At 37.9% G+C, this 119,105-nt stretch overlaps 1 protein-coding gene across 2 annotated transcripts; it reads left to right on the top strand.

Moving 5' to 3' along the window:
• The first annotated feature begins 14,379 nt into the window (after positions 1 to 14,379).
• On the top strand, positions 14,380 to 116,570 carry dgkq (diacylglycerol kinase theta). 2 transcript variants are annotated; one of them, XM_031906820.1, is made up of 23 exons: positions 14,380 to 14,398; positions 46,858 to 46,937; positions 60,263 to 60,365; positions 73,565 to 73,650; positions 76,687 to 76,812; positions 77,794 to 77,947; positions 79,529 to 79,597; positions 87,146 to 87,246; positions 88,463 to 88,686; positions 92,793 to 92,883; positions 95,245 to 95,299; positions 96,041 to 96,102; positions 96,457 to 96,607; positions 97,935 to 97,973; positions 98,773 to 98,888; positions 103,963 to 104,114; positions 104,822 to 104,970; positions 105,103 to 105,284; positions 108,650 to 108,750; positions 109,918 to 110,064; positions 110,558 to 110,669; positions 111,351 to 111,503; positions 112,029 to 116,570. In XM_031906820.1, exons 2-23 carry the CDS (start codon positions 46,869 to 46,871, stop codon positions 112,128 to 112,130), a joined length of 2,544 nt encoding a protein of 847 aa, XP_031762680.1. In that variant the 5' UTR covers positions 14,380 to 14,398; positions 46,858 to 46,868; the 3' UTR covers positions 112,131 to 116,570. The 2 variants fall into 2 exon arrangements, with proteins under 2 accessions (XP_031762680.1, XP_002935917.1); XM_002935871.5 differs by lacking the exon at positions 14,380 to 14,398 and adding an exon at positions 15,823 to 16,596.
• The last annotated feature ends 2,535 nt before the right edge of the window (positions 116,571 to 119,105 follow it).

The raw sequence follows: 119,105 nt of genomic DNA, 5'->3' as shown, positions 1-119,105 counted from the left end.
CATTTTTCCTCTGATACATAATTGGATACATTTAAACATACAAACAGCCTACACACACATACCCTTATTCAGCATACATTTAATCAAGAATACAGGCTCACACAGGCACAACTGTCTTTGATAAAAGTTCTGCTTTGTTTGAGCTGAGCTCAGGTGAGTTGTTTGGGAGAAAAAAACTGAAGCAGACAGCTAGATCTGAGTTTCTATGGGAACCAGCAATGCCATCTCTTTACTGGCTGCTAGACTGGGGGGCGTGTTTAGTAATCTGAGTTTAGAACAACTGAGCATGCCCACAAGCCAACAGCCAAAGCAAATTCCTGAGGCAGAGGGCCGAGTGGGTTACAGGAGGAGACGCAAATCTAAAGTGATTAAGGGGACGCTGTAGCCTTACTATTAACCTCTGGACAACCAGAGTGGCAGTTATTGAAAGTTATTGAAAGATTTCAAAGAGTCTGTTCACTGATTACATTTTTATGTGTGGGGTTTACATGTCCTTTAATGGATTGCTCATTGGCTATTTTCAGTGATTCTTCTGGCATGTGTGGAGTTAATAAAGTGCTTATTGAGCATTTTCCAGTTGTTTTCTTGGCGTTAATAGAGTGCTCATTGTCCATTTTCAGTTGCCTACTTGGCATTTATGGAGATAATGGAGTGCTTACTGGCCTTTATTTTAGTGGTTTTGCTGGCATGTGTGGAGTTAATGGAGTAGTTTTTGGTGATTTTTTCAGTGGTCTTACTGGTATGTGTGGAAAAGGTTTTCATGTATCCATGCTATGCAATCCATGCTATGTTTGTACAGGCTTTTATCTGGAGTTCTTGAAACCTGGGGTTTTCGGGATAAGAGATATTTCTAGAATTTGGATCACCATACATTGTCTATTAAAAAATATAGAAATGTTAAATAATCCCAAAACAATATCCATATCCATGCACTAGCTATATAATTAGATGATGAGGAGGGAGGAAAAAAGTGAGAAGTGCAGAGGCATCTAGGTAGTGCTGAACGTGAAGCTAAAGTTATTGTCTGCATAGAGCCTAAGGCATAGAGGCGGGGCAGGCAATATATGCTTGATAGCTAGGATTTTTAAATGCCTTTATTATGGATATGCATGTGTTATAAAAAAAAAAAAGTAATTTGGGTTTCATGATTAACTTGAAGAGGACTTTTATTATACAGCATTTTATGTCTGCGTGACAGGTCCCCTTTAATTATTCCCAACCTATAGGTTCCAGACTTAACTAAACCCTCAATGTTCATTGAGAATCCAAACTCATGTGACTTTAAAAGCTCTGGACCATTTTTTGTTAACAGATAAACTTGTTGATTAGTCTTAAATTTTTATATGGAATTCAGATTTGGTTTGGGATTTGGCTACATTTCTTTGGCGTATTCAACCAAAATTATTTGGTGCTTTCTTTGGTTTTGCAAGTAATGGATCTTCCCTTTGTTTTGAAGGAAATTTGACATAGTTCTGTTAGCAGTTTTTTCTTGTCCTTGGCTTTATCAGTCATTACCTAGAAATGAAATTTCACCTGCAAACCCGGGCCTATTTATTGCAGTGCCTCTGTTTACATAAATTTGAAAAATGATCTTCACTTTAATCAGGGGCAAATTAATGCATAAACTTACCTAGGCTATAGCCTAGGGTCCTTTGTGATTAGGGAACCATCTAACTCTTTTTAAATTATTATTTCTATTTTCTCTTTTTGAATTGAGTATACCTGGGAGAAGAAGGCGGACAAGGCATGCGCCTGGATGTCTGTAGATTCAGGCACTCTACCCAGTGCAAATTATTAATAATAAATAAATATTAAAAGACTGGAAAGGGAAAATAGAAATAATAATTAAAAAAAAAATCAGATAGATGGGTCCCAGATCACACTCCTAGGTATGCCAGCATGGAAGTGATGCATGCCTTGTCTGCTAACTGTGCTGTGTGTCTCTAGGTGAGAGCAGTCTAGTAAGGGAGCCTGTGGAAATTGTAGCCTAGGGGCCTCATATCACATAAATCCACCCCTGACTAATCATTTGAAAATGTTATGTCCAGTCTCATCATACCAGAACAGGAGATGAAAGCCAGAGTGCTACTCTGAAGAATTTCTTTGCAAATGGTACTGTGGTATCACCCCTGTACAGGTCCTTTTCAAAAAATTAGCATATTGTGATAAAGTTCATTATTTTCTGTAATGTACTGATAAACATTAGACTTTCATATATTTTAGATTCATTACACACAACTGAAGTAGTTCAAGCCTTTTCTTGTTTTAATATTGATGATTGTGGCATACAGCTCATGAAAACCCAAAATTCCTATCTCAAAAAATTAGCATATCATGAAAAGGTTCTCTAAATGAGCTATTAACCTAATCATCTGAATCAACAAATTAACTCTAAAAACCTGCAAAAGATTCCTGAGGCTTTTAAAAACTCCCAGCCTGGTTCATTACTCAAAACCGCAATCATGGGTAAGACTGCCGACCTGACTGCTGTCCAGAAGGCCATCATTGACACCCTCAAGCAAGAGGGTAAGACACAGAAAGAAATTTCTGAACAAATAGGCTGTTCCCAGAGTGCTGTATCAAGGCACCTCAGTGGGAAGTCTGTGGGAAGGAAAAAGTGTGGCAGAAAATGCTGCACAACGAGAAGAGGTGACTGGGCCCTGAGGAAGATTGTGGAGAAGGACCGATTCCTGACCTTTGGGGACCTGCGGAAGCAGTGGACTGAGTCTGGAGTAGAAACATCCAGAGCCACCGTGTACAGGCGTGTGCAGGAAATGGGCTACAGGTGCTGCATTCCCCAGGTCAAGCCACTTTTGAACCAGAAACAGCGGCAGAAGCGCCTGACCTGGGCTACAGAGAAGCAGCACTGGACTGTTGCTCAGTGGTCCAAAGTATGTCATTCGGAAATCAAGGTGCCAGAGTCTGGAGGAAGACTGGGGAGAGGGAAATGCCAAAATGCCTGAAGTCCAGTGTCAAGTACCCACAGTCAGTGATGGTCTGGGGTGCCATGTCAGCTGCTGGTGTTGGTCCACTGTGTTTTATCAAGGGCAGGGTCAATGCAGCTAGCTATCAGGAGATTTTGGAGCACTTCATGCTTCCATCTGCTGAAAAGCTTTATGGAGATGAAGATTTCATTTTTCAGCACGACCTGGCACCTGCTCACAGTGCCAAAACCACTGGTAAATGGTTTACTGACCATGGTATTACTGTGCTCAATTGGCCTGCCAACTCTCCTGACCTGAACCCCATAGAGAATCTGTGGGATATTGTGAAGAGAAAGTTGAGAGACACAAGACCCAACACTCTGGATGAGCTTAAGGCCGCTATTGAAGCATCCTGGGCCTCCATAACACATGAGCAGTGCCACAGGCTGATTGCCTCCATGCCACGCCACATTGAAGCAGTCATTTCTGCAAAAGGATTCCCGACCAAGTATTGAGTGCATAACTGAACATAATTATTTGAAGGTTGACTTTTTTTGTATTAAAAACACTTTTTTTTTATTGGGCGGATGAAATATGCTAATTTTTTGAGATAGGAATTTTGGGTTTTCATGAGCTGTATGCCACAATCATCAATATTAAAACAAGAAAAGGCTTGAACTACTTCAGTTGTGTGTAATGAATCTAAAATATATGAAAGTCTAATGTTTATCAGTACATTACAGAAAATAATGAACTTTATCTCAATATGCTAATTTTTTTAAAAGGACCTGTATATGCATTTTGCAGTTCTATATACTTCATACTTCAAAGTATTTACAGTTTACAGTTCTATATACTGCATACTTCAAAGTATTCCCCCTGAAAGAATTGCTTCATAGTTTGGGAGCTTAAAATGGTCTGTTTTTTAGCCTGTGTTTTGCTAGGGTGGCCACAAAGCATGTGGCATCTAGAACAGAATTAAAGAAAAATGAATTAGAGATAACCATTAGCCATTTAGTCTGGCTCATCTAATAACACTGAACAGATTTGCACCTGGACAGTAACTGTTTCAGCCAATTAGTGATTATTTAGTCACCTGAAGGTAGGTAAAAAACATTTTATTTGATTGACTGCTGTGGGTTACTGCACAGGGCAAATATACCTACTAGTAATACATATGCAATAATATAAATATTTTGGGTGTTCTGGACTTTATTTCCCAACCCACTATCTGGTTACCTCATTTTAAGCAATTATCACTGTAGAATACTATAAGTGTGTGTGCAGTTTTAAAATGCAGTAAAATGTTATGTATAAAATATTTGTACACTAGAGGGCAGTCTCTAGCCATGTCATTATGTCTCTTTATTTTGTACATTGTAGGCTGTTTCTGTTTGCGTTTTTGAAACACTTAAAAAACACATGATTTATTATTTGCCAAGGCTGGAACTAGGGATAGGCAGAAAATGCATGTGCCTATGGCACAACTTGAAGGGGAGGTGATAGGATCCTCATGCCTCTGCTGCCTTTTATAACTGCTGTAGCCAGATCTGGCAGGCAATTCAGAGCAGATGAAGCAATGCAGGGCAGAGAAAGGGGAGTGTGGCATTCTGGCTGAGATGGGTCAGACAGAGGTGTGGGCACCAACACCCTTTGGCCTGGCTCTGTTTTTAAATGCTTTATGTTTAGAAAATCAGCTATGTTTTTAAAGGGGACCTGTCACCCAGACATAAAAAGCTGAACAATAAAAGTCCTTTTCAAGTTAAACATGAAACCCAAATTCCTTTTTTAATAACACATCCATACCCATTATAAAGCCATTTAAAAATCCCAGCTGTCAATCATATATTGCTGTAGGCATAGAGGCGGGGCAGACAATAACTTTAGCTTTCCATTCAGCACTTCCTAGATGTCACTGCCCTTCACACTTTTCCCCTCCCTCCTCATCACATAATGCTGTAGCCAGTGCATGGGTATGGGCATCTGGTCCTCCAACAAGATTTTGGGGTGATGCAAAGCTTGCCTTACTAACAGTGTCCACTAAATGGCAGCTGCCTGTTTGCTGTGTTTGAGTAGTTCCAAGAATGAAAGAAACAAGATTTATACTATCTATATAGTGTAAGTGAAGTTTATTTTGCTCAACTAACGTAACAGAAAAGAATTTGGAGTTATCCTTAGGGTGACAGGTCCCCTTTAAGATAGCAAGGGCCATAGCCAAATATAAGCACTGTTAGGGTGAAGACACATGGAGCTACTAGTAGCAGCTACTTGTTGTGGCTACTAAAATAGGCAATGCTGATCATTTACTGATAATTGTCTCTACATGTGTTTTAGCAGAGGCAATTCTCTGTATTCTCTATGGCAGGGTATTTTCTGGTGTTTAGTAGCCATGAAAAAGTAGCTGCTACTAGTAGCTCTGTGTGTCTTCACCCTTAGGGCTCTTACATGCAAGCATTTGGTCATGTGTTCCTGTGTGGTGGCTCTTTTATGTGCTCCTCTGCAAGGGAATGCATGAGTTAACACAAACCACCTGTGTTTGGTGCTTCCGTGCAGCACATTAAGTACAGATAGCAAAGAATGGGCTGTGTTAAGTTTTACCTTGCTGTGTAAATAATAAATGAGTGACTGCAAGGAAATGCATGACCAAATGCTTGTGTGTAAGTTTAGCTCTACTTACACAGGTGTTTACTCTCAGGCCTGGATTTGTGGTGAGGCCACAAAGGCCTGGGCTTATGGTAGCATAAATTAAGGGGCGGCATGCTGCCCAGACGCACATAAAATTTCTCCGTATGTCAGCGAAAAAGCATGTGCATGCGTGCAGGGGGGGATAGAGAATGGGGGCAGCTTCTGGGTGCATTTAACAAAAATCCTGCGCGGTTTACTCTGTATCTTTAAAAATGCATATATTGCTTATGTCAAAATGCATATTGATTTAAAAATGTGCGTCAAATGCAAAGAATGCAGAATGTTGCAAAACACACATGAGTACAATATATAATGGAATCAGTTCCATTCACTGCCCTCTGATTCACTGGAATCAGTTAGTGGTGCCCTCAAACCTGCTTTTCAAACACATGAAAAAATGCACGTCTTATAGTTGCCAACATTTGAATTGGCATTTGAATTTATTTATTATCCTTTATTTATTTATAACCTACACATTAACACAGCATTTTACAGTAATTGAGTTTAGTTACCAGGGTCCCTATGACACAGAGACAAACGTTTCATGTGGACCCAAATAACCTGATTGTATATACCTGGAGGAACACTTTGCCATGGCACCCAAAGCCCTGGGCAGGGCATATTTTTTAACTTTGCAGTGTTAAATCCTCTCAAAGTTCCAACTGCTGCACTAGTTAGCTGTGGTGAAAGTTAGGCAGCAGCCTGTACTTACTGGGTGACAAATGATGCAGACTTACAAATGTTGCTGTTTTGCAATGTACATTAATTTTCTATTTTTTGCGGCTTTTCAGATATTTGCATTTTTAAAATGGTAATAAAAGGCTTTTGGCTTAACTGAGAGTCAGCAACACAAGGGTTAACTGAATCCAGGAAGTGTGTTGGCAGTGTATAAAATATTAGGATCAGTGACACTCTGGGACCTGTCCAGCAGTATAAAACTGTGTAACACCATGCTAATATCTCAGAAATCACTTAAAACCGAAAATGGATTTAAAGCGTACAGAGGACACTCTAACTTTGCACTAACTAATTTTTTGGGGTTTAGATCCCCATTAACTACCTTACTAATCATGCAGGGGATGACCCAGATCAGGGGTCTGCAACCTTTAAGACATAAAGAGCCACTTGGACCCGTTTTCGAAAAGAAAAAAAAACTTGGAGCCGCAAAACCATTATAAAACAAATCTAACACTGCATATATTGTTTCTTACCTTAAAGCTATATACAGGATCTTGCAGTTAGCTGTCAGTCCCCCCTAATGTGCCAGGCCCCCCTATAATGTGCCAGAGTCCAGGCCCCCGTATAATGTGCCAGAGTCCAGGCCCCCCTATAATGTGCCAGAGTCCAGGCCCCCCTATAATGTGCCAGAGTCCAGGCCCCCGTATAATGTGCCAGAGTCCAGGCCCCCCTATAATGTGCCAGAGTCCAGGCCCCCGTATAATGTGCCAGAGTCCAGGCCCCCCTATAATGTGCCAGAGTCCAGGCCCCCGTATAATGTGCCAGAGTCCAGGCCCCCCTATAATGTGCCAGAGTCCAATAGCCCCCCCTATAATGTGCCAGAGTCCAATAGCCCCCCTATAATGTGCCAGAGTCCCCCCTAATGTGCCAGGCCCCCCTAAAAGTGTGACTTACCTCCTGAGAGCGAATCACGCGCCTCCCTTCAGCCCGGTCCTCCTGCAGTCTGGCTTCAGCCCGGTCCTCCTCTTCAGCGCTGGCGGCGATGACGTCATCGCGGTCCGGCGGCCTCTCTGATAGGCTGCCGGCCAGCGGCAGCACACACATCATCCTCCGCGGAGAGCGGCGCCTGAAAAGCCACTGAAAGACTAGTAGTCACTAGTCTTTCAGTGGCTTTTCAGGCGTGCTGCTCGCCACTGAGGATGATAGTCACCAGCCTGACCGGAGCCGCACCTAAGGCCTAAACGAGCCGCATGCGGCTCTGGAGCCGCGGGTTGCCGACCTCTGACCCAGATTAAAAGTCACACTAAGGGGCTGATTCATCAAAGTAAGAGTTCGAATCCCAAAATGGGTAAAATTCGGATTAGATATGATAATTTCTGAGGATCGGAAATGTCACGAATATGCTTACGGAAAAATCATAATAGTCACGATAGTATTGTATTGGCAATCCGAAAGTCACAAAATTTTCATATCTGAACGATCGTAAACGGCGGAAAAACCTTTCTGACTTTGATCCTTCTGTGCATGTTTTTGAAAGAGTCCCATAGGACTCAATGGCACTCTGCAGCTCCAACCTGGCCCGAGGAAAGTCATGATAACGAAGCTTTCATACTCAGCGCGTCAAATACGATTTTGTCGCACAAATTGTCCCAAGCTACAAAAAACTTGCGCAAATTAATGAAAAAGTCGCAAAAAAAACCGCACACTACGAAAACTTAGAAAAATTTAGATTTTCTGTATTCAGATTCAATTGTACTTTAATGAATGTGCCCCTAAGGGTAATGTCAGAAGTGGTTATAGTCTTAGAGCAGATATTGGAGCAAAAAACGTGGAACTATGCAATTCTTTGCTGATATCTGTTTTGTGTGTCTGCACACATGCCTTCACTAGTGCATTGCTTTTCTTCACCTGCAGAGAAAATGCAGGGGTAGATAAGCAGAGGCTGCTCTTCATTAGACATTAGCCTTAGTACTAAACCCCCCCTCGGGAAGGTAAGGAAATGAGTGTAATGAGGCATGGTCAAAGCATGCTGTGGGCTTGGCCAAAAATCAACTGATTTTCATTCCTGGGATGACATCTCTCTGAATCCCAAGCTTTTCTTTTTAAAAATAACACCTTGCAATACCCCACTGGTAACACGGAAAGACAAAATTCTATTCTTTGGGTGCTTTGCAACCACATGGTACATGCATAACCACACAAGAATTTAGTATGCAAGAGTTGAAGAGACTATGGGCCCGATTCACTAAAGTCCGAAATAAGGAGTGCTATTTATAGCATGCGTTAAAAATCTTATCACTTCTTATTTTTCGCTCGATTCACTAAAAGGACACTTGTCATATGTAGAAGCGATGTTCTTGGCGTTATTTATCTTGCGACGACATATTTTCAAGCAACGTGCTGCGTAATATGTTGTGCGCTGCGTAATATATTGCTTGAAAATATGTCGTTGCAAGATAAATAATGCCAAGAACATCACTTCTTAATTATGACAAGTGTCCTTTTAGTGAATCGAGCGAAAAATAAGAAGCAATAAGATTTTTAACGCATGCTATAAATAGCACTCCTTATTTCGGACTTTAGTGAATCGGGCCCGTCGAGTGTTTAAAATGAGAGCAATCGCAAGTGCAGTCATTATTAGAGTTATATTGGTGGGTAGCCTGAAAACAGAATTTGGTTAAAAAAATGTGGAATAAAACACATAGGAAAAAAAAGAAACAAAGTTAAATAATTCTTAATAATTATGCCCCAAATTCTTGATCATAAGCATGCACTCTGTTTTATATCTTGTTAGCTGTTTTTTTTATCTTTGTAATTATTGGGCATCGTTCATTATATCTACACTGTAATGATGGTTTTTTTGTGGAATTTGGAAAATCATTGCAATTTGGAGGAGCCAATGTCAGCTGTGATAGTTCCCACACTATGGCAAATGAAATGGCTGCAGGGTGACATTGTCTGGTGGAACTGAAAAAAACAACTGCATTAGGGTAAATGAGGTAGAAGTGAGGAATAAACTGCCAACACAAATGTGATAAATAAATATAGTAAGAAAGGAAATAGATTTCTGAATAAATACAGTAAAAGGAACCAGATAATAAATCATTTAGTCTTACATCAGGGAGTAGCAGGGGCAGACCGTGCCAGTTTTTATTTGTTCTCGCTAATAATGCTTGTACTGAGAAGGACAAGAGCAAAACAGAGCAAGCTGAGATAGGCAGCTGTCAGATACCAGCTGTGAGAAGGGAATGCCTAAAGGCTTGTGCTGTAAAAAGACAAACAGATAGAGCCACTGACATTTTTAAAAGGACAGCAAATAGGCAGCTCTTCTATACAACACAGTGGGCCTGATTCACTAAAGGGCGATAAAACGTGCGCTATTCTTATTGTGCGCTAAAATTTTTACCGCCACTTAATTTTGGCGATTTTTCGCACGATTCACTATAAGCATACTCGCGTTTTTTTACGCGCGATATTGCAAGCGTTATTTAACTCGCGAAAGACTATTTCAATGCGGTATTTGCCTGTACATGCGCTAAATTACGCGAATAATCGCCGAATATGAATGGTAGCATAGAAATAGTGTATAAAAATTGTCGAAGCATATAAATGGTGTATATAAATATTAGCCACATATAAATAGTAGATGCTTATAAATAGTAGCCACTAGTGATGAGCAAATGTGTTCTGGTTTCTTTAGTGAAAAATTAGCAAATCTTTCGAAAGATCCCCGAAACGGCAAAAATGTTGTGCGGGCAAAAAAATTGTTGCCCGTGACTATTATTTTTTGACACTTGTATCAATTTGTGGATGTGCGGTGAATTTTTGTGTGGTGAATTTTTTCATGCGTTTTGCCATTGGCGGATTGTTTTGCGAAACGCATGAAATCCATGCCTGGCGAAACATTTCATCACTTGTAGCCAAATAGAAATAGTTGCGCAAATGAACGCACGCCATGTTAGCCATACACGCCAATACTTGCGGAAAATTACTGTATTAAAAATGAACATTTCGCTGCAAACTGGCGGCTGCGTCACTCTGGGGGAAACACAGACTTGAATAAATAACACTGTAAGTCCATATTTTATTGCAAAAAATCATTTACTGTACTTTTGTATAATTTTTCGCCTGCCTGTAGTAGGTGTTAATTTTCGTATAGCCGAATGCGATATTTAGCGCGCAAAAGTTATAGTGAATCATGCGATCGTATTCTTTTCAGCGCGGAAATTAACGCAAAACGGTAAAACTAGTGCGAGAAATACCCCATGCGAAAATGGCGATTTTTCGCACGCGATAATACTATGGTGAATCGCGCGCAAGTTATTTTGCGTTTTTTAACGCGAAAAAGCGTGCGATAATTTTTATCGCCCTTTAGTGAATCAGGCCCATTATCTCCTTCCCCACACTGCCTGCTGTACCCTGCCTATGTGTGCCATACTCTACCTGCCCTACAATGCCTGCATCTGCATACTTTGCTTCCCTTTGCTTCCTCTGCATGCCCTATGATGCCTGTGTGTGCCATACTCTGTCTACCTGTGTGTGCAATACTATGCCTGCCCTGTGCCCCATGTGTGCCATACTCTGCCTGCCCTAATCCACCATGTAGGCCAGAAAGATTCCAGCCCTCGGTACCACAGAAGTCGGAGAGCACTGTCATATGGGATCCCATGCTTTATTACAGACACCCTAAACAGCCCCGTGATAAGGGAACGTATAATTTAATTATATTCATTATGGTCAAAGTTTGGGTCACTTCAGGCTAGAAAACATGTGAAGAACAAACCAACTCTTCTGGCTCTATTATGTATGTGGACTATAAAGGACTCCCCATTCTTATTCACACAACAAGAGGGTTTTACCATTCAGATGTATATTCAGATATTCAGATATTATGTATCCCAGACTTTTAAAATGGGAACTTACATCAGCAGACAGTGCTGCTTTAAGGTGCCAGTGGGCCCAGGGCAGAGATCTCATTGGTGGGCCCACCAGAGTTACCCCAAGATATTTGTAAAAGAACTACCCTTAAACAGGACGAATCTGTTAGCACAGGAAATAAAGAAATAGCCTATAGTTAGTGAAGTAAATATGAGATCCAGGCATGCTGCCCTGAATCAACATTGGTGCAAGTAGATAACCCATAATCACAAATATTAGCATTTTATTATTTTTAAAAAAGCCTAGAGGAACATTTGTTGTAATAGAATATTAGAGTAAATAGTTATATTTGTTCTTCCAGTTGATTAAAATTAGGGGTCTGCCATTTCTGGGGGATGCTTTAGTCATTTAGTTTAGTTATAGCAGTTGAAAGGTTTGATGGTGGGTCCCCAGTCCTGGTGGGCCCCTGGGCAATTGCCCCTTTTGCCCATTTATTAAAACAGCCTTGTCAGCCTCTTACACTCCAGATGCTGCAAAATTCTATGTATCAGCACTTCGAATGTGAGAATTGTTGTGGCTGATGGCACATTCAGCCTGCAGAGAAGCACCTGATACTATCCCTGCCATCTCCCATTCACTTAAATAAAGAAAACTCCTAATGATACTGGCGCTTTTCAGTGCTAGAACACTTTCTACAGCAACTTCTGAAAAGTTTATAGGCATCTTTGTGTTTGCATGAGTAAATTCACATAGGGGCATTTTTATTTTACTTTAGAAAATATCTAAATGCATTTCTTTACTAAATAGGGAGTTCTTGGACCTGACAAACAAAAATCAGATTAACCCAGAGGCTATATTTTTATTGTCAACCACCTCCTTTTCATGGTTCAATCAGTCATTGCTGTGTTAAATAGACCCTTGTGACCACATAAAAGTTTATATTCCACACTAGAAAGAAATATAGCAAATTCATATAATTGTCATGTGTTATATAAGAACCCTTCAGGGCCTCTCTGCCACCGACCACCTCTCTCGATTGGTGATCAGGCCAACTCCCCACACTCCTGTTGACAACCCCGTACCCCCCTGCCACTGATGCCTCCCACCCAAGCAACACAAACAGCATGGACCCGTAGTGGTAGGGACCACTAGGACCTGGTTGAATAAGGTATAAAATGAAGTGAAAATATATTATAAAAGAGAAGATATGAAAGGATGGTAGCCCTTTAACAAAATATACATGGTTTGTCAGATTGAGAGTTGTAGTGGAATACTGCACACTGATATATTAGGGTGTGAGAGGAATATGTAGATTCTGTCAGTGTAAAACAGAGTCTGTGAGGCATTGATAACTGAGGGATATTTGTTATCTGAAGAACAGCCGGAACTTCTGCAAACACATCACTCCATAAGATACCATATAGCTGCCTAGAGTGGTCAGTTATCACCACAACAAGAAGCTGTTTCACCATAAATACTAATACTAAAACTTTGCTTCAGGTGGCTTGTGACATCATTCAGAGTAATATATTTACTAGCTTCTCATGATAGATAACCCCAGTGCTCAAGACTGGGAAATAGAATGACTGTAGAGCAATTCTGTAAGGCAGGAAGTGTGTTTGAAACAAGAAACAGAATAAACAGTAATCAATGTTAAATAAATTAACACATCAACTGACAATACTTGATCCAGGTTACTACATGCCTATTATTTTTAGATCATTTTCTTCTCTAAGCTTTAAGTCTAAATGTATGTGGTGTCAATCAAAGAAGAAGGGGCTGATGCTAATTTCAAGGCTCCCTCAAAATATCAGTTTCTGTGAAACATTTATAAAAAGTGTACTCAGCGTGTATCTCGTGTTCACCTTCCTCTAACTGGAATGTCATATAGCGAGCTTTGCAAAGGTTGAATCTGAACTTGACAATGTTAATTTGCAACTACAAGACAGAAGAGAAACTGTCCTTGAGACAAAAACAGAAAAACTGTACTTTTGTATTATATAATTCCAGGCGATTAATTTAGGCACTATTTTTCTGAGGTAAGTGAAAATCCTATAAATAGGGCTCAATCCAATGAACTCTTGCCTTTCTTAAATTTATTATTGGAAAGAGTTTAGAAGACATATCTTGAGCTATCATGTCTGAAAAAGAAAGAGATGTAGTCCCTTAATAATGGGTTGTAATGAGCTGGATCTTTTTTGCGTGAAGCACCGTATTATAATCAACTTTTAGCTTTGTTTACCAGGCAGCCCCAGCATCTTTGGACGCTTCTTTGTTAGTTTGAAAACCATAGGTGTTGCCCCAGGACTACACCATAAAGTTCAAGCCAATATACATAAACCTATAAATAAGACCATAAAATAAAAATCATGACATACTGCAGTTACAGTGCCGCCAGCAGACCTGGACTGGGATTCAAAATATGCCGTGGCATTTCAAGGAATCAGAGGCCCAGACAGCCCCTACTAGCTCACTAAATAGCGACCATCGAAGGCAGGGGTCTCCAACCTTTTTTACCCTTAAGCAACAGTCAAATGTAAAGAAAAGTCTGAGAGCAACACAGGTATTCAAAAAGCATATTTTAGCAACCTAGGGCATTACAGCAGCCCCTCTGGCATTGCCAGAACTCACAGTTCACTGCAGGACTTTTACTAACTGGGCCCATTCATGAATTAAATGGGCACAGTCTATGTCTTACTCTACTGCTGGGGTCTGTCACACATAGCATAAAACAAAGGAGGTTGATAAAGTCAACCAATTACAAACAAAATGTACCAAATCCATGCTTTAGGTTATGGTATTTTAAATTAACCTATTTGGGTGATGATCATAGTGATTATATATATATATATGATCAACAGGTGAACTACTGAATACATTTTGCTTGTGATCAAGTTGTTGGACTTAACATGTGCGCGTCCAAACAGTGATAGTTCTGTACAGGATCAGAGAACTCTTTCCCCTGTTTCTCATTCTGTGACATCATCCAGCACGGCTACAGACTGGGGAGGAATCCGATTGGCTGGATGCCCCAGTGCACTATTGGGAGAAAAAGGTGTGCCTAGGTTTGGAGCCAAAAATCAGGGGCAGGCCCAGTAGCTTATAAAGGGAGCCCCTGGTGTTTTGCCAGAGTTGAGACAGAGAGACCATCCAGAAAGCAGTGACAGTGTGAGTGTTTACAAAGAGAGATCTGCTACACTGCGGTTGGATGCCTTAAAACCTGCGGATCCCCAGTGAGTGATCCATCTGAGAGAAGGGTATAGAGTCTTCGTGTGTCCCCTGTGTGAGGACAGGTGTTTTTTGTGGCCTGCTATGTGGAAGCAACTGCCTATTCCAAAGGGAGAGTACTTTGGGGCAGGTAGCACTACCTGGGGAAACTGAAAGAGCTCTGGGGAAGGGACTTTGCCAGGACTGACCTGGGAAAGGAAGTGGATAGTGGAACTGTGTCCTCAGAGAGACTGAGCCAGTAGTGGCTAAACCCATCCAGGTTTCCAAAGCAGGGCTTATAACTGTTTGTATGTTATTATAATACCTTTACACCCAGTTATATAAAGTTGATATTTGCTGCAAACTGCGTGTGGTTATTTCCTAGTGGAAATCCCCTTGAGGTGTGCTCCTCAGTGTCCACTAGGTGGAGGCGCTGCGCTAAAATCCCAGTTCCAAGTACCTTTTATCTGCAAAGGGAACCAAATTTCCTGTTTAAGCAAGTAATACAGCCCAAAATAAGTGAGTTTGCCAAAAAAGGGTTAGTTCCATAATATGTTATAATGTAGTGAGAAAGACAACATGTGAGTCAAGTGTGTCAGAGTGTAAAGGCTGATTAATTGGAGCAGCCAGTGAGGGACTTAGCTTGTTTCCTGCTTTAGGGACAGACATGTTGTGCCAAATCAGGCTCTAAACATGCTTTATAAAATACAACTACCATGGTCTGCAGGACAAGACTTTCAGCCTGGCCTGTTCAGAATTTAAAGCAAGCCTTACTGAGCTATTGATTACTAGCATGTTTTGGGTCCTTTTACTAGTCAACATACAGCTAATTCACTGATAAATACCACATTAATGGCCAATACCTGCCTATGTATAAGCACCTTCAGAATAAGTACAGCAGAGTACGTAAAGAAGCAAATAAGTAAAGACTGAATAGTCAGTTTGTATCTTAGTTACATTCTGTCAGCAGGGCCGCTGCTGGCCAAATGGGTGCCCTAAGCAGAAATTTACTTTTGTGCCCCCTCCCCCAAATATTACAGAAGTAAAAATAAAATAATAAAAAAAAAACACCTACTATAGGGGCCTCACACACAGTGCCCCCAATTGCCCCCATAGACAATGCCCCTATAGTAAGTGCCCCCAATAGCCCCCATAGATTGATTGAACTATCCGGGACAGTGGGATGCACTATAAAAACCGGCGGGACAGTGTTGAGGGGTATGTTATAATATATAAAAAAACATTTTTTTGGAGCAGCTGGGATGGTGCCCCCCTGGGAGTTGGTGCCCTATGCAGACTGAGTACAGAAGAGCCACAAAAGGTGGTGTGTATAAAAGTGGGAAGGCAGAGACAGAGTATGGAGTCGGTGATAGAGTGAGAGGAAACTTGGGAGACGTACTGAGAGAGCACAGAGTGAGAGTAACTAATAGGTAACACAAAGACAGCCTGAGTTTGTGTGTGCGTGAAGGAAGAGACATCCAGCGAGTGAAAGGGAAGAGACTGCGAGCCTGCGAGTGAGAGTTTCTGTACTATCCGCCCCCTGCTCCCGAACACTGACGGGATGGGCGGACTCTCCAGTCACAGCTCAGCTGGGTCAGCCCTGAGTACAGTCTCGCCTTGCGCTCCCTCCTTGAATCTCACAGCTCGCCTCTTTCCGTGGCTGCCGGTGTGGAAGGAGATGCCTTCCCTTTACCCCTATTATCACTCTCTCCCAGTCCTTCTGATCGCCGTGGGAACCCCGTAGGGATTTATAACCTGTAGCTGCTGGCAGACATAACATTTGTTTGACGAAATCTCCTTGCACGTTTCCTCGTCTGACTGGACTTTCTTTTTTCCTGATTTAAAAAAAAAAAAAAAAAAAAATCAGGCAACCTTGGGCCCTCCTCTCTGTCTGTGCAAGAAGGAGAGATGGCTGCAGACGGAGCTAGATCTCGGTTTGGCAATCTTGGCTATCGCGGAGGTGGAGGCAGCAGTAACAGCAGCCCGTCTTCCAGCCCCAAGCTCGGAGGGGGAAAGATCAGGACCCCGCCGCTACAGCAAAGGCGAACGGCATCCCCCCACTCTGGCTCCTCGTCCTCCTCTTCACCTGGAGCCAAACACCAGCAGCTCAAACAGGCGCCCTTCTCCCCGGCTCACAGCTTCAGGAAAGTCACCCTCACCAAGCCCACCTTCTGCCACCACTGCACAGATTTTATATGGGGGCTCGCCGGCTTCCAGTGCGAAGGTAAATAAAAAAAAAACCCTATGTTGTCAGTGTGGCTGCCTGGCTACTGCCTGTGTTTTGGCTTTCCATTTGGTTACACCCACTCTGAGAAAACCTTGGGTTTGTGTTGGGGGTTAAGGCTGGTTCTGGAAAATGTAGTGCCAATTAGGGGTAATCCCACCTTGTGGCTTGTCAGCATAGCTGCTGCTCTTGTTAAACTGTAATTCACACACATGTGCTGGCATTTAGCATGAACACTGTGAAGGAACTCTAGGGTAGGTGGTATAGTGTGGCAGGGTGGCAACAGCAGGGCAGGTTGCTGTAGCAACACTTTATATTAGTGTTGCTCAGCCAGTGGCCATTCAGATGTCAAGGTGCAACCCTAGGCACCCACTGACAGCGGAAAGGCCTTATGTTTGACAGCGCTCCCCCCAAGCCATTTGTGAGAGGGCACATATGAGGAGCTGTATTTCTACAACAGGTTGGACTTCCCTCGCTGTGTGCTGCTTATCTCCGGCTTCATTTTGTTGCCAGCATCCCAGATGCACAAGGCAACATATCATTTGAGATCATTTACTTGAGCAGTTTTGGCCTTTCTCCATTTTTAACCAAAAGCCAGATTTCATAGCATGAAAAAGCATAGTATGGAATGAAGGCATCATTATCAGTTATATACGCAGAATCAGATAATCCTAATTATCCATGGATGACAGCTCAGTGAGCACAGAAGCGACTTGTCCTTTACCCATAAAACCTATCCCATGATTTAGAGAGAGGGATGTTAAAATACAGATAAGGCCTCACAACAAAGTCTCTAATTCATTAGATCCATTTTTGTATAGATAAAGGATTTTTTTTATCCATAATGCTTGGGACCTGTGGATTCGTGAATTAGTAATCTTTCTGTAATTTGACTTTCTTTACCTTATATCTGCTAAAATATAATTTAAACACAAATTAAAGCCAGTAGGATTGTTTTGGCATCCACATGGATTCATACATCATACAGCTTAGTCAGGATCAAGTACAAGGTACTGTTTTATTATTGCAGATAAGAAGGAACTCATATAAAAAAAAAACTGAATTATTTGCTTCAAATGGACTTCTTGGTATATGACCTTCCATTTAATTGGAGCTTTCTACATCTTTTACAGTAAAAAAATCAAATCCCATCACTATACTGAGTGTTGTCAGTGTGTCTGCCTGGCCTGCACTATACTGAATCTGCTGTCAACATGAACATCTAATACTAAAGACTCTCTATTATCATCCACATAAGCTTTTAAAACAACAACATGTGTAATATATAAATATTAAATATGCAGGTATATTTAATTGCTATTTTGAACAGGGGAATTCAAATTTGCATATTTTACATATGAAAATATTTTAAATTACAGGGTTCAATAATGAACTAAAAATGTATTTGAATAGTTATTAGTATAAGGCAGTTCATAACATAGAGCAATGGTTCCCAACCAGTGGCTGGTGAGTAACATGTTGCTCACCAACCCCTTGAATGTTGCTCCCAGTGGCCTCAAAGCAGGTTCTCATATTTGAATTTCTGGTAAGGAGGCATGTATTTGTTGCTTAAAGGAACAGTAACACCCAAAAATTCAAGTGTATAAAAAGAAATTCCAATATAATATGTAGTTTTAAAGTAAATAAAATATAATGTACTGCTGCCCTGCACTGGTACAACTGGTGTGTTTGCCTTAGAAACACTACTATGGTTTATATAAAGAATGCAGCTGTGTAGCCATGGGGGCAGCCATTCAAAGGAGAAAAGGCACAGGCACTTAGCAGATAACAGATAAAACACTATTGTATTCTACAGAGCTTATCTGTTATCTGCTATGTAACCTGTGCCTTTTCTACTTTTTTCCAGCTTGAATGGCTGCCCCCGTGGCTTCAGAGCAGCTTATTATATATAAACTATAGTAGAGTTACTGTAGCAAACACACAACTTTTACCAGTGCAGGGCACTAGTATATTATATTTTATTTACTTTAAAACTCTTTTTTGGTGTTACTGTTCCTTTAAAAACCAAATATAATGCCTAACAGAGGCTTCTGTAGGCTGCCAGTCCACATAGGGGCTATTAAGTAGGCAATTATATCTTATTGCCACCCCAGGAACCTTTTCCATGCTTGTGTTGCTCCCCAACACTTTTTCCATTTGAATGTGACTCATGGGTATAAAAGGTTGGGGATTCCTCTCCTACTAACCGGCCTCCCAGACTCCCACCTCTCTCCCCTGCAATCAATCTTAAACTCTGCTGCCAGGATCCTCCTGCTCTCTCCTAAGAGGGATCCAGCTCACCCTCAATTAAGCTCACTAGCATGGCTGCCTGTCAAGCAAAGGATAGCTTACAAAATCCTTCTGCTAACATTCAAGCCCTTCACTCCTCTGCTCCTCACTACATTTCTTCACTGGTCTCCCTACATGTTCCTGGTCGTCTCCTCCGCTCCTCTCAGAGCCTCCGTCTCTTTACACCATCCACACCCACTGCGCTCTCTCGTCTTAAACCTTTCTATCTCGCTGCTCCTTACCTCTGGAACTCTATCCCTGAATCCCTCCGTAGGGAAAACTCACCCACTCTCTTTAAGAAAAAACTCACCTGTTACCTTCTGGAGCACTAAGACATTATTTTGCCCAGTCCTGCGCTTAAGGGCAAATGCCCATACCTGATGCACTCTTACCTTCCAGTTTGTGCCTGTATGTCACCCAACCACTCAGATTGTAAGCTCTACGGGGCAGGGACCTCCTTCCTACTGTGTCTCATACCACATGGCACTTATATATATATATATATTTATTGTATTTATTTATTATATCACTTGTCCTCCCTGTGTGTAATTTTGTATTCTGTAAGACTGTACAGCGCTGCGTACCCTTGTGGCGCTTTATAAACAAAGTTATACATACATACATACATACATTCCTGACATAGAGCATAGATTCTTCACTTGTCTAATTGAGCAGCTTTGCTACAATAAGCTCTCCAGGTTCCTCCTACTTAGGTTTTGTTTATTCTGTGATCAATGGCAGTAAAACAATGTAGTAAAACATATGGTGTTAAATCTGTTATATCTTGTGCATGTAAATACTGATTTTCTTATCTGTTTAACATACTTCTCAATGAGTTTTGAATTGCTTCTTTTATTGACTTTTTTACCAACCCGTTATTATACTTGTTCAATGACAAGTAAATGAGATGCAAAAAGAGGTATCTTATTGGTTTAAGTGATTTGGCTCTGGTTTAAATGAACTTTTTAGTGGTTTTGTTTTGTTGGATGCCTGAATGTTGGCATTTCTTAAATCCAGCCTTTGTTTATGAATTATAGTGAAATAAAAAAAAAATATAATTTAACCAAATCAGCATCATTAAAGTTTCGTTCAGCCCTAGTAGGCATTTTTATCGTTCCTGCAACATTATACTGCAAACACTCCCTTTTAAAGGTTAAAGTGTCAGCAAACCTAACTTTATATGCATTTCCTGTATAGACCGGAAATATTTATTATATTGTTAAATTGTATTTATATAGCAACACAAGTGTATGATTGCTGTACAAGGCTTAAAGGTATTCTGTCATGATTTTTATTATGTTGTTTTTATTACTAAATTACCTTTGTGTACATTGCATATAATTCATTTTATCATTTAACATTTTATTCTTGACCCAATAAATGTATTTTTTTTTTAGTTGTAATATTGGTGTGTAGGCAGCCATCTCATTGTGCCATATCCTCAGCTTTCACAATGAACCTGCTTTCATACAAGCTATGGTTTCTTCTACTCAGTGTAAACGGAGGAGTCATGGACAGTGTAATTTAGAAATAAAAAGTACACCATACAAATCATGTCAGAATACCTTTAAAGACTGTGATAATTTTTCCTGAAAATGCAGGTTTTCATGTGCATTTGTAATCAAATACATATTTTTTTTTCTTTCTGGTGTTAAGGTAGGTTATGTACCAATTTTAAAAAAATATATTTTGATGTATATCAGGGTTTGGCCTCCTACTCTAACTAAATACAGGTTTGGGGTCTGTTATTCAGAAACCTGTTATCCAGAAGGCTCCAAATTACAGGAAGACCATCCCCCATAGAGTTTGTTTTAATGAAATAATTCAGATATATAAAAATTATTTCCTTTGTCTGTAGGAATAAAACAGTAGCTTGTACTTGGTGGGATCTAAGCCGCATGAATCTATATTGGTGGCACTTATTATTTAAATTATATTTTACTAGAATATGGTGCCCCCTTATGCAAAACATCAGGTTTTGAGCATTCTGGGTAACAGGTCACATACCTGTACTACTCAGTGTTCAATTAAAATGTTACTGATCACTCTGACTTTTTGGGCAGGCCACAAAGGCCCAGGCCTAGGGTGGCAAAGATCAGAAGGCAGCATGCCACTCACTGGCCGCATCTGGACTAGGGACTGGATGAGAGATTTTGACAGCTATTTAAATCTCAAGCCTGTCCAGTCCCTTTAGAGCAGCCAATCGGTAAGGGGGTGTGGCGAGCACCTTGAGGGGAAGGGGGAGCGAGTGTGGGGGGGCCTAGGGGTGCACATATTAAAAATTTGGCCCTGTGCAGAAATTAACTTAAGGTAGATCACTTAGAAATAGCTTCTAAAGTGATGTCTTTGCAACTCCATAGATATATGCATGGTCAGGCTGGACCAAAGTTACTATATGCTACACCTAATGACACTTGCTGTGCATAGTCTTGTGTATAATAATCACATTAGTGTATAGTTGTATACAATGTCAGTGGGCACACTTCATTATAGATACAATTGTTGTTTCATACAAGTGCCTCCCACATATGCTATGTGAAACTGGATGTATATTTTTTTGAGCATGTGCACTGAAATTTGTAAATGAGAAAAGATTTGGAAGAAAATACTATCGGTAAGGTACACCAGGAAAATAACTTTCTAGAATGATCTTATCTTATTGTTACAGCTTTGAATATTTACAAAGGAATGAATTTTCAAAAATCTGGCTTTTCCAGTTTTAGAGGGAGTGCAGACTGGACTATGTTACGCAGAAAACGTTCCCCTGTACTCATCTTTGTGTTGCAAAGTTCAGTGGCTGGATAATTTAATCCAATTCAGATTGTCGGATAAGTGATTTTTCTACTTGAATCGCTATGACTTGACAAACTCAGTTTGTAATTCTAGCAGAGAAAAATGTAGGGTTTTTTTTGTTTTCCATTTATCTATTTCACATGGACTGCAAGGGGTAGGGCACCCCCCCACTGGGTAGATGAGACAAAAGATGAGAGGAACAAGCACCCAGCTTCAGATTGTATTGTTATTTAAAACAAGATAACACATTCCACATTCCAGCTGTCTAGTTTGTCATTCCTTTTTGTAATATCAGATTTGTAAATTTTATAGTTGAGTGCGGGAATAGATGGTTTCATGTGTAGTTCATGCTGTTAGTTCTCTTTCTGTTTTCCTTCGGGACCTAACATAGCAAACTACACGTGTCAAGTTGGGACACATTTTAAAAGAGATTTTTCAAAGTGATACTTCCTTTTTTTCAAAAAGTATTTTATTATTTTGTATTTTGTGGTATTTAGAAAGGGAAGTCTAATAACTGCTAAAAATTTTGCTCCATCACTGACAGCTAATCTGATGTTTCTTTTTAAGGCTAATGTCCCACGGGGAGAATTAGTGGCTTTGATTTTTAAAAAGTGAGTTCCAAGAGACAAGTCACTCGTCTTTTCCTAACGGCAATTTCTAGATATTTCCACAACGGAGCGATTTTATTTACCACAAATACAGGTGTTATATTCCCCGCCAACAATACGAAATTACATTCGGTGCAATGGAGAAATTGCAGTGACTTCCCGCTCAGTGGGTTTTACTTTCAGCAATTCCAGTAGTTTTGAATGAGAATGCTTTCTTTGTAAAATTGCTCAAAAAGTGTCTCATAGCGATTTGGAGCGATAAGCGATTTGAAGTAGTATCGTCGTTTAAGGTCCTGCAATTTATATTCTTGTCTATGTAGAGAGAAGACGAGCGACTTGTCGCTGGAACTCACTTTTTAAAAATAGCAGCGACTAATCTCTCCGTGGGACATTAGCCTTAAGGAAAAGTAACACCATAATATGAAAGTGTTTTAAAGTAATTAAAATATAAAATACTGTTGCCCTGCACTGGTAACGCTGATCTGTTTGCTTTAGAAGCTCTACTATAGTTGATATAAATACCCTGCTGTGTAGCCATGGGGCAGCCAATTATGCTGGCACAGGTTACAAAGTAGATAACAGATAAGTCCTGTAGATTATAATAATGTATTATCTGTTATCTGCTACATCACCTGTGCCTTTTCTCCTTTTTTCCAGCTTGAATGGCTGCCCCCATGGCTACACAGCAGGGAATTTATATAAACTATAGTAGGGTTTCTGAAGCAAATACACAACTTTTACCAGTGCGGGGCAACAGTATGTTATATTTTAATTACTTTGATACATTTTCATTTCTTGGTGTTACTGTTCCTTTAAGGGAGAACTGGAGAACCATCACTATTACAAAAAATCCAATGAACTGTAGTAGATCCTTCACATTTTCTGTTTCATAAATTGGCCTATAATTTGTATCTTAATTAACACATGGATTTGATGAGATGTAAGAAACCGACTTAAGACTAGAATGAGTTTTTTGATGGTTGAAAAAAAGATTTCTTGACATTTGATTTCCTCTCTTTGGTTTACAAAACCAGCAGTGGCTTAATTTCTGTTACCTCCTGCCCAAAAAATCGTAGGTATTACAGATATGCATTACAAAAATATACACAAACAAACAATCTCACATGAAGTTATTTTGTTTAGTGATACTTTCACTTTTAATGCAGTGATTAATTACTCATGGGCTTAGTGAAACATTTATTATATGCTTAATAAAAGACATTTTTTCATTCCTTTTCTGTAAAGAGTAATCAAACTGAATAGAAATGAAGAGTAGAGAATCAATTTTTAGGTGTGTTTTCCTGAAATGTATTCTTCTGCGGCTATCATTAGGAACTTGACTTTATATACAGTTCTGATACATTGGCATGTGTTTTTATTTTAAGGCTGTGTGACGTATTCTTGTATTTAAAAAACACATCAACAAATGTATATTAACAAATGTGAAGATTGTTGATATATTAAATCTAGTAATTTGATTTATGCAGATATCAGTGAAGGCTTTGTGATATAATACAAGGCATGTACCATTACTTCAGATATAGGGACACTAGGCCATATATATTAAAGGGAATTTTTTTTTTCAGTTTTTACCACCAGTGAAAGAAATTCTGTATTCTAAAATTGTTTGTTGTCTTTTTTTGTAAGGTAGAAAATGTAAAAAGACTTGTATTTCATTTCATTTTCTAACAGCTCAAAAAAAACAAACAAACAACCTTTTACAGGTATAAGGTCAATCCGGTATCTAGAAACCTCCAAATTACAGGAAGGCGATCTCCAATAGACTCCAATTTTTTTTCAATAGGAATGATTTTTTTGATTTTCAACACACAAAACAAACCTTGGGGAGGAGAAGAAATCAGAAGTTCATAGACTCCATTTTAAAAAAATAATTAAAAATTGGTTTCTTTTTCTCTCTAGTAATAAAACAGTACATTGTACTTGATGGTAACTAAGCTACATGAGTCCATATTGGTGGCAAAACAATCCTATTGATTTATTTAATGTTTACTTTATTTAATGTTTAATTTTTTAAAAATACATTTAAAGAATGGAGATCCAAATTATGGAATGATCCCTTATTTGATTGTGATGCTTTTGGTACAAGTCTGCTGCACCTATTAATGTAACCTGTTTCGGGACCAGAATTACCATGACACTAAAATTGGTGGTATCTGCAAGTGTATCTGTTTACAATTGAGAAGAAGCAAGACAGAACCAGTGGCGATTGGCGCAACTATGTAATAGTGCAAGGAGTGTGTTTGGCTACCTTTTACTTTTAATGAAAGTCAACAAAGTACAACGTTTACTTGTATGTTAGCAAACATAATTTGTATCCAAATTCTGAATTCTTTAAACTTTTGGCAATATTTTTGAACACAAATATTTAGCTGAATCTACTTGATTATTCGCTGAAGCTCTTTGAATTCTTGTGTGTATATTTAAGTGAATCTTACAAAAAGATAATATACAAATGTATGCTAGAAGGCTGAATTTAGACTTTTATTTTGGTACTCTTTATTTTTTTTTATTTGGGTACCCCTTGCCACATATAAATATTTTTTGTGTACTGATACGTTTATAGTAAGAGAGTTCATTGTTGCTTCCAGCTGCAAGCCTTTGTTTATGTAATAAACTAAAATAGCAGAGAGTGTATCAACAAAAAAACTTTTGCCATAAGATTGCACTGCTGGTCAGCATCTTCTTTGACTGTTGGATGCCTGTTCACCCTTAAGTAGATGCTTTTTGTTCTGCCTATTATTTTTGCTGTTTTATAATGGCACAAAAAACTGGTTATGTGAGGCATAAACTGCAATTCCCACATCCCAATGTACCTGCACTGTAAAGTACAGCTAGCTGTATTTTGTTTTTTTGGGGCTGACCACTGCTTTGTGTACCAGAACTCAAGTGGAAGCTGTACCTTGCAATGCGAATGGAAGTGGATCCACTTCTCTCCTGCAGAAAAAATTCAGACTGAGAGAAGCGTATCAAATGCTCTGTGTGCCCATGGCCTGACAGGGTTAGGAAATGATCCTATAAATCAGAGGCTCTCTATCATAGTTTACTCTGTCTGAGAGCTCATGTATGCCTGTGTAAAATAAAAAATATTTTAATGTTTTTTGGAAGTTTTACACTTTTTACCATTATTAGGTAATCTTTTACAGTTTTTGTAGCAGTTTTGAACAGTGCATGAAAGTAATATTTGGTTTGGTGTTAGTTTCTTTTTACTCTGTAGCTTCATGCTTTGTTGACCTACAGCATACAAACTGTTTTAAATATATATATATTTTTTGCACGTTACAATTATGCACCACAGACCATCTTTCCGCCTCTATGCCCTCCTCCTTGTGCTGTCATTCTCTAACAGATAAAAAAATGCAAATAGAAAATTCCTGTCTGAATTATGTATAGGTTTTAGTTAAGGACTAAATATTCCTTGTACATAACTAATGTTGCTAAATATTGCTTGTCAGAGGATGTGGAAGGAGGAAAACAGCTGTAGGACATGTTAAACACCAGTGTCTTTTATAATTTAACATTTTGGTTCGGTGTGTCTACTTCAGTTGCTAATATTCAGCAATTTTACTACTGTAAAATATTAAAACATGTTGTCTCTGTCACAGATACATGCAAAACCTGAATTCACATACATTGTTTACTAATATCAGGAGTCATGTTACTGAATTAATGGAAATGTTCCTGTTGCAAAGGAAATATCTGTATATAACAGTGAAGCGGCAGCATCTGTAACCTTTGAACAGCTGCTTGCAATTTTAGGCCTATGCAACACAAGGCATTTTGACCACTGCTGCCATCCGGCATTCAAAAGGCCCCTGTCAGCACTACTAATGCTACTGAAACAGTAACAGGGACCTCTGTGGTTTTTTGTTTTTTTTTTTTTACCTATGGCCAGGTTTTTTCTGTAATGTGGTGCACGGTGCACTGGCTTTAAGCAAAAACTATTAGAACATTATGATTGTTTAGCCATCAGCATAATGCTATGTATGTGTATGTGTATATGTATATATGTATATGTGTATACAGTGTATGTATATATATATAATATATATACAGTGGTGTGAAAAACTATTTGCCCCCTTCCTGATTTCTTATTCTTTTGCATGTTTGTCACACAAAATGTTTCTGATCATCAAACACATTTAACTATTAGTCAAAGATAACACAAGTAAACACAAAATGCAGTTTTTAAATGAGGGTTTTTATTATTTAGGGAGAAAAAAAATCCAAACCTACATGGCCCTGTGTGAAAAAGTAATTGCCCCCTGAACCTAATAACTGGTTGGGCCACCCTTAGCAGCAATAACTGCAATCAAGCGTTTGCGATAACTTGCAACGAGTCTTTTACAGCGCTCTGGAGGAATTTTGGCCCACTCATCTTTGCAGAATTGTTGTAATTCAGCTTTATTTGAGGGTTTTCTAGCATGAACCGCCTTTTTAAGGTCATGCCACAACATCTCAATAGGATTCAGATCAGGACTTTGACTAGGCCACTCCAAAGTCTTCATTTTGTTTTTCTTCAGCCATTCAGAGGTGGATTTGCTGGTGTGTTTTGGGTCATTGTCCTGCTGCAGCGCCCAAGATCGCTTCAGCTTGAGTTGACGAACAGATGGCCAGACATTCTCCTTCAGGATTTTTTGGTAGACAGTAGAATTCATAGTTCCATCTATCACAGCAAGCCTTCCAGGTCCTGAAGCAGCAAAACAACCCCAGACCATCACACTACCACCACCATATTTTACTGTTGGTATGATGTTCTTTTTCTGAAATGCTGTGTTACTTTTACGCCAGATGTAACGGGACACGCACCTTCCAAAAAGTTCAACTTTTGTCTCGTCGGTCCACAAGGTATTTTCCCAAAAGTCTTGGCAATCATTGAGATGTTTTTTAGCAAAATTGAGACGAGCCATAATGTTCTTTTTGCTTAAAAGTGGTTTGCGCCTTGGAAATCTGCCATGCAGGCCGTTTTTGCCCAGTCTCTTTCTTATGGTGGAGTCGTGAACACTGACCTTAATTGAGGCAAGTGAGGCCTGCAGTTCTTTAGATGTTGTCCTGGGGTCTTTTGTGGCCTCTCGGATGAGTTGTCTCTGCGCTCTTGGGGTAATTCTGGTCGGCCGGCCACTCCTGGGAAGGTTCACCACTGTTCCATGTTTTTGCCATTTGTGGATAATGGCTCTCACTGTGGTTCGCTGGAGTCCCAGAGCTTTAGAAATGGCTTTATAACCTTTACCAGACTGATAGATCTCAATTACTTTTGTTCTCATTTGTTCCTGAATTTCTTTGGATCTGCATGATGTCTAGCTTTTGAGGTGCTTTTGGTCTACTTCTCTGTGTCAGGTAGCTCCTATTTAAGTGATTTCTTGATTGAAACAGGTGTGGCAGTAATCAGGCCTGGGGGTGACTACAGAAATTGAACTCAGGTGTGATAAACCACAGTTAAGTTATTTTTTAACAAGGGGGGCAATCACTTTTTCACACAGGGCCATGTAGATTTGGAGTTTTTTTTCTCCCTTAATAACGTAAACCTTCATTTAAAAACTGCATTTTGTGTTCAATTATGTTATCTTTGACTAATAGTTAACGGTTTTTGATGAGCAGAAACATTTAAGTGTGACAAACATGCAAAAGAATAAGAAATCAGGAAGGGGGCAAATAGTTTTTCACACCACTGTATATATATATATGTATATGTAGCATAGGTTGGAGAGCACACCCAATAATTCATGACAATACCTGGGTGCCAGAGCTAAAGAGAATGTATAGCTATGGGAAATGTCAGCACTCACAGGGTTTTCAAAATGAATAAATAAACAAAAGAACAAAAAATTGAAGATCCGAGGTGAGGTTTATTAGTCCTACGTTTCAGTTCCCTACTGGAACCTTCGTCAGGGATCCCAAACCTTTGGTTTGTCCCTGAGGAACAGCACTGTAAGTGCTCGAAACGTTGGATTTTTGTTCAGTAAATTTTTCACTTATTACAAAGTCCCTGTGTGTGCGGATCTCTGCCTTTATATTTCCTTGTTTTTGCCAGCACCCAGGGCATTTGAACTACAATAGGGTGTGCTCCGCTCAGTCTGTGTGTGTGTGTATATATATATATATATTATACACACATACATACACACGATAGCACAAATAACCTGTAAGCTTATATCCTTATAAACGGTGCTCATCAGTTATAAATAGTGCTTGTGGATGTCATTTCTGTCACATGGCTCACTGAAACTTGTGTATTATAATAAATAATACACCCCTTTTGTAAAAAAAGATAAGGATATTAAAGTCACCTTGTAGTCCCAAAACCTGTATAAATGTAATTGGCCTCCTGCCCTGTGCCTTTATACGGCCATGGAACTCCTTGGTGACCTTTTAATATCCTTATATTCTGCAATGAGTTTGAGTTTGCATTCCTACACTGGTGAGGTATATTTTGGCATTTATATTCCAGTAGTGCTGGAAAGTATGGAGGAATATGTAATGTACTCCTTAGAGTGTACATTTATTTGTTTGTTTCATATTGGCTGGTTTGTGGTTTCCTCCATGTACTGAGCGTCATAGCTGTTTCTATAGATAAACTGGAGGAGGAGGATTCCAGAGGTTGCAAAATTAGCATAACCAAGAAACATCAATAACAAGTAGTAAGTATCATTTCCCCTATCAGTTTGAAAAATAATAAGAAAAACATAAGCACATATGTCAAGCATCACATCTTGTCAAGTTGCTGGCATTGCGAATGTTTCTTTTGAAAATTTGCAGAAAATTACTTTGCCTTAAAGCAAGCAAAATTGGAGGAATGTTAAATTCACTGTAAGGCTTTTTTCTGATTCGATTCAGCTGGGAAACTGTAATACTAAAATGTTTAGAGATGTGTGGCATGCATCATTTATTTATTTGTTGTTTTGTTGTAGTGTCCACTTACCATAAATGGGAAAAAATAAAGCAGAATAAATTGCAGGTGCTGCTTATGGTTTTTCATTAACTTAGGAAATATTTTGGAAATTATCAGTAGACAAGTTTTGTTGCTGTTGGGACTTAAAGACTTCCTCTGAGTGACAATAAGCTGTTACAGAGATTTTTACCCTTTTTATCTGCTACTGTGCAGCTATAATTAAAAATTTCAGTACAGTGTGAGCCTAATGTTACAGGTATGGAATCCATTATCCAGAAAGATCCAAATTACTAGAAGGCCATTTCCCAAGTAAAGAAAACATTTCCTTTTTCTCTGTACTTGATCCCAACTAAGATATAATCCTTTTGGAGAACCAAGTTACAGAAAGACTCCTTATCTGTAAAACCCGAAGTCCCAAGCATTCTGGATAATGGGTCTTATACCTGTACCAATTTTTTGTTCTTGCAAAACACCAGTACTTATTACAGGCTTTATCCCACTGTAGTCTTTGATAATGTATTATATAAAAATGCAGCTATCACACACAACAAAAAAGTAATTATACACACCCTTGTGAGACGTTTCAAAAGTTCATAAAATGAAAGAATTTTGTAACCTGCATGTCAAATGTGGTGTATTTTATGAAATAGGCATATTTTCTATTTTTAAGACTTTAACCTTCATAGCCTATGCTGTTTATTGTGAGGGTTTTTGTGTGAATAGTATGTGGCAACAACAAAATTATTAAATGTATATCTGAAAAAACAAAACAAAGAAAAAAAGACAAACTGCTACATTGTGGGCAGATGTAACTGTTACTGCATACTAGATACAACCATTTATATCCAAACTGCATTTTTTAACAGTTCTATTTCTAAAATATTCTTACTTAGCAAAACTTGCTAAAATACACTTTCCTTCCCTTTTTACATTAAAGGAGAAGGAAAGGCTAAGTCACTTGGGGGTGCTAAAATGTTAGGCACCCCCAAGTGACTTTAATCGCTTACTTCGAAACCCGGGCTGGTGCTCCTGTTAGGAGAAAACCGCACCAGCGCGGGGTACCTGTAGCGATGCGCTTCCTCCTTCCGCCTGCGTTTTGCTAAGACTAACACATAGGCGCATGCGCAGTAGAGTGAAAAGCCTACTTCTCTGTTAAAGTTCGGCTTTTCACTCTACTGCGCATGCGCGCCTAACATTTTGGCACCTCCAAGTGACTTTGCCTTTCCTTCTCCTTTAAGCGTCTTGTAATGGAAGAAGCTTTCGCGTCAGTTATGTCACTCAGAGAGGCTTTATCTCATGTATCTAGAGCTGGTTAATGTCAAGCTTAGCTATTGGGGGCAGGTACTAGAAGGGAGCCTGCATGCATACACCTCATTGCTGACAAAACGGGAAGGCTCACAATGATTAGTATAAAATTGTGGTATGTTTGATGTCCAACCTAGGTCAGTACTAATCATTAGGACAGGCTTAGGGGACCAGGACCGGACTGGAATTTAGTATAGGTCCTGGAATTTCAGCTACACGGAGACCCAAACAGCCCCCACAGGCCCAATTAATAGTGACTGTTTATGGCATCTAACAGCAGCCCCTAAGGCATTTGCCAGAATTTGACATATCGGATAGCTGCAGGAGAAACTTTCACAGAGGGAGACTTTTGAGATGCATGTATTTGCTTATTTTTGAAAGCCCTTTCAGCTGGCCAGCATTCATACTCATCAGTATTTCTAAACAAAATCTAGGCTTGTGAATCTCATTGCCAGATTTGCTCCACCAGCATCCCATCCAAACAAGGTAATAAAACACTGTGTAACTTAGTCAGATGTTAATACTGATGGAAAAGAGTTTCTTAGTTTAAAGGATGGTGGAAAAAAACCTCTGTATTTCCTTGGAATTGATGAGATAATAGCGGGAACCTGAAGCTTCCAGTTTGTGTATAGCCATATGTGAATTATATTCTTCTAGTAAGAATAAGCAAAGTTAAGATTGAAATTATGTTGTCTAGTCTTTTTCTGCAAAATTAGTAAGTAACTGATAAGGCATCATTATTTAAACATGTATTTGAAACCAATATAGAGATATTAGATACATTCATTTGACAAAGTTAAAGCTACTTGTCTTGAATATTTTGTTATGCCTGTCCATGAGCCATGGAATTCTAGCTCAGTATCACAGTTACCTTTAGTCAGATCAGTCTCCTATTTTTCCCATTTCCCATGTTGACCATTTTCAAATAGTCTTACCTATAAAAAAAATAATCTGCCATGGGCATTTAAATCTATACATTGCACCTTTATGTTTTACAGTTAATACTTTTATTTTAATTTATATATAATTTATAAATTGTTTTAAAATATATTGATTTCTTTATTAGTATTTTTAAGGGAAATATGTACTTTTCTCCCCTTACATCATGATCAGGTGTCAGCCAACACACTGTCTCACAAAAGTGGCTACAATTTATTAGCATACTCAACTGGGCACCATGTGGGTTGTTTCCTATTAAATCAAAATCAAATATGAAGTACTTTTCAGCGTGACTTTTTGGGTCACGTGGCTCCCATTTTTTTTGAAATTGCAGGTATGAGTGATGTTCATCCCAAAACAAGAATTTTTAGGCTACACAAGTATTCACACCTTTACTTCCATGGATTTTCCATTGCATATAATTGTGATGTACATGTGATGTGATGTGTTTTGCTGCCTGTGACATACATAGGTCAGTGTTGCACTGTCTGTGGCATAGACCAAAGTGGCAGTACCTGTTAAATAGACCTGTGGTCTTATAATGGACTCTTCTGTACCATGTAGCTAACTACTACTGGTAAATGGCTAATTGAAATGAGAATGCTAGGGTGTCAGTAGACCCAACCTGGCAATTGTTATAGAAGCAATCCTGCTGCCTTTACCCATCTGTTCATGCTTATATTTAAGAACAGCTCACACTGAGCTGGGTCAAAAATATTCTGTTATACTTCAAGCATATTTTAATTATTTGGTCAAGGATTTAATCAGAGTAATGACTAAAGATCATTTTGAACTTAGCTTTCAGTATGCTGTAGACAACTGTGTAGACCACGGCTGTAGGGGGGTGTAATTCTGAAAAACTGTTACTGTGTATTCTCATTACTCCTGCCCCCCCCCTTTCCCCACAGGGAGGTTGTAGTTGCCACTAACGCAGTGGCAGGCAAGCAACCAGGTGGGAATCTGGACAAGAGGAACTTGCCTTAACTACTTCACCTGTACAAATGGACTGACTGAGGGGGAGGCATGAAGGACCTAAGGCCTGTCTCAAATTGGCATGTAAGCTACTACAGTGGCCAGGTGTCCTACACTTATACTGTAGCTACTGGCAGGAGAATCCAGTAGCAGGGACCACCTGCATGGAAGAAGTTGGCTAAGCCATGCTTACGTAGCTTGCTCACTAGTTCTGTAGATTAAGTTCTCTGTTGCATCTCCAAGTGATCTTCCAGCATGTCTTGCACTGAAGTGGGACTTTCTCCACACTACATTGCCAAGGCCCCAAGAGTATCCGTGTTTGGCCAAGCTCAGTCAGAGCAGCATTGTTGGCTCCTGGACCTTTTGCTGTGGCTTGGACAGAATGTCTGCCATATGGACAACATGTGGCTTCCTCCCTCTCTCCCCTTCACCTAGCAGGTGATGTCTTGGTATTGTCCTCTACTCCTTGGAACAGCTAAATAATCTAGAATGCGGTTTCTTGCTTCCTGTGCTATATTGCCGACAGGCTACTATATTGTGCCTTTAGATGGTACAAGGTCCACCCATGCTAATTAAAAAATTAAGCTAAGTTAAAATAAAATTACAAAAAAGAGATAGTCATGCTCATTTTCCAGTAGTGTGTCACAGGCATCTGGACTTGCAATTTCCAATCAAAAGGATAGGATATGCTTTTAGTTAAGAAAATCTTGATGGATAGGTTGATGGCGATCAAACAACAGAACCTACTTCTAAGTTCCCAATATCTTGCCCTGCTCTTTGGGGCATCCAAAACTCACAATAAGGCAGACTTACTACTTTCTGTTGAGCCAGATGAAGAAGAAGAGGGCCTGCTGGATTCCTCATCTGAAAACGGTTCCCTCTCCGCAGGTGCAGGGTTTTCCCAGAATCATCTGGGATGGGATTGGTGAGCTAATTGCAGCAGTAGTTCAGACCCTTAACTTGTGGGGGGATCAGAACCAATGTGATAGCTTCTTTTGGACAGCACAGAAAGGCAGAAGCTATTTTTCCTACTGCAAAAACGTTGCCAGATTTTTCAGTCTAAAAAAACCTAATAAAAACATTCATCTATCAAAATGCATTTTTTTCAACTTGTCTGTTTTTTCAAAGAATCAAACAGACAAGTAGTCATCACCTCCCATGGTGGGTTGAGAGTATCAAAACACACCACAATACTAATTCTAGATGCCACAACCTTTAAGGATTAGGTGGTCAATAAGATGGAAGCTTTGTTAAAGTGAATGTTCAGTCACAGGTTCATTTTACGGCCTGCCTTTGCCACGATATGGATTAGTAAAGCTCTTAGAGGCATGGACAGATCTGCTAAGATGAGTGGTCAGATATGGTGCAGCAGAGGGAAAGATCTATCAATTAATTGATTGGATCAGGGAGATAAACCTCTATATGGGATATGCAGCACTGTACATGGCGTGACTGGAAATGGGGTCATCAGCCCTCTCTGTGGCCGCTGTTGAGGTTATGTATTTGGTCAGCAGACTTTGCATCTTAGGGCTCTGGCACATGGGGAGATTAGTTGCGGGCGACTAATCTCCCCGAAATTCCATCCCACCGGCGAAGATGTAAATCGCCGGTGGGATGGCATACGCGGCGGCGCGATTTCAGTGAAATCGTGGAAGTTGCCTTGAGAGGAAACTTCTGCGATTTCACTGAAATCGCGCCGCCGCGACTAATCTCCCCATGTGCCAGAGCCCTAAGAAGTCTTGCCTTTTCTGCTTCAGCTTTATTTGGACTAGAGTTAGAACATATTATTAAGCATGATACTGAAGGGGTGAGCATTTTGCTTTCCATTCAAAATAAAGCTAGATCAGAGTAGGAGATCTTTCAGATGTTATACCTCTTTCAGTCAACACCAAATACTGTGACCTTGTCAAAGTGCCCCTCTTTTAAGGTAAGCATGAAATCCCAAGAAGCAAGAATACATACCAAATGGAGAGAAACCTTCTACAGCAGCATTAAGGTGCTCTTCCCACCAGAAAGCCCTTCTCCTAGGGGCCAGCTTAAGGCTTGATTGCAAGCAGTTGGGGGAAAAAAAATTGTTAAGTCCCCTGCGTTTTGAGGGATAGTTTCTGATGGTGACTGCATAGACTGTTCATTTTGACCAGTTCTGGATCTCAAGTCGATGAAATAATGTGTGTTTCAAGATTTAAAGCTTCAGTGATCCGGGCTCTTGAACCTGCAGTGTATGTAAGGTGAGAGAAGCCTAGCTCCTATTCTCATCTCGTCTTTAATGTCTTCTCTGCTTTGCCGGGATAATTACTTTTATTTTGTGGCATTTCCATTTGGCCTTTGATAGCTGCTGTGGCTTCTTTCAAAAAGGTAATGGCAGTAGTGAGCGTTTTGAGATTTAGCAGTGGACAGGAACATTCACACAGAGTTTCTTTGTAAGAATGTGGACATAGAGATCAGAAAAGAGTTTTTACCCAATTTAAAAGCAAGGACCGTAAGTTTCCTGAATCTGCTGCAGAAAAATCACTGTATTATTTAGCAACATTAAATAAAGACAAAATAATTGTTTTGCCATTAGTATGACTTATGCAGCCTAGTTAGGATTAAGTACAAATTACTGTTTTATTATCATCACAGAGAAAAAAAGAAATAATTAAAATACAAAAAAAACACGTTATTTACTTAAAATGGACTCTATGGGAGATTGCTGTTAGGGAAATGTTATTTGTGAGGAATTACTACATCTTCCTAGTGACAAACAACCTTTTTTACATGATATACTGCAAAAATGCTGCACCACAATGATATAATCAGCAATGCAGGGATAACATTGGATGGGAAATCAAATCCTCAGGCCTTCAGTTCCTCTCAGAGCATTATTTCTTTTGTTTTCATAATTGAGATACAATGTTGAGGGCAGAATATTGATGGCCTTACAGATTCAACACCTGCCTTTAAACATTACTTTTATACAAATCCAGCATAACAAATAGCTTTTCATTATGTTGAAGGTAGTAAAGTAAAGCATAAGTGCAGTTTACATGCATATTTAAACAGAATGGAACACTGACACGCCTGTGGTTGCATGCCGTACATCAAACCCAGGCTCTGTTTTGTGTTTTACCTTAGCACAGCTAATATCAGACTAAGCACAGATCACTTCATCCTGTCATTGCAGGGAAGGGATATGGGTCTTTTGAAAGGCAAATAGCATTATATCATTGCAATGCTAATTTTGCTTCAAATCATGAAGTGCTTGTAGCATAAGCTAGTATGTAATACCATCTAATGCTTTCCTTTTTTACGGAACCTAAAAGTATGTTTATTATAAGCAATTTAATACTGTCAGAGATAGCAAATAGTTTATGTAGTTATTCAATTCTTATAGTTTTACAGTTTTTATGAAAAGATAACACGGTTATTTTACTGTTATTTTGATTACTGACCTGTGCATTATTTGCAAAGTAGTCTTAAATTGACACAGAATATCTATTAACTGTGAAGAAGTGACTCCAAAAACAATGGCAAATTGCTTAGTGCAGAGCAAGTCTGTATAAAGTGTAATGACCTTGGGACTACTTTATGATTCATTAGCTAGACCCCTGGGACATGTTTAGGAGCCTTATTGTCTGTATCAGTAGAATGACCCTTTAAAATCCTTTGTAGTTCCAGAATTAGAGCATTAAACATTTTTAGTAGCCGTATGCCTTAAAGAGAATCATTATTCAATCTGTTATTAGCATCATAATGTTGCCTATTAGACAATGTGATATTTGCAGCGACATGGATTGCCTGCAGTCACATTTTTTCACAGTTTGCATCTTCTAATTTAGTCACCATGTGTGGCCCTGTCTTATTCAGGTAGCTGTGCTGAGACTGTATTGTGTTGAGACTGCACACAGCAGACTTCAGCATTTAGTGGCAAAGCCAAGTTGGTAAGGGTTTGTGTCAGTATGCAAGTCACTCTTATTCCAGATTCACTGATATACTAGACCCATTGGCTGCTCTGCAAATGACAGGGTTACTACCTTCTTTGGGAAAAAAAATACCAGCCTTCCTGTATATTTATTTACCTTTCTTCCCAAATAAAATTGGGATCAGGCATCATTTTACCTGCCAGGCTAAAAAAATACCAGCAAGGTGCCAACCCTAGCAGAAGATTATAGTCCTTATTGGGCTCATTTAACCTTGTATGCTATTCTGGCTATAGCTAAAATGAACAAACAGAGCATACAGTTTGTCCAGTAACCAGTGAATATTTATGGGGCAATACTGCCTTCAGGGATTTCAGGTGACGCTTGTTGGCATGGCTGTAAATAAGTACCTGCCAAATGGGGCAGTAAACAGCATTTTAGGTTCCCTTCTGCAGCATTTCAACAATGCAAGAAAGAAGCCAGTATGTGCATGAGCTGTAGTTTGCACTAATCATGGACACTTGTATGTATAACTTTATTTATAAAGCGCCACAAGGGTACGCAGCGCTGTACAGTCTTACAATATACACAATTACACACAGGGAGGACAAGTGATATAATAAATAAATACAATAAATATATATATATATATATATAAGTGCCATGTGGTATGAGACACAGTAGGAAGGAGGTCCCTGCCCCATAGAGCTTACAATCTGAGTGGTTGGGTAACATACAGGCACAAACTGGAAGGTAATAGTGCATCAGGTATGGACACTTTGGTAAGAACATTGATGTAAAGAGGTAATTGATTCTGCCATATGTCTTGTGACTCTAGCTCTGATCCTAAAGCAACTGCTTTTTTTTTCAACTTAAAAAACCTTGTCTAAGATTTTGATTATAATTCCTTGGGATTTATGACCTTAGTGAGTAAAGAGTTTTTAAATGCACCTAATTGCATTTTTTCAGTTCCAAATGCAACTCTGTTTTCTGGAAGTGTATCAAGTTTAAAAAAATGTAGCACGTGGCACCTGCATAGAAGTCAATGAAATTCAAATGCCATAAAACATTAATCAGTACAACCAGGCAGAATATAATGGATAGTTGGCTGATAAGTTTAGGTGCACTCAAACCTGCTTCTAAAAAATGCATCAAACGCATAAAATGCGTAAGGAGCCATACAGGGAATATACATTATTCCCTTCTCCAGTGGAGTTTACAGCTATTCATTATTAAGTTCATTATTACATTTACACACAATAGGGCCAATTTTCCTATCAACCTGCCTGTATGTTTTTGAAGTGTAGGAGGACACCCATTTATACACAAGGAGAACATACAGGCTTCTTGCAGTGCCCTTTGCTGAAATTGAACTCCGTGCTACCCACTGAGCCACCGTGTTGCCCATAAAGAAGTATTTATAACAAGTATACCAATTTAGAATCCCAATTTGAGAGCTCTGTCTGCTTTCTCCCATGGGCCTCTGATGTTCAACTGTTCGGGGTTGCCACCTTTCTTAGACTCTCTTACCAGCCAGACTTGAGGTGGATTTGGGCAGGCATGTTGGTGGCGGGGTAGTGAGGCAGGGATAGGGCAGATGAGAAGTTAGGATTGGACAGGTTAGGGAATTGTGCTGTTTTTTGAACAAAAGGTCTGAAAAAATCAGTAGAATGACCCTTTAAAATCCTTTGTAGTTCCATAATTAGAGCATTGACCATTTTTAGTAGCCGTATGCCTTAAAGAGAATCATTATACAATCTGTTATTAGCATCATAATGTTGCCTATTAGACAATGGGATATTTGCAGCGACATGGATTGCCTGCAGTCTTGAACACATTTTTTCACAGTTTGCATCTTCTAATCTAGTCACCATGTGTGGCCCTGTCTTATTCAGGTAGCTGTTCTGTGACTGTATTGTGTTGAGACTGCACACAGCAGACTTCAGCATTTAGTGGCAAAGCCAAGTTGGTAAGGGTTTGTGTCAGTATGCAAGTCACTCTTATTCCAGATTCACTGATATACTAGACCCATTGGCTGCTCTGCAAATGACAGAACATACAGGCTTCTTGCAGTGCCTTTTGCTGAAATTGAACTCCGTGCTACCCACTGAGTCACAGTGTTGCCCATAAAGAAGTATTTATAACAAGTATACCCATTTAGAATGCCAATTTGAGAGCTCTGTCTGCTTTCTCCCATGGGCCTCTGATGTTCAACTGTTCAGGGTTGCCACCTTTCTTAGACTCTCTTACCAGCCAGACTTGAGGCCAAAATTTGATTTGACTGTGTATTTTTTAGGACACGCCAGGTGCTTTGGACCCACTTACAATAAAATAGGCCAGTCTGGTAAAGAAACATACTAAATGTTTACAAACCTTTGCATTTGTGTAGAGGTATAAAAATATCAGAAACAGTTGTCGGGGTAGTAACGGGCCTAAAGAAGTACTGATCATCGATTTCAGTATATGTTTATGAAGCGGTTTACCTTCTTAAATTTTTGTGGGCCCTAAAATGATTTTGCTGTAGGACCCAGTACACACAGTGTATGTGTTCTCAGCTTTAATTAGGTACTCTATATAGAATGTTTTGTTGGTTTTATATTATCAAAGTTTGCACTTTAAAAATAAAAAACATATTTTTGTTTTCAGGAAATAGATGATGCAGGAGTATTGAGCTTTAAATGCCAGATTTAAATGACATTCAGCTTGAAGGCATCCCTTGTAAACCTATTATTGAATTGTGTTTTGCTACTTCGCTTTATTAACAGAATTAATATGACTTTCCTGCCAGTGTCTTTCTACTTGATTACAGACTCTACTTATTAGCAATTAGATTATGTTCTTATTTTGGATAAAATAGCAAATGCTATGGCCCCTTTGTCATTATGCTTTTGTAGAAAATACTGCAGCTTAGTAGCAGCAAATGATCAGAATTTTTTATTTTAAAGGAGAAGGAAAGTCAATTTTTGGAATTTTACTGCCAATAGATTTGCCATATTAGTGCCACCTAGAAGGCTATATTTATTCAGATTTACTATATCTGAGTAAAGAGCCCTAGAAGCTCCCTCTGATAGCAGCTGCCATTTTAGCTTGGTCTTGGTAGCTTCCTGCTGCAGCTATAGCCGTTGGAAGCTCAGATCACACATTCCTAAGGGAGGGGGAAGTGAGTTCTTATGCATTTTTATGGGGGGGAGAGGGAGAGAGGAAAGAACTGAGCAGACTCATGCCCCAAACCTGAAGGAGCCCTAAAAGAGAGGAAGTCTGATACCGAAGAACATGTTCACAAAAAAGGAGACAAGAAATCCTGTGTTTCTTAAGATAGAGGACAGCTTTTCTGTGCATTACATAGTGTTGAAAAAAAGATTCCATCAAGTTTAACCCTTCCAAGTAAACCCAGCACACACAACCTATACTTACCAATCTATACTATCACATACATAAACTATATATACAACCAGTAATACTAACTGTAGATATTAGTATCACAATAGCCTTGGATATTCTGCTTGTTAAAGAACTCATCCAGGCCCCTCTTAAAGGCATTAAGAGAATCTGCCATTACAACATCACTAGGAAGGGTATTCCACAACCTCGCTGCCCTCATCGTGAAAAACCTCCTATGCAGCTTTAAATGGAAGCTCCATTCTCTAATCTAAAGGGGTGGCCTCTGGTGCATTTTTATGGGAGTGCTTATGGCTGTACTTACTTAGTTTTTACCTTTCCTTCTCCTTTAAAGCCGTGACAAATAACTGCTACTAGTACCTCATGTGTCTTCACCCTTACAGTCAAGAAGAGGATCAGGAACCACAGGCTTTCCATTAGTAAGACAGTGTGGTAAGGTAAAGCAGAGCAACTAATGGCAAGATTTTTTTTGAGGAACATTCCTTAGCTATGTATTTTTAAAGGAGAAGGAAAGGTAAAATCACTGTTGGCTGGCAAAATTTTAAGTACCTTCTACCCCGGGTTGGTGCTCCCGTTAGTGCAAAACTGCACCAGCCCATAGTAGTTGCAAATGAGGGATTCAATTCCTTCTCACGTCTATCTTTGAAATCCCAGGGCCAGCACATGCACAATAAAGTGAAAATGCCAGCCTTTTTGTTAAATTTCGGCATTTCACTCTACTGCACATAGGCAAACATTTTGGCACCCCCTTCCCTACAGTGATTGTACCTTTCCTTCTCCTTTTAAAAGCATTGTATGACTTTGAGCTGCGGTGATTGCAGGGACCTTGCAACATTATGTTGTAAATTGTGTTTGATTCATTATTTGGATTTTGTCTCACTTTTATAAGTGACCTGTGAAGAAATTTTTCTGTTCTCATGTATTTTCAGCACAGAGTTCACCACAAAGTGCTCCTTCAGAACTAAAGTGCTCTACAAAATAATAAATAATGAAATAGGAATGCGGTAGAACAAACATGAGCATCACACTGATGTAGGTGTGGTTTAAGTGGCTGGTGTAATGCTTTTACCTTCTTGGTCTTTCATGTTTCTTACGTGATCTTATCAAATGCTTTCAGATGAAATGCATGCCCTGACACTTACCTAGTGAAACACATGTAAGGAATAAACACATATTCTAATTCATGGGGTTATAGCTGATCTACAGTTTGAAGGCTGCATTTAGGACATTCCTGCATTTTACAAGCAATAATAGTGATATAATGATAAGAAACAAAAAGGGCCTTTTTTTTTATAATATCCATGACACTGACATTTGCACTTGACTTATCCAGTTATGTCTTATAATAAATGAGGAAATATGCACTGATGCCACTGAAAGGTCTAGTTTAACCAATTATCATGATGGGGTGGGTGGGTGTGACGGTTATTGGGTGGGTGTGACGGTGATGGGGTGGGTGGGACCCCTTAATTGTTCTAATAGTGGTTAATCCAGACTTGATATAGTAAGTTTTAGTGCAGGTAAGGATTAACCACATTAATATTGGCGGGAGGAAGTTTATGCAAGGTTTCTCAGTAGGGGTAGTCATGGACTATAAACAGCTGAGCTACAATTTTGTAGTATTATTCACAGACAATAATAATTACTTATACTCAAACAAGATGTATCCAAATTGTTGTTCTATTTAGTTTCAGTATGTAATGAAATTCCAATAGTATGCTTTTTTTAACCTGATTTTAACCATATTTCTTTAATCCCTTTGTTCTTCCAATTACTCTTATGTCTACTACCAGCAAGCAGTTTTAACTTCTTGTATTTATTCTGTTCCTGTAAATAGTCTTTCTTAAGGGCCCTATCAACTCTGGAATGTGGAAGCACCCTTCTCCTAACTAATGCACAGGGCTTCAGTGGGATTTCTTTAGTGCCAAGGGGTTGCTAAAGCTCTGAGCATATTTGTATTTGTAAGTGCTTTAGTTGTTCATTATATTAAGTAACAAAAAAAACTTTAAAAGCTGTAGCATATACTTTGCTGCTGTTTTTCATCTGGTGGTAAAACAACCTGTGCCATCTGTCATTTGCTTTTCTGGATAAAAATGTACCTTTAAGCATTTTATGGTCAAAATAATGGGTCGTGGTGACACTGGCATGTTTGGGCATTTTTTCTTTGCCTAATAAAGGCTCGTGAAGTATACACCCCATCTGCTATGGGCATAATATCATTTGAAGATGATTATACAGGACACGCCAGTGTCTGCTAATTATTAGGAGATGTTTACGCAAGATTAAAATCATCTCTTTACAAAATTTAGTGTACCTTGCGGCTCATTATTATAATTAATAATTTAGAATTATTTTCATTTTCCTGTTACCTTTGGTTACACCCCTTAATACCACATCCATTTTACCAAAACACATATAACCCTTAGGGCTTGTAAGGAAGAGCGTTTATTCCTGTGATCCCCTGCAGTGGCGTTCTCCTATATTCTAATGCAGGGGAGCACAGAAATAAACACGGCCCGTTCTTTCTAATGTACTAACACAGGCGCATGCCCATGTAAGTGCAGAAAACAGGTGGAATGCAGCATGTTGCCCTAGATGTGTCAGTGTAATTACTACAGAATATGGATAACCAGTATATTAATCTCAGATGCATAATCATTAATTTAAAGGGATATTATAATGGGCATAATAACCTCAGACGTGCCATTATAATTACTACAGCAATTGGATAATCATTATATTAACCCCAGAATTGCCAGTTTAATAATTTAATTTAATGGATAACTGTCATTGTAACCTTAGACATGCCAGTAAAATTAATACAGAAAATGGATAATCGGCATAATCAGACATGTCGGTAAGATCACTGTAGAAATGGCCAGTGAGCACTCCATCAACCCCAGACAAGCCAGTAACATCACTGCAAAAATTCCCAATGAGCACTTTAGATATGCCAGTAAGATTAAAGTAAAAGTGCATAGATTGAAAGCATTTCCTCACTTACACTTGCACAAGCAGAATGCTATCACTAAAGTTCTTCTTTTTTGCTGCTCCCACACTGCTTGTCTCTTTCTCCCCCTCTTTTCCTGGCTTAAACTCCTGTTAAAAAGTCCAAAATGGCGCTTTGTCACCTTGCATTACATGGAGGAATGCACAGCCATCTTGATTTTTTTCCCCAAAGAGTAGGGGGCAGAAGAGCTGGCTGGGTAGCATAACCATGCAGCTTTTTTCTGCCTGAAACTGCTTGAGTATGCAGTTTTGGGCAGAAATACACTGCGGGTTCCTGGTGGTGGGCAGAATCAATGCTCCCGCATGCAGGCACAACTTAAGGATTTATAGAGCGTAAAGGCTAAGAATCAGCCCTGCGTAGCATTACCCTAGGGGCTCGTATTGACAAGCGTTCCTTCCTGTGGTTCCCTACAGTGTGCCTGTGATAGTATAGCCACATTAGGAGGAATGGAGCGCGTATCTTGCTGAACTCCACTGTGGTGGATGGCAGGAGAACACCACAACAGCAAAGCACAGGCTCGTCAGTACGAGCCTTAAAAAAGGTGATCTTTTGGTCTAGCAGTGGTACAGCGAGCCTGTGACGTTAAAGGAATAGTTCACATTTAAGTTAACTTTTTCTATTTCTTCTGAGCTTTTCCAGCTTTCAAAAAGGGTTTACTGACCCCTGGCAGATAAAAAAAGCTAATTCTCTTTGAGGCTACAATTTCATTGTTATTGTTACTTCCTATTACTTTATATACAGTGGTGTGAAAAACTATTTGCCCCCTTCCTGATTTCTTATTCTTTTGCATGTTTGTCACACTTAAATGTTTCTGCTCATCAAAAACCGTTAACTATTAGTATAAGATAACATCATTGAACACAAAATGCAGTTTTTAAATGAAGGTTTACGTTATTAAGGGAGAAAAAAAACTCCAAATCTACATGGCCCTGTGTGAAAAAGTGATTGCCCCCCTTGTTAAAAAATAACTTAACTGTGGTTTATTACACCTCAGTTCAATTTCTGTAGTCACCCCCAGGCCTGATTACTGCCACACCTGTTTCAATCAAGAAATCACTTAAATAGAAGCTAGACATCATTCCAAGATCCAAAGAAATTCAGGAACAAATGAGAACAAAAGTAATTGAGATCTATCAGTCTGGTAAAGGTTATAAAGCCATTTCTAAAGCTTTGGGACTCCAGCGAACCACAGTGAGAGCCATTATCCACAAATGGCAAAAACATGGAACAGTGGCGAACCTTCCCAGGAGTGGCCGGCCGACCAAAATTACCCCAAGAGCGCAGAGACAACTCATCCGAGAGGCCACAAAAGACCCCAGGACAACATCTAAAGAACTGCAGGCCTCACTTGCCTCAGTTAAGGTCAGTGTTCACGACTCCACCATAAGAAAGAGACTGGGCAAAATCGGCCTACATGGCAGATTTCCTAGGCGCAAACCACTTTTAAGCAAAAAGAACATTATGGCTCGTCTCAATTTTGCTAAAAAACATCTCAATGATTGCCAAGACTTTTGGGAAAATACCTTGTGGACCGACGAGACAAAAGTTGAACTTTTTGGAAGGTGCGTGTCCCGTTACATCTGGCGTAAAAGTAACACAGCATTTCAGAAAAAGAACATCATACCAACAGTAAAATATGGTGGTGGTAGTGTGATGGTCTGGGGTTGTTTTGCTGCTTCAGGACCTGGAAGGCTTGCTGTGATAGATGGAACCATGAATTCTACTGTCTACCAAAAAATCCTGAAGGAGAATGTCCGGCCATCTGTTCGTCAACTCAAGCTGAAGCGATCTTGGGTGCTGCAGCAGGACAATGACCCAAAACACACCAGCAAATCCACCTCTGAATGGCTGAAGAAAAACAAAATGAATACTTTGGAGTGGCCTAGTCAAAGTCCTGACCTGAATCCTATTGAGATGTTGTGGCATGACCTTAAAAAGGCGGTTCATGCTAGAAAACCCTCAAATAAAGCTGAATTACAACAATTCTGCAAAGATGAGTGGGCCAAAATTCCTCCAGAGCGCTGTAAAAGACTCGTTGCAAGTTATCGCAAACGCTTGATTGCAGTTATTGCTGCTAAGGGTGGCCCAACCAGTTATTAGGTTCAGGGGGCAATTACTTTTTCACACAGGGCCATGTAGGTTTGGATTTTTTTTCTCCCTAAATAATAAAAACCCTCATTTAAAAACTGCATTTTGTGTTTACTTGTGTTATCTTTGACTAATAGTTAAATGTGTTTGATGATCAGAAACATTTTGTGTGACAAACATGCAAAAGAATAAGAAATCAGGAAGGGGGCAAATAGTTTTTCACACCACTATATATATATATATATGTGTATATATATATATGTATATGTGTGTGTGTGTGTGTGTGCCATGTAGTCATCCAGTGATTTGCTGGCTCTTGTATGCATTGTCTGCTTAGAGGTGACTCAGCAATGCAAAAATAACTTTTTCTAACTGAATTTTTGCATAAGCTGACAACAGGTCTGAATTTACTTCCCTTGAAAGTCAATTGAACTTTCGCCAAGTTTTTCTCAAATTAGCCAGAATAGGTTTTCCTGGTACTTTTAGCAACTAGAAATGCAACTTATGTATGTATGATTAAGATCCAGTTATGAAATACTATTCCTGATTAAGAGACCTGATAAAGTGCTTGCAACACATGGTAAGGCGTGTTTGCTTACTCACTACTACTCACACTGTAATCCAGTATTTGCTGCTGGTTATCGCAAAGGCAGTTTAGAAAATTGTTAATGGACTTTTCCCTCCCTTGCTGCTTGGTTCACATAAAGGTTAAGAATGTTCTAAACAATGCAATTTTCTGAATCTTTGGGCTCAAGTTAGGCAGGTTGACGCTTTAACGTGCTGTAGCTAGTGTTTACATCTGTGGGTCCAGGCCATTGCCTTTGGAATGAATGAGTGCCTTGTGAACAAGATGTTGATATGTCTCCCTTTTTTGCCATTATTTTTAAAAAAGAAATTTTTTTTTTACACATGCAGAATAAAAATAGCACGTTAAGTCAAATTAATAATCTTCATTTTTGGTTTTACTGGTCTTTTAGGAGAAGTGACACATTGAATGTTTTTTATAGCGATCACAATATCAGAATGCATGCTACTACCAGAGTGCTCTCTGTTAAGTGTGCAGAACTGTTGCTTGTTTTCAACTGATAAGTGATTTTTATGGTGACTATCTCTGTTTTGTGGGAAGTGACCTATGGTCTATACTCTTGGCTGTGTATAGAAAAATGGGGGAGCAAAGAAGTGGGTGGGTCGGAATAAATACCACAGTGTCTTGCATGCCCTGGCCTCATATTGTGAGTGTACACAAGTGTACGGCTTAGAGGCGACACTATCTGAATTTCTATACTTTTTGGGTGTACTAGTATGCAAAGATATTAAAAGGCTTATGGCAGGTGGTTTTGCGAGTTAAATTTGACATACAACAGCTTTCATAATACCCTTAACCTGTGCTAAATAATATATAGTGGCTGTTGTTACCAGTTGTTACCTTTACAAATGATCCCTTTACCGGAGGTCCCCATAGATGAGTTGAGTTCTGAGTTACACCTGAGCAGAGATCAGTCCTACCGTTTATTTCCCAGACACATAGTACAATTTGAATGTTTTGACCTTTATCCGATTAAAGCTTTGCCATCACACAAGGAAATATATTATGCAGTTCCTTGTCAGGTCTGCCAAGCTGATGTCTGCTTGTCCTTAATATGGTGATTGGAATCCTACAATTTCTGTTTCCTCCTTTGTTCCCTTTATTCAAGTTTTATAATTTTTCTCCTGCCTTGTATTTCTCATCCTCTGTTTTTTCTCTTCTAGTCTTTACTTTTCTTTTTTTTTTCCTCTTGTGCAGACTTGTACACAGTAATTCACACAATTCAGACTAAAATCCCATAAAAGTGCTTATTTGAAGCCCATAAAAATGCTATTCTAAGACCCCTTGCAGGCCCTACCCTTGTTTTGCTGATATAGCTGAACCTGTAGTATTTCTCAAATGTTCTCACAAAAGCATAACTAATGTTTGTATTGTCATATAGGAACTCAAGAAATATAGCTATTATTTATAATATTCCATATATATTATTGACCATTAGCTTATATGTGCTTTCCTCTTTTACACAGTTTGCAACTTCATGTCTCATGAAAAGTGTCTTAAACATGTGAAGACTGTTTGTTCATGCATGGCTCCAAGTCTGGTGAGGGTAAGTTATCATGGCAAATATGTTTTACAATGTATGCTCTCCAGAGTTGCATTTGCGGATGGTTCTGCCCTAAACATACCCACCCCTTTCCCTCTCCTATCCGACTCAGATCTTATATTTGTTGTAAGTATAAACCTATAGAACATGTATATCCTGTTTCACAATAGCATTTTTAAGTCAAAAATCAAAGACCTGTTTTTTTTTCCGTTAAGATGCAATTCACAGAACTCCCTGTTAGAGGTTGGGGGATCCTAGTTGAACCCACAACATTCCATTTTAAGACCTTCTTTAACTCTTATATGCCACCTTGCTAAATATGTATGGCAGGTACATTAGCAGCATCCAGCTTCTCTGTGACTGTATGGGCTTTTTACCTAGGTGCTAAGACCCATTTTGGCTTATCATTAGTCCCCATTAAAAGTTAAATAAAAACTAAAAAGAAGTTTGTATATATGTATGTATTTCCCATATAATGAGAACATGACTGCATATGAGAACCTACAGGCTTAAGTAATTTGGCCTTTATTTAACTGGGGAAACCTAAACCCACTGAAATAAAATTGTAAAATTAATATTGGTAAAGTCAAAATTTAAAAACAAAAATATCTTCAATGCAGAGGTTCCTAAATTGTGTGTGGGGGTTTGTGTTCGGGGTAGGAGGGTTGGCAACCTGCAGTCTTTTAAGAAAAATAATTATCATTGTGGGATGATAGATCTTGTAAAAGTTTACTTATTTGAGGCAGCTCTCTCTTCACTTGTACCCTGTATAGGATTTTTTGGGGTAATACAATCAAATTGTGAAAATAATGTGAGTTGAGAGGTGGAAAGACTATTAATCACTTTGATAAATATGACTTTAGAGTGAATTATGGAGATCATGTTTTCATATAGCTTAATCTTCTTACGGTGATGGGCCACAGGGAGATTAGTTACCCATGATTAATCTCTGCTACCATGGGTGACTTATCTCCCAAAATGCCTTCCAACTGACAATAAAGTGAATCGTCAGTGGATATGCACTGCTTTGCTTTGCAAAGTCGCAAATACTTTCTTCCTACTGATGGAAAGGCATTTCGGGGAGATCACGTGCAGTAGCCGAGATTTAACTGTGGGGGACTTATCTTCCCATGGGCCACAACTCTTATGCAGTATTGAGGTTCTGAAAAAATATACAAAAGAGATAGGGGTACATTTTGTGTGGGGTAAGTCTAAAAACCATTGTGCTACCAGTTTAGATTTAGTATTTTAATCTTAAGGGTAATGGCGTGTTTCTTCACTGGTCTATTTAGGCTGAAGAGAAGTCCTCAATAGTCCACTGTACTGCCTGTCATAGATATAAATGGACAGGCAAAACATACAAATGTGCATCTTCAGACCAAAATCTGCTTGTCTCGGCTTGTTTGTTATGTGAATGATGGGTGGTATGGAAAGGTATTAGGTGTTACATGTTCCATAGGCCAAAGATGCAGTATAATACAGCAGGGTTTCTTGCCATGTGTTTTTTTTTTTTTTGTTTAAATATACAGTGTACTTAAAATACATATATGGTGTGCTGTTTTAAGAAATAATCTAAAATAAAGTTGATCACTGCAATTTAGCATAAGAGAATGGACAGGTGACTTGGTGTGCTATAGTAAACATTATTACAGTATATTGCAACTGAAATAAGTTAGTATTGCTTTTGGGAGGGAAAATGTATGCCATTAGCCTGTATTAAAGCATTGAAGGTATGATCTAGAACAGTGCTGTCCAACTGTGTGGCCCCCCACCTGTCTGGCTGCTTTGATGGCTTACCTTTGTGTAAGCTTTAAATAGTATCAGTACTGAGATTAACTGGCCCCCTGCATGGTTCTCACCTCAGATTCAGGCTTTAATCCCCCTGTATTGTTTAAACATGTAACCCCCTGTCTTTTTCACACCTTTTAGTTTCTGCATTGTTCACCCCCCTGCAGTGTTCACACCTCAGGCTCAGGCTGTAATCACCCACATTGTTCAACTGTTCACACCTCAGACATTGTATGTACTGCTTGGCTTATACTGCCTGTGTATATGACACACACAGGCAGCATAGGGGAGGCAAAGTATGGCACATAGGCTGTATAGGACAGGGAAGGTATGGAACACACAGTCAGCATAGGGTAGGCAGAGTATGGCACACACAGGCAGCATAGGGCAGGTAGAGTATGGCACACATAGGCAGTATAAGGGAGGCAGAGTGCTGCCTGTGTGTGCCAAAAGGGGAGTGGCCAAAACTGGCTTCCATTAGCGGCCCTCCACCATGTATGCTAGAGAAATTTCGGCCCTCGGCACCGCAGAAGTTGGACAGCACTGATCTAGAAATTACATTTCAGTTACATGATGGCCCAGGTATGTATGGACGGGGCTGTTGGTAAGACCGGTTTGTCTATAGTAATTTTAATTTTATCTGTCAATGTGCCTTCTTGTGGATAGGGCATCATTAGATTAGTGAGACAAGCTAGTTCAGGAACTTGACAACCAGTGGACTCTCCTTGGAATTGCCTACGGGTACAGTATATACTCGAGTATTAGCCGATCCGAATATAAGCCGAGGTACCTAATTTTACCTAAGAAAACTGGAAAAACCTATTGACTCAAGTATAAGCCTAGGGTGGGAAATGACATTAGTTGCAAGTACACTAATGGTTTAAGACAAACACACTGGCTCACATCTATAGCAGCTGCATGTCATAACAGTGACGGAACCCCAGCATTTTATGACAGCCACAGTATTTCCCATCCCATGCTACATTTTGGACCTGAACAGTTCTAATCTTTTAGTTTGAGACAGGATAAGTGCATAGCACATACCAGTACATACATACCTCACAATTATAAATAGAGACTCATTAGCACATGGTTTTAAATGCTTACATGTATGAAACTTAGTGCTTGCCCAGGCAACCTCTTTGGGTGGAGGAGGGTGGCTGTTTAAATCATTTAGAGCATCACCAGCACCTCAGGGAGTTATGAAGTTTTTTGCCTTTAAAAAATATAATTTAGCTATTTTTACTGTTTTAACTGAATTTGTAAGAACTCTGTAATACCTCTTTAGACAGGAAGCTGGTTTCAAAACTCTTCTTGGAACAGAGCTGGTAACGCTTTTCTAAAGTATATGCATGACTTGGCTGGTTAAGGAATTCACAGAGTATAGAGAGTGTAGCGGCATTCTTAAAAGGGAAGTGGTTAATATGGCCATCAATAAAATTTATCTTGCACTTGCGAAAGCACACAGAATATAGTAATTCTGGGACTGTTTTATGTGTTTGCTGGTTTTATTAAAAACAAATGTACATACATATACACAGAGCTCCTTAGCCTCCATATACCAGACTTGGTGTCCAACAAAATGATTTTACTCCTTCATAGACACACAGATGGGAGTTCTTTACCAGTTGTACACAAAGGTCAGTTAATAACTAACAAGAGAACATAATTTTCTCTTTCTTTCTCAGAGATATTACTGATGTCTACATTTGCAACTGGCAAATAAATGAGAGTGTTTGGCATCACAATGATAAAATAAAAAAAATGAGGGGCTCGTTTTTCATCAGTGGGCAAATTTGCACTTGTGCAGTTACCCATGGCAACCACACAACATTTTTGCTTTGATTCTTCTACCTGCAGCTGACTGAAAACAGATTGGTTGCAAATTTGCCCAGTGTTGATGAGCTCCATTGACACTGACTGAGAGGTATCTTTACTTATCAGTGAGCTCCTGAGGATGATGGCCCATGGGCAGATTAGTCGCCCTGTGGTTAAATCTCGGCTACTGCTGGCGCTTAATCTCCCCAAAACTACTTTAACACTGGTAATAATATCAATCACCGGTAGAAAGGCATATGCACCACTTTGTTTTCCGAAGTCACGCAAAATCGCCTCTCAACTGGCAATTCCTATTATTGCCGGTGTTCCGGGGAGATTAGTCACCTGCACTAGCCAATATTAACCAATCTCCCAATGGGCCATCACCCTAATGATGGCCATACATGTTACAATTATGATTTTTCCTGTGACCAATGGTCGCAGGAAAGATCATTCATAAACTATACTAATGTTCAGAGCTGAATCGTTGGATATGTAGTTAGAAACAAAAGTATTCTACCCCTATCTGATGATTCAGTACTAAACATTTGCCAGTGCTTAAGTGCCTTCAAAGGACCCCAATTAAAATTTTCCAACCAGCCCGTTCAACGAGACGACTGATATCCAAGGCCTTTGCCTCTTCTCCCTCCATACACTAATTATCGTATGAATACACGTACCTAATATCGTACAAATACTATAATTTCATAAGATAATATTGGTGCATGTATGACCACCTTAAGACTGATTACTTCCAAATAAATTAGATTGGCATTGCTATCTATTATGGAGAATGCCTCTAGAACAGCACAAATACAAAGATAAATGTTCAGTACACTCAAACCTTAAATTTGTATTTAAAAATTAAATCCAAGGATAAATGTGACATGCTGTTATTGCATAAATCTACTGTATTGTTTACCATAGAGGGTGACCACAGAAGTTCTTCTGTGCAACTCTGTATATGCATCCAAGAACAAACATTGTTTGCTTTATAATTAGGAGCTATAGCCTTGTTTTCAAAATAAATTGTGTTCTCTAAAATACTTAAAATTAATTACCTGACAAACAGTTCTTATACTAATATTAAGGATAGTTTAGGCAGGTCATTTATTTTGTGTTTTATAGATTTATTTTGAATACAGGGCTAAAGTTGTTATTTTTAAAGTAACCTTGGCCAAGATTACATTACATTTTATTTCTATATGTTTAATGGAACTTCCTTCAACGTGTTGTAGGTTTGGGGTACTAATGCTTCTTCCCAAACCTGGTAAAGATCCGCTTGTTATGGAACCTTACCAGATAATTGAATGTTTCTGTGTATGTCTGACTTTAGATATCTGTCAATTTGTTGTTATGGGTTAAATTACCTGGATTTAATTTCCATCTATTTGTAAATAAATAGTAATTTGGTGTCACTGGTCCTTTAATTTAAAAACAGATTTGGTAACCCTTTTGTATGTTACTGTTTAGATGCATATAATGATACATAGAAAGGAAGAATAAAATTAACACCCCTTTTTAGCTTCAGAATGCTCTGCAATGCTGTTCACAATAGGACACGCCTACACCCAGTGTTTGATTACAGTATGTGGCAGCAGCCTAGAATTCCATCCCAAGCAAAGGCACGTGATTTTGTTTGCCATAAATAGCTGTTTTGCTGACTGCATTAGGTGGTTTCTTTGACTGGAGGCGAAACATGCATAAGCTTGCACATGGTTTAACTACATGCACAAGAAATGTGCCAGTTAGACTTTCTGTTACAGTTACGGTAGTTGTTTTGACAAACTTGGAAACTTTCTGTTCAGCTTATGAACTGTGGAAATTTTGGGCATTTGTAGTACAGGTATAGGACCCGTTATCCAGAATGCCCGGGACCAAGGCTATTCCGGATAAGGGGTCTTTCTGTAATTTGGATCTCCATACCTTAAAGGACAAGGAAAGTCAAAATCTATTAAGCACACTATGAAATAGTACTACTATTGCTATGTAAAAACGCTATATTTCTGGCTTCCCTAATGAAAGATTTACAGAGATACACCTGCTACATTCTACATACTTGTTTCAGTGAACGGCGCCGCCATCTTTTCTCCTCAGTTCTACTGCGCATGCGCCCCCAACATCCTTATCCTTATACTTATGTGTATCCCCCGTGTCACACACCGCCCACTCCGATCCACTCCTTTTGTCAGCACCCCCCCGCTCAGCTCCTCTTGTGTGCACAACTCACCCCACCACTGCGTCCTCTTGTCAGCGTCCCACGCTCCCCGCTTGCCTCTCCCCCCTTGCCTCTCCCCCCACCAGCACCTGCCTGCCAGCTGTCTCATCTTATGTGTATCTGTATCTTTATCAGCCGCCCCCCCCCTCATGTCACACACCGCCCGCACCAGTCCGCTCCTTTTGTCAGCACCCCCCCTGCCCCCCCTGCGCCATTCGCTCGCATCCTCTTGTCTGCACAACTCCCCCCCGCGTGCTCCGCTTGCTCGCTCACATCCTCTTGCCTGCACAACTCCCACCCCCCGTGTGCTCCGCTCCTACAGTCCTGGTCCCATGGTCAGTGCAAGAGTAAGGCATTATGGGAATCTTCTCTACCAAGCTCAGCGTTTTTTCTTCCTGTTTGGCTTCAGATCTTCTGAATGGGAGAAATATGGGGAGACTTAAGGGCACTATTGAGACAAGGTATGCCTGCATTTTGAGATTAACTCTTTACTAGCCTTTCCTTCTCCTTTAAGTCTACTAAAAAAATCAATGAAACGTTAATTAAACCCAGTAGGAATGTTCTGCCCCCAATAAGGGGTCCTTGTATCTTAGTTGGGATCAAGTACAGGTACTGTTTTATTATTACAGAGAAAAAGGAAATCAGTTTTAAAATTCCGAATTTCATGATTAAAATGGAGTCTATGGGATATAGCCTTTCCCATAATTCTGCGCTTTCTGAAAATGGGTCACTGATTGGCTACTGACTGCTAACAGCTTAGAGAGCTGTAAAGCAGGAAGTAGAGTTCTGGCTATTATGTTAGACATCTGCCCACTCCAGCCTTTTTAGATTACATTTTTGTCTAACTATATTGAAAACATTTCTTATTTTGCTCAGTCTATCTATTTTTCCCATTTTCATTTTACACTGAACTGTTCCTGTAAAAGCCAAGACACTACCCAGCGAGAAGCCACAAGAAAGGTAGCCATTAAACAGTGGTGTCACCAGATAAAAAAGATTCACGGTATCAGCTTGACAGCTCTGATATCTTAATTTTTTTAAATTAAACAACTGCTCTTGTATTAAATATGCCTTAAACATGTAATATATGAATAATGGTGTAATTTGGGGGAAAAAATAAAGTTTGCTTCCGAAAAAGTTATTGTGACTTTTTTCCTTGTATGGAATCTCTTTCCTGGCCCTTGTGACTAGGTCTATTTTGTATCTGTCAAACAGCTATCGCTCTTGCTTTATGGCAGGGATTCATAATATATACTCTCAGGATTAGAGCAAGCTTTGTAGAAGACAGGATCTATTACTGTTCATATAGGAGAGAAGCGATTAATTGTACCATTTTAAGTCTCAACAGTTGAGAGGAACTCTTATTAAACAAAGGTTTTTGTATAACATTAATTGGCAGACTGAAAAGTTTAACTAAACTGGACTATACACTTCTTTTCCTCCCACCTCTTTCCGTTGCTTTTCACTTCCTTATTTCTTTTTCTTTCTTGTTACATTGTTCACAGCAGAAACATTTTCTAATATAAATTCTTTCTTTCACTTGGAAGAATATGTTATTTAAAGATGATAATATGAGTCATTCTTGTAGCCTGAAGTGCTTTAATAAAACAAATTACAAATTGCTTTAATATCTCAGGATTCCTTGGGTGTTTTAAGAAACACTAGTCTCCCCAGTGGCATTTCTCTTTTTTCTACCAAACATCAGACACACAAAAATTCTGCCTTTTCCATTGTTACATCCGTATTTTCAAATTCAGTTTTATCATATGTTCAATGGAGCTGAAAGTAAAGGTGGCCATACTTTAAACGATCTGGTTGTTTGGTAAGCTCTTTCTTAATATGCCCACCTCGAGTAATATCGGATTGATCCAGTTGTTTGGCCCAAGTTAAGGAGAAGTAGACTGTTGGGGCAAGGACCACATCAAAGTACATCAAAGATGTGCTCCTCACCCAAATGTGATTTTTAAACCTTACCGATCGACATCTGCCCAGTTTTCGCCCAGATGTCTGGTAGGTTTGTCTGAGGTCTGTCGGCAGCCTTTATTGCCCTGTGTATGACCACCTTAAGCTGAAAATCTTACTTCTTGACAGCTATAGTATTGTAAGTTTGACATCTTTGAAATATGTAATTTCTGAAATAGGTTTTTTATGTCACAAGTCAATTTGAGGGGCAACTATGACTTTAAAATATTCAGCTGAATTGTGTTTTTGTAAAGTCTTTATAAATATGCATTCCTCGAGTGGCAGCAGTATTATTTTTAATGCAAACCATCATCATAACCATTTGTTTATACACAGCCAGGAAGGTAATTAGTGCCATCTTGGACGTACATCAAGTAGGTCCACAGCAGGCAGAGGGGGTGTCTTGATGGACACCTTTTTCCGATGGCCTGTTAAGTAAATGTAAAGGGGTGTGTGCAGTGGATTTCTAAAATATTTCCAATATCTTTGTATAATGAGCTGCTTTATTTCCGAGTTTAACAACGACTGCAGCTGTGGAAAGGGAGGGGTTTGTTTATAAAGAGGGCTTTTCAGTCAACTAGTAATACATTTTGGTAAGCTTGTCAGAACAAGGCAGCAAAATGTGATATTATTTCAGTTTCAGTTTTTGCTCTTTTAAGTGCAACAAATAACAAAAACAATTGCAGTGCAGCAACTTGCAGTGACTGAAGTTTATCAGTGCACGGGTCACATGGCTGCAGCACCCTGGGGTATGAAGAATATGGCTAGCCCCATGTGAAATTTAAAAAAGAAATATAAAAAAAAAATCTATTTGTGCTTTTGAAAAACGTATTTCAATGCAGGATTCTGCTGGAGAAGCTCTATTAACTAAAAGAGAAGCTCTTTAAAAAAAAAAAAAAGGTAAGCCACAAAAATTCATTATTTTCACTTATTACAATATGTATGAGAAACGTTAGTACAGGTATATAGGATCCCCTTATCTGGAAACTGCTTATACAGAAAGTTCTGAATCACGGAAAGGCCATCTCCCATAGACTCCATTATAAGCAAATAATTCTAATTTTTAAAAATTATTTCCTTTTTCTCTGTAATTTATAAAACAGTACCTTGTACTTGATCCCAACTAAGATATAAGTAATCCTTGTTGGAGGCAAAACAATCCAATTGGGTTTATTCAATATTTGAGCGATTTTTAGAAGACTTAAGTTATGGAGATCTAAATTACGGAAAGATCCCTTATCCCAAAAACCCCAGGTCCCAAGCATTCTTTATAACAGATCCCATACCTGTACCGGTATTAAGGAACATGTAGAAATATAGGTGAAATATTGTTCCCTGAAGTGCTAGTGGTCAGCTTATTTAATGGTTCATTACATAAACCAGTTAGTGTGAGATCAGGAGATGATGACCAATCAAGTTTAATTATTTAATATAAGGCACATTGGATCTCTTACTTGGCGCATGTGTGCCACATGTTATGAATTAAGTGTCTACATTTCATACTGTGGTAAACTTCCATCCCCTCTACACAAACACTATATCCATAGTGTTCATTTGCTTTGATCTACATCTGTTACAGTTTTGTAGTCATGATGATCTTTGTTTATATTTTTGGTATTTATAGCCTAATTTTTGCTATTTTTGTTTGATCCTTTATACACTCGTACTATATTTAAGCTGCCATTTTTGCAGCATTGTGCAGATTTTTTTTATACATCAAGCTATGGTATACACTTTAGCTTTGTAAAGTAAAAAAAAAACAAAAACCCTGCACATTGCAAAATATCCTCTCTGAGCCAATCCCTGTACAGTATTTTTTTTAACTTGTAATGGTGTTTGTATTTCCCATTTGTGTTTCTGTTGTCTGGCTGTTGTGTGCTACTCTTTGATCGCAATACTGCTGAGGTTAACTATCCTATTCATTTTACACCAAAAAAGCAGCAGAATTTCATGTACAAGTAAATACATTTATATGGCATTTCAAGTAATGCCTAGGCTCCCATGTGGTAAAATTCCACATGTAAACTTGTATATCTTTTTAGTGAAAAAAAAATGACTTTGAGCTCACATATTGGTAGAATTTAGGGATATATTAGCATTCAACCGGTGGGTCAATTACAGTAGTTGCTGTCTTAAATATGGATACATGTCATAACAAACTGTTCACAGATCCAACAGATCAACTATGTAGACAGAAGATAAGTCCAAACCAAGATCAGAAACCAGGCCACAATGGAGCTGTTGGACCCATGTAATTTGGGATGCTTTAGGGCAGTGGCACATGGGAAGATTAGTCGCCCACGATAAATCTTCACTATTGCGGGCGACTAATCTCCCTGACATGTCATCCCACCGGCAAGAATGTAAATCACTGGTGGAATTGCACACGCGTCGCTACGGTTTTCCAAAGTCACCCGAAGTGCAGCTAAAGCGATGCATATACCATCCAACTGGCGATTTACATTCTTGCCGGTGGGATGGCATGTTGGGGAGATTAGTTGCCCAAAATAGCTACGATATATATCGCATGCGACTAATCTTCCTGTGTGGCACTGCCCTAAGATGACTTCATACTGGAAAAAAAAAAAATCATGTAGTCATTAATTGAGATTGTGGAGATCACTCTCAGGGTTTTATTGACCAATGTGTTCATTAAAGAGAGCCATGCAAGGTCATTCATACCACTGGGATTAATGTTTTAGTAATGGTTCCAGATTAATAGGTAGGGAGCTTTGCCAGTACTAATGCCTCAAAAATGCATTGAGTAAAACTTAAATACTGCATCATTATTCTGTTGAGAATGATGAACAGCACAGAAAAGTTAATTGCATTGTAATGTACTTACTAAGATGTTTACGTTAATTGCCCTGCCTTTATTTTTAGAATGTATATCCGCTCATCTTTGGGTGACATTGTTTCTTGCTGCTGGGAATGATCTAATAATTTATTTAAATTGTGCAGGCCTGGATGACACTATGCTTTATAATTAGCAGTTTGTTTTAAAGGGATTCTGCCATGATTTTTATGGTGTACTTTTTATTTCTAAATTACACTGTTTACATAGCAAATAGTTCACTCTACCATTTAAAATTGTATTACTGATTTTTTTTGTAGTTTTATTATTGGTGTGTAGGCAGCCATCTCAGTGCATTGTGCCTGAGTCTGAGCTTTCAGAAGGAGCCAGTGCTACGCATTAGAACTGCTTTCAGGTAACCTATTGTTTCTTCTACTCCCATGTAACTGGAAGTCCCGACGGACTTGGATTTCTTGCTATTGAGTGCAGTTCTGATATCTGGGAGCTGCTATCTTGCTGCCTTCCCAACTTGCAGCTCAGCAGTAAAGTGTGACTGAAGCTTATTAGTCACATGGCTGTAGCACTCTGGGAGATGCAAAATATGGCTAGCATTGTGTCAAATTTCAAAACTAAATATAAAAAAAATCTTTGTTTTTTTTTAAAAACAGATTTCAATGCAGGATTCTGTCGGAGAAGCTCTATTAACTGATGAGTTTTAAAAAAAAAAACATGTTTTGCCATGACTATACAGTCATGGCAAAACATGTTTTTTTAAAAACGCATCATTCCTTTAATGATGCAAAGAGAGTTTCAGGGATAAAAAAAAGCAGTGAAAAGTAAAAGAAGTCAAAATGTTGCAAAGTATTTTTATGAATGCGAGTCCTACATATAAAAAGTGCACTCTTGTCAATAAATCTTAACTTTTATTCAATCATTAATGCATCCTTCCAGACTCAGGAAGTAATATCATTTCAAATAATGTGGGTGTGTAGTTGATAATTTCCCAAAGAGCATTCCCTTACAGTATTCATCCACTCCTTTTAATTCTTTATTAACTTACCACTGCAACCCTAGATTTTGCTTTTGCAAAAGAAAAGCACTTTTGTTTTTTCGGCAGCAGTGCCTTTTATCCTATTTTATTTAACACACATTTTTACAATTAGTTATGGGATAGAGTTTTTTATCTTTTTATATTATATGCTCTTCATTTATAATTAATAATTTGTTTTCTATTAACTATAACCTAGATCTTTTATAGCATTGATGATTTTCTATAAGGCTTTACTTAGGGGCACATTTACAAAAGCACAAACGCTCGAGCGTTCATGCGAACGCTGCGATCGTAGTATTTTCGCCGTTTTTTTCGGGCGTCCGCACGACTTTTTCGTACGGCGCACGACTTTTTCGGACGTTTGCACGAAAAAATCGGAAAAGTTTTACCGCTGTTTACAATTGTTCGGTACGAAAATTTCGTGACTTTTGGATCGCCAATACGATATTATCGTGACTAATACGATTTTTTCGTAAGCATTTTCGTGATATTTGCGATCTTACGAAATTTTCGTTTCCAATACGATTTTTTCCCATTCGTGATTCGGATTCGTGGATTAGTAAATGTGCCCCTTAGTGTAACCAGATTATGTGACATTTTTACTAAAGGAATACATGGTGAAACATGTTTTTCTTCAAAACGTATCAGTTAATAGAGCTTCTCCAGCAGAGTCTTGCATTGAAATCCGTTTTCAAAAACACAGATTTTTTTTTTTAGTACTTAATTTTGAAATTTGACTTGGGGCTAGCCATATTCTTCATTTCCCACGGTGCTGTGGCCATGTGACCTGTGCTCTGATAAACTTCAGTCACACTTAACTGCTGAGCTGCAAGTTGGATTAATATTGTCCCCCTCCCAGCAGCTGATCAGCAGAACGATGGGAAGGTAGCAAGATAGCAGCTCCTTGTAGATATCAGAATAGCACTCAATTATAAGAAATCCAAGTTCGGCAGAAACAATAGGTTATCCTTCTGAAAGCTCAGACTCGGACACAATGCACTGAGATGGCTGCCTACATACCAATATTACAACTAAAAAAAAAAATTTTGTTGGTTCAAGGATAACATTTTAAATGGTAGAGTGAATTATTTGCTATGTAAACTGTGTAATTTAGAAAAAAAAGTATACCGTAAAAATAATGACAGTATCCCTTTAAGGTGTACATATATTTTGCACCAAATTTGCACTCTTTGTCCTGATAAAGATAACACATAGTTTCCCAAATCCTAATATTATGGTATAATATTATAATTGCTCCATTTTTGGCCCCTAGTTTTTGTTTTTGTTTTTTTAATCTCGTGCCATTTCCAGGCTTGCTACATGTAGAGGGGTTTTCCATTTTCTGACACTTCTATATCTACTATATCCCCCTGCACCTAGTGAAAGTTCCATAGGGTTAAAAAAATCCCACCCTCTCCTTTCTCATAGGCTGCATAGTGTTTTAGTCATGTCATCATTAGCTAAAGGTTACTTAAATACATAAATTGATTAAAATGTGTTTTTTTTCTAGAGCCTTTGTTGCATATGCTGTTTCTAGGCAATATTTATTATTGAAGGCTAAGGGAGATTTCTAGGTTTTTCTTTCCAAAGCAATAGTAGTAAATGGTGTAGATTTTTACTTAAAAAATATATATTGGCTTTTAAAAGGCACTAGATATACTACATATGGCTAAGAACATATTTCTTTTTTCTGATAGGTTCCAGTAGCCCATTGCTTCCGACCACCTGGACATTATAAGAAAAAGTTCTGTTCAGTGTGCCGAAAACACCTAGAAGAAAGTTTGACTTTAAGATGTGAAGGTAAATGTTAGTTTTTTTTTGTACATGCTGGTTATGATAAATGTTATAATGGTTTGTCAAATTGGTTAATGCAAATCAAGGGAGCATTAATTGCAGTTTAAATCTCATAAAGTAAAACTTTGATTGCCACACACAAATATAATTCTGTCAGTTTAAACTTGAATGTTCTTGTGTGGGCCCCTGTACAAAGCATTTTTGCAGCTTCTACAGCAAGTCCAGGAGCTACATAGGTCTCCACCTATGCATAATTATTTAACTGATGGCACTAGTGAGCTAATCACCTGATCCGTTAATTTGGGCCATTGACTTCAAAAGCTAGATTGTCTGATGGGTGTACAATCCAAGTTGCAATGCAACCCAAAATCCCACACAAACAGTATATATTACAAAAATTGTAAGTAATATCAACTAGCCTTGAAGTAAATCAATACAAATTCTGTGTAAAGCAATATAACGGCTCATACCCGGTAAACTGTTAAGGCCCGGGTGTACAAACCCCAAGCCTCTCTCTGATAAATCACAAACACAGAAAAGTGTTAAAGGAGTCAAAATAAAGTCAGAATGCTCACCAAGGTCCACAAGTGGTTGGGGTGCTCAGAAGGGAGAAATTATAAGCACAAAATGAAAAGAACTCCAAGCTCTCCGGACGAAGAAGTTTGCTTAAAAACAGGTCTTTATTGTTTCACTTAAAATCAGAACGCCTAATGCGTTTCGTTCACGTGCGCACTTAATCATAAGCAGAAACACATAACGACAAAATAGTTTAAATAGCTAATCACAATGATTGACATACCACGTCAATGGGAAAAGTAACACCCGCTTCCATGTTAAAACATTAATGGAAAAAGACCGTAAACAGCCTAACAGCATAGTATACAAAATAAGCAAACCCCTTTTTTCATTTTAAAATAAGAATACATAATATAAAAAGTAAGTTAGTAATTCAATACGTTTAATGAGTAAACAGTTAATGGTAAATTTTATATCAAACAAATACATAAATGAATAAATAGAAAATGATTTATAAAGTTAAGTATAACAGCTAGCATCAAAATAGAGTTAAGCCCACTAGGATAACATGTGTTGAGAATAAATATCCACTTGACTTCAGAACATAATATTCTCTCATACTTATCTGAGCCTCTTTCATCTGAAAAGATCCTGTCTATTACCTGAATCTGTAAGAATGAAACATCCGATCCACAACAATGTATAAAGTGCCTAGCTACAGGACTGGTGCTGTTACCTGCAACAATATGTCTAATGTGCTCTCGCATCCTGCTTTTCAGGGAGCGAGTAGTACAGCCCAACATATTGAACACCACATTTCAAGCAGGTTAAGAGATATATAACATGTTGTGTGTTACAAATGGCATAAAAAAGCATATTATAAGACTTTCGAGTCACTGTGCTCTGAAAAATAGTAGACTGCTTTATATGGGCACAAGTCACACAACTGCGAGCCCCACAACGATATGTCCCTTTTATAGATAGCCAAGTGGTTTTTAAAGGTTGTGATCTCCATAAAGTGGAAGAAAGCATATTGCCCAATGTAGGGGCTTTTCGTGCTACAAATCTACAACCATTTTGTAAAATCATAGCCAGGTCCGGGTCATTAAAGAGGACTGGGATAAGACTATTCACTATATCCCTAATTTTATAAAACTGATTGCTAAAAGCAGTCGTAAAGGTAGGTACTTGGCTATTCTCCTTAATCCTTACTTCACTGGACATTTTATTAAGAAGCAAGCTCGACCTATCTGTCCGCAAAGCCTTAGCAAATGCCATAGATATTGACCTCATACTATAACCGCGATCCAAGAATCTGTCACACAATAGAATGGCCTGCTCCAAAAAAGCCGCCACTGTACTACAGTTTCTACGGTAGAACTGTTCCAAAGGAATGCCCCTAAATAGATGGCCCGGGTGATAGGAATCAGCTCTTAGTAAGGAATTGCCCGCACAGGCTTTCCTAAAAGTCGTTGTTTCAATAGAAGAACCTGTGGCATCTAGTCTCAAATCCAAAAATGAATCGTAGTTCTATTAAATTCACTAGTGAACTTCAAATTCAAGTCATTCACATTTAGTTCACTTACAAAATGCAAAAGTTCTATACTGGACCCTTGCCAAACAAATAAAAGGTTGTCAACATAACGTTTGTAAAAAACAATATTATGCAAATAAGTTGAAGTACCTCCGTAGATGTGGGACTCTTCCCACCAACCCATATATAGGTTGGCGTAGGTAGGTGCAAATTTGGCACCCATTGATGTCCCACACCTGGAGTTAAATGTCCCGTCAAACAAAAAGAAATTGTGTGATAACAAATACTTTATTGAATCCAAAAGAATCACTTCTAAAGCTAGATTGTCTGACGGGTGTACAATCCAAGTTGGTTAAATACTGAGAATGTTTTTCTGCACTGGCACAAACTATAAGATTCACACATGGGTTGAATTCTGCATTGAAACCATTGCCTCTCTTGCATGAGATAGGCCTTAACTTCTTTGACACTATTAGGCTAACGCCATCCGGGGCTGATTCTCGTCATACGAATGAACACAGACTGAGAATCGGCTCCTACACTCAGATCAGCTTTATGATGTTTCTGCACACGGAGCAACTGTGTTGGTCCTGGTGCAGGCACACACGGTCGATATTGGTGCTGAAACGTGAGATTTTGCATTGCAGAGGGATTTATGGTTTAGGGATATCCACACAGGGGCAGCACAGAGGCTGATTCTCTGCCTTACTTTGTCCACAGGCTTAGAATCAGACCCATGCAGCTGTAACCAAAACTTTATTGCAGTTTATCATTTACAAAAGGATTTTGTTTTCTAGTGACTTTTTAGAACAAAGCTTTAGGGTAAAGTATGTTTAAAAAAAACCTACCTACGCCAACCTATATATGGGTTGGTGGGAAGAGTCCCACATCTACGGAGGTAGCATCCATAATTTTTTTTTCCAAAGCTTTCCTCATCTGTTATCTTTAATGGTTTAACCATCTTTTCTTGCAGTTTTCTTCAACAGGGCAAACATTTTCATAGTGGGGATGGCATCACTGCTATTTTTAAAGCACCTTTGTCTCACTCGTACACTGTTCTTTCTGACACAAAAATGGGTATACATTGCAATATTGCAGAAGTGTGAGGAGCTTGTTTGGACCCAAGTACCTTTAATCGGTAGTCATAATGTGCAAAATTTACAGCCTTTAGTACAACTGCACTTTGTAAATGAGCCCTATTGGATTTTATAGAGTTGCTAGATACAAAATCCAAGCAGTCAGGCTTCATGCAGATGCTCTCTAAAAAGGCTGCTTTGCTGTCTAGTTACAGAAAAAAGTGGTTGATTTGTGGCTTTCAGTAGATGGATCAGAGACAGATAAGATTATTTTGGATACAAGGTTTATAGCATTGCAGAATGTTACATTTGCTGATATAATTTGATTTATGGACTGAAGGTTGCAGATAATTGATTATCCAGGATGAGCTGGAATACAAATTGAATAATCAAGTGAAGATAAGAAGACATTTGTAGGAAACAACAAACAGAGAAAAAGGAGAAACATACTGAGAGAGAATTGAAGCTGAAAAGAAAATTATAGACAGGTTGATGTTGATCTAAATGTGATTATTCATTTATATGTAACTGAATATACAAAGATGGGCTTGGATAACTATTGTTTATTATAGGTAAGTTTTCTTATGTAGAATTGTAGTTTTATTGGCAATTTCAGTCATTCATGTTTTGTAATCCAGTAAATATTACTATTTATTTCAATCTCTTTTGGAAATTATTACTATAGATGTTCTAAGCGGCTTCCATATTTTGTAATGCTCTTAAATGAATTGTAAGATCACAAATTAAAAGGTCTTAAATATAATGTTTACCAAGTCTATAAAATCTACCAGTTTATATGCAGAATTATTCTGTCTACTAACCCAAAGCTACCAGTAAGCAATTAGCTTTGATTTATCTGGAGCAGTTAGAATACATCCTTGATAGGCTTATTTTAATTGGTGAAGCTTGAATTATCACGGTTTTGCCAATTGCTTACTCGGGCTAATATCCACCTCTACCCTAGTTCCAGTGTTTAAGATGACAGTCCAACATTTCCCCAGTAGCAAGCAAGGAGGGTTATGTAATAAAATGCACTTAGTTTGCCCAGAAGCTGTAACTCATAGCAACCAGTCAGCAGAATTTACTGGTCACCTGTTTAAAAGCAAAAATCTTATTGGTTGCTAGGGTTAACTGTACTTTGGCAAACCGAATGCCTTTGATTACACATGGGGTATAGTGTTCCTAAAGGAGTATGGGCTGCAGCGTTTCCTAGAGGTTATCCCAGATGGCATTGGCTCAGTTCTCTGGAGCACAAGAGTGTTGCTCTCATGCATTTTTAAAGATTCTTGAATGCAAATAGAAATGCACCTATCTATCCTTGGAGCTAGGTTAATGGGGAGAGAAGAGATTTCTCTTCTGTATGACACAATGCTGTATGTTTGTGTGTTTTAGCCCTCAAACTATGTAGGGACAAATGAGCAGCAGAAAAAGTGACTGTTGAAAAATGAAATTTAAATTAAATTTAATTTCAGGCATCTGACATGCACATTTTACAGATACATATTGATTTTGTTGTATTAACCCTCTTGTATGGTACTTTATAAATCACTTTTTAAGATCAATAGTATGTGTTTCTGTATATATGTATATGTATATATATATATATATATATATATATGTATATAATATATATATATATATATATGTATATAATATATATATATATATATGTATATAATATATATATATATATATGTATATATATATATATATATATATATCAAAATAAAACAGCCAGCACCAAGGGTCTTTGTGTTTCAAAAAATCTCTCGTGTATTAAAATTGCATGTACAACCGACGTTTCGGTCCCTTTTTCAAAAACAATACATGACTATGCACAGTTTCCTATGTGCATAGTCATGTATTGTTTTTAAATTTTACTAATTTAGCAAAATTGCACTTTATATGGTTTACATAATGTTCACATAATATACAATGTTGCACGAGTAATTATAGATGTGGGGGCAATTTTATACACATGTATGCTGTTTAATATCGTTGCAGTTTTAACTAGATTGGGGTATTGAATATGTGCAACAGATTTATTATGAAGTATGAATGCACTTTTATAAAATATATAATTAGTATATGGTATTAATGGTCACTATGGGGTTAATATGCATATGATGTCACTGGCCCTCCCTGGATTCATGGGAGGAGGCTATTTAAACTGAGTTGCTGTATGTATTTGCACCTTGAAAAAGGTCCCAAAAGGGACCGAAACGTCGGTTGTACATGCAATTTTAATACACGAGAGATTTTTTGAAACACAAAGACCCTTGGTGCTGGCTGTTTTATTTTGATATTTATATGATATCCCGTGCACAGGGGCAACTGCAGAGCAGCAGATTTTGGAGTGTGGTGCTGTCGTGTGGACTGTTTTATATATATATATATATATAATATAGAAAAGGATTTTCTTGGCCGTGCAAAAATCAGGCATTGGTGGAGCAACTGTGTAAGGCGGCGACTTGCCAGATTGAGTAGGAAGGTACTGCAAGTAGTAATGCTGTAAGTTCCTTCTCCCTCCCGCTGGATTTGTGATTGCAGTTTGGCAGCTTTTGGATGTCACCATGGTGCCTATGTCCCCCTAGTAAAAGACAAAAATTTTTGTTATTCACTGTTAAATCCTTTACTCTGATTTCCGTAGGGGGGTACTGGCCTTCCCCCCAGGCAGAACTTGCTGCTTCTGGGAAGTCGTGTCTTAGAATATACAAACTAGGAGTAAGTGTAGAGTTTCATATAACAAGATTGTCCCTTGGATTTAATGTATAATTTACTTAAAATGAGTGTTTAACTAGCAATAGCTCACTTTTATTTATGTACCTTCAAAATTCTTAATTATTTACATAGAAAAGATAAAAAAAAAATATATAAAAAAAAGAATTAGACGAAGGGATGTAGGATCGGACTGATCTAAAAAAAAATTCCTCCTGATTGTTTTTTTTTTTTTTTAAAGATTTTATTTTGCATTTTTAAATTTTAAACAACATAGAGGGAACAGTCCCTTTAAAGAAAAGCAAGAAAAGAAGATCAAGAGGAGCAGAGCGAAGAGAAATCCTCCTGACTGTTTAATAAAGAACTCAATTTGAGTTTTCAAGAAACAAAAGTATCAAATGACCAAATCCCTAAATTAGGAACACACAATTTCAGTAAATTTAATTGTATTTGGGTAAATCTAAGCTAAAGCGATGTCACTTCCCACTGATTCAAGTTTTCATCACAAATCTTGAAAATCAGAATTTTGAGATCTCGCATGGAATTGATCGGCAGGTCATTTATAAAAGGATGAAAATGTGGGGCTTGCATTAGCTTTAATAAACACAAGTCTCCCACTTGGACTTTGTTAAATATTTTAGCAGAGGACTGGCAGGAAATCAGAAATAATTGTGGGGAATAAAGAGAGTGAAGGAAAATAATTTGAAACAGAGACTAATGTAGCAAGAGTAGGGAATGTAAGGGGAAAGACAAATGTGGAAGTTGAAATGGGAAGGGGAATAGGGGTAAGGAGTCTAATATAAATGTATTGAGTGCTTAAAGGACAATGAAAGGTTAATATAAATTAAAAGTAAGTACTTACTGCATATCTAAATTCCCAGATCCCTGCTTGCTTCTCTGAGATATGGTGCTGGCAGCCTACAGCAGTGTGAAGACTACAGTGACATCACTGAAATCTCTCTGTCCTTCTGTAGGTGCCAGCGGCAGCCTTCCTATTCTCTGAGCATGTGTGTAACTTGATCCTGTCTCCTGTTCTGAGCTACACATGCCCACCAGCCAATCAGAAGCGGATCTGGCAGAGGGGAGGTGGGGGGGAGGGAATGAAACACATGTGCAGTATTAAGCAAGGAGGGAAAGGAAGGGAGAATACCTTTTTAGAGATGGCTGCCTGTTCTAGAAAATGTGAAGTAAGTGTGACTGAGTAAATATTTGATTAGGTGAGCCAAAAGTGTGGCGTTTTTACTAAACAATAGGAGGACTATTGAGCAGTATGCTTTTTAAATTTTGACTTGCATTCTCCTTTAAATGTATGTGGGGCATGAGCAGAGCTTAAAAAAAAAAAAAAAAAGGGGGGGATTGAAGATATTACACATTGTACATCAATAGAGTATACAGTATATGGATCACAACTGTATTGAGATGTTAATTTGAAATTTTAATTTGTTCAATGTAGTTCACTAGATGTCACATTTCAAGGCGAGATGAAAGCTGTTTATGTATTTTAATTTTCTACAAATCTCATTAACATCATTACTTTAGCATAAAGTGTTTTTAGCAGTTTTCTTGATCTTAACATCTCATACGTTGACACACTGCACAGGGCTTCATTGCCTCAGGTATTTTTCATTTACATGTTAGATTTACCACAGGTTTTTGAGTGATGTTCCAATTCTCTCCTGAATGCAATGCCATTGTTCATTGTGATTCCTTGTATCCTTCTCTTGATTAAAGGTGGCCACACACGTGGCGATTTTCGTGGTCGCACAAAAGATCATTCCCACCCTCCACAGACGTTCAGGGCTGAATCGTCATATATGGAGGTAGAAACAATAGAATTTCTACCTCCTTCTGCCGATTCAGCCCTGAAAGTAGATTTTGCTCAAGCGTCTTCAATGCAACTTAATGTATTAACACTCCTTTTGGAGGGCTTTCATTATATTATTGGTGTTCTTGTCATAGTACCTCCAATTTATTTAAAAGCTTGTTAAAGGACACGTAAACTCTACATTTTACTACCATGTATAAAGGTTGGGCACATCTTCCCTACCCAAACTGCATCATTTGTACTGCATATGTTCTCTCTGTTCACCATGACTATCACATTTTTCTAAAACAAGTAAGAGCTTTCACCCAACAGCCATTTTATCACACATAAACATATTTCTCCATCAGAGTGCACAGCGTACAGCAGGGTTTCTATGGAAACCAGCGATACCATCTCTTTATCAGCTGTTAGAATGGAGGGTGTGTAGTAACTTAATTTAAGAAGAACTGAGCATGCTCGGGAGCCCAATAGCCAAAGGAAATTCCTGAGGGAGGGGTCCGAGTGGGTAAGAGGAGGAGATAAATTCGCAATGATTATGAGAATGCTGCAGCCTTACTGTTAACCTTTTAACACCCAGAGTAGCAGGTATTTAAATATTTCAAAAAGGCTGTTCACCGATTGCATTTTTTTTGGGGGGGCGGTTTACATGTCCTTTAGGGATCACATTTAAAATTAAGTTGTGGAGAATAGCATTATGAGCAGTAATCAGAATGGCTTTATGAAGGACAGGTCATGTCAGAATAATTTAAATGCTCTATCATTGCTTACAGCAGACGTGCAGGCATCTATTTTAAGAACAGAGATTCCATATATACAAATGCATCACTTGTATATGTGTGTTTATTTACATAGCACTACACTTTGCTTCTTAATATATGCAGACAGCTAGTCATTCCAAGGCAATAAAACCCGTGCTAGGTAATTAAAATGTCAGCTTTTTTTAGATGTGCTGCTGTTAATGCAGCAGTGATAAACAGGAAAAAAATCTGAGGCTTGAATAATGTCTCAGAATGGACAGAAAAGGGAGGGGACATGCATTAATAAATATTGCTTGTTCAGAAATGTAATAATTGGCTTCCTTGTGTGTAGTCTACCTAGATGTTTAGTTGTTTGTTTTAATTGCTTATTAGCATAATGTGCAAGCCTTTTTTTTTCCGTTCTGCTGGTTGTGCTGTCTTCTGCACTGACACAGTTGGGGATTTTGCTGTACAAATATAGAGGGATTTCCCACATCAGGGCATTTTTAAAAAAATAAAAATTAGTACATGAGTTGATAAGATAATGAGCTTTAGTGTGTCCTTTGTACACCTAGATTATCTGGTAAAAATTAAGATTTAGATATTGCTTTAAATGAACTCTTTAACATTTTCAAAGTGAAGACATTTTTTTAAAATGATTCAGTAAAATTTGCTTTGTTTTGCAACTATTTGACAAAGGGACCAGGCTGCTGACTGCCTAAAAATACAGTTTTTATGGTTTTTAAGTTTTAAAGAAACTTTGCTATCCATGTATCAGGTTATCGTCTGTCTAGATGAATTATTGTCCCTATTTGTCTATCATTTATTTGGTGTTAGACTGTAGCACACCTGCCCAATCACTTTATTACTTAACAATACTTAGGGGCACATTTACGATTGTTTTCGAGTGCAAAATTTTTTTATTTTTTCTAAGTTTTCCTACTGTGCGGATTCATTCAAGCTTCGGTATCGTGACTTTCCTTGGGCCAGGTTGGAGCTGCAGAGTGCCATTGAGCCCTATGGGAGACTTTCCTTGGGCCAAGTTGGAGCTGCAGAGTGCCATTGAGCCCTATGGGAGACTTTCCTTGGGCCGGGTTGGAGCTGCAGAGTGCCATTGAGCCCTATGGGAGACTTTCCTTGGGCCGGGTTGGAGCTGCAGAGTGCCATTGAGCCCTATGGGAGACTTTCCTTGGGCCAGGTTGGAGCTGCAGAGTGCCATTGAGCCCTATGGGAGACTTTCCTTGGGCCAGGTTGGAGCTGCAGAGTGCCATTGATTCCTATGGGAGGCTTCCAAAATCATGCACAGAAGGTTTTCCTGCCGTTTACAATCGTTCGGATACAAAAGTTTTGTGACTTTTGGATCGCCAATACGATATTATCATGACTATTGCAATTTTTTCGTTAGCATATTCATGACACTTACGATCATCAGAAATTATTGTATCTAATCCGAATTTTACCCATTTCAGGATTCAAACTCATACTTTGATGAATCTGCCCATTAGGGGAAGATTTATCAAAATGTGAGTTTAGAGCTTAATACATTAAAACTCCTCCATGTTCTTTTCATTTTTATGGGATTTTTAGAAGCATATTTATCAATGGGTGAATGTTAGAGTTCACCCTTTTGTAAACTTCTAAGCTTCTAAAAATCCTTTTGTGTTTTTTATGTTTTAAGCTCTAAATTCACATTTTGATAAATCTGCCCCTTATTTCATAAATGGAGCAGTTGGAGGTGTAATTTATCTGTATAGCATTTTATGCAAGCTTGTCATGTTACACCTAATGATAGCTAGGGGAAACAGAACTAGGCAAAAAAATATGAATGTAATAATGAAATATGCATATTTCCTTTAGATTAGTACAATTGTATATAAAATGATGGACTAGTGGTCCTTTTAGTTTTCAAAAATATTTCTGAATTTGTTTTCTGTTTACCTAATGAGAAGTAAGAAGAAGTGGATTACTTTACATGTCTTAATATAGTGAAAATAGCCTCGCGTGTGATTATTTGCTTATTGTCTTGTTTCTAATGTAAGATTGTTGTAGAAGGAAAATACTATATATTTTGTTCTCATGGGCAGGTAATGACACATCAATTCACTACTTAAATACAGAGCTTGGCGGTAATGTGGGCAGCCACCATTCGTGTAATTGTAGGTTTCCTTTTTTATGTGTAGTTAAAGATAATTATACGGAAGGCATAAATACTGTACACAGATGGGGTTTCTTGTGCATTTTGCTTAGTTAGCCTTTTTCATGACGTTGTGAACTGAAATAATAGTACAGTAATATGTTTTTATAAATCTAAAGAATTGAATTCCTTTTTTTTTTATAGATTTCATTATTTTTCAATAAAGACAGAAGGTAGTGGTGTTTCTGATAAAATGACTGCACGTACACGCACATCAAAACATAAGGTGTATGCAATAAATGTATATGTAGAAATGGCCTAATGCATTGAATAGATGCTTAATATAGGCTACGGCTGTCATAATAGCAGGCTCTGACTGATAATTTGCGTGTTTCTAGCAGTTGTCTCCTCTGTAAGTAAAAGTAGTTTTATTTGCCGCTGTTTTGTATTTAGGTGTGTTTTGCAAGTACTGTTATATTAGTGTTGTTATATTTATGTTAAACTTGTAAAATTATGTAATGTAAGTGGGTGGAGTTTATCTGCTTATGAATATATAGTCATGGCAAGATGAGCTGTGGCAGTTTGGGTGGGGGCCATTCATTGAGCAAACTGTACTAAAATAAAAAAAGTTTACCATACTGTGGGCAAATTTACTCAATATTGAACTGGGGCTTCCAGAGCTATATCCAGCAGATAAGTAATTTCCCTCTGTCTGTATTCAGTATATCGAACTGCTCAAAGAGGGGACCTGTCACCCAAGAAATAATTTCAAATTATTTTCTGTCAGGTTAGTCAATCATAATAAACTTCGCTTACACTATATAAATTATTTAAATCTTTTTTCCTTCAGTCTGGAAATTACACAACTGCAGCAAGCAGGCAGGCGCCATTTTGTTAGTAAGGAAAGCTTTGCATCATACCAAAATCTTGTTTATGTGCCAGAATGGTGGACCTAATGCACCTGCCCATGCACTGGCTACATAATAAGATGGTGAAGAGGGAGGGGGAATGTGAGGTGGGCACTGACATCTACAAAGTGCTGAATGGAAATTGTCTGCCCTGCCTCTATGCCTAAGGCATTATACGATTGACAGCTGGGATTTTTAAATGCCTTTATAATGGGTATGGATGTGTTAATAAAAAAGTATTTTGGATTTCGTGTTTAATTTAAACAGGACTTTTATTATACAGATTTTTATGTCTGGGTGACAGGTTCACTTTTAAATAGTCAAACTCTTTCAGTCAAAGCTGTTGCAGTACTGAGTACTCAGTACTAAATTAGACAAACCGTCTGTTAATGGGAATTTAACAATTTGGTTGAAATTAATTCCAGTTTTACTACAAATCCACTACTAGTGGAAAATGTTTAGTAAATCAGCCAGTTATTTTACTCCCAAGTAGTAACTGATTCTTGTACAACAACATAAATCAGGCTAGGTTTCTAACAATAGTTTTGATTACTCTTCATACATAAAAGATTTGAAAAGGGACCCAAATGAAAAGTCTTTGAGGCTAATGCAATAAAAAAACAAAGTTTGTCCAGGTGCAGTAACCTATAGCAACCAATTAGCAGGTTGTATTTACTGTCCACCTCTTAAAAAACAAATGTCTTATTGGTTTCTATGGATTTCTGCACTTGTGGTTTCTATGGGTTATCGCACCCATAGAAACCACAAGTGGGAGTTAGACTTTCTGCATACTAACATATGACTATAGGATTACTTTTAGACTGTCTCCATTTCAGTAGATATTTTTAAGATGAAATCAGGCTGGATAGCAGTAGACTAAAGTTAAGCCTAACATGTTTCATGCATGTTGGAGCACTTATTCTTAGGCTAATGGACACACCCTTGTTCATAGCTTTTATAGGGTTTGCGGCCAGTCAGGTTAAAATAAACCAATCCTCAATGTCACATCCTCTGTGTGAAAACAAAACAGTGAAGTAGTGAAGAACAGAGTAATGAGAAAAAGCTATGCAATCTTCTAATATGCTTATCATGGTTAACTGAGATTTTGCAAAGTGATTACCTGCTAAACGATTTATTTTTGGTAATGCATGTATATGCAAAAATGATTCTTTTATTATATGAAAGCAATATACATTTCATGAGAAAAGATGAACCACCCCTTTAAGTTGGAATTACTCTAGAATTTCCATTTCCTTTGTCTGTATTTTCTTTTAAGGTATCCATACCTTATTATTTCAAATAGTCAATGTGGGTCCTTTACACAGAATGGTGCTATACAAAATCATTTTAAATGTTTGGTTTATATATTGGTTGCTTAAAATATATTGAAAAGAATGAAAACATCGAGACCCAAAGTACATATTTTGGCAGTGGAACCATCAAGGGACGGTACATGTACTTAAAAATGTAGAACTGTCTCATCTGCTCTTATAATGAAATTGCACAGTGACATTTTGACAGTTATTTTGACTCTATAAGGCTTGAAAAAATTGGTGCTTTGTATATGAAAGCTATTAATCTCTCAAGAATTAGACACCAGACTACACATTTATAAATAGGATGGCCTTATTTGAAGCAACTATGAAAAGTTTACTTGATGCATGTCAAACTAGGGATTTTAATTGATATAAACCAGCAAAATGTATTATTCAACAAATAATGGAGTATAACATCTGCTATCAATCCTTGTCTTCCAGTTTGTGAACTTCATGTGCACACAGACTGCGCCCAGTTTGCATGCAGTGATTGTCGTCAGTGCCACCATGATGGACAACAGAATCACGTAAGTGTCTGGCACAGATTAACTCTGATTTAAACATTCATCCAAGTTGGTGTCTTACATCTAAATGGGTCAACATTGAGTAACAGTTTTACTAGGAGACTTTAAAAAAGGGTCATCATAACAAAACTGCATCTGAAACGTCATCCTTTTAATCAAGCTGCCATGATGGTTGGGAAGAATTAAGTAGATTTAAAAATAGCTGATTATTGTTCAGCATTGCCTTACTTACTAAGACATACATATATTACATATTGAAAGTTAAGATGAATATCAGTAGATTGACTTCCAGTCCCACAAAGATCAGTAATGATGAAGTGGTCAGCAATTGATTCTTTGTAGCTAAGTGCTCTCACTTGACAACAGAGAGTAGTGTGAAACGGAATCTTAGGATTCAGTGGATTTATTCCCAGTCCTTCAAAGCTCAATAGTTTTGGATCTATCAGTTTTCTGTTGAGGTTTATTTTGGCAGGCTGTTTATGTAGACATGTAATGGTTCTTTTGTTCAGATACAGGTACAATTTGAGAACCAGTTATTGTTTCGGAAGGGCTTCTTTAATCTGCCTAAGGCATTTGGGGACTATTCTGAAAGTATTAACTAGCTATCTGCAATTGCTTGAATTACAGTTTCTAGACTTAAAGAGGTTGTTCACCTTTACATTAACTTTTAGTAAGATGTATAAAGTGCTATTCTGAAAGAATTTGCATTTGGTCTTCATTTTTTAATATTTGTGGTTTTTTGAATGATTTGGCTTTTTATTCAAAAACATTCCAGTTAGGAATTTTAGCAGCTATCTTGTTGCTAGGATCCAAATTACCCTAGCAACCAGGTAGTATTTTGAATTAGAAACTGGACTATGAATAGGAGAGTGACTGAATGAAAACACAAGTAATAAAAAAGTAACGATATCACTAAAATTGTGGCCTCACAGCAATACATTTTTGTCTGCCAGGGTCAGTGACCCTACTTGAAAGCTGTAGAGTCTGAAAAGGAAAGCAAATATTTAAGAAACTATAAAAGATAAAAAATAAAGACTAACTGAAAAGTTTCTTAGAACTGACCATTCTATAAAAAAAAGTTATTAAAAGTGAACCATCTCCTTAACCTCATAATCGTGAAATCTAATATCATGTGACTTTCAAATGTCATGACAAACTGTGAGGTCTTAGTGTTCATCTTATGTGTTGTGTTGTAAGAGGTTCTGATGCAAATGACCTCTCTATGTAAAGCCTATAGATGTGTTGGTTTCCTTTAGACTTATGATAAAACTGGCCTCAGTTTTTTGTATGAATGTGATAATAACCTTTTAATTGTAAGCTCCATTGAAGCCAGAAGTAATGTGTATGACGTATAAGTGCTGTGAAATGTGTCCTGCTATATAAATAATACATAATGGTAACTTATTTATAAATAAAAAATCTAAGCCCTTATTTGATAAGCAATTCACATCTCTGCTTGGAAGGGTTCATTCTAGGTGAAATGCAGTCAGCAGATTGTAAAGCACAGTTCACGGGTTATTTATAATTCTACAAACTTGGTAAATTCTACTTTTTTAATTTTTGCTTTGTGTGTGTGCATGCATTTGTTATTTTTAACAGATTATTTAATGAATTAGGCATGGGCGAAGCAATGCAGGGCACTTTGACCTTTTAAATTATTGCTAATTAATTTTACTGAATTAAAATGTTGACCCTTATAAACCCAATATTGCCAACATTTAGCTGAGAAAATACAACTAGAAGATAATGTTTACCCATTTTGTGTTTTGTTTTCTTGCACTAGTGTTAAATGCCTTTGTGCATTCGTGAACAGACTAAAGGAAACCTAGCAACCCAAACATGGGTTTGGAAAATATTGTGCCCTGTACATGGAAAAATTGACTGCGTTAACATAGGAGGTGAAAGACAATGAACAGATATTTATATAATATAAATCACCCGGACAAAAGAGTGTTTAATTTAGAGTGCCAAAAAATTGCTTGTACAGCAGTGGTAATGGATCAGAGATCAAGCGCCAACCTTGAAGTCCTTTATTCCAAGCCAGCTACATTATCTAGTCGCTTGATGCCCTGCCTTACTTTGATTCATTATTTATGTTTCAAAGGTGTCATATTTTACCATCATTTAAAATGCATAACTGGTTTAAAAATCAGCGTTTCTACCCATAATTCTTTTTTCTTTCTGACAATTTGTGAAAGTCTTTGGATTTATTACATTTAGTTCTATTTTTGATCACAATCACATTTTTTTTTAACAAATGTAAATGACATAGGTGCAGTTAATAATCATTTGTGAACATATATTACTTTTGTATTATTGTGGGCTGTGGTATCTAGGTTCTATTCCAGCCAGGGTGCTATCTGCAAGATGTTTGAGATACAATAAGAGCATATATAAATGTGTATTCACCTGACTGGTCTGTCATTTAGAAAAAATACATTTCACTTATTTGGTGGTAAAGGTATCAGGAGATAAACACAAAGGAATAGAAGAAAAAAAGAAAGAATGTTATTTAAGTCTACTAAAAACAATCAAGTACAAGGTAAAAATAATTGCAAATGGCAAATGACCGTACCTCTATACAGACAACATTAGCATCTTCCAAAGCCAAAACCAATGGCACAGCATTTTTTAATCTATAAACACTTGCTATCGAGTATGTATGTGTATGACCATTGATCACATCCCTCCTTTATCCAGAGGAGGAGATAGGAAACCTCTTCAATTGGAACTTAAATAGTTCCATCGACTGAAATTAATTTGATATGCACCCTTGACTGACAAATTCGCTCCAATGATGTTTTTTTTCTAGATTGTGGACTGTTTGCTTTTACACACAAAGTTTGTGTGTTGAGTTTTGTACATTGAGAAGGCTGGGGACCCAATGAAACTTCAGTTTTTGCTTCAATATTCACTGTTTGTTCATTAGACCTGAGTGTGCAGACACCACTGTATTTAAGTACTGCAACCAAAAAAATCTTTATTCCGGTACATGAGTGCATATATAGATATATATTCTAGACTTCTCTTTCATTTTAGGACACATACCATCATCACTGGCGAGAGGGTAATACATCTTCCAGTGCTCGTTGTGAAGTCTGCAAAAAGAACTGTGGTTCTTCAGAAGTTCTCTCTGGCATGAAATGCGAATGGTGTGGGATTCAGGTATAGAAACTTCAAATGAACACACAGCCTGCAGTGCTGTCATGGGGGTGAATATATGTGATATCATGATAACATTCTTTTACTAGTACTAACTGGTTTTGGGGGAAGGGGCAAGACAACAAGACTGGGTGGGCAGTCATTTTTTACATTTTCCAGATCCATACTACAGTAATCTGATAGGGAAGGTTACTTGACAGTTGATTACTTGGCTGATCACTTGCAAGCAGGGATCTGGAAATTGATTGATTTTCTGCTTTCTCAATATGAAGTTAGAGTGCAGGTCTGTATGCCTTGTGCCATAGAGTTTTAATGGCTAAGAGGCAGATATACAAGAGGATCTGTTGTTTCTGTCTACATGAATTTTGTAGTCACAGCCTCATTGCACCCCATACTTATTGTTTAAAATATAGTGGTGAGCACAATTTCCCCTTTTTTGCTATATTTGCCCTTGGTACACTGTTACTTTAAATTGTCATTGGAGAAGGAAGCAGAGATACAAATAAATGTGCAAGCACAAGCAAGAAATGGGTGCAAAAACAGCCCTGCATAAAAACACCATCATAGACATGCGTAACATGCTTCTTATTTGAAATTTGCATGGCCATGTTTTTAGTCAGATATTGATTGCTTGTGGTGGAGTTTTACCCAAATAGAAAATTATTTTGGTATTGTGATACTATGTGCAGAGAAAAAGCAGCAGGTAAAATGCCAGTATTTCCCAAACAGCCCTTCAGCAGGTATAATGGTAATACAATAGGTTAGTATAAGTATTCTCTGTTAATAATCACAGTTCGAAAATAATATTTGTAGGTATGGTGGCCCATATTAATTAAAATGTTAGGTTAGTATAAGCATTTCTCTGGTATTAAGCACAGTTCGAAAATTATATTTGTAGGTATGGTGGCCCTTAAATGATGAACCATATTCATACTTGCAATAATTGTATTTAGAAGTAAAGCGAATGCTCTTTTTTCACCTTAGGCCCATTCTGCTTGTTACATAATCCTTACTCATGAATGTACCTTTGGAAGACTTAGAAGTATGGTGCTCCCGCCAAACTGCGTTCACTTGCAAGCTCGCAATTTCAGCAAAATGCACTGCTTTCGAATATCAGAGAACATTCAAGCTGAGCAAGGTTTGTACTGTCTTTATCATCTGTTATGGGCACTGTTTATAACATCCATACCTAAAGTAACTGTAAATGCATTAGTGCATGCAGATTTTTGCACATGCTCTGATATTTTACTTGTGATTTTGTTACACCTACTAATTCCTTGTTGACAAACTGAATGTTTGCCATTTAGGGCCCTTACACATGGGTACTTATTAAAATCCATATTGAGTGCAGCACATTTTAATTTTGATTATGCGTCACACATAAAACCCACGGTATGTTGCTTTTAGGAAACCGATTTGAATGCATCTGTGCTAAAACATAAATCTGAATGCTTGTGCATAAAACCAGACAGAATAAAGTTGAATCAGTTTGCTTGTGTGTTAATGTGCATCTCAAATGCATGACAAATGTGTGAGAGAAAGCCCATGAGTAGGGCCCTCAGACTTTTATATAAAAATTATGTATTAGCCTTTATGAACTGTCACTTAATGGGATATTACAGGGTTGGGGCTCAGGAGTCCAGTCAGACAGATGATGTTGTAGATGGAGCAGATGATTTCATGGGGGGGGGGGGGGGGTCAAGTGCCATTTCGGGGTCGGGGTTATGATGTGGCCATCAGCGATTGACTGATTACTATAACTAACTTAAAAGGCCTGTCCGGTTTTCCCAATTTGGAAATCTAGACGGGCAGTTTTCACCCGGACAGCACTTCCAAAAACTGTGCTGTCCCATTGAAAACCCTAGTATATTAACTACTTATGAAATCAGTAAATAAATGTGGAACATTGACTTAAAAAAAAAATATGTTGCACTTATTTCTAATTAAAATAACAAAAGATTATGAAATGTATGCTTAGAGAAACAAAGTAAAAAAATCATAGTTGCACACATTGTGGGTTGCAAAAACTTAATTATAGGCTACTTTGTAAATTTCATGGATTAAATACTACGTTGTCAAAAACAGTCATGTACCCCCCAGTCAGGACCCCCAACAGACCTTCATTCCTGGGCCTCATGTTCAGCCACTGGACCTGCTATGTGTATTGTTATATATTCCGCTTGCATATTAATCCTGTTTCAGTCTGAGTGTCCCATGTGCAAGAGACCCTTAAGGATCTTATGTTGACGTTATGTCTGCCAGCTAGTGTCCTATTTGCCCAACATCAGGCAATAGTTGAACAACAGCCCCCATATGAAGAGGCTTATAAGGGTGAGATACCAAAGAGTATTTGTAAACTGCATTTTGAATGTAAAGGTAATACTTCTGCTAACAGGCTGTTGCTTTTGGTTTTTAATAAAGCTTCTTGCAAACCTTGTTTCATTTGGCAACTCCATGCATCCATCAGGCATCTCCAGCCCTTAACTTGTACAATTTTTCGCATGCTGTGGAGGCTTCACATGAAGATGAGTGGGAAGAGTCTAAAACTCATGACTTGCGTAACTTGTGTAACACAGGGGTATAAGTTGGACTGAACATACAGTGCATGGCAGAAGAGTTGAATGATCTGGGTAGTGGGAGCACCAGAAATAATTTTGCTGTGGGGCATGGTACATGGTTGTGCTATGTTCACTTCTGATTATTTGCACTTTTTTCACAGATGAAGATAATGAAAATGATGGAATAATCCAAGGATCTGTAAAAGAAACACCCACATCTGCTGATTCAAGTATGTGTTATTTTGAATGCAGAGTGATGAATACCTTTTAGATAAATTATTTCCCACCTCAATATAGGTTGAAATAAAATAGTAGCACAAAATGCAACAATCCGATTCGTTTATATATCTGGGGGAGTTTTAGTGACCCTTTGAGACTTTAAAGATGGCCATACACGGGCAGATTTCTGCTGCCGAATACAGTCCCTAGAGCGATGGGGCAGCTTATCTGCCCGTGTATGGGCCCACTCGGCCGAGATCTGGCCTAAAATCATGATCAGGCAGGTTTGATATTCTGTCGGATCAGGGACCACATCGGCTTGTTGATGCGGCCCCCGATTCGCCAGCCCTTGTGCCTGGTATTGCCCACCTATACTACAATATCTAAGGGCACAAAAGGTGCACATTTGCTCCATTTGGCTACTTGCACCAGGCCCAAGCCCCTATCAGGCGTTGACTGGTGTGGACAAATGTTTGGGCCCATAAATGTTTCAGTATTCTCCAGGCTTGTTCAAGACTTCCAGTATTTACCTATGTGTGGACACCTTATGGGTTGAAGGCAGATTTCTTCTCTAGATAAAATGGTTCAGTGTGAGATGCAGTTCATACAGCTATAGGAAATTCACATTTTTGTGTTTTAACCACTACATTTGCAGCATTTAGGAATGCATTGGGTCTGTATGTTCCAGCCTAATAAAAAACACAACAATGTATATTTGTGCTATTAGTATTAGAGTGTTTGAAATGTAAGACCAAGTATTTTCACATAATGTTCAACTGCATCTCAGAATTAACATGCCTTTCATTATTGTTTGGGTAGAATTAAGCTTTTTTTTTAACAACACAAACTAATTTTAGAACAGTTTTTAAACAGTATTTGGCTTTTCATTAAAACCCCTTCTTTTAAACTATACTCAGATCATACCTTATACCCAGGTCTTTAGAAAAGTGTTCTGTAAACTGTGCTTATGAGCAGTCAATGTTATGTATTTGTTGTGTTAATACCTTACAAATTTTGCGCTATTAGTTTCCTCAAGCAACAGAACTGAAAGGACGCCTTCTCACCTTTGAAATAGAAAGTGTTATATTCAAGCTACTCCCAAGCTGTACACTATTATAATCAAAATAACAGATTTTGCAAAGTTCCTAGAATGTCTCAGTTTAATGTTTTTACTGTAATTACTGAGTATGAGATCAACACTTCCCTGATATAGAGGTATATTAACAGTATTTTTGACTGCAATGAAAAAAAAATAGCTTAAGTGCGTGATTAATATAAACTACACACTACTCACCTGCCTACTCCAACACCACATACCACACCCCTATTTTATGATTTCACCATTCCCACAAATCAAGCCTGTTACAGATTCAGTTGAATTTATGAAATTTGTCTCATCTGGACCTTGGCACCTGGCAACATGCACCCACCCTTTGTATGGTTAGACATGGAGGCTTGACTTTGGTTACTTTATGGCTTCCTATTTTAAATATAGCAGCTCAAATAGGGTCTGTGAACGCAGACTTAAACTGTATTGGACAGAAAACTGCTGTAACATAACTGTAAATGATTTGTGTCTTATTTTTGTTATAATTTTTGTGAAATTGATTCATTTCTTAAAACAAATTAAAATGTTCATCTGCAGAAGGCCTGTATTTTTCACATTCCACAGTAAGCAGAAGAATAGTTAAAACAGAGCTTTTACCAGCTGCAGACCTTTTTACAAGTATTATTTTTCACTTCTTTCCGAGTTTAACTCGAAAAAATGATCAAAACTACTATAGGTCTTGCAAGTTCATGTTCAGAAGTAGAGCAGGATATCCTACAGTTACGCTGACATCAGTTTCAAGAAAGGGGGACAAATAAAACAATATTTATGGAGTTGTGTATCTATAAATGTGGACAGAAAGGGAAGGAAGTTCAGTAATTTGGAAATAGTTGAACACAGGAAAGCCAATAACAACACTTTGTGTAGTCTATGGATTTAATTTCCTAGGACACTCCTCCTCTTTTGTGTGTCCGGAAATCCTTTTAAGCAGGGTAAATGGTCCTGGGAGAAATTGTATCTATTTATATCCATGCAGCAAGCATTCTTAAATCAAGACAATGTGTGCTTTCATTTCACCTAACTTCATTCATTCTATTCTTTCGAACTCAAACTGGGTTAGTGAGCTGTAATGCCAGTCAGTTTTAAAAATTATTTAAAAAAAAAAAAAAAATACACCTCCCCTTTGCAAATGTTATTTTATTAGATATAATGCTTTTTTTTATTTAAACTGAATAAGTGCATTTTGGGACTTGTATATATGCCACAGTTAAATTGCTACTTTTGATGTACTTGAACAACAGTGCACACACTGTATAAAGGCAAGTTCTGATGTCAGAGAACACAGTTCATATAGTAAATAATATAAACATATTATAAGTCACCAAGGCAGAAGGCCGGGTGCTTTTATACAGTTTATCAAACTTGGAGATTACTTTTAATAGCCCTATTTTTTAAAGGGGACGTATAATCATCCTATTAAGCTACAGGAATACTGTCATGTGAAAACATGTTTTTTTCAAAACTCATCAGTAGCATAGAGCTTCTCCAGCAGAATTCTGCATTGATATCAGTTTCTCAAAAACACAAACAGATTTTTTTTTTCACAGGGGGCTAGCCATATTCTCATTTCCCAGGGTGCTACAGTCATGTGACCTTTGCTCTGATAAACATAAGTGTCAAATCACCTCCCTCCCAGCAGCCGATGAGCAGAACAACGGGAAGGTAGCAAGATATATATATCAGAATAGCACTCAATACTAAGAAATCCTGGTCCGGCTTGGGACTTATCCAGTTACACAGGAGTAGGAGAAACAATAGGTTACCTGAAAGCAGTTCTAATGTGTAGTGCTGGATCCTTCTTACATTTGTTGGTTCAAGAATACAATTTTAAATGGTAGAGTGAATTATTTGCTATGACAACAGTGTAATTTAGAAATAATAAGAACACCATAAAAATCATGACAGTATCCAAGTGATACTGACTTGAAAAAACTACATTTTAAAATTCATTTTAAAATATTAATCTACATAAAAAGTTCTCTATAGGTCATGTTGATCATTTTTTGATGATAGGGCTGCTTTTGTAAGTAATTGTTACTTGAAGTTCCTAAACCTTATTGTGCCTTCTCAGCCAGTCAGTTATAGCTAACAGACTCCTGCTGCACAAATATGGCAGCCCGTTCATAGAGGAACATGGATCAGATAGGGAATTTAAAAGTATCCGGCAAATACTTTTATGGCAAAATTATAAAAATGCAAAGACAATGTTATGATAGATGGTGTAAGGCAGTGCTGTCCAACTGGCAGCCCGCGACCCCCCTCTTTGTGGCCCCACACCTGTCTGGCTGCTTTGATGGCTTACCTTTGTGTAAGATTTAAATGGTATCAGTACTGAGCTTAACTGGCCCCCTGCATGGTTCTCACCTCAGATTCAGGCTGTAATCCCTCTGTATTGTTTAAACATGTAATCCCCTGTGTTGTTCACACCTTTTAATCTCTGCATTGTTCACCCCCTGCAGTGTTCACACCTCAGGCTCAGGCTGTAATCACCCATATTGTTTTCCTGTTCACACCTCAGACATTGTATGTACTGCCTGGTCTATGCTGCCTGTGTGTAGGCAGGGTAGGGCAGGCATAGTATGGCACACACAGGCAGCATAGGGCAGGGAGGGTATGGCACACACAGGGAGCATAGGGCAGGGAGGGTATGGCACACACAGGCAGCATAGGGCAGGCAGAGTATGGCACACAGGCAGGGTAGGGCAGGCAGAGTATGGCACACACAGGCAGCGTAGGTCAGGCAGCGTAGGGCAGGCAGAGTATGGCACACACAGGCAGCGTAGGGCAGGCAGAGTATGGCACACAGGCAGCGTAGGGCAGGCAGAGTATGGCACACACAGGCAGTATAGGGTAGGCAGAGTATGGCACACACAGGCAGTATAGGGTAGGCATAGTATGGCACACACAGGCAGCATAGGGCAGGGAGGGTATGGCACACACAGGGAGCATAGGGCAGGGAGGGTATGGCACACACAGGCAGCATAGGGCAGGCAGAGTATGGCACACACACAGGCAGCATAGGGCAGGCAGAGTATGGCACACAGGCAGGGTAGGGCAGGCAGAGTATGGCACACAGGCAGGGTAGGGCAGGCAGAGCATGGCATACACAGGCAGCATAGGGCTGGCAGATCATGGCACACACAGGCAGGGTAGGGCTGAGTATGGCACACACAGGCAGCATAGGGCAGGCAGAGTATGGCACACACAGGCAGTATAGGGCAGGCAGAGTGCTGCCTCTGTGTGCCATACTCTGCCTGCCCTATGCTGCCTGTGGAAGATGAACCTGGCAGGGGTTTGTTTTGGGAGTTTGTTAGCAGTTGGAAATAGCGATGAAATGGTCCCTAAGGTGTGTAATTATGTGCTGGGGGTTGCTGTGCTCTCCACAGGGGAGGAGGAGGCATAGGGATTTAAGGGTATGTCTTAATATGACATAATAGAATTCTTTCACATATGAATGATGGTGTGAGTAAGGATGATGCATTTGGGTTTTTGCTGCACTACCACCATAGTGATAAAATGGGTGTGGTTTGAAGTGGGCGGAGTTTAAAGGGGGAGTGGTCAAAACTGGCTTCCATTAGCGGCCCTCCACCATGTATGCGCGAGAAATTCCGGCCCTCGGCACCGCAGAAGTTGGACAGCACTGGTGTAAGGCATTCTGTTCCCTAAAAACAAGTACATTTCCATTATACATGCATTATTTTTTTTCTTAAAGTTGTAAAATTAAACAATCTTCAGCTCAGTGTGGCTATACACACACCAATATTATTATATTGGGCAATGCTGAAAACATTTTAGCGGGCGCCTTTGAAGGATCAATGATCTTTCCTTCAGCCAATAGTCATTGGCTTGTAATTTTAGCGTGTATGGCCACCTTAAGCTGTTCAAAAAACTTGGGCAATCACCAGCTGTCCTGTTCTTTAGTGCAAGGGGACCCCATTGGAACAGAGAATACGCACCCAGTGACAAGCGTACTTGCTTCCAATTACATCAGAATCAAAGCACAGGCTGACCAAGGCTGCAGAGTAAACTGAATGGTTTATTTTTACAACAGTAAGAAAAAAAGAATGCATTTATATTAGTAACTTCCTTGTTCATTTGGGGGATTCTAACAGATTCCCTTTACTACATGCAATGGCTGTACATCCCTTTGTACAGGGTAATTATTATTATCAGTATTATTATTCTGCCACTGCTGCATTTCATTATTATTATTGGAAAACTATACCCCCAGAATGAATACTTAACCAACAGATAGTTTATATTATGTTAATTGACCTATTAAAGAATCTCACCAAACTGGAATATATGTGTGTGTGTATATATATATATATATATATATAATTTCAGTAAATATTGCCCTTTTACATCTTTTCCCTTTGTGCTCCCTCAGAGATCACGTGGCAGGAAATAATGCAGCACTAACTGTAACAGGAAGTAGTGTGGAAAAAAAAAAAAGACATTAATTGGCTGATGGGGCCTAGCGTGTATATGTGCCTTGGCTTGCTTGTGTGCACATCCCAGGAGGTGGCCCTTATTTATTAAAATGGCATTTTTAGGATTACCCAATAGCAAATACAGGTATGGGACCTGTTATCCAGAATGTACCTGAATTCGGATTAGGAATCTTTCCGTAATTTGGATCTTCATAACTTAATTCTGCTAAAAATCATTTAAATATTGAATAAACCTAATAGGCTTGCTTTGCCTCCAGTAAGGATTAATTACATCTTTGTTGGGATCAAGTACAAGGTACTGCTTTATTATTACAGAGAAAAAGGAAATCATTTTTCAAAATTAAAATTATTTGCTTATAATGGAGTCAATGGGAGATGGCCTTTCCGTCATTTGGAACTTTCTGGATAACGGGTTTCCGGATAAGGGATCCCATACCTGTACTACTAAAAAAAAAAGTATATTTTTCTGAAAATGGTTTATTTAGATGCAGCAGGGTTTTACATATGACCTTGTTTATGCAGTATATTTTTATAGAGACCTACATTGTTTGGGGGTACAGTTTTCCTACTAAGTATGACAGTATGAGTCCTGGAGAAAGGATCTTAATGTAGATTATATTCTAATTAAATAGTAAATAGACATTTGCAGTGCAAACTACAGTACATTTTGAACTGTTTTTATAACCAAATACTTTTTCTATAACTGTTCTGTAAGTCAGTGGTAATAACACTAATAAAAAAACTTTCTAAATTTACTGCCTTGATTTCCTCTGCCACCCTCTCCTTTATTTGCTCAATTTTCACCCTGTCAAAATGCAGTCTTTTTTTCTTCAGGTAGCATCAAGAGTATATGACATTGTGGAATTTTAAATGAGGCACTCATTTACTTCCATATCACATCTTTTTTTATATCAACCCACAGATTCAACTCATCTATTTTGAATGATACTGTCAGGCTTATCCACCTCTTCAGATTTTTTTTTATTCACCACCCCCACATTGTATTGAAAAATCCATAACCAATCCATAACTTCATTTTCTGACCGTGAAATTACGCCAATGTAATCTGGTACTGTTGCTTATTCTGTACATGTCATATTTCACTCTTGAATCTTATTTTAAACCAAAGAATGGTGAACTTAAAGGAATAAGAGCAAAGCAAGATGGGAAATCTTTTTTGTAGATTATTAGGACTTTAAGTAATGTCCACTAACTATGGTTTTCATTCTGAATTTAGTTGCAACATTTAAAATGTTTTATTTAGATATGTGGAAAATATTGGAGATGAATAAATCAACATAACAAAAAACCTGAGATATAGTTTGTAGAATATTAATGTAAAAGTACTATCTGGAAACTCGCTATCCAGAAAGTTCTGATTTACGGAAAGGCCATTTCCCATAGACTTCATTATAAGCAAATAATTCTAATTTTTAAAATGATTTCCTTTTTCTCTGTGATTAATGTAATGATTACATGTAATAAAACAGAACATTGTACTTGATCCCAACTAAGATATAATTAATCCTTATTGGAGGCAAACAAGCCTATTGGGTTTATTTCATGTTTAAATGATATTTAAATTATGGAGAGCCAAATTATGAAAAAATCCCTGGAAAACCCCAGATCCTGAGCATTCTGGATAACAGGTCCCATACCTGTAGTAATAAAACAGTGCCTTGTACTTGATCCCAACTAAGATATAATGAATCCTTATTGGAGGCAAAACAATCCTATTGGGTATAATTATTATTTAAATTATATTTTTAGTAGATTTAAGGTAGGGAGATCTAAAGACCCCTGAAAGCCTGAGGTCCCAAGCATTCTGGGTAACAGGTCCCATAGCAGTTTTCATTTTTAGTCTTTGCCCTTGCAGTATAAGAAATGTCACGTGTTGATTTGTTTGTCTTTTTAAGGTGGGTTTGTGCCAACACTGAGTCCTTAAACTCTGTTTTCTATTTGTTTGACATTTGTCACATTGTTTCCTTTTGTTTTAGGCAAACAAAGTTTAAAGATTTATGATGGTCATGATGCTGTTAAACGCAACCAGCCCAGAATAATCTCAGTACCAAGGATTGCAAAGAGTGAAGAAGTAGTGGTAAATGTGATTTCCTCCAATTAGCATGAGTTTCTTTCAACTGAACTACTTATAGCCAGCTAGAAATACATTTTGTTCATACTTCATACTTTTTTCACCATAGAACACAAGGAAAAATATTTTTCCAAAGCTATAATTCTATTCTGTTTGTGCTGGATAAAAGTAAACTGCTGCTTGTTTGCTATAGGATACTGCACAGTAGAAAACTCTAGGGGTTCAGTCAACCATATGCTCTTCACTATCACTGTTCATGATATAGGGCCAACAAGCAGTACTATAATATAAAAAAACTGGGGTATTAAATTAACACACAGGTTACAGAAGGGTACAGAATAACATAGTATTAGAGGGTGCTTCTCACAATATTTTTTTTAAATATCATTGGATATCTTTTTAGATCTTTAGGTGGAGAAGGGTGCTTTGACTGCTTGTTTTTGACAGATTAAAACACCCCGTGTGCTATAGCAACATTTTCTTAGACTCACTCCCCACTATTATCAATATATACCGGTATATGTATATGTAGGACATTAAGACATTCTATGCATTTAGTTACCCAGCAATGGCCGCCCCTTTAAGTAAAACAGGGATTGTTTATATATTGATAATGGGTTAGTGCAGAAGGACCTCTTGTTGCTGTCTGTATAAATTTTGTGGTCACAGCCTCATGGCACTCTTGCCTAATGGTTAAAAATTTAGTGGGGAGCAAAACTTCCCTTTGTTTGCTATAATTTTTTTAGACTTGCTGCAATGATAGGACTCTTGGTTCTGTTATCCAGAATGCTTTGTGTCTGGGGCTTTGCAGATAAGGTTTTTTTGTCATCTGAATCAACATACTAAAACACATTTAAACATCAAATAGACCTAGTAGAGTTGTTTGAGGCCAGTACCTTGTAATGATTTTAACAATTAGTATTATTTGTTTAAATTTACTCTATTACCCTATCATAATTCAGAGCTTTCTGGATATCAGATATCCAGGTAGGATATCCCATACCTATACAACATTCAACTTTCAGGTTGTTAGCTGTTGCTTAAAAGACAAACAAATGGGTCAGTCTCTGTGAAACCCATGCCACATTTTCTCACTGCTAGAAAAAAAATACCCACTAGTGTTTTCATTATAAAAATGCCAGCAGTGGTCTAGGCAGATGTGCAATACAAGGCTTAAAATAAAGAGAAGCACTTAAACATTCCCCCTTCTAACCTGTTACAGGAGGCTGCCCTGAGAGCTTACTATATTCCAGATGAGCCCCAGGATTATGAACTTCAGACACTGATGCAGCAGACTTTAGTCAGTGATGACATTATAAACAGAAATGGTGCAATGGAGGATGGCAAAGTTGGATCTGTGTTCAAGGAGGCAACCCCGGAAGCTTGGATGATAAGGGCCAAACCAAAGGAGCGTGAAATTTTAAAAATATATCCTGGATGGATGAAGTAAGTGAAATGTATTAAAATCACCAGAAGCAAGTTTCAGGTACTCAACATGACAGCAGTAGATGGTCTAAATTATTTATACAGTAGGTTTCTTGTTTAAAGGGGAAATATTGTAAAAATTGTGTGATACAAGCTTTATGTCATTGTATTAAAAACAATAAATTAAAAATCCTGTACAGTTTTTGGAATAATAAGGTTATTCTTCACAATCCATAAGCAATTTCTCTCTTTCCATGTGAGTTGCCACCTGGTAAGTAATTCACCTGCCTAGCTTGGAAATAACTTGATATCACAAATTTGCTAGGAATTTATTTTCCCCTAAATTTGTAATACTGACTTCAACCCCCCTCCCCCTCTACCCCAACCTGACTACATTTCACCCCTAATGCACACTCTTGATCTAGCAGCTCTCCCAAACTCTGTCGTCCTGCTTTGGGCATTCCCAAACCTCAAATTCCCACTTCTAGAGTGCTGTCATACTGCATCCCTTACATCATGGCGCAGAACCCCTACGAGACCGACCGGTAAAGGGCTGCAGGAAAGGTGGCAATTTACTCAACGTGCAGCTCAGTGTTAAAATTAGTTAATGACAGATAGCTCCAAGGGCAATGACACAAGGGATGTTTTGTTGCCCATGATAAATCTTAGCTACCATGGAGGACAAAATGTCCCTTGTTTGTGGGGAAACAAACATGGCGCATCTTCTTTCCTTGAGAGGCAACATTAGGCTTATTCACAAAGTAGCTACGCTGCTGTTGTATATCCACTGGCAATTTACATTATTGCCGTTGGGTAAGCGTGTTGAAGGAGATTATTCGCCCACGGTAACGATGTTTTATTGTGGGCAACTAATTTCCTGATGTGTCATTGCCCTAATAAATGTCAGCGCAAAGGGTGCACATACCAGTATATTTGGCCAGTCAAAATCTGACTGACCCCCTCATGAAGAGGGAATGATTGCTGTGAGGAAATACTATGATTATTTTAGAAACCGTACAGATTATATGATTATAAATAGAAAGCTTCTAATTTAAATGAAACTCATTTACATTTTAATTATTAATAACTTTTAGTATGTTATAGGACCAATTCTAAGCAGCTTCCTTATTTGTTTTATATGGTTTTTGAAGCGTTAGCACGCCTGTTCTGCCTAATTCCAGCCTAATACAGGTATGGGATCCCTTATCTGGAAACCCGTTATCCAGAAAGCTCCGAATTACGGAAAGCCTGTCTCCCATAGACTCCATTTTAATCAAATAATTCAGAATGTTAAAACTGATTTCCTTTTTCTCTGTAGTAATAAAACAGTACCTTGTAATTGATCCCAACTGAGATATAAATAATCCTTATTGGAGGAAAAACAATCCTATTGGGTTTAATTAATGTTTTATTGATGTTTTAGTAGACTTAAGGTATGGAGATCCAAATTACGGAAAGACCCCTTATCCAGAAAACCCTTGGTCCCGAGCATTCTGGATAACTGGTCCTATACCTGTATTGAAAATGTTGTCAGGTTCTCACTGACACTAACGACCAATAAACAGACTTCAGTTTTATTGCTATTTTTTATTGTTTATTTGTTCTCTGGCCCTGCCCCATTGATTTTTCCATTCTGACTTCTGACAAAACTGCTGCCTGGTTGCTAATGTAATTATATGCTAGGAACCAGACAAAAGTTGAAGTTCCAGCAAACTGCAGAACACAAAACATAAATATTTTGAAAAAAAAAATGTAAATTATATCTCTTCATACTGCTGCCTTCATCATACTACAAGTAAATTTTAAAGTAAAAAACCCCTGTCCCCTCCCTTTAATCTGTAGAAGTAGAATAACTTCCTGTTTAAGTCACTTTTTCATGTATAGTCCAACGCTTCTATGCATTTGCGGGATGCGATCATACTGACAACAATATAAAGTTTTCTCTTTACTTTTTGTATATTTCTTGTACACATTGAAAAACAGGAAGATGCCGGTAGTTTGACATACTGTTGTTTAACCATTTAAATGAGGATGTGGTGACAGCAGATAAGTATTCTTGCGGTTTCTGAAAATTAGATAAACTAGGCAGCTTTCTTTTCAGTATGGTGAATTGGGCAAATATACTGAAGCATTATAACGAACTGCTTCAGTAAAAGGGCAAATGCATCATTTACATGCATGTATAAGAAGTTCTTGTACCTTGATAACTGGGATGCACCGAATGCAGGATTTGGTTTGAGATTCATCTAAGATTCTGCCTTTTTTAGTAGGATTTGGCTTCGGCCAAAACCATGTGCTTAGCTGAACCAATCCAAACCCTTAAAATCACGTGACTTTTTGTCACATAAACACACAAATTGAAAATGTTTTCCTGTGTGCACGCTTTTCTTTAACCCTTCTGTTGCCACCTTTGCATAAGCAAATAAGGATTCGGTTTGGTATTTGGCCAAATTTTTAAGAAGGATTCGGCTGAATCCCAAAACGGTAAGCCAAAAAGGTCTTCTGCCATAGAATTTTGTTACTTTACTGCCCTGTACCTCATCCCCTTGAAATTGTGAATTCCCTAAGTTTTGCTGCCAAAGGCTTGCCATTCACTGTTCAAAAACAGGTTTAAAAAGATTATTATTGAGCCAAGCCTTTGTAATTTAAATGAACAAAGTTGCTCTTTATAGTCTTTTTAACTATTTCTCTCTATTCATTATAGTTGGCCATCCATGGCAAAACTTTTATGGCCAAAGATTTTTTATACTGTCCAAAGATCTGGCCACTAGATACTAGTGAATGCCCACTTAATATCCCCCATTATTGTGCTTATTCATCAGTATTTTCATCACTGACACTTATTCAGTATGGACAGGTATGTCTTTCTACTCCAAAGTACAAAATGTTACCTTAAATTTTGCTAACATTTCTGAAAATTGCCAGAAAGACCATGCCAATGTAGAACCACAAACAAGCAGTTAATAGTGCCATTCATTCTCCAGTATAGGGCAGGCTTATTATCAAGTATGAAACCAAGGGGGTGGTTTCATGCATGCTATGAGTAAAACGCTACTTTCTTTCAGTGCAAAATAACTGGGAAAGAAGCAAAGATTTGCATTTTTATGAAGCACTATATACACTTAGGGGCACATTTACTAAGACACGAATCTGAACCGAATTGGAAAAATTCCGATTTGAAAATGAACATTTTGCGACTTTTTCGTATTTTTTGCGATTTTTTCGGCGTCTTTACGACTTTTCGGAAATTGTCGCGACTTTTTCGTTACCAATACGATTTGCGCGAAAAAATGCGAGTTTTTCGTAGCCATTCCGAAAGTTGTGCAAAATCTGGCGATTTTTTCGTAGCGTTAAAACTTGCGCGAAAAGTTGCGCCTTTTTCGTAGCGTTAAAACTTAAAAGGTGCGATGTTTCGCGCAAGTTTTAACGCTACGAAAAAATCTCAACTTTTTGCGCAAGTTTTAACGCTACGAAAAATCGCCAGATTTTGCGCAACTTTCGGAATGGCTACGAAAAACTCGCGTTTTTTCGTACAAATCGTATTAGTAACGAAAAAGTCGCGACATTTTTCCGAAAAAAATCCCAAAATACCGATCATTACGAAAAAAACGCAATCGGATGCATTCGGCCCGTTCGTGGGTTAGTAAATGTGCCCCTTAGGGTTTTTGTTACACAGCTAGGGAAAGTGCTGATTCCATTTATACTGGTCTCTACTTTGTTGGAGCTCTTCATTGTAGCACAGGGTTTGTGACCAGGCCTTTTGTGATTCAAGGAAGTGACTGAAGACAGCATGAGTAGGACACTATGCCAACAGCAGAAGTTCTGTAAATAAAAGAGAAAACCACTTTAGGACCACTTACAGTTTATGGTGTTGTATGCTTTACTATACATAGTTACATAGTCTACCATATATAATATGTCTTAATCTATTGCGTACACCTCAAAAATATTTTCTTAATATAAGCTTGCAGCCTTTTTGTAAATCCTTGATTGATGATTAATGTGTTATATTTTATACTCAACTTTATCTATATATATATATATATATATATATACACATGTAGTTTTACTTATATGTGTATACTGTATTGACAAATGTTTTGTTATTTCTCAATATTCCTATATAGGGTTGGTGTGGCCTACATATCTATTCCAGTAAATAAAGAACACACAGTTCAAACCGTAATTCAAGAAGTTCTCATACAACTTGGGCGCCAGGTAATTACTTTTTCCAAATTTTAAAGTCACTTTGTATTTAGCTAGCTATATGTTTGGCTAAGTAAGTGGCATATTTGTATTAAAATTTGTATTTATTTTGGCAGTATATATTTTATTGGTTTAAAGGGGAAGGAAAGTCATTTTGTAATTTTGCTGCCAATAGATTTGCCACATTAGTGCCACCTAGAACAAAATATTTATTCAGCAGAAACCATTACCATACCTGAGTAAACAGTTTTACAAGCTTTCTCCGTTTGCTTAAGATAGCAGCTGCCATTTTAAGTAGCTTCCTTCCTGCTCCCGCTCTAGCCGTTATAGCTGAGATCACACAAGGGAGGGGGGAGGGAGTTCTTAGCATTCTGGTGGCAGGGGGAGAAGAAGAGAGGAGACAACTGCACAGACTCTGGCCCAGGGAACTAAGGATGTTTCAGAGAGAGGGTCAGACACTGGAACATCATGTTTACAAAAAAAGAGACAAGAAATCCTGTGTTTCTTTTGATATAGAGGACTCAGTGCAGCATTACTGTAAGTGCTTATGGCTATATTTACATAGACCTTTCTGATAAAGCTTACTTAGTTTTTACCTTTCCTTCTCCTTTAAAATTGTGCAGTAATTATAGAACATAGAGATGCTGGTGATTAGTAGGGATAAGGATGGCCAAGAAAAGAGTTTCTTCCTTTCTCAGTTGCCCTTCGTTGGTAGTTCAGAGCCCCACTGTTTCTTGGGGTGGAAAATAAACCATATAAACGTTCCACCTGGGTGAAGAGGGGGTTTTGGCCACAGCCCACTTAGCATATTTCATCATAATCTAAGTGAAAGCCCCAAATTATATATGCGCAGCTATGGTCCAGCAGTTAAAAACAATCATATATAAGTTTTACTGCAACCCATAACCAAGAACATATGCCAACTGTTGCTTTGACCATAAACTAATAGCATTTATATACACAAGAATATCTTGAAGCTGAAGCAATTATACTGCAACTCACCATGCAGTACAAAATATTTAAGCCTAAAAAACTTGTTTGGCAATACAAAATAATACCAGTTTATAATAATATATATGGATATTGTGACATGCTGACTGCTTGTACACGCAATTTTGGGGGAATTAGCAATGGTAGGCAGGCAGGCATGCAGAGGATCTGGAGCATAGAGACAGGAACACCACATCTTCAGGCAAAACACAGGTTTATTTAGGGCCAGTTCTTCCCAACAGAGACATAAGACATAAGTTCATAAACAGTTCAGGGTTGTGATATGTCCCTCCTTCAGGGTTCTCGCCTTCCAGGGTTAGTTCCACACTCTGGAACACTCAGGCGTCACATTAAGCCTTGCTGAGCCCTCTCAGCACTCATCCGTCTGGTCATAACTCCCTCTGCTCCTTTGCAGTGGCAGGTGGCACCCCCAGCTCCTCTGGGAGTTCCTGACACAGGCAGACCTCCTGCTCTGTGCCCTGCTCTGAGAGTGACCTTCACTCAGTCAAGGTTCAATTCCAACTCCAACACAGCATTACCTGCTGTAAAACCAGGTATTTTACCTGGTGCCATTTGTATTCCACCTTAAACACTGGTGGAAATACACCAAATAATGATCTTTTTCATTGCATCTCTCACAATATATAAAACCTATATAAATATATAAAACACAACTTTTAAGAGGGGAGGAGTAGCAATTTGAAGTAAGGGAGTATAATCTCTCTGTTGACTGCTGTTGCTGCAGTCGATTCATTGGTGCCTAGCAACAAGCAACAGTCGGAAGTCCTGCCTTTGTAGCAGGGTTAAAGCATAAAACCCAACAAACAAGGGCCTTGGTTCACTGGCTCAGGTAGCCATAGCCAATTACCTTCCCTGTCCATGGGGCTACTGGACTGTTTTGATTTGCCTTATTTGACCTATATTTTTTCTGCTACCAAAGTGACAGTTCTATGGTATTTCCTTGCACTAATTGAACAGGTTGCTAATGGCAACTTTGATACAAGGTGTATGTGTATTTTTGTTAGGGTCTGGTCCGCATATTAAAAGGAATCCCACTGCTGCTTACTTGCTCTATTTGTTGGGATCTGTTTTGAGTTTTGGTATCTCCTTCAACATTCCTACAAATATATCATGAATGTGTTTTATCCCCCATATTCCTTTCATGTCTGTTATTTATTTACTAAGGTATTGCCAATGCTGGGTAAATAAATCATACTATAATTTGGTAATAGTAATTGCTGCAGAATTGATATAATGTATTTCTCTTACTCTTTTTTTTTAATTTATCTGGTTGTTTGCTTAGAAAGCAGGAAAATGCTACATGCATATTTTAATGCAATGAACCATGGTTATGTTCACAATATTTGCCATTTGTTTATCTAGAAAGAGAATCTGGAAAATTTTAGGCTGGTGGAAGTCCTTATGAGTAGCAAACAAGGTAAGAAAGTTATATCTAAATCATGTTTAACAATGAAGTTCATTTCCTGTTCTATTTATAAGATCAACCTATAACGGCAGAGACACAGAGCGTTTAGTCGCCGTTTAATCAGTAAGAATTTTTCTCTACATTTATTGGGAAAAAAAATTTAACAAAAAGTCTTGGGATTTTGTATAGAAGCCTGCTGCAACAGGCACCCAGAGTTTTAGCTGTGCCACTATTCTATGGAGATTCTACATATAATTGATCCTTTTTTTATTTGGCTTGGTATGATTGACTGCTTACATGATTACTAGGAAGGAAAACTAATTTTAAACAAATACGCTGCTTTATGCTACTTAGAGGAAACCTCTGAAGAGGATGGTTGATTCTTTTTTTTTTATCCGTTTTTATTTATTTTTATATAGAAAAACAGAAATAAAAATACAAACAATTTAGGATGTCTCTGTGTCTTGTTTTCCTGGTGTATTTAAATGTCAGTAGGGCTCATTTATAAACACTGGGCAAATCTACACCTGGGCAGTAACCCTTAGCAACCAGTCAGTGGTTAGACTTTTCCAGCCAGCTGCAAGTTGAACACTGAAAGCAATCATCTGATTAGTTGCCATAAGTTACTACCCAGGTGCAAATTTGCCCAGTGTTTATAAATAACCCCCAGTGTGTTTTTTCTGGTTTGTATAGTGGAGGTTGCTTCTTAAACAAGAATATTAGAAATATTTTTTTTTCTTCCTATTGTTGTAGTACAGAGGATGGTTTTGCCATTTGAAGAAATCATTTTTGACAGACTTAATGAAGTACGAAAGGTTAGTATTGCAAGACTTGTATTGCAAGTGTGTGTCTTGTTATCCTACTTTGGATTATTATGCCTCACTCTCCTTTTCCTTTGAAATGGTAAGCTTTTGGCAAGTTGGATTTTCCTACCTTTCAATTTTCCTTGCTTTGTATTTGTAATGAGTTCATCTGCTTTAATATAATGTATTAGATCTAACGGCTTTAGTGTGCTGCTGTTGTTGTGCTTTGTTGTACGTTGTATTCCTTACTCCATACAGTGCCACAGGACATTGTTATACTGTATCAGTAAATTTTGTAATTAAAATGCTGTGAAATTTTTCCTTCTGCCTGAATGAAGAAAAATGCTAATGCTCCATTTTTTTCAGACTTCCATTCGCCAAATGAACCAAACAAGATTTTATATTGAAGAAAATGAGAAGCCTGAAATCAAAATACATATATTTATTAGTGGTTTACCTCCTTTGCTTTCTAGCGAAGAATATACAGATCTCCTAAAAGAACATCTAGCTATAAAAGGTGAATGAATTACATCCATTAACTGATTGAGTTTAACACTGAAAAGCTTTTCAGTGTTTGCACTGATGTTATTGATCTTATTTGATGGCATGATTCATCATGCTGAATGGATTAAGCTAGAGTGACATTTCCAAACATGAAATACAAGAGCACCCTTGTAAAGTCACATGACCGTATAGTGATGCTGAAAACTGCAGTCCTTCCCTGTGTGTTCAGGCTCAAAAAAGGTTGCCTGCTCCAACTTGACTGATTACTATTGCATCTAAATAACGGTCCAGATAATGGTTGTTTCTTTAATTTGGAGATCCATACATTGTCTGCTAAAAAAACATTTAAACAGTATGACTGGATTCATTATGATTAGAATCAAGTACAAGGTACTGTTTAATTATTACAAAGAAAAAGGAAATCATTTTTAAAAATTTGAATTATTTAATTAAAATGGATGAGATGGTCATTTCGGAATTTGGAACTTTTTGGAAACAAGTTTCGGAATAATGGATCCCATAACTGTAGGGCCAAATTATCAGATATGTAACTGCTTTTCTGGCTCTTATTTACTTTGTCATGGGAATGAATCACCCAGTTTTTTTTAATTCTATTCATTGCTCTTCTTATTTTATGATAATGTTTTTGATCTGTCTCATATGCACACAGCATTGACCTTGTTTGTATACAGCAACATTCCCAGGAGTGAAACAAATCAATAGTTTCAGCCTGCATGCTTTACAGATTCTTTAGCAAGCAAAAGAATATGGCAAAGAAATCAGCTAGTTGCACGACTAGTAATTATCCATAGCTTTCCCTGTGTAGCACCTGAGTATCTCCCATAAAGACAGTATATTGCTTTCTGAGGAAAATCAAACCTGCCATGTGTCTGTGTCAAGCTAAGATGAGACAAGCCATCTGCAGCAGCATGTACTTAAATAATAATGAGGTGCATGAGAGAAAGAAGTACTGGTCTATATGCACATCAGTAAACTACAATAACAGCAACTACAGCAGTTATATGTGTGTGCTATAACCACATAGCATGGTTATCTACATGCTATATTTTGTGAATATGTATTACAGGAAAGGAAGTAGCATTCAGCACACACTATTTTTTGTGTAACCATATTATAAACTGTCAGTTTTGCAAAAAAAAAAAATTCTAGTATTTAATGTGACACAGTATTTAGCGGTACCCATGTTTCTGTTCCATATCTTTATTTTTGTTACATTTTGTGGGACAATATTTTTCTCATTTGTCAAAAAGAGAGCATAGCATGACTTTTCTGAACCAGCCAAGGCTAAGTAACTTTTTTTTTTTTTTTTTTTTACACAGATAAATTGGTTTCGGTGATACCAGCTTACTCTCCACAAGGTACACTTTTATTTATTAAAAAAAAAATAAACAAGTATATGCCATTTAAATCATGTAAGCATTATTTTGTAGTCAATCCACACGGTTGCAATTGTGTGTAAATTATTTGGTAAAACAAATGCCAGATCAAACTGGCCAATGTTTTGACAGTGCCCTGAAAGATTAGATTATGGGTGGAAGTGTTTAAAGGGATTTTCCAGCAGAATCCTGCATTGATTTTTTTTTTTATTTAATTTTGAAATTTGGGGCTAGACATTTTCTTAGTTTCCCAATTGCCCTCAGCCATGTGACTTGTGCTCTAATAAATTCCAGTCATTCTTTACTCCTTTTTATCTGAAAGCATTTGCATTGTGTAGCACTGGCTCTTTCTGAAAGCTCAGGATCGGGCACAATGCACTGAGATGGCTGCCTACATACAAATATTACAACTCAAAATATATATTTATTGGTTCAAGAATAACATTTTAAAGATAGAATGAATAATTTACAGTGTAACTTAGTAATGCACTATACTTTACACTATAAAAATCATGACAGAAACTATTCAAAATTGTCCAGACATTGATTGTTTATATAGAGAAATGTCAGTCATCTGCTGAACAGAGATACCAGCTTGTCATATAGAAATCTATTTGTTTCTAAGCATATGTAGTAGACTGGGAATTATCTATTTTAGAAGTCAATACAGCGTAGCAACATTAACTGTTGGTCACATGGAAACTTTATTTGCTACCATGTTGTTAGTTTTACAATGGCATTTACAGCATATTCAACACTGATTTGTTTTGTTTTTCTTCAGGTGCTGTTGTCCTGGAAATTTTATGTTTTTCTGAAGCAGAAAGAATATTTATGCTAGTAAAAGACACATCGATTAACAACAAGCAGCTTCATGGTGTTATCATTCCTCATATTATGGTAAATTCAGATGCATTTATTTAATTTTGAGATTTCAATTCTTAACAAATCTTAAGGAGAGCAAATATAAAAATAAAGATTTAACATATTATATTTGAAATTAGTGGGTCTGTTAGTAGTGTTGTAACAAATAATATTTCTTTACATTTCCCATAGTCAGAAGGGTAGAGTAGATTGTTTCTCCTGGTAATCATGTTGCTTGGAGCCACTAAACAAGATAGTCTACTGAAGTGTTATGGCTGGCTCTTTCCCATAGATATTATGTTTAATGTTAATATAATCTCTTAATTTTAATGTGACTTTTCTTGTACAAGGTTATGGTGCATGATCTGTTGACATTGTTTAAAGTGTAAAAAATTCCATTTACAATAGCCATAAATTATGTAATTTTCTGTTTTGCTGCCGCTGTTGGATCTGTCCTATCCCTTACTGTATAGCTTGGCTATATCTGCTTTGCTTTCTATGTAGCATTTAAAGAGCTCTTGTTTGACTTGTTTGCATCTTGTTATTAACACACTGATACATTTCTACATGTCAGTGGAAATGTTACAAAGAGGGTAGTGCATATTAGTTCAAGTCCAGAGAAATTGTAGCTGAATATAAAAATCAAAGGGTCATGGCACACAGAAGCAGGTAAAATACATAATTTGGTTAATCATTCTGTCTCAACAGCAGGATATTTCTTTCTTCCGAGTATGTTTTGGGCAATTTGACACTAATGGGTTCATTAGATTTTCTATGTGCCATTGCTGTAAAGGGCATATTTATAAAACTGTGTAAGTTGCTTAAGAATACAGTTTACATTGCCATGGTATGCCTTGTAAAGTCATGCTTATTTATAAAGCTGTGAAATAATTTTAGAAGTACAAATGTGGGGTCTGTTATCTGAATGCCAGTTATCCAGTGCCATTTCCCAAAGGGTAATGGGGATCTACTCAAAGTCACACACAGTGGATTTCTTCATAAAAATGCATCCACTCCGCGTGTCTGCACCCAGGTCAATGTAATACCTGTAAATGCGGTCACAAATGTGTGGGAAGCCAGCAGATTGGCTAATTCAGGCCAAGAATCAGCCCCATGTGGCAGTACCCATAGTGTCTTATTCAAACAAACAATTATTCGTCTTGGACTGATTAGATATTTCTCTTTTATGATAATTATGATAGTAATAAGACAAGTACCTATTACTTGATGTTCACTAAGTGATTATATATATATATATATATATATATATATATATATATATATATATATACTGTATATATATGTAATGTGCAGATGGCAAAAAATTATTTTGTTGTTGGGTTTTTTTTAGTTTTTTTTTTTTAGTAGCCTTAAGGCATGATGCTCTGCATTACAGAAACAGTCCTTACCTAAAAAAAAAACCAAACCCTGGTCTCAACTATTCTATATAACAGATCCCATAACTGGTACACTGATTAGCTATTTTAATTAACTATTTATGTGATCATACTGCATGCTGTAACTTGACATATAAGGAATAGCAACTGAGCTTTATAAATACACCATTTAATAGGCATAAAACTTATATTTTATACATTTGGCCATAATAGTTGCAGTAATGCATCTTGTTTGCTTGCATGCTAAAAAGTTGCATATGGTGCCATAAAGTAGCAGTGGTTTTGGCTATTGAGCGCAAGGTGTTTCAATCAAAACATGTAGATGCCATGATTCAATGAAAGGACTACTTATATATTTCTTGCTGTGAGTGCTTTCTACATATTGGCTGTGTATCTTTGGTCAGCACCCGGCCGGTACCTATGGAGTGGTGAGTGCCAGTTTTTTAGAGACTACATATATATATATATATATATATATATATATATATATATATATATATATATATAATCATATAGTATTAACAACTAGCACTTCACTACAACCCCCACCTTCCCACACACAAACCGACAGCTTCCTGTCAGCATACTATTGCGCTGACAGTGTCTTAATGGATTCTGTGGTGGGGGGCAGGCCCTGGTGCAGTCACACCACCTCTTTCCCAGTAGTTCCACCACTGTTATGCAACATTATCCCGTATCAGCTATTCATTGACAAATATAATTTGATAAAATCTTAATGGTTTAGGACCTGAAACAGCCCAGAACCCCAAAATTGAATTTAAATTGACCACTTTAAGCGGGAAGTCTTTTAATTCCTATAGGGACCGCAAATTAAGGGAATACCTTATAAGAACACCTAACTTAACCACTGGCTGTCTTTTTCCCTTAGACAGAAATATTAACATGGAAATTATTTTCTGTCAAAAATAGTATGATTAAAAAGGTACAGAATTGGTACGGATGCATGTAATGTCATATAGCTATGCTGGGCTTCTTGTGGCGCCACACAAAGATGTACTGTCCTTTAAATCGGATCATGTTTTCTAATCGGCTTGAAATTCCATATATTTGTTTAAAAGACCCAGAGCCTGTGGGGAATAGCTTTCAATGGCATCCTATATAGACCATTATTGCTTAATATAAATATCGGCTAATGTAAGAATTTTATAAAGGGGGTATCTCAGAACAAAAAATCTTTGTATGATATAAAACAATTTTAACAATCTACTGATGTTATTATCGGGGTGTGAACAGCAGTGTTCTTATTCGCTACATTTTTATTATGTAGGGCCTAATAATACTATAATTATATAGTAGGGCCCAAAGCAATGGTTTATAGAGTTTTAACCCCTGATTGACATTGGGGTTGAGATCTTAGGTGAATGCTGGTTTGCTGTCCCTTTGCTTATATGTTAGATATTCTTAGGAAGATATACAAAATATGTACAATTAACACTGGACATGTGCGGCTGCTACCACATTAAACAGCAACAGTGGGGCTTGAATTCAGAAGATCTGCAAACTGATAAGCTATACAAATTGGTTGTATTATTTTCCCCAAGTGCACTGTGTATTCTATTAGCCCTCACCTCTGGTGGGGGAAGCCATTTTACTATGATAGGTGCCCTTTAAATAAAAAGTAATGCAAAAGTATCTGGGTCTGGGCAGGCAGCCAGTTCAAAGTAAATTGGTTGGCTCTGGCAGTGTACTCAGGTTTGATCAGAATGAATTGGCCCAGACCCAAACAGATATATATGTATCAGTTCAGTTATATGAAACAAAGGTTTAGCCAGTCCTGCATTCTGCTCTGGGATAATTGTGACATTTTACTGGGGCCCCTGTTGTCTTATATATCTGAGGTGCTTCATAAAATCATGGAGGTCATTGTGTCAAAAAAAAAAAAAAAAAAAAAAAAAAATATATATATATATATATATATATATATACACACACACATGTTCTTTATTAGGTGCTGAAGCACATTCTATAATGAGTTCCGCTCTGCTACATTATCAATACATGTTAATGTCACAAGAATGCTTGTGAAGAAATTTGGTGCTGATTCATTTCCTGTTTGCATTTGCACATTTGAGACATGTATATGCATCGTGCGCATTGCAAAGAAATTCCAATGCCTATCCATTTTTTGTTTGTTCTAGTTATCTGCTTCCAAGCCAACGGGGTAAGACATTTACTGCATATGGTCTGACCATACAGATAAAAGTGATAGTCTGTCCTCTTAGTCGTGTCATAGAAATGCTGTGTATTAAAAACCCTTGTGTACTAGTTAGGCATCCTCCTTCTGTTTGTGATATCTGTATTATAAGTGACAAAACATATGTGAATGCTTAAGTGGTTACCCCTCAGCTGTATTATTTGAATAGTGCTGGACTGAGTCTGTAGGTAAGTTATTTGTCTGTAACCTAAAAGTACCCCCTTCTCTTCCCTGCTCTCGAAATAAGTGTGGATGTGTAACAGTAGGAATATGCATTCCCATGTAGTGTTATACTGCTATTTATTGCATTTATAATGGGTTTCCAGTTTATCATGCATAGCTGGTTCAATATAAACAGCAGCCTCTCCAGACTAGCGTATCACAGCCCAGTTTGGCCACCCACAAGCTGTGCCAAAATGGGCTGATTTGTTTGGTCCTATGATCGGATCATCCAGTGGGGCCTAGGGGACTGCATAAATGTGCCAATGAGCTCCTTGTCTGCTGGCATTTGTAAACAGCAAGACAGATAAATCCCCTAGTGTAAATTCTCTAACCACAACCTGCTCTAAATATTTAGTAACTGTTTCTGGGAATATGTGAAATTGACACGGTTATATACATTTACTTTTTGCATTAGTGCACAGTACATTGTAAAATATGTTTTAAAATTGTATTAATGGAGAAATTGCACTTAACATTAATATTTAATAAATTATAGATGGACCTACTCTAGCAACATTTTAACTGGTCTTCAGTACTTGGCTTCTATGGTTTTTTACTCTTCTGCCTCTTTCCACACTGTAAAGGAAAATGCTTTCTGGTTGCCACAGGCACTGACCCTGGTAACCTCCCCTGGCTATATTAAAGGGCACATACAACTGAGCTTATGTGCTTCTGAACTCCTGTATGATTCACACGTAAATCGATGGATTATAATATAAAACATTGCACCAGGCCCGGATTTGTGGCAAGGCCACAAAGGCCCGGGCCTAGGGCGGCATAAACATAGGGACGGCATGCCGCCCCACCGCACGCAAATTTTAAAATTTTGCTCCCATACGGAGCAATGGGGACCTTTGGCACATGCGCTTGCGCGGTGGCAGGGGGGAGGAGGTTGATCACGCATGTGCGCGGGGGAGCTAGGGGGCGCTGAATGGGGGCGGCCAGAGGGCGCTTCATTTAGAAATCCGGCGCTGCATAGCACTTAAAAAGATAAGACATTCCTCTGAGATATGTCTCTCTAATTTCTGTCTTAATTTTTTTTATAATATGTAGAACTGAGTAGGTGGAAATCCACTGAAACAAATCTAAAAGAGAAGTGAGTAAAACCGATGCTTTTTTAGCTTTACCATTTCTCTCATACACCTGACTAATGTGGCAAGTAATACGCCGGTCACAAGTTTTCTCTTCCGCAATACCTTATTTTGCATGAGGATATTTCATTTCATAGTTCTGTTTAAGAGTTATTTATTTATTCATTTTGTTGTTTTATTTGCAGCATGAAAAACTGCCTCAAGAAACCTGCCCGCTGCTTGTTTTTGTGAATCCCAAGAGTGGAGGCCTTAAAGGCCGTGATCTTCTCTACAGTTTCCGTAAACTATTAAACCCACATCAAGTTTTTGAGCTGACCAATGGAGGTCCGCTGCCTGGGTATGTTGTCTTGGATTTCATGTGTGATCATTCATAAATCACTGACAGAAGTTTCAATTTAAGGATGAACACATACACAGGGAGAACATACAAACTTCTTGCAGGCACTGCCCTGTTGGGAATCTGGAAACTGTATTACTGTACACTCTGAGTAGGGGCCTTTTGTGGCCAAATTGTCCAGAAAATGGTAGATTAGTTACTTTTGAACTAAGCACTACACAAATTGGTAAAACTAGAGCCATTTTTTTTTCTAAAGGGGTCCACCCAAAAACTAGCTTTTGCAATGTAATTCAAAGCAACTTCCCAATATATATTAAATACAGATTTTCAATGGTTTTAAGGTCATGTGTAAATGTAATTGCTATTAAAATTAGTAGCTAATTAGTATCTAATTACAGTATATTAGTACATTAGTGTGCATTACATTTCTGGGTTTTTTTCAGGTACAAGTAAAAGATATTTCAATATTTTTTTAATCTTATTACATCACTTTAAAGGAAGGATGATTACAGTGAAGTAGAAAAGTAGACACAGATATAAGAGATTTTACATTGCTTTATATGTAGGGAGTTTTGTTTGAAACGGAAATAATACAGTATTTCATACTGATTTATAAACCTTCTAAATAATTTATTACCAGATTCCAAGAAAATTATAAAAATCATTAGTTTTGACATCCCATCAAGGCCTATTTCCTTTTGTTTCAGATTTCATACTTTTTCACGGGTTCCTTATTTTCGTGTACTTGTTTGCGGTGGTGATGGAACTGTTGGCTGGGTGCTCGGAGCCCTAGAAGAGATAAGACATAAGTTGGCTTGTACTGAGCCATCTATAGCTGTTCTGCCATTGGGGACTGGTAAGGGCAAAAACTAACATCCCATTACTATGCATTAATGAATAATTAATATTTGTGTGTACGTGGCTTTTCTGTGTATGTTCTAGTTTGTGAATGTATAAAAATCTAGGAACAATATTCTTTTTGTTCCAGGCAATGATTTAGGTAGAGTGCTGCGATGGGGAGCTGGCTATAGTGGGGAGGACCCATATTCTATTCTGATCTCTGTGAATGAAGCTGAAAATGTGCTAATGGACCGCTGGACAATACTGCTAGATGCTCAGGAGGCAGTTGATGTAATGGAAAATGGCATTTCAGAACCTGACCCCCCGAAGGTACTTAGATTTAGTGACTTATTAACATTAATACAGTTAGAACATATCTTAGTTCTAATTACCAGTGTTATTTTTATGGTCTTTTCTCTCTTATGCTAGATATAACAAATATCATGTTAACAGCTTTGACTTTACTAATGTATTATAATCTATAATATGCCCACTCTTTAGTTGGCAAACACCGATTTTTCTGCAATGAAATGCATTCTCTGCATTGCTCGCTGTCACAGACATTCACACTAGAACCCAAGAGCACAATGCTTCTGTGCCAGTACCTGGCACATAAAACATGGCATGAGTTTTATACACTTTTTTATACAAGCACAGAGTTTATCACTTTGTGTGAAGTTCAACATGATTTTTATTCTGGAAGATTAGCAAGGCATTCAGTATTTTCTGGATGATGATTTAATAGTTGAAATGTCTGGGCTTCAGTGAAACAGAAAATGGATTAAATAATTTGCAGGCCGACATTTAAAGATTTCACATAATTAGGCAAATAATCCTTTTCATATCTTATACTCCATTTAAAGGCAACCATTTAGTGGTAATTTATAGCGAAAATAATTTTGCAGTTGGATTCTGCTGCCCTTTCTTTATAGATCAATGACAATATTTAATTTAATTAGCCTTCATCTTTCCATTTTGTGTCATCCTATCCCATTCATAATTCCAGAACCATTAAGTAGTATGACACTGAGGTTTACTACAATTGTAGTAAAGTCAAGTATTGCATTGCATTTTAGACTTTTGGTTGCACATGTGGGCTATTCAATCCATGTGAATATTTGGGCACTGAATCAAGCAGGAAAATCTGTACCATTTTTATTAGATATGTGACCATGGATAAAAACTGGACTTTTAAGGCTTATTTCAAAAATATCTACCTTTTTGTAGGGATATCTATCAAGTAACTTTATTTTTAAATTCCTATTTAAAATACAGTGCTGCTTACTGTTTTGTAAAACTTGCCACAACCACTCCCAAAAAGCCACTCCTATGTCAACATGAGCAGCATTCATTTTGTCACTGTAATATCAACACTCTGTCCTATTTGTCCTGCAGATAAGGAACTGTTCTGTTCTCCTGTCATAAAGGTGGCCACACACGTGGCGATTTTAGATGTTTCGTGCGACCATCGGTACAATGCACCACTAACTGTTCAGGGCTGAAACGGCAGATAAGGAGAAACAATAGATTTCTACCTCCTTCTGCCGATTCAGCCCCGAAGACAGATTTTGCTCAGGCGCCTTCTATGGTGCCCGATCAAAATCTTTAAACCGGCCCGATCGGTGAGTCGACCGATATCAGCAGGTTCCTGCGATATCGGTTGTCTCACCGACTTGCCATACATGCACCGAATATCGTACGAAACGAGGTTTCGTACAATATTATCAGTGCGTGTATGGCCAGCTTTTAGCCTTTGATGGCTTCCAGCATAAGACAAGTGCCAGAGCACAGAAAAAGCTGGAGCAATATTTTAAAACCAAATACCACAAGTATAGATACAAATTCACAGAGAATTCAAAAATCCAGTTGCTGTAGAGCACTGCCAGTTTTCCTATACGTTTTCTAGGGATAACTAAGCAAACTATCAAAATAAGACAAGAAGAGTACCTCCCAGTAATAAACCCGTGTGTTCAGTCTCCTAATTAGTTACTATAACCAACATTATCATTCTTTTATGTCATTTAAACAACATTAACTCTGGGTGCAGAGTACCCCCTTTGCAGAACATTTACATAATCTGTGATGGAGATTCCACATTGTCTAGTGTAATTTTATTTCCAGTACAGTTATTCCCCATAGCCCCAGATATGATACACATACATCTGACTGATGCTGTATAAACATGGATACCTGCACATGTGTGTAAGCCATTATAGATATGCTCTGCACATGTGAAAAAGTGTGAATTTATTTTCTTGCCCTATAATAAATCTACCCCCATAGTCTTTCTGTCCATCTTCTCCTCATGTTGCCATGTTATATATGCAAAGCAATACTTGTATTTTATTCATTTTGTCTCTATGAAGTGGTAAATATCTGACAGTTACTGTACACTGGCGGCATCTAGTGGCCCAAAATGTTATTTCTTTTTTATCTAACTTGTTAGAAGATTCTCACAGATTTTATATATATTTTAATGCTCGTAAGGAATAACTGACATGTTTTAAGAAAAAAAAAATCTGTGCTTTTTAAAAAACAGATTTCAATGCAGGATTCTGCAGGAGAAGCTCTATTAATGGATGTGTATTGTTTTATACTATTTTATTTCGAAATTTCTCATGGGGCTAGCCATATTCTTCATTTCCCAGAATGCCATGACCACGTGACTTGCTCTTATAAAACATTGTTCAAACCCTTTACTAACGTTCAGAGCTGAATTGTCAAATATGCAGGTAGAAACAAAAGAATTCTACCCCTATATGATGATTCAGCACTAAATGTTTGTTGGTGCTTGGGCGCCTTTGCAAGTATCTTTCTGCTTGTCTCCCGCCAAACACGTACTGCCTGACCTAATAGTTCTTCCATGGGCTAATAGCATTGCAGGTACAATCCTAAATTTTAGCGAGTGGGTAAACAAGCTAAATTGCGTATACTGCTCCACAATAATTTAGGGTGGTTTCAGGCATTTCTCTGCCAGTTAAAATACACTGTGGAAAAACACAAAATAAATTGAATACAGTGAGAGACAGAGGGCAGTGGCACCGTAAATACATTACATACAGTAAGAAGCAGTTGGATCTTCAGCCCCAAATACGTTAAATGAGAGGCAATCATTTCTGACACCACAGACCCCGTTATCCTTCTAAAAAGCAGGTTTTCCAAGGGATGCAGGTGATTTTAGATAAGTACAGATGAAATAAAAAGTCAAGAATCATTTACATTGCCAAACGTGTTCACATGCTGAACTTAGTGGTAGGTAGATATGAGGATAGCACCTAGGCAGTAGAAAACCTGCCTATTGGAAGTATTGAAAGTATATTGAGTAGGAGAAACAATAGCTTCTCTGAAGCATTTCTAATGTGTAGCGCTGGCTCCTTCTGAAAACTCAGACTCAATGCGCTGAGATGGCTGCCTACACAACAATATTAAAACTAAAAAAAATTAATTTGTTGATTCAAAAATAACATTTTAAATGGTAGAGTAAATTATTTGCTATGTTAGCAGTGTAGTTTAGAAATAAAAAGTACACCATAAAAATCATGACCATATTCCTTTAAAGGAATGCTAATCTTAATGCTGATGAGTATTTTAATTGCTGCATAAGGTTTTGAAGACGAGACGTTGAAGTCTGCAGTATATGTTTGTCCTTTACTTTAAAGTTTTAGCTGAATAAATATATCTTGTTTTATCCACAGATTGTACAGATGAACAACTATTGTGGAATTGGTATTGATGCAGAACTGAGTTTGGACTTTCACCATGCCAGAGAGATAGAGCCGGGGAAATTTAACAGCAGGTATGTCAAATTCTGGCTTTTGCAAGTCCGCCTAAAATGTTAATACAATATAAAACCCAGGTAAATATCTTCTTTTTCTTTTCTGTCTGTCACCATATTACACCACAGACATAATGAGGACTATATCTGTACCAGCAGGTCACTGGGATTCTGAACTTTAATGTAGCACAAATAAAAGTTGGTTCTGCTCTGGAATGTTACATGACTGTTACATGATATTAGGTTGGTCTAGGCAAGCACCGCAAAGGCATAGGTGGTTTCAGTGCTTAAAAGTTCATCATTCTAAAAATAATGCAATGTTATTTTAGAAAGATTAATGTACCCTAGCTAAAAGTATGAGCTAGTATGCAGTACACCATATAGCTGCGGGGCCACAGGTTGGATATCCCTTCTACTGTATAAGAAGTTGTTTCTGAATCTAATGAACATGAGCACACAGACCAGCTAGTTCTTTAATCACATCCTGATTAAACTGACACATACATTGTTCCCTTGAATGTATCAAAAGAGAGAATGTTCCAACTCAACTGCCAACAGAAAAATATTGCATGTCTTGACATTTATGCTGCTGCACAGTGAATGTAATAAAATGCTGGAAAAGCGGTTATTTTAGATCAAAACAAGCACATTTACCACCAGTAACACAAAACAATATTATAGTACCATATTAACACTATGAGAGAATTAACTTTTCTTAGTGCATATCAGTATGAAGAATTTAATTTGGTGCTTCTTTCTTGCTTTCTTTCTTTTTTATGTCTTAGGCTGGAAGTGCCCTTTAAATTCAAACACATAGTTGGGCATCACTCACATAAAATCAGAGAAATTGACTTTTTTATGTGACTGGGGTTGTAATGTTTTCTCCTACTGTTTGAGATGCTTTGCTATCCATAGACTTGCACTGAAGCTGGCAAAAGGTTCAAGAAATGTCCACATTGTAAAGTATATAGCATAAACAGTGGAGCTCAAATGTGCCTTGTTGGGTGGACTGGAATTGCTACTGAAAAAGATATTTTCACTAAATATTGTACATCCCAGGGTTTCTAATACTGCACATACTCCACAATTTTTGTTTTAAAATTTTTCAAATTTGAAATTGAAACCTTGCTAAACAAACGGAGTATCAAGAAAGCAATATCTGTTTGTCCGATCTTCTGTCTCTGGCAGGTTCCATAATAAAGGAGTATATGTAAAAGCTGGTCTGCAAAAGTTAAGCCATAACAGAAATCTACATCGAGACATGAAACTCCAGGTTGACCAACAGGAAGTGGAATTGCCGAACATTGAAGGTCTTATTTTTCTCAACATACCCAGGTACTGTGTAATGAAATATATATCTGTAAAGCAATATTTTTTAAATTTTCTAACCATACATGAAAATATGTGTTACTTTTCAATGACTCATTCAGATTTTAATATATTAGGAGTTATGTTAGGACACCACATTTCAAGTCTGTGTTGATGTGCGTGTCTGTGTGCTGCATTCTCTGGTTGCTGCCATCTGGTGGTCTCTTCCTGTGAAGTGATAGTGCTCAGTGCCACAAAAGGTTGCTTTACCATTTTCAATTAAGGGTATGCACAGTTTCTGCTCCCAATAAGTAAATCACTATCTCAGTTTGCTTAAAACACTCTATATAGCTATGTCTGACTGGAGAATAATAAATATATTATTATTATTAAAATGTGTTTATAAAGTGCCAATATATGTATGATTTAATGTCTAATGAGTGCGAAGATTATTCAATAAGGCAAAGTGTAAGTAGTGATTTGTATCGTATGTTTCTAATGTAAATGTTTCTTTTTCAAGCTGGGGCTCGGGAGCTGATCTGTGGGGGTCTGATAATGATAATCGATATGGAAAGCCAAGAATTGATGATGGATTGCTCGAAGTTGTTGGTGTAACTGGTGTTGTTCACATGGTGTGTAGAAATTCTGTCTTTTTATTTCCCATCCTCAGAAAGAGTTACAGCAAGGTTTCAGTACCAGTCCCTTGGCATAACACTATTTAACTTTGTATATGGCATTTAACAGAATAAGTATGTATTTCACCATTGTGCCAAATCCAAGCTGTCTATAGCTGTGGTTTTACATGATCATTATACGCCAAATGTTCTACTTTTTTCAGATGGCCGCACTTTCATGAGGTTTCTTGTAGGGGGATTATTACAACAGAACATTACTAATGCAAGAAACATGGCTGGTTGTTACATACTTTCAGCGTCATAATCTGCTATCTGAATTAATGTGAATAAAACAACCCCTAGAAAAGGCAGATTCCCTTTAATCAGCCAGAGCTCCACAACATAACCTTTTTACATTTGTCATCTGGGTTTTCTAGCAGACAGCCCTTTTCATGCAAGAATGATTCAAAAACCAGTCGTTAAATGCAACAGGTTTGGTAAAGTTTTTCCTGCTTATTACAAGGCTTCGTAAATCAGGCCCTTAGTTTTACTGTAGCCCATGTCTTTGCTAATGTGATACACAAGGCACCGTAGTTCAGGGTATAAAATAAGATATTGCTTATTTGGTATGTAGAAACTCTGACATAATGCATTTTTATACATTATTGTACAATTTAACTTTTTAAATTGTTCTCCTAGGGTCAAGTACAAGGGGGTCTGCGGTCAGGAATCCGTATTGCCCAGGGCTCTTACTTCCGTGTTACCCTTCTAAAGCCTATTCCAGTTCAAGTTGATGGTGAACCCTGGATCCAACCACCTGGACAGATTATTATTTCAGCAGCTGGACCAAAGGTACAAAAAAAATCCTTAGTAAATATGCTATATATGTAGAGTTTAGCAGAATAAACACATTTCATCAAAGGAGGACTTAGGCACCCGCCAGTTGCTTACCTGACACTGCAGGGTTGTGCTCCTGTTAGCAGAGAACTGCAGCAGTCCAGGATGCTTCCATAGAAGCTGATACAGACCAATCTTATTTCTCTTCTGTCTTCTTTTCTCTGGGCCTGGGGAGGTGGGGGTATCTCTTCTGCTTTTGGAAGTTGCGTTAAGTTTCCTCCTGCAGGCAACTTGGGTTGGTTTGTTGGGTAGAATTTGTTACTCTGTTTTGGGCCTCTCTGAAGATTTATTTTTTGCGGGGAAGCCCAGCGCAGATTAGTTACAATGCTGATTTCACCTTTCCTTCTCCTTTAAATGGAAAGATATTTGAGCTGTGTTTCTGTAGAAAATGTAAATCAAAATTAAAGAGTTCTCCAACTACCTAACAATGACCAGTACTGAGAGACTGGTGCTGATATTACATGTTATGCTCCTTTTAAGGTTCACATGCTGAAGAAGTCTAAACAGAAGCAGAAGAAAACATCTGCAAGCTCGAAGGACACAAAAGGCGATTCTGTTATACTGAATGACAATGGAAGCTAAAGAAAGAAGGTTCTAGAGAGAGGATCAGACTTCACAGTAAAACGCCGCAGATTGAAATCTCATGCCGATTCACTCACCGAGAGAGAAAATATCTTCCAAAGTGTAACGATTGTTCCTTTAACTGTGTTCCTGCAGCTTCCAATAATACAGACACTTTCCTAGTGTAATTAGTGATCACAAACTGACCTTGTTCTGTGTACCTGTAACTTGTCCATTTGTGTGTGTGTGACAGAGATCACACCCAGTGCCCATAGGCCAGTTTGGTTCTAACTGAATGAAATGTAAGTACGTTTTTTTTTCCAGCTTTGGAAAAATGAGTGCATTTATTTATTTTAAACATCCTTTTTAATTTTTTTAAGAAGCTACTGTGTAGTAAAACTAATGTCAGCAATAAACACTGACGTTCTGGCAAAATGGAAATGGAATCACACACTCAGCACAACACTATTCTAAGGTTTCCTTATATAACGTTGATAGTCAATAACATGGTATTTATTTCTGACTTCTGAACAATATGAACATGGTTTGTATTTTTTTATGCAAAATGTTTTTTTTGGGGTTTTTTTTTATACACCTTAGGGTGTGTGAATGTTGTCTGTCAAACAAAATGTTACTATGAAAAAAATGACCAAAAAAGAAGAGTGCCAAGAATCAAGTGTAGGAAATATTCTGTTTAAATGTTATGTTACTATGTAATAATGATTAGGCCCCCCCCCCCAACATCAGTTCAACAATGTGACATCATTTCAGAACAGAATTGGGCAACGTTTAGAAATAACAATGAATTTAAATGACTGTGGAATTCAGATCCATTAACATTATAAGAAAGAAGTCTTTAAACTCTGGGAGGCAAATTAAAAAATTTTGAAGTTTGAGGGGGGAAAATGGCTATAAAAACCCACAACTCACACGCTCAACTTTTCTTACGAAACCATGCAATAGGTCTTTATCATTAATTATTCCTTGTAGTTTTTTAATTATTGAAATTTTTGTTCAGCAACTTGGAGTTCTTAGCAACTATTTGGTTGCTAGGGTCCAAATTACCTTAGCAGCCACGCAGTGGTTTGAATGAGAAAAATATGTTTACAACAATAACAATGTCGATAAAACTGTAGCCTCCCAGAGCAATCGCTGATGGCTGATGGAGTCAGTGACCCCCATTTGAAAGCTACAAATAGGAGAAGAAGGCAAATCATTCATAAACTATATAAAAAAAATGATGAAGACCAACTGAAAAGTTGTTTACAATTGGCCATTCTATAAAATACTAAAAGTTAACTTAAAGGTGAACCACCTGGTGCATGCTGGGCCCATTTAGGTTTGTTTGGGACAACCCCCATGGACTTCTATAGAAACTCCCCACCTTTTGTTTGTCAGGTTTTTTGATAAATCAAATCAAAGCTATTCTAGGTTTTGAAGAATCTCCTCATGTATATTTGCATTTGAGGGTTTTTTTTTTTTTGCTGCAATTTTTTTTTAGGAATTGGAAAAAAGATTGCAAACTTGAATTTTGAGAAATCTGCCTTTTAGTGTAGCAACATATATTTTGTTTGTAATAAATAACTGAATAAAAGAATATGTAAGAGAATGGCAGCACCTGGGTGCAGTCGTCACATATTGACAGATGCCCCTGCCACACTTGCAAATAGATCTTTATACTATAATACACAAAGAACAGAATGGTATTTGCCATAGGCACTTCCAGTAAATGTTTTTTTGTTGAGTATTTCAGAATCTTTGAAGGTTGGTTAAAAAAAAAAGCTTTAAATGCTTTTTCCAAGGAAAAGGACATCCAATAGTAAAAGATAGGGTGGTTACAGCCTTGTCATTGTTCCACACTTATGGAAGTGTAGAATCTTATATTCTCTGTCATTTATTTTTAATTAGAAGCTAGATATGGGGTAAATATATAAAAATGAGCTTGTTCATGTCAGAACCAACCATGCAATATGCACTTTATCCAATGCGAAGCAAAGAGAAAAAGTTTAGTTAACCGATAACCCATAGGAATAAAAAAGGAATATTAAGGGGGCCCCTGTTTTTTTAACATGAGTGCAATGATTGATCTTGTGCTGAACATACTTTTAGCCTATTGTTTTAATTGTAAAAAATCTATGATTTTGTTATATCTTGAGCTAAACAGGGAGACTGAAGCTACTTCATGTTTGCTTCTTGCAAGGTAGATAGATTCCCAGTGCACACATTATACGCCCCTGCATAATGGACTAACAAAACAGTCACAACAAAGGGAGGGAGTTGCATACTGGGAATCTAGTTACCAATCTCACAAGGAAATCATTAACCTTCTATCAGGATTATATAATCTTTATCTCTCTCTCTCTCTCTCTCTCTCTCTCTCTCTCTATCTATATATATATATATATATATATATATAATATGGTATATAGGTCTGTTAGCATAAATTATTGTGTACTGGCACATATTTAAATCCCTAAAGACATTGAATGGTAAATGCCTAAAATGACTCCTTAGCACAAACACAATTGGTTAGTGGTGGGCCTCTGCTAGATCGGTGTAAAAGAGCATGTATTTTCCATACCCAAAATATAAAGGATATATGATTTTATTTAAAGGGGCCATTGTCTCTCAACTAAATGTTTTGGACTGTGTGTAGCACTTAGTAATATAGTTAATATTGACAGGCTTGCACAATTACAGTTCCTAGTAACTGATCCACTGTGCAGTAACTGATATTGCATACCTTCTCTCATTTCTTTGTGTTACATATCTTCATATTAATGCAAGATGCCATGAGATTTTTGAGAGTCAAGTACTTTTTATATTTATTGGTTAAACAGAGTCAAGAGAATAATAGTTTGTTATATGACAGAGTACTTGTTGTACAGCTTTCCTTTTCTGCCTGCGCATTCCCAAGTAGTATACACACAAGTATATTTATCGCCTGAACTACTGACCACTTTCTTATTGTTACGTCTCTTATAGGGCATAGGGGGAAGTTAGATTTTGAATGTTTCATTTCTACTATATAAAAGATTAGGCCCTTATTGAATGGAAGTGGTAAATTATTGTGCCGGTAAATCCGTTGTGCCTTCACCTGCTAAGTATTTTTTTTAACATATAGTTTTTGGGTTAGAATGGGAGTTTGCTTATTCATGCAGAATGTAGCCTGTTATTACTCCCAGCTTATTACACAGGTATGGGATCTGGGGCATCTGGGGTTTTCTGGATAACGGAGCTGTATTTGGATCACTATAGCTGCTAAAGATCATTTAAACATAAAATAAACCGAAATAGACCAATATGGATTCATGCAGCTTAGTTACCATGAAACACAAGGTACTGTTTTATTATCACAGAGAAAAGAGAAATCATTTTTAAAAATAAGAATTATTTTATTGAAATGGAGTCTATGGGAGATGGCCTTTCTGCAATTCTGGATAACTGGTTTCCGGATAATGAATCCCATAACTGTAACTGATTTATTAACTCCATTACCTGCTTTTAAAAGACAACTTACCACGCAAAAAGAATTCAAAATGTAGCAGTTTTAACAATTTCTCTGTTTCGATGTGTAATTTCCTGTTCTTCCTCTCCAGTTGAAGTGTGCATGATTGCAAGAAAATCACTAGGAATATATTTCATGTTTTCTAAACTTTTCAAAATATGTATATATAGAAGTGCAATGCAAATAATTCAGATAACATGTACTGTACTGGTGTCCCTTGGAAGCAAGTGTTGCAATGTTCAGGGTCCAGTTGCTCATCCAGAGCCATTACATGGTCAGAAAGAAAATACATGGCTGCAGATCCAAGTGGTAGATTGTACATAATAAGGAAACATTATCTAACAGACCTGGACTGGCAATCTGTGGATTCAGGCATATGCCAGAGGGTTTGCTGTAAGATGCCATAGACAGTCACTATTTATTGGACTGATGGGGGGCTGTTTGGGTCTCTGTGTACTTGAAATGCCAGGGCCTATTTTGAATCCCAGTCTGGACCTGTTATCTTATTTATGGTAGGGACCAAAACTGTTATATATTCTATTAAACATAAAATATAAGGGTCTTATTCACAACATTTACCACTTAACATTTCTTTCATTGTGCCAGCATTTGTTTCATGGTAATCTATAGAGTGCCTCAAAATGCACCTCACACTTATGTTTACTTGTGGTTTAATCTTGAAGGCAGGGTTATTGTAGTTGTTACTTGTTGTCTTAAATTACAAACCACTGTATTAGTGATCCATATGATTTCCGATTGTAGATTTGGTTTTTTTTTTGTATTTAAATGCAGTTGTGCTGTAGTACTCTGAAAATGAGATGTATATATTTTGCAACATAGCTGTGTATATTAATGGTTTAATTTGCACTGATTTCAGTTCTGTATTTGAGTGTAAATGTTGTGGAATTCAGAGATCTATATTGAGATTGTGTCAAATATAATAGTTTCTCCTACACTGCCTTCTCTTTGCCTTTGTTCTTTTTGTTTTCCTTAGTTTTGCTCAGTTTCGTTCTGATAATACACTTGCTATGACATTGTTTTTATTATCAAGTTCTGTATACAAAATATATATGTTATGTGTATTGCTTCAAATGCAAAATGGGAAAAATTCAGCATTGTTTATAACATTTGCTCTCGTTCTACAAAAGTGTCTTGAAAACCACTTGATAAATTAGATTCCCATTGCCAAAATGATCATACTACAAAACCTCAATGGTCCATACCATTGAGGTTTTGTAGTATCATTATTTTGGCAATTATGGTTTTAGGTTAGACTTGAGTTTAAGGACAAGTGAGCTTTGGTAAGTTGTGTGAGGTCAGATCTGGTATATCTGCTCTAAGAGTATCTGACCAGAGAGTTGCACATAAAGCATAAACCTCCATTGATAGGGGATAATGGAATAGTGGGATAGGCGCATGCACAGGTTGAAGACAAAAAACAAAAAGACGCATATTTCCTCTTACATGGAAAGGGATATTTGAGGAATGATAGGGTCATTCTTTCCCTTTACAAAGCACTGGTAAATGTTTTGGTGTCAGGTAGAAATAAAGGCTGTTATGGAAGGAGAGAAAGTCCAGAAAAGCCAAGAGAATTGTGAAGGTTTGTTATTCCTCCAGAGAACAGAGGTATGGGACCTGTTATCCAATATGTTCGGGCCTGGGACTCCATACCTTGAGTCTACTAAAAAATCATTTAAACATTAAATAAACCCAATAAGATTGTTTTGCCCCCAATAAGGATTAATAGCAACTTAGTTGGGATCAAGTACAAGGTACTGTTTTATTATTACAGAGAAAAAGGAAATTATTTCAAAAAATTTAAATTATTTCCTTATAATGGAGTCTATGGGAGATGGTCTTTCCATAATTTGGAACTTTCTGGAATACAGGTTTCTGGAAAACAGATCCCAGACCTGTAATGTCAAGAAAGGATATGATGCTTTTTCGCATGGTATACAATGTTGCTGAAATTAACCAGGAACTTGTCTGACTGCTGAACTGGAGACAACCTCTGATGTTTTTGTTTTGCTCTTACTCAAGATAAACTGAAAGCAAGGCAGCATTCTTAGGGCTCTGGCACACGGGGAGATTAGTCGCCCGCGGCAAAACTCCCTGTTCGCGGGCGACTAATCTCCCCGAGTTGCCTTCCCCTGCCATCCCACTGGCGAACATGTAAGTCGCCGGTGGGATGGCAGATGCGGCAGGGCGATTTCGCGCAAATCGCTGAAAAAAACGCCCCGCCACGTCTGCCATCCCGCCGGCGACTTACATGTTCGCCGGTGGGATGGCAGGGGGAAGGCAACTCGGGGAGATTAGTCGCCCGCAAACAGGGAGTTTTGCCGCGGGCGACTAATCTCCCCGTGTGCCAGAGCCCTTAGACAAAAGCTTGACCTTAATAGACATGTGCCCTTGTTCAGTCGCATCTTCTATATAAGTAAGTACATAACATGTATCACTAGCCTATACAGGCCTTCCTTCCAGTTTTGAACAGAATCCTTCAAGTTAAATGGCTCAGTTCAGCAAGCTTTCATACAGCACTGTGGGTTTACAGATACCACATTTAGCATATGGAAAATAAAATGTTGCCCTTTCAAGCCAATGCAACCAGTGTTGTAATTATATATAACAGGGATCCCCACCCCTTTTTACCCATGAGCCACATTCAAATGTAGAAAAAGTTGGGGAGCAACACAAGCATAAAAAAAATTCCTGGGGTGCCAAATATGGGCTATTAGGTAACCCACATATAGACTGGCAGCCTACAGGAGGTTTGTCATTACACTGGGATTTTATGCAACCAATCTTGCTTCCAAGCCAGAAATTCAAAAATAAGTACCTGCTTTGAGGCCACTGGGAGCAACATCCAAGGGGTTGGTGAGCTACATATTCCTCATATATATATAATCTACTGTATATTGTAGCTTTGTCTTTCTCATTGCAGCCCTGGATCAGTTTTGCCCCAGTGGCTGATGTGACCAAGTTTCTTCAAGTGTAGCCTTGACGTTGTCAACTATCTGTCTCTTGTGTACCTTATTATTGCAATTCGAGTGGGATTTGGAGCATCGTGGCTGATACTCTTGGACTAAAATATGCTGTAAGTACTTTATCCTGCCTGCACATAATATAGAAATCTGTATTTTGGGATCTTCGCAACCTGGACTTATGTGCAAGACTCATGTCTTGCAAGTAGATGTATCATTTGTTTTGCCACTCAGAACTGCTGTCTGTTTGTTGCTCTTGCACAGACACCAGGTTTCTACTCAGGCAGGTACCCAATTTTTGAAACCAATCCAGTTTTCCACAATCATAACCTATAGACCAAAATTTTGCATTTTGCCACATCTCTAGCAACAAAGCTTATTTTTAGTTATTACTTATTATTAGGGATGGGAGAGTATTTCCTGCAATGGGAGTCTGGTAGGAAACATCTGCATATGGGCATAGTCAAACCAAATGACTGCAGTAGTCTGGCTCACAAGAGAATAGTT

The sequence above is a fragment of the Xenopus tropicalis genome, chromosome 1 (assembly GCF_000004195.4).
Source record: "Xenopus tropicalis strain Nigerian chromosome 1, UCB_Xtro_10.0, whole genome shotgun sequence".
NCBI classification, from domain to species: Eukaryota; Metazoa; Chordata; class Amphibia; order Anura; family Pipidae; genus Xenopus; species Xenopus tropicalis.
This window is presented reverse-complemented; position numbering and strand designations above follow the sequence as displayed.

What these genes read in the sequence shown, in the direction of transcription:
- dgkq (XM_002935871.5), top strand. Translation starts at nt 16,281, where the DNA reads ATGGCTGCAGACGGAGCTAGATCTCGGTTTGGCAATCTTGGCTATCGC. An exon ending in TCATACAACTTGGGCGCCAG is followed by an intron (nt 92,884 to 95,244) that starts GTAATTACTTTT and finishes TTGTTTATCTAG; the next exon opens with AAAGAGAATCTGGAAAATTT. An exon ending in TGTTCTGCCATTGGGGACTG is followed by an intron (nt 104,971 to 105,102) that starts GTAAGGGCAAAA and finishes TTTTTGTTCCAG; the next exon opens with GCAATGATTTAGGTAGAGTG.